The 144,179-nt window shown below is 38.1% G+C and overlaps 1 protein-coding gene and 1 long non-coding RNA gene across 3 annotated transcripts; one reads left to right on the top strand and one right to left on the bottom strand.

The window, feature by feature from the left end:
• Nucleotides 1-45,269: 45,269 nt before the first annotated feature.
• On the bottom strand, nucleotides 45,270-120,271 carry LOC110476021 (uncharacterized). Of its 2 annotated transcripts, none has more exons than XR_013339718.1 (3): nucleotides 120,236-120,271; nucleotides 55,554-55,644; nucleotides 45,270-45,355 (listed from the first exon to the last, which is right to left on the bottom strand). It is a non-coding gene; the product is annotated as an uncharacterized LOC110476021 (long non-coding RNA). The 2 variants fall into 2 exon arrangements; XR_002466354.3 differs by lacking the exon at nucleotides 120,236-120,271 and adding an exon at nucleotides 119,581-119,603.
• OPRM1 (opioid receptor mu 1) lies at nucleotides 119,566-142,721 on the top strand. Its single transcript, XM_021540568.3, has 4 exons — nucleotides 119,566-119,885; nucleotides 133,476-133,828; nucleotides 134,783-135,303; nucleotides 140,328-142,721. The coding sequence occupies exons 1-4, from the start codon at nucleotides 119,566-119,568 to the stop codon at nucleotides 140,364-140,366; spliced, it is 1,233 nt and encodes a 410-aa protein (XP_021396243.1). The 3' UTR covers nucleotides 140,367-142,721.
• Nucleotides 142,722-144,179: the final 1,458 nt, after the last annotated feature.

Raw genomic sequence — 144,179 nt, 5'->3', positions numbered from 1 at the left:
TTGACGGTAACTGCATTTTGATGGTGGTGGGGTCTAAACTAAAATTCCAGGGTGAGAAGAAAAATCTGTCACACCACATTGATCGGTAAGCACCCATGGAGCAGAGCAAACAACATATTAGCAACCATCATTTGCCTCCCTGTACAAAATAGCAATGTCTAAATCGCAGGCAGCTATAAAGGTAGAGTGCTGTTGCCATTCAAATCAAGTTCAGTTATCTGTCCCAATCACTGAGCAACTCTTTATTGGTCTGTTTTCCCATGTTTTCATCTCACAGGAATCATAGAATGGCTTGGGTTGGAAGGGACCTTATGGATCATCTAGTTTCAGCCCCCACTGCATTGGGCAGAAACAGCTTTCACTAAACCAGGTGTCTCAAAGCCCCATCGAGCCGGGCCAGGGACACTTCAAGGTATGGGGCATCTCCTGCTTCTCCAGAAATCCTGCTTACCTCCCTCACAGTAAAGAGTTTCCTCCTGGTCCCTTATCTAAACCTACCCTCTTTTGGTTTAAAACCATCTCCCCTTGCCCTGTCACTATGTGCTTTGTAAAAAGTACCTCTCTGCATTTCTTGTACCTAGTAGGTACCGACAGGTGCATGCTGACTGCACCACAAAGTTTGGTGTTGTCAGCAAACTTGCTGAGGGAGCACTGCCATATCACCAACAAAGGTGTTGAAAAGTGGCTGTCCAAGGAACACCACTCTTCACTGGCCTTCATTGGACATCAAGCCGTTGACTGCAACTCTTTGAGTGTGACCATCCAGTCAATTCCTTATCCACTGAGAGGCCCATTCTTCAAATCCATGTCTCCCTACAGAGAAGGATGACATGTAGGACAGTGCCACTGCAAGTTGCCTTTTTACTATGAGAGTCAAGTGGAGTTAAATAAAGAGTGATTTTGGGAAATTTTGAATTTGATGATGAAATATAAATAAGTAAAAAAGCTAACTTTTTGTTTGGTATAAAGTCACAGTATGTTTAACAAATTCCAGCTGAAGGTTCAGCCAATTAACATTGCAGTTCATTAAAAAGATTGATTATTTTTAGAGTGGGAGAAGACTGCTAAGTACCGGTTCCAAGCTACCTTTAATAGCCTCATATCTGTAACAGATGCTGGTTGTCAATTTTCCCGGGAAATGCACAAAAAATATTCAGCACAACAAATGGCCCTTTACAAAGTGTACTCTCCATCTTCTGGAAATCAATACTCTGGAAAGTTTTAAATTGAGATTTTTCATTTGTTTTGTCAATTAGAGCTGATGCCTGTGCCTCACTTAAAAAAAAAAAAAAGTGCTTGCATGTAAGATTTAGATATGGCAAAAAAAAAATTCTTTTTTTTGGTTGCTATAACATTCAGCTATAAAACCTGAAAAATACAGAGAAGGGCAGAGCAGAGAAGATATTATTTAGAAGAAAGCACTTTACAGTGGAAAATTATAGTTTATGTTATTATTCTACAACATATCCCAGAAGACCCAATAGTGAATCAATAGGTGTGGAGTGATACAAGGCATTTACAAGGTATTCTTCTCACATGTGGTATTTATAAAGTATACTAGCAGTCTTAGAAATTAAATAATGATCTGCTCAAGTTGCATAGGAAAAACAAATGAAGGTATAAAAGAAAAGCATCAATTTGGAGATCTCTGAAGAACACATTTTGCTTGCTATTATGAGTATAATTATTATTATTTCTTGTAATTTTCACAGAAGACCAAATGTACAAAAGGGAGGAGGATTAAAAGCAGAGTCCTTAAACACTAGCTATTAGTCAAAACATCCTGAATAAATGAAAGCAGGGGGATGTGGGGATGACTGTCAAAGGAGCAAGGTGCAACACTAAAGAGGAAGAAACAATGGAAGGATGAAGATTTAAAGCAGCAGTGAGAGGCACCAGTATCCAAGAGGAGCAGCTCCCCAGGCTGGTGAGGCAGCCCCCAGTAGGAACTGCAGAGCTGGTGAACAACTCCTGCCAGTGCAGTGATCAACAGACCTGATGGAGAGCCTGAAAAGTCATTAATTTCAGATCACATCATATGCCTGATTTTAAAGTATTAATACTGATTTTCACTTCTATGGTTGAATGATTGTCCTCTGCATTAGCAAGTCCCTGGATTTCTGTTGCTATTGGACATGAAATGAGTACACAGAAGCTTGGTAAGTTCTAAAGAGAAAAAGACTTTGTTTTATTCAAACATCTCGTATTTATAGAATTCCAAAGGTGACCATGGATTGGAGGATGGAATTACCACCTCTTCAACCATACTGGTCTAAAGATCAATTAATAATTTTTCTTCATCCACAGAGAAATATGTAAACTATTCTATTTATATATTAAATTGTGTAAGAACTCTGACTCTCAAATATGTAAACATTATCAGAAAGCTGAAGAAGTTTTATGAGAACTTTAAAACTTTCAAAAAAACGATAAAAGAAAACATTTGAAAGAATCAAAACAACAGATATCCAGGCTCTCTGGGGCTTTTGTGACTTGGATTAAAACATACCCATCAAGGCCCTGGCTTGCAGCTGCTGTATTGGTCCCTGCAAGGCTCTCCTGGGAATCTGGGGCTAATACTACTCTTCCTAAAGCTGTCTGAAGGCAGGCAGGCTGCATCCTTTGGAAAGGATTATGCAGCCCCCAGCACCCACTGCCCTTGTTGGCTCTGTAAAGGACCCTTTCAGTGTTACCCATCAAATCAATTCAAATACAAACACAAATGAGAACTTAAGTTTTGCCACTTTTATTTCTTTTCAGTTTTATTTGACTGAAACTATTTTTTTTTTAAGTATGAGAACATTTACACTTTTAGAAGTGTTTAATGTCCACGAGTTGTTTTTTCTTTCTCCAATGCTACCACAATTTCCATGCAGTTGAGAACCCCCAAAGTTTTGGCTCAAAAAATCAGAATTATTTTTAGGTCTCTGAAAGCCACCAAAGCATGAAACCTGTGGCTCAGCTTTCTTAATTGTTACACTATGCACTTTGACATTTTAAAATATTTTATTTGTATTTACAAGTTTGTTTATTTATAATATTTTCAAAGTTATTTTGCTTACATTGGCTCTTACATTATACAGTCTTTAACTTAATATTCAGTTTATTGTTTTAGAGAGAAAAAATATTTTTACATTTATAAATGCTTATAGATAATAATTTATACATTAATGAAAATGTATTTTTGGTATTACTTCATTATATTATTTGTCTCTTTTTCCTTGCTTTCTATTATTCCCCTCTTCTCTCTTTATAGTGTAATTTCTTACCCCTGTTTCACCTCCTTTCTTCTTCCCTGCCTTATTTATTTCTAGTTCTTCATCTTTTTTTTTTTTTTTGCTGAACAGCACAGAACTCCAACTATTTCTTTAATGAAGAAAATGGTTGGACTGTTGTGGAGTTCATTATGGGCAAGTAGATTTTAAAATACTTCATACTCTTATGAAGTTTAGATTTAATACAGTTATAGATCAGATATCTGTTCCAACATTTCTGGAGACACAGACTGGGAGACATCCTGTTCTCTGAACAAGATTGTGTCATTTTCCAGAGCACATTCACATGTAAACAATGGGCTGCTTGCACAGCAAGATAAATGATGCTTCTGCACACCAGAGCCATAAGCTCTCACCCCTGAAGATGAAATACAGTGAAATCATCCACTCAGCCAAAACCTTTGCTGGGACAGAGGAAAGCTTCATCCAGATTCTATACTTTTACATTTGTCTGCTTACCTTCCAGCATGTTCCTGCTCAAAAAGAGATTATGATGAGTTCAGGATGAACTGTAGTGCATGCAGCAGACACTAAGACCAGTTGACTGCAAGAAGTCATTTCAGCAGGCTGTATATCATTTGTGAAATGCATTAGTCCTGATCACCACCCTTCATCATTTCTTCAGCTCTTTATCTGGAAAGAGAATGGTGAAGTGACTCATTTTAAAACAATTAGCTTATAAGTGTTTTGGGGTAATTAATTGTGAAAAATAGTCCTTGCAAACAAAGCTAATGATTCAGTCTGGTATTTTTTGAGCAACCAATACAGTGGAATAAGAGGCAAGGCTTGTAGTCCTGTTTACAGTTTTTGGCTATTCTCTCCCCTTTTTGGCCTTTTGCCTAAAAAGCTAAATGAAAAAAAAACAGCCAAATTATAAATATTTGAGAGGGAAAATCCTTTTACTAGTGAGTCAGTGAAGGGACAGTAAGCTTGGACAAAGACTTTGTATTAAACAAGAAGGATTTCCTTCCAGCCTCCAGCTCTCCATCATTCTACCTGAGGTTGTGCAATGTGACCACACAAATGTAAGGGTGCATAAAATAATGATTAGCTTGACTATACTCTTTACCTTTCAGTGATAAACAGTAATAAAGCACTATATTCTCAAATTCTATCTATGGGTAGAAAAGTACGAAGTGCAACATCTTTTTTATTTTTTTCCCCTTTTGCTTTGTTTCCTAGACGACTGAGAAATACACAATCAGAGATTCTTTTATAGGGTGGTGACTACTTCAGAAGGCTGGAGAAAATTACTTTTTCAGTCCTTTACAAACCACTTCTGTGGACCTGACATCTCAAAATTATTTGTTCAATAAAACCACAAAACCAATGCTTGTAGGAGACTTCAAGAGACTCCATTCTTTAGCTGATAAATAAGATCAACTTATAATATCTCCTGTATAACTTATATGGCTATAAACTCCATAAAAACACAATATGTACCTCACTCTTCTTTACTAGTGAAAAATACAGACACAACTCGAAACAAATTACTTATATTACTAAACAGGCTATTTATGGAAATATCTGAACTGCAGTTGACCAGGGATTGTTTTCTAAATTCAAACAAATTTTTAAAAAACTAACCTATAACTTCAGTTATACTAAAAAAAATACATAAATTGTGTCAACAAGCTTTCATTGTGATAAACTTATGCTTACAGAGAACTTAGATGTCTGGAGGTATACAGAAATTTAAATTTAAAAGGTAACAGGAATGTTGACCAAATATTTTAGTGAAGGATTTGATTCAAGTGAATATTAAACAAAACTCAATATTTGACCTGTGAAGTTCAGAAAATTTGGAGTTTGGGGAATCAATATTGATATGTTTGAACATTTTAAACCATAAGAATCTGTATAAAGGTGAAAATGATGAGTTTCTAATAAAACGGAATTACCTCATCTATGAAAGGATGGGTTTTGCTCTTTGGACCTTTCAAGACAATCACTGAAAGCCTGTTGATTTCATAATTCCAGGGAAGATAGGCAAACCCTCATAAAATTATATAGAATACTATAAATTATATGGATTATTACATTTCCTATCAGTTCAACAACAGCAGTACTGATTTAAGAATCCAATTATTTACTTTGAGTTATAAAAATAAGTCAATTACATGGGCAACCTTGGTTAGAAAGATAAGATAAGGAAGCGACTGCCTAAGGCAGTAGGCTGGGAACAAGGACCTGCACACCAGCCTTGAAGACTGGCTCTTCCAGACTGAACTATCACAGTCAGTTTCTACCACCATTACTGTGGTTGTTGCAGCTGTGGGAAGGATTGATCTGTGCAAGACCTACCCTACAGAGGAGAAAGAAGTGACTTCTCTCTGCAGAAGTCAATGGATCCACTTGCATTATTATTTTTTTGGTAAATCACTTCATGAAGTGAGTCTTAGAGTGCATGAACTTAATTTCTTTTGTGTGAGACTAAATGGTAAACTTTGTTCCAAGAGCACAACTAATGCTCTCCAACTGCTAATGCAGTTAGTCCATGATATATGACTAGAGTTAAAATAGGGGACGTAAGCCCAAATACAGAAGTAAAAAAAAGAATACAACATAAAATCAGAGTTCTGTCTCAGTCCTCACCACTGCTCGCTGCACACTCTCCCTTACTTGCCAATACAGACATAGCCATAGATCAAAAAATGTTGGACTTGAAGTTGACTCAGATCTCTGAAGTTGCTCCTTGGTTTCTCCATTCAGAAAGCCATTCTTTCACATTATTTTAGGTGATTAATAATGAGCTTCCTCCTCACAGTCATTACGTTCTGCTAAAGGAAATTGGGATGCCATTGTTTATTTAATTTGATTCATATACCAAAGATGTCTATTTTGTAAGCTGAAAGAAACAGCTTTCTGCACATTTCTGAAAATAGAACACATTTCTGCACATTTCTGCAAATAGAAAGCTCTAGCCTGGGAGAAAGCCAGAAGGAGCTGTAACTTGCTTTTGATCCTTCCTTAGATATGACAAATGTGTAATCTCTTAACAATGACACTTCCTCTTGTTCTGATGTGTCAATGAAAAAATAAGCTTCAGATGATGAAAGGATTGGTTTCCAGGGGTATTTTTATCATCCATGAAGTACATCTTTAAAAGTGAGGAATGGATGATTCCTCTTACTGAGGATCCAAAGAATAACTTTAGTATTTTATTTTACCTCCACAAACAGTCGGCTCTTGTTGGCTCTTTTTAATGTTGATGTTCTGCACATCTCCAGGCCTCCTGTACTACAAGAAAGTGCTTGTTTAAAGCATAGTACCTGCAGAAGCCTGAAAAATTAATGTTACAATTATCTCTTTTGAGGCACCTTCTTGTGGAAGTTTTGATTTGATTGAACAACTTTGCAAACCATCATCTTTATGGCTTTACAAATAAAACTCTTTCATGATCTCCAGCTTTCTGAAGGAGATCTGGTCCCTGAGTTAAAAAAAACAGGGCAAATAATCAATCATACTTGGAGTGAATGCTCAGTTTTCTAAACTGAAGTCAAATGAATAACTCTTGCACCACTTCTTGATGTCTTGATGCTCTTTCCTTTGCTGTCTTAAGGCCCAATGATATAACACCATCCACCTGCCAGCAAAGACACTGTCAAAAGATGGGCAGGGCCATTCAGTCAAGGTATCTGTTTATGTGCATAATGAAGCAAAATGGTACCTCTGCTGAAGCTCTCAGAACTAAGGCATCCACTTGATCGAACTTAGTCACCAGCATCCTCTCATATATTTCCTCTTTAGAGGCTAGCTGTCTGGATGCTGCAAAACAGATTAATTACTGCAGTCAAGACAACATCTTGACAGTTGAGCCCCTTGCAGCCCTTAAAAATCAAGACAGGAGAGGCAGGAAAACAATACCAAAGCACAATAGTGTAATTATGGCCTTCAATATTTCAGCAACCAGTTGTTTTGCTGAGTCTCAGACAACAGAAAAAAGCAAAGACTAAGCCAAACACAGATATTTACACCATTATCTCCTGCACAAGATAGTAATTTTTTGAAGCAAGTTGCAGTCTCAAAACTGACAAGTAGTCCACAAATCTACAAGCTGACCTGAAGTAAACTCTCAACTCTTCATAGTGACTTTTATTTGCAAACCACCATACCATTTCCTGCTCAATACACAGCAGCTCTACTATTTAGAGTTTTTACTTTTTATCTGTTTTCATCACTTCTGCAATCACCTTCATAGCAAATAAAATCTTGTGCTTTCACCTTGTTTAGCACAGCTTGAGCCCTTCCATTACTGTAGCAACTGGCCTGTTCCCTTAGCCTCTGAAAGGTCTCTATTTTAAACCAACATTTCACAGTTCAGGTTTTACAGCATAGACTCAATGGTGGCAAAAAATCCAACTGTGACAATTGAAATTCTCATTCGCCTCACTTTTGGTGTCTCTAGCTTGGCTTAGCACAAGCTTTCCTTGCTTTGTCCTGTGTTCAGAATAGAGATGTTTTAAAAAAGTTATCTTAACCGATTGCCCAGGGTTCTTTCCACTGCCTGCTTAGATCTCTTTGTTTGTTACTCTTCCCAGCTTTTAAGAAAAATCTTAAAAAAGCCAAAATTAAGTTACCTAAACTGATTTCCATTAGAAGCCTCTGACTTTATGCTGGAGAGATTTTCTCAGTGCAACAAAGAACTAACATGTCTACTGCAATTAGTAGTGACTACCTAATACATCTTGACTGAGGGTGCTTTTTCATTCTTTCATGAATATTTCATATGGGAAGTACAAAACATCTGGGAAAGTTTACCTCAGAAATACTTTATTACCAGGCTTCAAAATGACTGAGAATCTCTAATGATTCACAGCAACCAAGATTTTTTTTTTCATATTGATAACTTTTGTTTCTTTATGTTTTTTATGAAATTGCTCAACAGCAGGCTAAGACTTCATATATTTGGTATATCAAAATAACATTTTAATTTACAACAGCTAAAATTAAACTACCTGTCACTGTTTGAAAAATAAAAGTGTTTAAGATAGCCTGCAATTAGTACAACTTTCCATATTATGTCAACCTAATACTGAAATCAAGTACATTTTAGAGCACTTGATATTTTACTTTTCTAACTATTTCTTTTGAAAGTTTTACATTTTTAAAACTCAATTAAAAATATTGAATGTAAATCTAAGTTCATAAACATGTTTTATTAGAAAAGAATAGCTAATCTTTTTAAAGAAAAAAAGGAGTAGCTGGGGAAATTTGTATACGATACAACGCAGCACAGCAAAACTCATTCAGCAAAATGAAACAGGCATTGCCTGAGTAGAATCAATATAATAAGTCTCTTAAATTATTTTTGCATAAATTATGATGAATGTTTAAAAGATAGTACTGTGATGATCCCAAGTGGGACACTATCATACATGGAAGAGTTAATGATCAGCAAAGTTTATCTGAGTACATCCAGTCCTCGCCCTGCTGTGCTGCACATCCAGAGTGGCCTTCAAGCCTGTGCTGGGCTGCACAAAGCACTTAGCTGAAGGATCACATCAGCTGCCTTATTGCCACAGGCTGCTCCTGCTTGGCACCTGCAATTGCAACACCTTCCTGTTCCTGACTTTATCCAGAAGTGCAGCAAAACATTACATGAGCATCCTTTCTGTTTGACAGCAGAAATCATGAACGCAGTTATTCAATAAATTCCTATAGTAAAGGGAGTCACTCTTCCCATGGTCAGGGTTTGGACAGTGTGTACACAGCAGAAGAGGTCTACTAAAAGCTGCACAACTAAGGATTTTTAGCATTTAAATGGATGTAAGATTATTTGTATTCTTTCCTTCTTTATTTTAAAGGATACTAATATTTTAAAGGATACTTTATAGCACTTAAGTTAATTTTTTACTGGGATCGTAGCAGGACCTATATGTCCTTGTAGAAAACAACTACTTAAAATTACTATTTGAAAACAGCAGGATTATGTAGACTGTAAATGGAAATCTTAGTTTCTCATAACAGCTTTATTTCTCTTTTCTGTATTCATTTGAAAGTACAAGTACAACTACTTGAGTAAAGGGTTGATGCCCAGCATGTGTACAGCTACTGCTGGACTTCTGATTGGCTCTGAAATGTAATTTCCCTGCTCTCTCCCCAAGAGCACTTTCAAGAGGCATTGAGAAAATTATCTTAGACAACCTGCTCATTCCAGTTTTAAGAACCATTTTTGATGCAGTCAAATACATGCAAATGACATACAAAAATATCCTTTGTGAATCTTAAGCATTCTGGACATTTAGTCCAAAATGCCTCCATAGCAATTACATATAGCCATTACGGGACATAATACTGTCCTTAGGGCCCCTCAGTGTTTGCCCCAAAGCTCAAACTGACAATACCAATAGTAAAATTCTTCAAGTACTTGGTTAAGTGACCGTAAGATGAGAGTTAGAACTTGTTCTGATCTTTTTATTCCTTTGGCTGTTGCCTATATGCCTGCCTATTATGAGAACTGTTCAAATAATCATCTTTGCTACAGAGTAAATATATCCTGCCTGTTACTGCATCTGTAATATGCTCCAAATTAATACACAAACTTACAGCCCTCCAATGCTGTATCACTTGCAAATTTGCTGTGAATACTCTGTCCCCTCACCAGGACATTAACAAAGATGCTAACCAGTATTGGTTCCAGAGTCAAGCCTTGCAGCACACCAATAGCTCCTTGTCTCCAGCGGGACTTTGCATCACTTATCACAACTATCTGAGTGCAGCTGCACAGTTTTGTCCTCCTCATTCTCCGTTTAGTCAATGTTTTGTTAGTTTGTCTATGAGGATGTTATGGGAGACAAAAAGCCTTGCTAAAGTCAATATAAGGAGTATCCCCTGTTCTCCTCACATCCATCAAGACAGTCATCTTATCATAGAAAGTTTTCAGATTGGTTATGTTGCTTTCCTATTCATCAATCTATGCTGACTATGCCCATATACTTTCCTAATTTTCATGTATTTGCAAGTGTTTTCCAGGCTTACTTGCTTTATACCTTCCTGAGGGTCAAGGTGAAACTGACTGCCTTGTAACTTCCCAGATCCCCTGTCATGTCCTTTGGGAAGACAAAAATGATGTTTGCTTTTTTCCAGTCCTCAGGTGTCTCCCCTGGTCACCATGATCTTTTAAACATAAGAACAGATAAACAAAGACTCATGAACTTTCAGCCTCTTGTTACAATAAAGCATTGGAAGTCCCATTGGCTGAGAGTGCACATCTTGAGCAATTGAAGAAGTTCTTTAAGCATCAGTAAAGAATAATGATGTAATATGGTCAAATATCAGCAGAACACATTTTATCAGCAAACCTGGAAAACTGAATGAAAGCAACTGAATATGAGAAAATGGTTGTGAGAATTATAGCTTTCAAATATGTAATTTCAGTGGTTTTTATGAAGAAAATCTCTGCAATGACAGCCCAAATATAAATGGATACAGGAGCACCGAAGAGCATCACTGGGTATCACTGATGCAACAACAAGGTCAAAAACAGTTGTAAGGGTCAAGTCTGAGTTTGCTTCAGAAAAATTTGTACAATAACTGCCTCTTCAATGATGCACTCAGGGTAGGCCTGTGTCCCTCAACAGCTGCATTTGGTTTACTTGGCAAGGTGTTTGTACTGGGGACTGGGGAGGTATAGAGCTGGCTTCTCTGAGAAGCTGATAGAAGCTTCCCCTAAGTCTGATGGAGCCAATGTCAGATGGCTCCAGCACAGATAACCACTAAGAACTGAGTGTGTCAAGCTAAAGCACTTAGCTGAGAGAGCAAGTAGAAGTGCTGGGTTCCAGGCCTTTTACAAATTTTATGGATTACAAGTTTTACCCAGAGCATATCTATGGCAATGATCACAGAGATGACCCTCTTAACCTGGAAAGTCACAATCATTTTGTTATTGTTCCTTTTTCTCTTCCTTTGTGATTTCAGAAATCTTCTTTCCCGCAGGAGAACCATTTCAACAAGAAGGACAGCTTTCTTTATTGCATTATTTTGTTTGAGTTTCTTTTGCTTCTGAAAAAGATGCCTCCATTTTTATCTGAATGCCCACAATTTTCAATTTTTTTTTTTTCTTTTAGGTGAAATTTAAATAGAGAGAGTTAGCAAAGTGACTCTCCACACACCTCATCCTTGGAGTGCTCCAAAGAAAGTTCTTAGCCTAAGAAAAGACATTAATTATGTCAATGGTGGTGTGATTTACAAACCTGAGGGAAAAGTGGAGGATGACAACTTGATTAATGTCCCTTCACTCCAGTCATGTTGCTTGAAACCTGAAGAGATAATAAATAAGGAACTATCCTATATGGATGACACTATTTACTTTCAGCCTAAGGGAGAGGATTTGCAAATTTTCCTGTACTAAAGTCCTCTAAATTTTGGAGGAAAGCCTTGATGGAAAGGGAAGAAATTAAGAACTGCACAAGAGGACAGAAAATTGCTATTAACAGGATCAGCAATTTATGCTGCCTGGGTATAAAATCCATAAATCCTTGTTTCCAGAAGTCTCAAATGCAATGTCCCTGTTGGGATGATGCAGGAAAAAGTTATTTATGTTGACTACTACTGCTGTCATTTCCATAACAGTCACAGTTAGAGAGGTACCATTATGTCTATGAAGATATTCAATCCTGAAGAACCAGAATTCTAAGGGAGTGATTCAATTGCCCAAACATAGGCATTTAATTTTATTTCAGATAACCTGGCTATCAAAGACAGCCATGCAGCAGTTGTAAACAGATGCTACATAAGACACTTAGGGAAAGGCTGCTGGAGGATATGCTGCTCAAGGATATGCTTGAGTTTCTAAAATAATATCTGATTCTTATGTTTAGGTAGATGATCAACCCTTTTTCATTTTTCACCATGTTTTCTAAAGCTGATACCTGTGGAAAATGTAGTCCCTATATTGACTTAGATTGCATTTTTTGTCCAGCTGTCAAAAGTTACAAGATTCAAGAAATAGTACTTTTCATGTGCTTTTATATGCAAACATAATTCTCTGTTTATCCACATTTTCCATTTAACACCTTTTGGACAATTCCAGCTGATTTGACAAATAAACAGTAGCTTCAAAGGCATAATAAACAACCTACAAATGTCATGAAAATAGGCTGGATGAATGACCCTATTAGTGCCCTGGAAAGAAAAAGAGCACGGTATGAATTTTATTATAGACATTGAAGAGCCATATAAGAGAGAGCTAGTATGAGCACTCCAGCAGCATGAAAACTTCATGTGGCATTAGCAGCTCCATAAACAGCAATAATTCCAACCATAGGAAGCCAGGCTTCATCGGTTCTACTGCTCACAGAATAATCATTATCACAATTCCACAACCATCTACATTAGCATGTAACAGCCAAGAAGTTAAACGTTGTATAACGAGCAATAAATACAATTTAAAAAGAAGTAAGAGGGAGAGCTAAACCAAATGCAAAAACAAAGGTTTGTAGGGGCAGAGAAAGACTAAAGGTTTTATTCTTATACATTCAAGGCAGAAATCTGAAATAACAATAAAGAAAAATGATGTGAGAAATGTATAGCAACACATTTGTATCTGAAATAAAAGAAACTTTCACGAGTACTCATAAATATCTGATGAATACACTATTAAGCATGTTGGCACTTCCAAATCTTGTGGAAACAATTTGGCCATGTCTAACTGGTTGGCCCACACTTGTTTTTGTGGCTATTGCAAATCTCTTCAGTGCTGAACAAGTAAGCACTTGGCACTTTAACTTATTTTTACAAGTAAATTTCATGCAAATGAAAATTAGTTGATCCTTTAGTATTTCTGCTGGGTTTTTAAAATTTTTGTTTGTTTGCTTGTGTTATACCAATATAAGCTATCCATGTTTTTGTATATTTTAGGAAGTACTTGCATATTGTCTTTGATCTGCACAGGAAACAGATGGCTGCTTGCAGGTCTAGGGAGTAAACAGCCAAACATTTGTTAAGAGATTAATTGCTAACAGAATAACAGAAGTGAGGAGATGGAAAAATTAGACTGTGAAATTTTCTTTTTCTCTTTTTTTAACAGAAGGTTTTAGCTTTTCATTTTATTCCGGTGGAAATCATCTTGTCTTCTAACTAGCATTGACTTTGTTTCAGATATCTCTGTGACTGTAGCTTCTTTTGCATCAGCACAGGGATTTTATCACAACTACTTAGACTGTCTGATTAGCAATTTAATGGGATTTAGTTGACCCTAAATGAAAGGACAGACAGCTCTAATGCCTAGAAGGATGTCAGATTTATGTAAGCCTTCTTACTAAATGTGTTGCCTGAAGTATCACAGCAACCATTTCCTGAATTTTGAGCTAAAATGGATATACACTTTTGCTTATGCTGGAATTTAAGGAGGTGACAGACAGAAGGCTTTAATTGGATTATTTTACCAGTAAGGTGTAAAGTTTGTATAGTATTAAGTTATAGTATCCAATATAAAGATTTCCATAGGCTTGAAGACTTAGAACTGTCCTACATGTAACAGCTCCTCTTTAGCTGCAGTGATATAGGATCAGATATAATTAAGGGAACACACTGACTTAGTATGGATAAAGGACTAATATAGCAATGTACATCCTAATTGAGAACAAGCTTTTGCAAAGTGCAGCAAAAGGATGATGCATAGAGGGAAAGGAATGCAATGAGCAGAAGTAATGATATGATCATTATATTTGATCTTTACCCCATTTTGCCACTCTATTTGAGGCACAGAGGAGAAGACATGCTGAAAAACTCCTTTCTGATGTATTGTCTGATTAGTCATCCATGTATTAGTCTTACTAATAGAAACTTCTCAAAATAATTCAAAAGAAATTTTGAATGGTTCAAAAGCTATAGGGTACCCAAAGGTATCCCACATGGATTTATGCCTTTTTTGAATGAATGGGGCAATGAAATTAAGTCTCCTGATGCCCAGAAAAGTACCATAAAAATATAATTCCACTTATAATAATTTATTATTTCAAGCTGATAGAAATTTAATCTGAATTCTTACTCATGTATAAACAAATGGAAAATGTAGTAAAAATTACCTACATACCATTAAATTATCTGTACATTAGAACTGAAGGACATCATTCTTTATCATCCTACTGTCCATACAGAGCATAGTACATGTAGAAATAGAGAACAAAATACTGATATCTTGGAGAGTTCTCATCAAAGCTTTCAGACAGATGTGAATTATTTTAAAGAGTGCTAGGCAGTAAAAAATGAAGCCTGATTCCTCCTAACCTTTAGCAACATGACATAAGAGCCCATTGAATTCTCATTTAACTGGCCAGGAGTTGAAAGTAACCTGGACAAAAAGTATCATTGGGTGATCTGGTGAAAATGTCAGCTAAAGACTTGGAAGTAAACAGTCATGCTGAGTTTTCTTCAGGAAGGGTTAAGCCCTCCTGACATTTCATTTTCAGAGTCTTTGCATATCACTGCTGATCAGGTAGAACAAAGAAATTTTTTTTACTCAACTGAGAAATTATCTGAATTATCTGGAGTATCAGGAATTATCTGAATTATCTGTTTCTGAAAGCATGAGCAGAGGCTTAATTGTTCTACCCTGTCATGATAAACCCAGCAGCAAGTCCTTTTAATTAGTCTGACTGACACGTAGGCATAGCTTGCCTACTCTTTTAGTCATCTCTTGAAAATAAATGGTTGTATCACTTGTGATTACCTTGACAATCCACAATTTAATATTTTTTAATGCAAGTTTAACTCAAAGGTGCATGCTGTACATTGCAGCCCAATGGCTCACATAGTCTGGTTGCATAAACTGTCAGGTAGAGAAGGCAATACATAGGCAAAACACTATAGAAATGCTCTTACCATTCAGCAAAATCATATGTAGAAGTTATATTAATATGCACACATTTCTCCCATAGTTTTAGATTCCTGCTGTCCCTGTGTTCTCATTTGCAACAACCAGTCTCATCAAATCTGGCATAATTAAACTGAACAGAATGGCAAGGGTAATTGTTTATATGTCGCCCCTGTGTAATGAGTCACCACAAACTAAAGGATGTGTTAATAATTTTGCACAGCTGGCATTCTGGGTTGGATTCTGTCTAAATAAAGACAGCTTAGCAAAACATTCCAAGCATTATGATGTTTCAAGCCACAAAATATCCTCAATTAGAAAGAAGAATATTCCACTGCAAAGTTTTATCTTCCCTTGAAGAGCAGCTGAGAATTTAAATACTCAGAAGTCTAAACTACTGCTGGAATGTGAAACAGGCTTTTCCTCACAAACTTTTAATAATAACATATCTTTGCCTAGTATTTCTCATGAGGAAACTGAATATTCCCCCAGTACTGGCTGGGCTCTTCTGAAACCTAACACACTTCATGCACATACCTATTAGTAGATGCATTTTGGTCAGGTTTATTGACCTGAGAGAAAACTTAATCACTGCTTTGCTCTAGCTGCTGCAGTTACTTAAACAATATTTTAATTTTATATAGTAAATTAACAAAAACATAGCAGGAATGATAAAAAATAAAGCATTTTTTAGTATTGAGATCTTAAATTTATTGTGAAAATCATAATTTCAAACACCTTGTGTATTGAAAAAATGCTATTTGGTGGAGAGAGAGAAATAAACACAGTAAAAAATAGAATATTTGGCAGGATATTTTCCGAAGTTTAGACTAAATACACTGATAACCTTAATTTCCTATTTGAAAAAATACATCTTGAATGGTAACATGGGCATCAGAGGGCACAAAGCTACAGATAGGGCTGAAGAAATGGTACTTTTCAGGAAGACATATTCTCCTTATTAAGTGACATGAAGCACTTTCCCAGATGAGAGTCACAGTTGACAGAATTCAGCTGGAAGTGTATTGTTGGGATTTAATAGATGGTAATTTTTGGCAATTCAGGATATCTACTGCCTTCTAGAAAAAGCCCATCTGATTAAGGGTGATTTTACAGAATGATTTTAGAAAATGTTTCAGTCATGACCTGTTTGACATTAATGAAATAACTCATCAAGCACCCATAATGTGCAAGTCAGCAACTGAAATGTCATTCAACAAAAAGCTGAGCCAGTAACTTGTGAGCCTGCAGTCACTAAGTAAAGTTTTGTGGCAGCATGTATAAGTGCAAATGCTGTGGAAAAAATATTCAGAAAAAGTATGACATAAGGCAAATCTTTTGCCATTATAGTGTTCAGGTGAAGAATGGGAAATGATGGATATAAAAGGCAGCTAGCTGTCTCCAGTGGCACTGCTGCTCAGCTGGGAGGTTGTTACTGTAAAAGGCTTAATCCAGTAGGAAGAATGAGGCTAAGTTTCAACTTAACTCAGAAAAGGAGCAGAATTCAAAAGGAAATGGATAGTGAATACCCAGTTTCTGAAATGGAAGACACTGCATGTAATAAATGGCTCACATATAGCTGCAGGATGAGCCAAGCATCACAGAGAACTGTGAAGAAAGAACAACTAGACTGATGGGGAATGGGATGTTTCCATATTTTGAGTCCTAGTGATCAGTCATGTGCTGAAGAAAAATATATCCAGCCATGTAATGCTGCAAGCAAACTTTTTGAACTGTCCTTGGGGGAATATTTTAGGCAGCTAATCATATTTGTAATTAGAATCACAGGCTTTTTCCTCTAATGTCTGTTGGTTTACCACATCCTTATGAAATACCAGCTTGTGCTAAGTTTTCTGGAATACACATCTCTTGTGAACATGAAGATTCCATACAGGAAAGAGGTTAATTGCCAGGGATGGTAAGCAGCAAGCAGGGATGCCTTGATGTGGAAGCAGCATAACGCAGCCAGCTGCCACCAGGTGTGTTGCCTACTTCTGCACTGACCACACCCCCCTGACATTTCCCTGCCAAAGGCATACATCCTCCTAGTGACCATGAACCCATAGCTAACCCACACTGAAGTAAAGCTGAAAACAGAGGTCAGCCAAAACCAAGGCAGGAAAGATTCTGAAAACATGCTCTTCATGGGGACATAGATAAGACATCTAACTCATACTTTGCTTACCATGTGACCATAGTGCAACTTATAAGGGACTCTTGATTCACATTAACTCTACAATTATGTATTCTAAGAGATAAAATCTGATATTTTTACTCCTTCTGCCTATATTGACAGGTATCTTCAATATAGTTTTATACAATGGATATAATTTGAAGCAGGATAATCAGGATATTTCTGTATCAGCTGATCTGAGAAAAGATGTCATAATTATCTAGAGTGTTGCTATTTTAAACCATAGTGCTCATGGCCACCTGTCTAGACATACAAGCCTCTCTGAGCGACAACATTCCAATGGCTTCAGAAGGTGTGGGATCTGCCTTCTGACTCCATGAACACATATTGTTACGTAAACTAGAGAAGTTACATGTTTTAACATTTAAGAGCTAACACAGTTCGCTGTCCTCTCTCCGCATAACCTTAGGATGTGCCATGAGGCCTGTGAGTTAGAGATTTTTGTCAGGGATCATGAGGGAATCAAGAGTATCAGTACATATCAGCGCTTGCTGTATCTTCCATCATCCTAAATCCAGCAAATGCTGCATAGCTGACTCAGTCAGACCTCATATCTTGGCTCTTGAAATCATAATGCTGGTATCTCCCCAGCTGTCTCAATACCCTGTGTGCATTGAGGCCCTCTGTGGTCTCTAAAGTCCATATAAAACCCAGCAGAGCATAAACTTATGCATGTGTTGGAGTTTGAAATGTACTCTACCTGCCAAACTGCATTACAGGAAATGAAGCCAAGTTGATAGCACTCAATGCTAAAACAGCCCTAGGGAACTCCTCGACACTATTTACTGATATATCATTATTTTTCTTCTCTGTCTCCACTATATCTGCTTGTTAAGGCATGATCCTACACTCAGATTTTAGGAAATGTGGAAACATTTACCTTTTCTTGGTACGTTTTCACCACATTTTCTCCCTCTTTGTATTTCAGGAAGCATGTTTGCCTGCCTGTTCCCCAAAAGAATCCATAGGATTGTGCTTTGGATATATTTCTCCTCCTTCCTGATGTTCTCTGTCATTGAGGTGTGATCCTTTCCCTACAGCAGAGCCAATTTCCTGCTTGTCTGCAATGTGTAGAAAAAGGAAGGAGGACAAAATGAAAATATCCCTCATGGAAGGGACCAGAGGCTTTTTGCACCATTCAGCAAATCTTTTATGACCTGATATTAAGGAGACACAAGCAAGTGGTCTGAGCAATCACATGACATCATTTATAGAGTGTCATAAAGAATGTCCTAAATCTTATTTAATTTCTTTTTTCTTTTCAGAATACATTTTTGAAGAAAAACCTTGTAACTGGGGCACTGTGTCATACTGTAAGAACAGGCCTTATGGATTTCCACACACTTTGACAGCTCTGAGTCCCTTTCTGTTGAGTCTCTCTTGTTTATAAGCTACATCAACTGTTCACTTGAAGAGGAACATATGCCCATATTTTCAACACTTGATGCAAATACAAGACACAAAGAACCAGATGGACTGGACATATTATATGTTATATTTGTTATATTTGTGTGTGTTTGTATTTATTCTATGTGTTTATGTTGTTATTTGTGAATATAACACCATTATACACATTATACAGATAAATATACTTCATACGCCTATTTTTTCTCATCATCTTTTAGAGAATGTAATTTTTAGTTTATGGTGTACAAGAAAGACATGCCCACACATATTTGTGGACAACATCATGGTTTTGCAGCACATTGAAGTAAATAATTCTTTTTATATCTTCCAGTCTACACAGAATAGACAGAACAATCTCCTAATGCAAATACTGAAATGTAGAAGATGTGAGTTTATACAACACGCATAGAACTGGTAAGTGATCAAACTGCATACAGGGAGCTCAGCTCATCAAACTATTCTTCCTTCTCCAGCAAGCTCATAGTTTTTTCTGTCTTTGAAGTTTGAATTCTGCCTTGTTTAGCTGTGTGGTGCCTCTGGTCAAACCCAAAGAATTACTACATTTCATCATCAAACTTAAATTATATCTTTTAGACCTCCTTCTCAGCTCACTTTGTGTAGATCTTTGATTAATGCCATAGAAATGCCTGCTGGCTGTGGGTTCTGGTAACAGAACAGCATACTTGCATTCATCCAACACCTTTAGGACATTAAAAATATCTGAAAATTCGTTTGCACAGCCGGTCTTATACATTGCTCACTATGAATATCACCAGCATCCTTCATTCTTTATCTTAGAAGTTATGCTGCAGCTTCTAGGGCCAGAGTAATCATAGTATCCTGACTAGCAAGATTATAAACTCATATTGTGCATTTTTTTGTGTGTTTCTTTAATTATAACATCATCTGCATTTCCTCTGGGCCGAACATCTCCTTATGAAGATTATTTTCTCATGTGAATTCAGCAGGGACACAATGACCACTTATTTTTTCTGCCATTACAGCAACCTTTTTTTTTTTTTTACTTTCTGATTTCTGGTTTTCTGCATTCTCCATTTCATACACATGGCCCAGTTCTTCTACATACTTCTATCCCTTCAGATGGTTAGAATTCAGGTTTGGAAAGTAGTGCACTTAAATGTCAATGAAATCCATTATCGTTTCAGACTATGTAGTTTGTCAAATAAAAAATCAGTGGTCAAGATGTTCTCTCTTTCTTTAAAAACTCTGTCCCATCTGAAATGGGATACTTTTTTTTCAGCTGGATACTTTATTTAGATTTACTTCAGTATTTCTCCTGAAAGAACCAGGCACTCACTTGAGATAGCTGGAAGCATTCCAGGAGAATGGAATTAATCACCATGATTTGAGCCAAAAAGGCACTGATACACTAAAATGACTCTTATCTTTTGACATAAAATGTCACCTCTTAAGTTGTACATTAATCATTGCATTCAAGATTATCAGAGGTATTTCTGGCCATGGTCTAACACTGATTCACCACAGAGATTTTCAGTGAGATTTTTTGCTTCCTGGCACCTAATTGGATAGAAAACATTCATTTGAGAATCTGCATCTGCAATAATCTTAAATTAAAATTCCATTCAGTCCTGTATTTGATTTTTTTTTAAATATTAGTAATTTTCTGAGCTACTGGGATTGAATGAAAATGAGCTTACTGTTTTCCACTCCCTCTGACAAGGCAGCACATTTTCCACAGACTGATAATAACAGTGGTGCTCTGGCTTACCCAGTTCATTTTCCAATGCCTATTTCCTACCTTCTAAGAGGTGCTTCATCAGTAAGTATTATGGACAGACACTAGTAAAAAGTCTCACAAGAGATTATTTTCATTCTTGCAGACAAAATACTTTTATGAATTAAGAAAAGATTTTGAAAAGCTGCTATCTACTTATCCTTCTCCCCATATCTCTATAACTTTTTTGTCTTTTCCTCTCATGATTCCTCTTTGAGTGTTACTCAAGTTTTAAAGGAACAGCACAACACAGTACACAATACATTTAGATTAAAGAATAAGCTTCCCATAAGATGAAGAAAGTGCAACAGACTGAGAACAAATGGGAGACTAAGATCCTAAATTTTGGAAGAATATTAGGAAAAAATGGTACTGGTGAATACAAATTATTGAAGTGATATAAATGATATTATAAAAATCTTCTTGCTTTATTAGACAATTAGACAGAAAATGAGATGGTATTCTTTACTGACAGACAGGAGGATTAATCAGCAAAATACAATTTAATGACATCCAATATCAAATTGTCAAGTTCCAGTTTATCACACTCTGCAGACCCTGTCTTAGGTGCACTGACAGAAACAGGACAGATTTCATCCTAAATAAAAATCACTCAAATACATTTGCTCATCAGCAGAGTAAACTTCATACTGCAGTGTAAAACAAAGGCAGGAAGAAACTGTACGTCAAGAGCAGCAGGGACATATTCCACTGGGAATTATGTCAGAGCTGCATCACCAGGCTCCTGATACTCAGTTTTCCATCTGTCACCTCTAGACATTGTGGAGAGCAAATAGCAGTTGTGTGGCTGCAACAGCCAGATCCTGTTCAACCACTTAAATTACTTTAAAAACATATTATGGCACTATTCCTTATATAATACAGACATTATTTACTTTAAGAAGCATATTCCTTGGGAGAGTGTGATCAAAGTAGATAGCAGAACTGTAGGCAATCAGTTGAAACTGAACTTGAGTTCTAGTTTATTCAGGTTCTGTTAAATGCAAACAACTTATTTTCAGTTGGCCTGACTTGAGACAGTATCCAAACTTAGGGACTTTAGTAGCTTTGCCTTCAAGAGAATGTGGCAGAAAGGAGAAAACTACACGATCTTTGTTGCCTTTCATCTAAATAAAATATTTCCATTGGTTCAAATAGCATAGAGCAAGAAAAGAAATGTAACATTCAGAGTCCTGAAAGTTTACAGAAAGAATTACTATAAAGAGATTTACACCATTATGTCAGTACTGGTTAGCAGTAAATTAGATAGCATCAGTTTTACTCTGTCTGTAAAGCAAAGAAAAACAAGTACAGCCCTTTTTGTCAAAATTTGATATTTTTCCTATAGAACAGAATACTGATCACAAAATCTGTGAAACTGGGATGCTTTGGATGCAATGTGTGTGTATATTCATAGACAGATAGATAAGCTACCAGAGGATGTGTTCCATCATCTCTGCATTTTTTCATCATTGCACTTCACCTGCTATTTTATCAGACAGTGATTTAAGAAACTTATGCCTCGCTTCATTACCTGCCTCCAATGGACTATCTGAAAAAACAGCGTATTACCTACAAATGGGATCATGACACCCTTCTTTTGCTTTTCAATACAACCTGAAAATATATTTATAAATAGATTTAATCTTGATTTTAGGGGCTACAGCTGGTAACCTCCTACCACTGTGAAAACTGTCTTTAACAAAGAGGATAGAAAATATTCTGATGTTCACTCCAATTTGTACCTTACTTCCAAGTGCTATAAAGACATTTTGTACAATCATAAATGAACCAGGATGTGTCATGAGCATGAGCACACACACAAAGGGGGCCTTCACTAAGTGAAGGTGCCCCCTGAGGGCCCCTTTTTCCATCCTTGTGTTGGCTTAGATGGTGCAAAGGATGTGCAACACAACGACAGTAGGGTTCACTGCTATTTCAGGTACATGACCTATGAAAGTTTCCACAACTGTAACAACAAAATCTGCCAGCAAAAGAGGTTACAGACAAACGTGGTAGCACCCTTCATCCTGCACTTTTAATACATTTTGAAAAGATAGGAAAAGTTATTAACACGAGAGAGGAAAGTAAAGACATTTAATAATATATGTGCAGAGACTGCAAGGGAAAAGTGTTAGTGGAGGGAGCCGAGTGCTGTCAAACTGATTGATGGAAAATAGATGACTTCATAGAGATGTTGAACTTTATCTTGACACACACTTGACCCCAGAGGCATTTAAATAAAACCTTTGTTAAGCCTAGATGAGATTTTATCCTTGCAGGCAAACAAGTCAAATGCTTCAATACAGTAGTAAAACAACTAATGATGGACTATTGTCACATGCTTCACTGCATTTTATTGACCTGTCCAACATGACACTTGCCCCAACTATGTAGTAATATACGTGTCAGTGTGGCTAATCTGAAGAAAGGTAGGACAGCTGAATTCAAAATAAATATTTATAACATTTAAATTTATAATATTTAGCACATTGGGTGATGAAGAAAAACAACCATCCTTTTCCACAACAGCATGTGAAAGGTTAAGCAAATGTTGTCTCTGAAGCTTTTTCACACTCTTAAAAAGATAGATCTGGATCTGATTCATACCAGTGCAGAAGTTTTGCCTGATTTTAAAAAATCAAATTATTTTAAAATTCAACTGAGAAAATATCATAACACATTTCCAAAACAAATGTAGCTTGTTCCTCTGCTAGCTGAAAACATACATGGACTCCAGAGAAGCCTTCCCATAGTAAACTTTGCTATTCTTTAATTGCATCACTATTTAGAGCAGAAACTTCCTTCTCTCTTCCTCTTCTTTACTTATAGGACTGAAGAGCAGCTATTAAAAGGACAATGATTAACCCCCATGTTTGAAGAATAAAGTAAAGTCTAAAGTAAACCTTTCAAAAATAACTTTTTCTTTCATAGCTGTCATTTTCCATTCCTTCCTTTTGCTACCTATTCTCAAGTCTGTCAAAACAGGAGACATGTCCTGATGTACATATACAAATGTCCTAAACTGAGTGACCTTTATGCACAGGATGATCAATGTGCCTTCAGTGCATGCATCTTCTCTAACAAAGGCATATATACTGAATTAAAAAGCTTCATTAGCTCTATGCAAAGCTGTCAAAAAGAAGGGATTCATAAGATCCTGTGAATGAAGTTATCTTCTTTCTGTCCATGTACAGAATGCAATTCACTGCCCCCTTCATATCCGTCCTCCCTCCAAAGAAAGATTTTTTTAGAACAGACCCTAATCTTCTCCCTGAGCAACAGTTCTTTCTGATTAACCATGACACTCTTAAAAAAGAGCATTTAGACACTGCAATTCCATCTCCACATCTTTATTTATTGCCTTTGTCTTCTTTTTTAAATTAGATATATTTTCTTCCAGTCAGAAAGTAGTTTTTATTACCAACACATCTCTTATAAATAGAAAACTTGCTATATGTAGAAATGGCTTAATCACGAAAGGTCTCTTGATATATAGAAAAATAGCATTCTTTTAATTCCTGTCTCACTTACTTGCAAATAAAATTAGTATACATTGCCTCTTGAAACATTTTATTTACGTGAACATGCACAGCTTAAATAACTAAAAATTTAACATATTTTTAATATATTTTTTCTGTCTTTACTCATTACTTTTTGTGTTACAGTTGGCACAGATTCTCCTGAACCAACATGAGCTTTATCTGACAGCCACTTATCAAGCACTGGCACTGTTATTTTACCCAGGAGACTCTGGCACAGTAGCAGATAGAGTTTGGATGATTAGTCAGTGTCGTAAAGATGAGAGTAAAATTAAGAAACAATAGCTGCAACATTAACATTGTTGGGCTTAGAGAGGAAGAAAAAAACTATTACTGAAGCTCCTGGGAACAAATTACATTGTTCTTAATCAAACTGGAAGTTATAAAACTAATTAGTTTTGATTCACAATGAGCAAAAGTTTTTTTCTGTTCAAGGACTTTTTAAAGAGGCTTCTTCTTTGTGCACTTACCAGGAAATAAATCCTGACCTTTGTTTTACTTAAAATTTCTAAGACATTAAGAAAACATGTGCTTGTTATCCTGCCCATTTACTTATTGACATTTCAGGCTGGTTCTATATTTAAATGGCTAAAATTCAAGCCTGAGCCACAAGACGACAATCAACTAAATTAGGAGAGTTCACTCTGAGTCAAGTTCACTTTCAGACAAGTGTATTGCATAAAGTTATGCAATTAATTTCATACCAGAGTATCACAGAGATTTCATTATATTGACCAGGCTAATAAGCCTAAATTCTGTACCAGCATGCTGCATTTCACAGAGATACTATGATCATGTTGAGACAGCACAGATTATAAAAAGTAGAGGAAAGTTCTTGGATTAATTGTAAAAGTATCAAGGCAGAATAAAATGGATAATGTGTCAAACTGCTAAAGATCTTACACATGTGTAGACATATAAAAATAAATAAAAGGTGAATGAGAGGGAAAGACTAGAAAAGATCAGATTCTGAATATTTTATCTGATTGGCATAGCAGCAGCTTCGTGAGGTTATTCACACAGTGTAACACAAAAGGTCATCTAATCTCCACAGGAGATGGAGGTCAATAAGGGAGGAAATACATGACATGAAAAGGTCTCCACTCAATTACAAAGTGTAAGAATTGTAGGACTATTGAAATGCATGAGAAAGGCATAAGTTTTGCCACAACTACAAGGTTATATGAATTTGAGGATTTTATTAATAACCTGAAGGATCCTCCTACAAAGAGGACATACCTTAGAGAAAGAACATTTGGTTGTACTTGTAGCGATCCTCTTCCATGATTTCAAACTCAAGGAAGAGTACAAAAAGTGGAAAGTAGAGTAGATTACATAAAACTTACAGATAAATACTGTGTGCATACAGAGACAAATCAAAAAGGGCAGGGGACAAACTGATGCACATCTCACAGGTGGCATTTAAGATATCAAGAGATAGTTATACATACCAAAGAAAAGGTTACCTAACACAGAGGAAAATCTATAAGAATGTGTCATGGAAACAGAATCTTTAAAATAAACTTTAGACAGATCCTTAAAGAGAATTTTTGGCTTAAGGTAAATAAGCATAGGTAGGAGATTTCAGATGGAAGTGAAATGTTTCAGGTTTGCTAGGCACAATATCAGGAAAATTAAAGAAGTGAACAAATCTCAGAGCCGTTCAAAGTTACCATCAGCATAATGTAAGAAAGGTGAGGTAACAGCAGGTAACAATGGGGACTTTGCAAAAAAAAAAAAACAAAAAAAAAAAAACGACAGGTGATAAGAACTATATATCAGTCAATTGACTTAAATTCAGAGAAAGATACATGCAAATAATGGACGAGAATGACTGTCACTAACCAAAATAAAACTGAAGGACTAAAAATCAAGAGAGATGCCAAAAAGAAATTGCTTCAGATAAACCTGATGATTTTTTTGTCAACAGAAAAACTGCTTTTGTGGAAGAAGTAGAAAGAATGTAGTATATTTTGCCCTTCATACCTTTGGCCCAATCCTTATTATTCCAGTATCAACCTAAGATAATATGCACTAGATTCTATAACTACAGGTTTCATAGTTATGTTGAAAAGGGATCATGTATAATTCTTTAGCAAAATTGAAGTATAGACAGTACCTGTTTGTACAGGTGTTCTATTCAATCCAGAATCTGCAACATTTTCATTAACATCCTAAATAATAAATATTACAGTTACTGATTTAGTATGGGACATAATTTTTGAAAACATGAGAGGTATATTAGAGAGTAATTTGCTCTTAAGAAAGTGAAAAAGTAACCTAAATACTATGCTATTTGCTAGGTACAAGTAAAGTATCTTTGCAAGTACAGTCAGCAACACAAATAAAAGCAAAGTAAATAATGAAGCAAACATTGCAAAGGCAAAGGCTCTTGGTAATTTCAGACCACAAGTTAAACACATCAATAATGACCTAGCAAGAAAGATAAATATCGTTTCAGAGTGCCAAGAAATGTAATTTACAATTTCATGAAGCAATACCCTTTCACTTGGTTTAATATTGGTTAGATCTCAGCTTGAGAACCATGTTCTGCATTTTAAAAGCATTCACCACTTGGAGAGTGCATAGAAGAGAGCAACAAGAAAGATCTGGAGCTTCTAAACATGACCTAGGGACAATGACTGAAGCAAGGAGCAGGTAAATCTAAGCCAGAGAAGGAGACTCCTTCAGTGAACACAAAATGCTAGTAAAGACAAATATCTGCTACAAACACGAAGAACACAGGTTTTCACTGTGCTGGGTGAATGCAGCCTGAGGTAGCAAAGAAGAACACAAGAGAAACCTTTCTAATTGTGCCAGTGATTGAATATATGTGAGTAAAGAAGCAATGGGTCATGTGGAGTAATAAGCACTGCAAATCTTTAAAAGCAGGTTAGGCAAACAACTACTAGAGACAAAAAGTCATGTTAATGCCTTGCAACAAGAGAAAAATAGTCGCAAATCCTAAGTTCCTTTTCTATCAAATGGTCTATGATACCATGAATATATACAATGCAGAAAACTTACAGAGGAAAATGAACTCTCTCATATTGGTTTGAATGATATATTAGCCATTTCACACACATGAGATAACTTTTGCTTGCCATTTGTAATTTCTGTTGACCTATTAAATTCATCAAAAAGCTGTGAGTTTACAAATAAAAGCATGGGCTAATATTTTTTCTTTTGGTTATCAAGTGGAACATAAATACATGTTTAAGACTGAGAAAACATCATAGGTTTTAAGCTATGTTAACCTCCAAGACAAAAGAAGTTTCATGCTTTTTGTTTCAATATATTATAGATATAGCAGTATATTTCTTTCTGTGCTCACCCAAACATGTAAGATTCAAGCCATTTTTCATCAACTGAAGCAAACTGTGACAGAGTATGCGGCAGTGACATAATTCAGCAAAAACAAACTTTACTGTGATTAAGTGGAACATTCTGATACCTGAGCTAAATTACTGATGAAAAATGGACTTGTAGCATCCAGTGTATCACAAGATGCTAAAAGGATCTTAGAGGACTGAGTGGAAGTTTTATTCAGATTGTAAAAGCAATGCTAAGTCTAGTTTGTACAGACATAAATATCTAACTCATTTTCTGAGCTCCTAGAGTCACAAGTCAAGGTTTTATGCCATTTTACATGTACTAAGAAGGAAAGATAGGTTTTGTAATTTTTGACTACTCTATGAGGGGGAACAATAGCTTGCTGAAAATAATGCAAATATTTGCAAACACTCTAGGAGTTTAAAGCATAACCAAGTTTGCCATTCTTTAATTCCCAATTTGTAAGCTCTTCTGAACACTGGAAATCCTTATTTACAAAAGTACATAAAGGCATACAACCTAAAATTTGCTGCTTGTGATGCTACTGCTGAAAATATGGACTTCCATTGGATCCTAAGAAAAGGATAGGTATAAAAACCTATCCAGGTAGCCAGGTATAAAAACCTGGCTTCTAAGAAAAATGTATTCTGCAAACCAATAGGAAGTGTTTGGATGCCATTCCTGTTAGCCTGAACAGCAATTGCACATATGACACACAGGGTAGAGAAAAGACTTAACACCACCAGTACTTTTGTTCAGCACACACAGTACCAATTTATCATACACTTGTCATTACCTCTATTGATGTTGGAAGTTCTATTAAAAATAAAGGCAAAGCATTGTGTATTCAGCAATTTGATGTGATACATTAAATAGTGACCCAGACTTTCTCAGGGATCTGACATGAATGGAGTTAATGATCCTTGTGAGTACCTTCCAATTCAGCATATTTTGTGATATTCAGTTACCTGGGATATTCTGTGAAAGTTGCTCTAGTGAAATTAATAATCTGAGACCACACCTTAATTTCTCAGCCATCATTTTCCAAGCATGATGAAATTAGGATCAGTTAAACTGCTAAATTGATATATAGATGAAGAAGCTGACTTTTATTAAAACATTCAATGTTATTTCAAGGATTTAATTCAACCTAGAAAATATGCTCTTTGAGTTTCTTCAGCATTTCAAATGCAATAAAATTCAGCGAATGAGTTTAACCATTGTGTACAGAAAGAGAGCATTCTTTGATGTGTTTTCTAATACAAACCAGCTCTTTGTTTCCTCCCATCATTTCCTCCCATCACTTTGGGCAGTAGTGCTGAAGAAGCCATCCAGTCTTGGATGAGCATCAAGTCCTTTTCAAACCTCCAGCCTCCTCCTGTTCACATTGACCAAATAACATGTAATTGAGGACAAAGTGAGGAAGAATATATACCAAAATGCATTTGCAATGCAGTTTCAGCTATCTGTGGCTATCTGAAAGAATTGCATTGAGAATTCTTAATAAAAATCATTTAAACCATGGACAGATAGTGCATATTTCATTTTTCACAAAAAGAAAACTTACACATGCTTGGATACCACTGAATTTAAATTTTCTATTGTGTACTACAGTATCAGTCTCTCAAGAGCAAAATTAAAAACAAAGAAACAAAACATCAAAAACATCCCCATGTGTTGGGGATCATTTTCATTGGTTTTTTTACTCACAGTGAAAGAGTACTGAATACCTAACTGCGACTTAAACTGTACAATAAACAACCTGGCTGAAGCTTTGTGGCTTTTTACATAAACAAGAATTCATTCCATTGCAACATCTTTTCCTTACATTTGACTTAATAAATAAGATTTCAAAACTGTTATTTTGAAAAAAAAAGGGTTTTTTTTATGTAATTGCCATCCCATGTAGATAAAAGTTTACAAAATCACATAACTATGTTAATCTCCAGCTCTGGTTAAAATTCTTAATGGATTCAATGAATCTGGAGGTTATATAAAAATGTCTCTTAAACCACATTGCCTACATGTTGCCATGGCAATTAATTTCTATTGGAGAGTAACTTTGGAACAAGCACACTTTTGGTTTTGTTGTTTTCAAGTAGATAAATATTTTTAGTGGTTTAGTCACAGTCTAAACAGGTCAGTTTCAATTATCTGTACACCAAGGAATAAAAGCCATAGAAATATATCCCTCAATATTTTAAGGTACATATGCACTTGATTAGCTGGTAGTTTATGGACATGGTATATGGGTATGATTACAGGAAGCAGTAAGCAGAGAGAGGGACCAGTATGGGAGAGAGTAAATGCTATTGAGTCAAGCACTGCCATGCTTCACAAGAGTGTCCTGTATATCACAAGCTTCTGGTCACTGTAGGTGAGGATGCTATGGCCTGGCAAGGACATCAGAAATCTTGTGCAGCTTTGGCAAAAACAGGTCACTGTGTGCAGGCTGTGAAAGAGGCTGTTTTCCTCACAGAAAGAGTCAACAGAGACATTTTGAAAAATGAAATTAATAATTTAAACCAGAGAAGCTTCTGAATAGCACATGAGTGAAACAAGGTTGCAAACCCTCTTTATTTGGTCAGATGTCTCTGATTAGTTCTAAGCACATGCTCAACTCCTACTGAAGTATACAGGACAGGAACACAAGCCAAAGTACATTACTCAAGAGGAATTGAGTGGTGAACTGAAGCAGAACAAATACCTTGAGTATAGGAGGCACTTACAGAAGAGAGATGGGACATCTGTGTGCAGCTCACTGATAACCAGAAGTTCTTTAATTATATCTAGTGAAAGGCATGGAGAAACCCCCAAGATTCTTGATTCCAGCAGATCACCATATTACCTCAAGTGCCCTCATCACACTGGGCTACCTTTCCAAGACAACAAAGAGAAGCCAATCTGTTGAAATCTCTCTACAGAAAAAGCTTATCAGCAACAGCAAGTCCTGAATACAACAGGAGCAGCATTGCCTCCCCTTATGGAGATACACAGCCTGCAATGCTGCAATTCCCCCATGCTATGTATGATTGTATCTTATATAATAATGGCATCTGGTGGATTGGATTGGGGCAATATGTCACTCAAGAGTACTAATTTACTTGCCAAACATCTTAGATGTTTGTGTAGTGTTGCAAGGAGTATGGGGAATAAACAAGCAGAGGAAAATTCTTATTTAACTGGTATAACAGATGATGGCATATGTAGTTGTTTTTGGAATAATAATAGATGTCCAAGAAGAGCTGCCTAGGGAATGAATGAGAGACCCAGGATTCTCTCACATATTAAGGGTGCAAACACTTTATATGAAGGATGAAAGCTAAGAGTTAAACAGTTTACATGATGAAAAATGGAGAAAAAACATTATACAGAATATACAGAACAGTTTCCCAAAAGCATCATTTGAAGGGATTTTTCTTTTGGTTGGTTGGGGCTTTTTTCCATGAATACCTTGAGGAATCATCTAAAGCACAGGACTGGGCATTAAAACATTTTTAGAAAGGCAAATGACACACAAAAATGTCTGCCAAATTTTTGAGATGCACTCAAAACACTTTGATAGAAAAATGTAGAAAGCAGCTACAAGGTCTGTTCTGGTGGCTTTGAGTCTTACCAGCAGAGAAAACAATCAGGGCAGAATGCAGCAGTTCACAGTAAGGGTGACTGTGAACTGAAAAAGTGCCTGGTTAAGAAAAAGGATATAAAGAGCACAAAACATACCCCATTTTTTAAAAAGTGAATTCAGATTTTTTTTGTGTAGGATCTCATGGGAGAAGCCCTAGAGAAGTCTTGGAAGAAAAAACCTTAGAGAAGAGGTGACATTTCCTCAAGGAAACAAATGACACAGCAGGTACAAGCAGGAAAAAAGCAGGTCCCAGTGCAGAAAAAAAGCATGGAGACTGGCTGAATTGTGACTTTAGCTACAGAAAGGGAATGCTATAAAAGTGGAAACTGGGTAGATTATGAGACTTATACAAAAAAGTAGATTTTATAGACAGTAGCTCAAAAACACTAAAATATTATCTGAAAGAAAAAATAAAGAATATGGGAAGTAGAATATGTTAAGATGCAAAAAGAAGTTAATAATTTAGGGATATAAGTACAGTAGGGATGAAGAACTAACTACAGATGATAGTGGACCAAAGTGTTATGGACATTTTTCCATTTTCTTTAATTTACAATTCAGTGGAGCAGTACAGTTCAGTATCAGTATTAAAGGCACAAAGTCTCATAGGAGAATTCTGAAAGAGCATGTCAGGGCAAATTTGAAATAAAAAATATATTTTAATAAATTCTTCAGTCTTGATTAGCTTCTTTCTAAGTAGCTTAAAATTATTAAAATTACTCTAAGGGCCATTTCACATGTGTGAATTCATAAAGAAAATAGAGTTACCAGAGGAGAGAAAGGGTTAGGATGGTATCTGTATTTTAAATGAAGAAAAATGAGTGTATGGAAGAAAACAATGACAATTAGTATGGATCTCCGAAAAACATTTTCTTCAAAATAATTTGCTTCTATCAGGGAGTAGCATGACTTGTGATGAAAGAAACTGTAACTGTCACACAACTTTTAATGCAGTGGGAGATGACATTTTCACAAGCAATTTAGTGAAATACAATATAGATGAATGGTGAGTGACCAAGCAGATGAATAATTGTACCAAAACAAATATTAATCGATGACTCTCTTTGAAGCAGAATGATGATGAATGGGGTTCTGCAGAGTCCATTCTGGATACAATTTTGTTCAGTACTTTCATTTAAATTAAGCGATCAGAATAGGACACACACACACATAAATATGCATCTATAAATATGCATACATATATATATAACATTTTTAGATTGCATGGAGCTGAAGAGTACAATAAGCTTCCTGGGAAAGGTAATTAAAATTTGAATAGGAAAAAAATATATGGAATTTTTTTTTCTATTCAGTAGGCAGCAGTAGAAAGTTGTGGTAGAAGATTTTATTTACAAATTGAGCAGGAAAAATAAACTATGAAAATACAGGATGGGTTAATGGATGGTGTGTAGCAAAACCTTAAAAAAAATCTGACAATTGAGGTGAATTGTAAACTGTGCAGAGTGAAAAATGCCATTGAGAAAAAGGTAAAGCTCGTTTGAGGAAGATATGCTGAAACAAGACATATTAAATAATTCTCCCAGAGCACTTAGAACTCTCACCTGTAATCCTGCAGCTGTGTTACTGGATTCTTCAGGAAAATACAGCAGAACCATTATAGTGAGGAGAAAAGTAGTGATAACATGGATACACATGAAGAGTGTTTGGATCAATGTAGGTAATTTAGCCTAAAGAAGAAAAGTTTAGGGGGATAATACGGCACAGTACTGATACTGATTTTTGAAGCATCAGAAGAGATCATGTGAATGGCCCTGAAGGCTCCATTACTGTATGCCTCTAAGACTAGATTAGAGATGTTCCTGATTACTCATTCTTGATTAGCTATCTCTGGCTCCAATTTAAAGTTATTTGAAAAGGTGCTGCCCAGCAGCAGCACTTTTCAACTCAGTTGTTGTAGGAAATGGCAGAGTTCAAATCTTGGAGAAAACAATTGTTATATTTAGAGAATCACAGATGCGTACACAACTCCACCAAATGGTGCAATAAATGTCCTCATGGATTGTCCAGACATCCTTTTTAACAGATCTGTCCTTCTGATATCCTCTCAGTGATCCAGCAGTTCCTGGGATACACATGTTCAAAGCAGCTACACCGTGATTATCTCACCAAGGAGTTCCTAATACCTTTCACATGTCTCCCATACTCACTGGCAGCCTAACTGCTTGGACCATGTCAAACAAACCTCAGTTAATTTCCCTGTCTTTTTTTTTTATAGTGTCCTTTGACACTTTTTTATATCCCATATTATCCTTTGATTCCTTTACCTTCTCCACTTCTTTCATCTACTCCTTTTCCACTTAGTATATGTGAAAGAAAAAAGCTATTTCAGTCTCATGCCCTCATTTTTAACATTTCCCATGATTCTTACAACACCCAGATGCTGAGTGAATGACCAGTGACAATCAAATAGATACAGCTAGAAACTGACATTTACCTTTTTTCTGCACCTCATGCTACTGGTTCACAGGTGGCTGAAGAAAGCATGAGTTTTGATGAAGTTACATACCACTAGATAGCACATACAGATTTAAGTCAACTCATCTTAAAAATCTGGTATAGGATAATATCTATGCAGATATTATATAGATATTTTAGATATTAATTATTATATAGCTATTTCATCTATTTTTACATACATAAAAATAACACAAGCAACAAAAACTTTGTAACAGCACCTCAGTTTCTATTCTATCATTTTTTAAATTAAGTATTTGATATTCATTTTGAAAGAACTCCACTTTCCAAAATCCATATTTTAGTTCCATGAACTACGACACATTCCAAATTTCAGTCTTTCCTCTCTGGAAATCTCTCTAAACTAAATTTAATCAGCTCTCCTGAGCCAAATATCTCCTTTACACATGCAGCTTTGCATTTCTTGGAGAGAGGAAAAGCATCACCCTAGACATTGCTTCAACCCATGCACTGCTCTGAAACCTAACATGAAACATTCATGTGCTTTGGGACGTAGCTACAAGCCGGGCTCCCTCTGGTTTACAAGTCAGACTTGTAACTTAAACTCTGGTTTATAAGAGAGAAGCTCTGCTGACTCCCCATGCTACATGAGTTCAAGAACAACCACCATAATATAGAATGAACAGCTTTTTGTTATTGCAAATATTCTGAAAATCAGGGCTTGGTATTGGTATAAAATCTAGCCAAAAATGAATGATCTGGGACTAATTATGAGTAATCAAAGTAAAAATTCCCAAGTGGGGATGCATGAAAATTGCACCTACAGGCAAGTCATTGCCATTTTAAGAGAACTTCTAAATTTACTGTGAATTTCCTACACCATGGCATTTTTCCCTTTGGAAATGGGAGAAGTCCTAAGAGCCTAAACTGTGGAATTTTCAGTAGAGTCTTCCTTCCTACTGTAGGAAAAATTTGTAACATTAAGAAATAGTTGCCTTTCTGTGCACTTAGCTCTTCCTTTTGCATCCTGCACTACTCTTTTATATCAGGCACAGGACTGGCCCCAGTGGGGCCAGCTGGTCTATCAAACCCCCTTTCTTTCTTTTAGTCCATGAAATCCTCTATCAAGAACCAAATTTCATAGATTCTGAAATTAAAAGTGGAGTTGAAAAGACTGGAACACTGTGTGCCACAAAGTGTGCAGGGAAGCCTGCCCATGCACAGTACAGGGTGACTCAGAAGCATTCCTAACTAACCATAGTGAATCCTGAGCAGGAAATCACTGCTGTCATCATCTTGGAAGGGGACCCAAGGAATGCTTAAAAACAGTTTTATTAATGGGATATTCCTTTCCATGGAGAATATAATTTCATTTTCAGGAATTTCTGCAGTCACTGTGCATATCTCACCTTGCCCATTTTCTGTATGCTGTTTTTAAAGGGTAGGAGATGACCTGAGACACAAAAAGTGTGTGATTGCTAAGAACAGAAGCAGTGATACAGTTGAGGAAAGGGCCTGGAGTGGACATCTTCCATTTTCAACAATGCAGTCATATATGAAATACAAGAAAAAAACACTAAAGAAAAGAGGAAATGAAAGGTAGGAGAGAGAGAGAGAAGGACAGTGTAAGAAGATTGAGTTAGCACATGATGCTGCTAGCTGCTGTGCTAACTTTGGTCATTCTAGCCCTTTCACATCTGCATTTTGTAGTACAGGTGTTAATGTAGTATTGATTTATTTCAGAAGAGTTGTCACCCTAATTCCCTGCTGGTTGCCTCCTTACAAATGTCACAGAACTGAAGTAGGGCACAGTCACAGAATCAAAAAGAAAGATTGTGCTTACATTCAGAAATTACACTACTGATTAATTTCTAAAGATATTCAAGGATGTTTAAAACACAGGGTTTGATCTAGAGTCTCTGACAAAAATCTGACAAACCATATATCCAAAGATATATTTTGCTCTTGTGGTTTATGAGTTTTTCGAGGGGCAGACTCACAAGGACATCAGTCATGAGTGTTCATAAAAATAACAAGCCCAAGGGGCTCCATATGAAAGAGCCAGTAACAGATTATTACAGAAATATACTACTTAAATTATAGTTATCTTTCCTCCACGCAGCAGTAACAAGCAGACAGGGAACATTTCAGCAAATTAACCAAATGGTGGTTATTGTCCCTGAGCCAATAGTGGGGATATGTCTCACTAACCCTTAGTCAATCCTTACTTCATAGTCAGTGGCTTTTCACTTGGGTGCGCCTTCATTTGCTTTTGGTAAGAAGTATAATAAAAACGATGAGTGTCATTTGACAATGACAGCCAAGTCAAACCTGGCTGCTGAAAAGATCTTTTGAAAGCACCGTGCTGGACCTCCATGAGCATCACATTTTATGGGGACAGGTCAGTCATTCTCTAACATTCTCAATGACAGGGACTCTTCCTCATCACTGCATCTGATGATCAAAATTACTAATGCAAGAATGTGATTATCAGAAAAAAAGCAATCAATGCTAGATCATGTGGGGAGAAATTCACTGAATACTTTTGACAAAAACAGGAGGCTGAGTCATCCCAGAACTGTTTGTAAGCTCCTTGTCTATATTTATTCCATCTTTAAGTCTTTGATTTTTTTTTTCCTATATTATATATGCGGGCACTGCTAAGTATCAACATAGTAAATTTTACTTTTCTTTCAGCTGTGGCTGAAATTTTCATGCTTAGAATAAAGTAATCAATGACCTTTTCTAACATTCCCTGAATCACTATTATAATACTGGGAAATACCCATTTCCTAGATCATTGTTTTCACATAAAAGTGCTCTCTGTTTGAAAGGTCATGCTTTCTAAATAATATATACATAAAAATGAATCAATCTTCTCTCTGTGAATGTAAACTGTTATAAACTTTAAGGCAATGCAATAACCTTCTGCCTTGATTTTCATTTAGCTCAGTCAGTGTTAAAATGTTGGCCATTACTGCCGGTAAAACCATCTGTAGATCAGCATGATGCAGTTTCTTGAAAAGGCAGTGATCTAGCCTGTGAAATCATTTGCTGCTCCAAGTCTCATTTTAACATCTATGTCTTCATCTGAGCATCAGCAGTTTGCTCTTAAACATTATTTCTGTCCCTGCAGAAAGCTGGAAATCTCTCCAAGAAACAAGTTAGTAAAAAATGGACTATGAGTCTCCTATTAGTCAGGGTTATTGCCTCTAACTGATTGCCTAGCACCTTCAATGTGGTATGACAACTTTTTTTCTCCCAGGAGAATGAATCTCAAGCCTTTATGTAGGGCAGCTGACAACAGCCTTTTAATGTCTACACAGATACTTTAATACAGATGGCAGCATTAATGAAATTGATGAGTCTTATTCATACTACACTTTACATAATCAAATCAAATCTCTACTGACTTCCAAAAGTGAGTGAACAAATAATATTGTTGTGTTTATCAAATCCACCATTTTTCTGATACTTCTAAGAAGCTTCTCTACATTTTAAAACTCTTATTTTATGGATTTTCTATAAATCTTGAGGAAGAAGTGTGAGGATTCATCTGAGACAGAGCTGCCATCATAGTTATCCTCAAAAATAAGCTTTTCTGATTGAAGAGTTATTTCAGGTTACAGAGTTTGAAGTGCATTTTTAGAAAATAGAAAGAAAGGGAAGGTAATTAAAACAACAGTATATTTAAAGTATTAAATGAATTGGCAAAGATCAAACCAATTTTTGTACAGAAGAAATACAAGCTCATTAGGAGCAGAAAGATGAGCTGTAGACGAAGTACAAGCACAAGAGAAGATTGTGTACAGAAAATGTGTAAGAAAAAATTATTGCTCATTTTACAAATGTTTATATTATATCATTACCTAAAATTTGCCCTCTACAACATTTTGTTTTCTCTTTTGTAAATGCCACAGTTGGGAAAGAGATAAAAAAGTTTACTTGCAATATGCCAGGGAATTTCACAGACATTCTCATAGCAACAGCACGTAAAATGCATTCCTTAATAGATCACCTTAATTGAAAACCTTTGCAGTTACTCTCATTCATCTGATTTTCATCCAGGCAAATAACTAAAGTTGTCATTATCCCTTGGAGGTGTAAGAATGCAGAATATTAATACTAGGTTTGGAGAGCACTGCATTCATGTCTTGCCCAAATTCTTTTTGCTGGAAAACATTCCCTTTGCCAGCTTTTAGCACACTGAACAGAAATTTTCATATATTATCTCTCATATTCTTGATTCAATAGCCACAAATTAATATTAAATTTCAAATCCCTCTAATACATTAATGGGTTTCAGAGTTTCTAAGTGTTGATATCAACACAGCATGATTAGGACTCAATTAAATGTATTTTCAAATATCACAGTCATTTTAACTATAAACTCTTGGGCTTGGTTTGGTTTCTTTTGTTTGCTTGTTTTTATTTCTGTAAGAAATACACATCCTAAAAAGGCAAGTGATTGATCATTATTAATTTCTGATGCTCAAAAATCTATACAAGATAAAACAGAAGTTGCAGGGTTAATTTCACTATTTTACTTTACATATCAAGAATAATCAAAGCCAAAAGGCATTTTTTAGCTTAAGGAGAACTGTAATTCCCTGAGAAAAAAGTAATTTCACCTTGTCACAGATTTTTTAATTTTCTTGTTCTAAAGGTCTTTGTTTCAATGTTTTTCTTCCTCAGAGTGTACTGGCAGTTCCCCTAGGTAGCTACTCCCACTGGCTTTTATTAAACTTGCACACTATTATTTTCTTTTATTTGATTTGGTATGGATTTTTCCTTTCTTGTATTTATCATGTGTTTCTCATGAAGGCCTCATACTGTGAAGCCCAGAACCAGACACAGCATGCCAGGTGTGGCCTCACCAATGCCAGCTAGAGGAGATGTGTCACCTCACTCACCCTTAGGCATCTCTCCTAAGGCAGCCCAGGACACCACTGGCCTTCTCTGCCAGGTGGGCCCATTGCTGATGTTTCAATGCAGCATCCACCAGCACTCCCAGGCTCTTTTCTGAAGGGACCCTCAACTGGATGTGCCATTGCAACACTTGCAGAAGCCCATAGGATGTTGCTTCCTCCAGGGATTAATAAGAATATTCTTATTATCAGAATAAGAAGTAAGCCACAGTGACAATATAACTCCCCACACTACTTAACTTCAGTGCTGACCAAGTCCTGCCATCCCAGAATATAACCAGGAAAGGAAGGACCACTCTCAAACTGGGAAGGAACAGAAAATAATGAGTGTCATCTGCAGGCTGACAGAAATGTAGGAAACTGATGTGGGCTGCCACTGCTGTGGACATAACACCATTTGATTTTGTGAAAAAGTGAAAGGATTTTGTCCCAGACTAAACAGTAAAGAACAGGATTCCTGGCTATTTGCACAAGCTATTGAAACGCCAGGTGTTATATATGCCAACATTGTTTTTCACAAACATCTAAATATTCATGAACCAAAACAGGTCCCCTCTAGCATACGGGTAAGCTGATGGGCACATTAGGCATACTTCTGATTTTGTAGTCATTAAAACATTGTCATGCCTAGAAATCTGGCAGGCTGTATTTTGGATTTTTTTTTTTTTAATCAACACATTGAAAATATCATAAAAACAAATTTTTTCCTTCCTAAAATTGTGACTGACTGTGGTCAGCAAATAAATCCTGCAGATGCTGCAGATTAAAGTCTGTTATTTCTAGGATTGATGATTTCAACTATTTATTTTGGGGTTTCATTGATTGCACCATTCAAACACCACAGTCTAGGACAGATGCTACAAGTCGGATCACACGCAGAATTTTGAGGAATGTGAAAAAATAACCCTGTATATTTAATTCACCATCAATTTTCTCAGTGCTATAAAATGATTGCTTCCTGTTTGAAGGATCCTAAGAAGCAGTAAGTTGTACCATTGAGTAGCCAGTAAGAACTGAGGTTCTTAGCAGCCAGCCAAGGAAATTTCAGGAAACTTCAGGATTTAATCTTGCTTATTATCTGTGTGTTCATAAATGTTAGTAGGAGTGGGAACAAAGAAAGTATTTATTAACAGTAGCCACTGCCCTAAACTGCATCCAATAAATTGAGCTGTGTCTCTTCTGCATCACTGTGATGAAAACCCTTTATACTCTGTAGTGTTTGGGCCACTGACATGGGGCAAGACTAAAGATCTAGAAATCTTCTCTTTTAGCAAGACTCAAGAGACACAGAGGTTTGGTGAAGCACCTTTGACTTTTTGTCCCATGCAGACACTCCTAAGTAACACAAAAAAGGTCTAAGTTTATATAAACTTTCCCTTTGCACAGAGAGATAGAGGAAGATATTAAGCTTTTGCTAAAAAGTTGTTTATAAAAAACTAGCTCCAAGCTGTTTTTGGTTTTGCTCCATAAATCTTTTCCCATAATTCACCTCTACAACTTTTTCTCTCCTAATGATGAACACAAATTCAGTGAAAGTGACCTTAAATTCTGGCAAGAAGAAAGAAGAGTTCTGAAGATTTACTGTGAGGGAAAGAGGAGTAGGGATAAAACACAGAGAATATGTCTAAAGACTTAATTGCTTTACTTTTATTATTAAAATTCCTGCCACAAGATGTCTCTGAGCTAAAACTCTGTCTTGGTCCTGGCTTACATTAAGTTCCTGTCTACAATATTATTGCAGCCCTAATGGCAACATCATCTGCCTTCTGTGGCACACAGAGCAACTGGCCTGTGAGGCTCCAGAGGAAACCATGAACTTTCCTACCTTTTCTCCAGCCACAGAAAACATGAGACCAGCCCATGTTTTGCATTTTTACAGATGTATTGCCCATTTTAAGATAGTCACTTGGTTTTGTTTTACATTTTCTAAAAGCACAGACAAAGCTAGAATATCACTATGGAAAAATAGCATATCACTACTATATACTGTAATTGTTCTTTTGATCTACAAAATATTCAGAAGGATTGTGGAGAAACTGAGCTAGCAAACTTCAAACATACCATATTACATTCTCTTCATTTTCACTTAATTTTCCTCCCCTGTTCTCAAGAAGAAATTATAATTTAAAACCTCACATGTTTGCAAGAGACCATATGCATAGCATGTGGACCTGCAACATTGTTTCAAAAATGGAGGCATTATTATGTAGAAAATTCAAAACTGCAAGTGTAATATAAATAGAATTATGTAAAAATAAATAGCTTAGCTTCTTCCAGCTGGTGCAGGACCACAAGGAAAACTTCTGGATGATTAATACTCAATACTTATTTGAAATAAACTGCAGATGGTTTCAGCTAGTTCTTGGCTAGCATAACAGAACTATTTCTAAATAAAGATAAGAGCTATATAAAGGCACTAAAAATTGAAATTAAAAAATGTTTGTTTGGTTTTCTGATATTCACTTTGCATGAACATTTACAGTCTCCATTTATCAAAAACTGTAGAAGACTGGGACTGTCAATGAGAAAGATAAAAAGTGAAGTTATCCTGACATGTTTGTGTTCAACAAAGAAAAAATCCTCTTGCATGATACAAGAAAAACAGTAGAGAGGCAGGACAGAACTGACTATAGGTGGGAGTCCATACTTTGATATACTACCTGTGAATGCTTTTTTTTAAATCAGGAGATTAATATTGTAATTTTTTTATTCCCTGTTGTCTTTAATTTCAGCAATGAATTATTGTATTGCCTCATGGAGGATGTTAGCACACAGTTAACCCCCTACCCTGAGGGCATGCACTTTGACAGGGAATGTACCACGGTGCCAGTGAAGGTGAGCTCTCGCCAAAAAATGCCATTTGCAGGGCCGTGGGAAAGGCAAAGCAAGGGTCATCCAGCCCATGGGTCACCTGCACCAGAATGCTGGGGACAGCATTCTTTCAAGCAAGAAATGCTACCCAATGCTACCACTCCTTATGTCTGCCCATTCTACAAAGGAGGGAGTTATGGGAAATAGAGACAACCTTTCCCTTGCCTCAGCCACTTGGTTAGCATTTCTACTGCCTCAGAAACACAGAAAAATGGGGCATTTTTTATCTCATAGAAAAGTAATGTTATGAATGCAGGACTGCCACCCAGAGATGCCAATAATAATTAATCATCTGGAAATGCACTTGAGTGACTGTATTTACATGCTGATGCCTTTCAATATCAAAAATATCTATTATGTGTTACAATTATGTATTTAATCTTGGAATATAAAAAATCTCTTCCTGGGTCTTGTTCAGCTTCCAAGTAAGGAGAGACCATTAAAAGAAAGCATTAGGCAATGTTTCATTTACTTGAAAGCAGGAGATTGAATTTCTATTAATCAGCAGTAGAAAATATTCAGTAAACTTCACACAGTGATATCCAGGTGGCACCATATCTACAGAAATTACCTCCATTATGGAAAAAACAGACTGAAAAGTGTGATGAACGTGCAGAAAGATGTTAGCAATTATGATAAACTGTTCTGCTAGGATCTTTGGAAGCTACCTCATGAGAAACTGATGGCTGGCCCTTTGGGCAGGTTGGTTACTGTACTGACTTGGTAGGGTTGTCCTGAACCTGTCACCCCACCTGTCACTCTGCCTTGTCTGCAGGGAACTCAGGCTGGCACATCAGCTCAGGTAATCTCAGCACCCATAATGCAGGTTACTGTGGAGACAGCTGGCTGGACAAATGAAAAAGAAAACCTGATAGAAAAGGGATACCATTACTTATGGTTTCTGAAAATATTGCATTACATATTAGACAGAAGTGTCATTAAAATACAAGTTCTTACAGTATGTATATGTGTAAGATATGCCTCCATATTAAAATCTCTAGAGATGTTAATCTTTACAAGTGACACAGGGAAAGGCATGTTGCTTTCTAGATATTAAAAACCTGTAGATAACAGCCTGAGAGGGCAGAATGACCAGGCATCCTGAGTAAAATTAATCCCTTTTAAAGAATAGTAGACATCATTATGATCAAGTTTTCTACATGCCTGTGCCTTTAAAGTTCCAGAAAAATCCACAGATTTCCACTGCTAAAATGACCAATTGCAAAGTTATGCTAGATCAAACTGGGGGGGAAACAAAAAGAAAAAAAACAACAACAACAACAAAAAACCCACCACCACCACCAACAAAAACAAACAAACAAAAAAAAAATTAAAAAAAAGACACAAACACACAGACAAAAGTCACAGTGCTGTGCAGGAGGAAGCTGCAAATATTTGGAGGAGTGAGACATGTTAGGGAGCTCACCCAGTAAAGCTTCAGAAGACCTATTTAAAATACATATGCTAGTTTATTAGAAGAAAACCAGAAATGTTCAGGCAGCACTAAGGTAGTAGTACCATTGCAGCCTTTCAGGATTCAGAAGACACACTCAATAGTTTATGAAGACTACTAGCCTTGACACAGATATGCAAGGAAAATTATTCAAATTAGTAAATTCCTACTGCAAGAGCAACCAGTGTTTGAAGCAGTTATGCAAGACAATTCAAATTTTCAATTCAATGGAAAAAATTAAAAATAATAAAATCAAAACACTCTAGATTTTATGCAAATCAAAGACTTGTGTTTGTTCTTAGTAACAAGTCTATCATTCCTATCTTTCATTAAAAATCCCTGCTTCAAAAAGAGACTATTCTTAGATTTAAAATCACTCTACAGTTTTATCCAGAAAAGGCTAGTAAAACATTATCTGCTAATATGAAGCCCATAACTGCTGATATAGCCCTGAGATCAAATAGTTTGCCGAGCATATATAATATATTCATCTCTAAACAATAACAACAATAAAAACAACAACAACAAAAACAACAACAACAAAATTGAAGAGCAGAAAAAATGTTAGTTTCAGCAGGGAGAATGAAAAACATCCTGGAGATGAAACTGTAGTATCCTCTGGGGTGCAGAACAAAGAGTTGATTTTATTGGGAAAACAATTACAGAAGTCAGATATCTTTAACTTTCAGAGATAAAAGGCTTCAAGGGGAAGAGGCTCTAATGGCATACACTGAATAGATGCCAGGGATGGCATTCTGGTGCCTACAGGGACATGCCTACATCTCAGTCACCCAGCCTAGGCTCTGTTTAAAGACACAGGGAAGCAGCCAGTCTCAGAAGGGATTCCCTCTGATTTCACCAGTGAAAAAATGAAGCATGGACTGATGGCTCATGTACCATCTGTACACTTGTCTGTGTGTACATGTAACCTCTTCGCTACCTTGGAAATCAATATCATAAAAGTACTAGAACTGCTGTACTGTTGTTTTTCTTTATGAAAATAAACAGCATATGCATGAACATCTGTTAATGTATATAATTCTGAACTATATTGTTAATTATAGCTTCAATAATTGCTTCACTGTGACATTTGCTGCAATAAATATGAAATATCTTGAATCTATTTTCAAACAGCTCTGCAGTAAGCCAAGAACAGTTTACAATTTAACTTTACTACCTCAGTAGTAAAGTTAAATTAAAACAGGCTGAATTGGTTTTTTTGACAGGAATTGAACAAATGCTTAGCTGGTAACTAAATCTGTCCCATTTCCTTCCCAGTGTAGAATTTTATAGACTGTCTATGATTTATTTTTTTTTTAGTAAAACCAAATTATTAGCTCGTAGAAAGTTATATATTAATTTAACAGCACTTCTCATCTGTTCTTAGGCACTACTTGTGTATACAACATTTTTGTCTGGGTTATTTTTATTTCTTGTAGTGTTGCAGGACTCTTCTGTGAATTTAATACCTGGCTGAAAAGCTGAATCCAGGATGTCTGCAGTCAACAGCATTTCATAAATGGCTTTCCCCTTCTGCAGCAAGGTATTTCATAAATATTTTAGGACAGATAGTCATAATTTGACATTCAAGCTGTGATAGTTAAATAGGATTGATTACATAATTTGCAGAATGCCAAAAGACTGAAAAATACTCTGCACAAAAAAAAAAAAAAAAAAAAAAAAAAAACAGAACAAAAAGCTGCAAGGCTTTAAATCTTTGACGGAAAGTTAACAGAAACATGGTGACACTGCAGAAACTTGCCAGCACTTTCTTCTCTGGGTAAAAATATACCTTGTCTGTTGGAAGATTGAGGCTATAAAGGCTATTTTTTACCTTGGTGTGCCACTAAATTGTCATTGTTTTACTCAGCCAGGAGACTGATGTATGAATCTAGGAATAAATCAGCATGTTTCCATTCAGTTTTTCATCAGGAGGTGGTGTAACCACAGTTTACCTGTAGTGTATTGATCTGGATGGATGCAAGTCAGCTGGGTTTTGTGTTATCCTAACATTGGTGAGGTTATCACAAGCAAAACTGGTATCAAAATTGCTACAATAACAAAAAAAAAAAAAGCTTTTTTTTTTCCTAATAAAAGCAGTGAATTAAGCCCATTTTAAATAAATTCTTATCACTTCTCATCAGGTTGATTTTAGGCCAAATCAAATAAACTCAGAGTTCAAAAATGCATTTTCTGGTGCATGTCCCTGTACCACTGAAGCACACATTCATTCGATTTTCAAAAGTGCATACACACAGTCAAATTTCTATTTAAGTGCTTTTTTTCTATCTAAACGCAATCCCACAGATAAGTCTTGTGCACACATTCACTGTATTTAAGAATTTCAGCAAAGTCTTCAAAAGAAGATATCTCAGAAATTGCTAACAACTGTTGATCAGAATTATCTAATGACATGATGAACCTGATAAATGAAACAGCATTCATTGACAGAGAGAATACAAAAGTGATGTCCACTGTGCTATTTCTCACAGCCCACCACAGATCCAGAGGTCAGAAAAACCTCCGGATAGATAAGAGAATAAATATATAACAGAAAACAACAGAGTGTAGCTCATTGTTTGAACTTATTTGAATTTTATGACATTGTACAGTACATACTCCATCCGAGTCTGTTGCTCCTCTGCATCCTTCCAGTGTAAATTATTAGGGGTTTCTTCCATTAAAGAGCATGAAGTCACAGAAGTCTTGAGTTCCTGAAAACAGAAGGGAAAGAAATATATGACAAGAGCTCTTGAAATCACAGCTTGGAGAGAGTATAAAATGACTGTTGACCATCAAAAGATAAATTAGGGGCCATTTCAATGATAGGAAACAGCTGAATAAAATCAAAAGAGACTTTTTCACACTATGGGACAGTCAATCATGTAACACATTGTCAAAAACTGCACAGATGTCAAAATTCCATTTTAAAAGTTTAAAAGTTACAAGGGTATCACAGAAAAATGTAGAGACAAATAGCTAAGAAATACCAAAACAAAGCAAAACAATGTTATAGAATAGTTTGGATGAGAAGGTCTCTTAAAGATCATCAATTTCCAATTCCCCTGGCATAAGCAGCAATGCTGCCTAGTAGATCAAGTTGCCCAGGGCCCCAAAACCAAACCTTTAAACTGCAGATGTCTTTAAACTGGAGTTTACGTCTGGGAAACTTCGAGAGATGTTTGTCCTGCTCTTTTACTCCTCCCTGAGAATGTGCTGTGGGCCACTAAGATGGCATATGAAGGTAGGAAAGCACTGATCTGGACAAGTTTGACTATTCCAATGCTCCCATAAGCCTCAGGTCAAAGTACACAGTGACCAGGATAAAACAATAATATTAATAAAGAAAAAAAAAATCCATGTGATTTTCCATAAATTTTATAATCCCTGGTTCCTTGAAATTTATATTAATGGCCCATATATGTTAATGTATCCAAATTGGAAATAATAACCCCTTTCAGAAGCAAATCTTTCTTACTGCTCTTTAGAAGCAATGATTACACCACACGTTACCAATTTAATGGAAAGAGTACATTTGGCAGAAACATATTTAGGAGAAAAATGTGAGCAAAATTAAAGTACAGGTATTAAGCAGATTTGACAGTAGGGTACGAAAGCAGCATGAAATTAAATTATGCTAAGAGGCAATGTTTAAAATGACTGATCTCCACCAGAGTGCTACTGCATTCATGTCAAATATTCTGTGCCCTCAAATGCATAACAAAGAGCATACCAGGTTCCAGAGGCAGCAGAAAAGATTAATAAAGTGGAAATGCTGAACATGGGGAGCTGAATACTATTTTGATTAAAAGACCAGCCAGTTTGATACGGTCAGATCGCGTAACACTTTAACACATCAAGTATCCCTTAATACGAAGGGCAACATTAAAAACTGGTCTTTGACTTGAGAAGCAGGAAGAGACCTTGCAACAACATCGCAACATGATGGCATTTAAAATTTTTTAGCCAAGTTAAAGGTGATCTCCAGGATTTTAATTCTGAACATACTGTCTTGCACTTTATACCATAGGGTTTTCTGCTAGAGCCAACACTGAGTCATGTCAGTGTCTCACAGGAGGAAGAATAATTTTAATTAAGTGACAAAGCTGGACAATAGAGATTAGGGTTAGGGTTAAGTTTAGGGTTCTGAATGCTACACAGAACCCACCTTATCTCTAATTCCTACTTTTCTAGGAAGTATTTAATATGTAGGTTTTACATGGACTAAAACTATGCAACATTTTTGCTGTTTCCCTCTTCCTTTTACTGCTGCTTGAAGATGGAAGGAAAATAAAAGAATTTTACATAGTATGTCACAAAAATAGGCACCAATGTACAACACAGAAGAGGAAACAGACTGAGCTAGTAGACCCACTACAGCACAATGCAGTGTCATGAAGCAATGCTGGCATCCATCTGGAAGCAGCATCATTATGTTCATGTAGAGTCTCACCCAGAGATGCTTCTGCCTGTCTTGGTGGAAAGAACCAGAGAAACCAGTAACAGCCTTTTGATTTCCCTGCAGAGAATAGTCATGCCTGTGAATTAAGCTCTCTGAAGTGGTAGGGGTGAATTGAGATATTCTCATTTAGTTTAGATGCTGTGAATTTTCTCTGGGTTCCAGTGAAGCCTCTCAGCTCAAACATGGGTAGTCCTTGATGATCTTTCAGACTGTTGTAGGAAAGGAACAGCTTTGACTACAAAATGCTGTTGAGCAGCAGCTGCTGAACCTCCACACACAGAAAATTTGTGGTCCTAGTGGAAGTAAATTAAATTTTTTCTGCTTTCACATCAATTCTCCTATTATGGCCTCTTTCAGGTTTTGATGAAGTTTGTTGGTATAAAGATTGTAAATTTCCATTGGTAGCAACACCTCAATGAGATTCGTCTTTATGGTAATAGTTTATAATTTTTATTGCTTTTAAATAACATCTAGACAATTAAGTGTTATAACCAGTGACAAACAGCAATCAAGGTTTCTCATCTTCCCATACTATTATCTCATTGTCATTTAATTAACCTCTCCTTCACTGTAACACCTTTTGGAGGCTCATAAATTTGCACTTAGACTCAAAGCAGTCATCAGATGAATTCTGCACTGAACTGCAATGATGTAACTATGTTTTGCCATACAAATGCATAAAGCCTGTAACTCTAATAATAGACCCTTCCCTTTTCCTGCACTCTAGTATGTGTTTTCCACATAAGCCTTTTAGTCCTAATATAATTTCTATCCACAAGACTGAAATTGACAGAAGAAAGAGAAACTTCGGAAGTTCTAGAATAAACTGCTTTATGATGTAACTGATATTTGTTTAACCATGGAGTTACAAGTGCTCCATGGTACAGGAGCAGCAGAATTGTAGAAGACTGCCTTAGTGCACTCCATGATAGAAATTGGTCTGGTTTTTCTAAATAGGTACAAATTTTCTAAACATGTTCAAATTTCATCATAAGCAAGGCCTAGAACACCAAGAAAAAAAATGACAGCAAGTATATGAATTAAGTCTGTCACAAAACAAATTTTTGCCATAATTATCCCACAGAAATAACTCTTGGTAATTTTGTATAGTCCTTTGCATTTGAAATTTTTCAGCCAATTCTTAGATAGTCATTAGTCTCACAACTCCCCGTTTCCCAAACATCATTATCACGAGTTTAGAGAGAGAATTTTCTCACTGAACAGAGCAATTTGTGCAGAGACATACAATTAAATAATAAAATTCAAAAGCTAAACTCCTTGCCTCTCTTCAAATTAATTTATAATTTTCCACTTTCAGTCTGTAAACAGGGCTACAGACTGAACTAAACAGATTGTCCCCTGAGGGAATATTCTGGGAAATAAGAGAGTAACACTACTCTTTCAAAATAATAAATGCTGTTCTTTGCCAATTATGCCATATAGATGAGAAGTGCAAAAGCAGTAAGAGGAAAGAAAAAAAGTAACATGAAAAGGTTCTTCAAATGCTAACACACAGACAATAGGAAACATGTTAAAGCAGCCTTCACCAAAGATGGGCTAAATAACCTAGTGCAGGCCCCACAAGAAGGTGATTTCCAAACAGGAATTCATGCATTTTGATGATATTTGTCTGATACAATGACAAAATTGCATGACCAACTCCACAAATCGAATTCACAAGGCATCAATAAATGCTTAAACTCTCTGCTCATTGAAAGATAAGGGAGCTGGATGTGATTCTGAATTCCAGCTAGCTAAGCAGTGGAAGGTTTGTATTGATCATCACAAAATGATGAATGGAGGAATGAATGTGCCTGCAATCCACCCCTGTGATTCCTTGTCCATTTTGCTGTCTATACCCTAACATCTAGGTGAAATCAGTATTCAAAACCATTATTTTGTACACTGATTTTTTTATTATTATTTAAAAAACTGCTCCTTTTCTCTCTTTAGAAAAGCAGTGACCAATTCCCTTCTTCCCATGAGAGCCCAACAGTTAGGCAGCACCACAGCTATCGAGACAGCTTGGGTCCTATACCCTCTACATTCCTATGTACTTAAAATCATAGCTTATGCATCCCAAGAATAGGCATATAATCAATCAATAAGCCTAGAATTAAGCTATAGAATTATTGGAGAAGAATCTTGCTCAGTCTCATAAAACAGAATCAATTACTCTGTAAACATGTCCAGGTACAAACCAGCCAGGAATAAAAATTGTTTAAAATATCAATCAATACCACTGCAAATGTGTATTTGCAGTACTGGCAGCTGAACAACTGACCATAAATAATTTCCAACTGGCAATTAAAAAGGATAACTTTTCAAACACAACATTTTATAACAGCTTCCTAACAGAATGAATAAGAACAAGAAAATCTATCCAGGCTTTAAGGTAGAGCCTGAAAATTTTTTAGGGGGATTTCAGGAGGTGCTGGCAGGTGTGACTTGAGCTACTGACCCAGAGTTCCTTCCCCTCTATTTCTATGCTCCTGCATAGCAGGATCTCAAGTGATGTGGCCCCTGGCTATTTAAATGACTAGAAGAGCCATTAAGAATGTACATATTAAAGCTGGGATAGAAGATACTGACTAATTGACATTAAAGCATTTAAGTAGACACTGAAAAAGCATGCTATCATCTCAAGCTGTTTGACAGAATCTGCTGAGTACAAACAGATTCACAACTATCCCTGTGAATCTGAGAGGGTATCTAGGGGAAGAACCTACTAGCCCTACAGGTCTATGCTTTCAAGCTAAAAGGAAAAGTAATCTCATCCAAGGCTAAAAGGAGTGAAGGCAGATGTTTAAAAGACAGGGAGTTAATTTAAACTCCTGAAGTTCTATTTAGGCACCATATGGTTGTATTTTCAAAAACACATGGATGATTTAGGAGCAAAAGCCCTTCTCAAAGACACTGGGGCATGGACACCTTAGAAACTGCTACCCAGCTGAGGGTGCATCTCTCTGAGAATTAGGGTTTGTGTCATTTCATACAATCATAGTTCTGCAAAATGACAAATAACCTCTAAGCAGCTGTTGACATTCTCAAAAGCTGTATTTTAACTCCTGGCACCACATGGCAAAAGTGCCTCGTTGCTTTTTCTGTATGCCTGAACGGTGGCGCTTAGCTTGTTAAAAATGTACCCTGCTGGGCTGAACATAAAACCTGTTAAAGTACAATTGACCTGCAGGGAAGGCATAACCAACCTCAGCTCAGCATCACCTACTAGCATGTAGAAAAGACAGCCCTTCACTGGCTAGAAAAAGTCTGCAAAAGCACATATTGAGATACTTTAAAAAATGACAGTCCTGAGGTTTGGATTAGAAATTTACATTCATTTCCATAAGAATTCAGCCCACCCACAACTCAGGCAACTGAGGATCTCTAAGGCAAATTGTCTTCCATTGTAATTTTCCATTCAGGGATTATAACCTTCAGCCTCACTGCGCGTGGATCTGATGATTTCACTTGCTTCCTGGTTTCAAAATAAACAGTACAACTAAAAACCCCGAGCAAACATGGGAGTTTCATGCCTGTTTTGTTTTTCTGAGAACTATTCCCTTCACATTGGGTTTATGATAAGAACTTTGGGAAAAAAAGGTCATGAATCTATTTGTCTTTGGAAGTGAATAGGTCTGCAAACTCACTCTGAAAATTTGAATTTTGCTTCTTGTCCCCTTTCATAACCTCTCTAGTTCTGTTTTAGGATTGAGATTCTAGTCTTTTCCACCATGTTTCACACAAGTAGTTTTCATTTGAAGAAATGTTATGATTCTTTAGATCTAAAAACTGGGTCTATAATGATTCAAAAACTACTTCAAAATGTGATTAGGTCATGCCAACAGATTGTCTCAGCAAGGCAGTTGGCTAGAAAAACATCAAATACTAATATAAATAATATATATCTTGTTATATGACGGCTTACCTTTGCATGATGAATTACCTTTCTAGTAAAGGTTTTCCTTTTTATACTGGCTGGACACATGTACAACTAGCTTGTCTCATGGGCACCTAAAACAAATTACTTAAACACTTCAGGAAAGTGAATTGTGCATGACCCCATGTTTAACAGCTGTTAGAGGATTTGGACAATTCTAGTTTACCATCAGTTTTCTGCTAACACACTGTAAATTTCCGGAATGATATTTTTTCCAGTGTCTTAATTTTACTTGCTGTAAGAGCTTGTTTGTCTTTCATTAGCAATGCTTCATTTCTTTTTTGTCCAGGAACAAAAATATGTAAACATGCCCTTGTTGATGGTGAGTAACCTTTCTTTCCATTTTTCTTTCAGCTCTTGCTGACTTCCAAAAAAAAAAAAGCTAAATAAAATATAACACCTGAAAGTATAACACTCAGACAAGTTGTGCAATATGAGCAACTTTGCAAAGCTCAAGCCAGACCATTGCAACTCCAAACTTTCTTCAGCTGTAACCTCCACATGAAGAATTAATGGAGTGCAGGCACGCCGCAGGCAGCACAGCCAAGGTAGCTCTGGAAGCAGCAGCAGAGCTGGTGCATCCCCTGAGCCAGCTCATCCTGCCAGGAGGAGCACACTCCTGGCTCACCTGCTGCACACCACTGTGGGTTTGGGATGCACAGCAGCTTCCACACAGCATGGCAGAGCTGGGCAGAGCTCCCCTGCACTCCAAGGTCTCTGCAAAGAGCAGCTCTGAAGACACGGGGACAGTGAACTTCTTCAGCCTGGCCCAAAGCAAAGCAAGCCCCCAGCACAGCTGAACGTGAGACCATCTCCTTCTCTCCCCCTGCAGCTCTGATACGGTGACCAGATGGTGCTTCTGACAGTGAGAAATATTGTGCTGGCTTTAAAATAGAGTTAGCAGTATTTCTCCTGGGTGCATCTCCCAGAGAAGATAAAATGCAAAATGGCAAAGATGTGATTACATCCAGGAGTGGAGGCAATGATGAAGTCTTACTGAGAGCTTTAACAAGTGAACTAACCAGCAGTCACTAAACTTTTATTTGCAAAATCTCTTTCTTTTAGCTGGATTTTCTGGATGATAGAGAATTCCACCTTGTAACCCAGGCCTGCTTTATGCCACATTCATTCAGTAAGGGTGAAAACAGTCCATATAACCAACTGTTAATGAGATATTCTCAGATTTAAAACTGTTGACAATCTAAGAAAGATGTCTGAATAAAACCCCAGTGGAGAAATCTTATTACATTGATTCATCTAGCCCCAGGCCAGGCTGCAGTTGTAATTAACTTACACAGTAAATTCTGCAAGAAAACATGTAATTATTTGCTCTAATACATGGTAAAATAATGACCATAGAAGCACCTGGTACAGTTCTACTAGGACAGACTGAAGATAAGGATGAAGTAAGGAAGCAGTAAAGAGATAATATATGACACACTGCTACCTGGGATGGCTTTCAGGAAGGATCAATCCATGCTGATATCATAAGAAGAAAATTTTGGGGGTTTTTTGCCTTTTTTGTTTGTTTGTTTTTGTCCCTGGAAACTTCTTCACAAAGAAGAAAAGGAAAAATGTAACACCAAAAAAAACTCCCCCCAAAAAACCCAAACCAACCAAAATCAAACCAACCAACCAAAAACCAAAAAAAAAAAAAAAAAAAAAAAAAAGCCACCAAAAAACACCAAAAATTATGGATATTATAGAGAACCTGTAACTTTTCTAATATCACCTGAGAAGGATAAGAAGCCTTTCTATACAGAATAGTAATTGTGATTTTAGTGCAAATCAGATAACTCTGTGTATGAGCAGCCAAAACCATTTTTGTATTCTTTTACAGAATTTGTGAACCTAGGTACAATATCTGTACACATAGAGTAATATGGACAGATGCAATTCTGTATGTAAGACTGAGTACATAGCTCTAAAGACTCAGTTTTTAAAAATTTGATCGAACTACCCAGATAGATATGAAAGCAAAGCCCTTCCTACTGTTAAACCAAAGCCAAAAGTGGGATCATTTAACTGAATGTCAGCTATTTCACATTTCTGTTTATCTTTATTAGAATAGACTTCCCAACCACTTCAGCACTGACCACAAGCTAAAGCACATCACAAAGGACATTGCACAAACAAACATCTCTTAAACACTGACAGGATTGGGGCATCATCTCTAGGAAGCCTGTTCCAGCACTTGGCCATCCTCTTGGTAAAGAAATACTTCCTAATGTCCACTTTAAACCTCACCTGGATTTGTGTTGAACCATTCCCACTCATCCTGTCACTGGATCCTAGGGAGAAGAGATCAGCATCTCCCTCTTCACGTCTTCTTCAGTCCATGATCAATATTTTTGCAATGAATAAAAGGAGTCTCAAATAGCCAAGCTGTAGAAGAGTGCTTCCAGGTATTTTCTAATCAGTGGCCAACATAATTCCACTATAAATTGTTTAGTCAATAAATTCAGCTATGTTTTAAAATTCAACTTGCCAAATTATTAAACATATGAACATACAATCAAGAAAATAAATCATTTCTTAAAACCATAATTATTCTGACCTTAAGTATTCCTATCGTAATTTCTCATGAATAATGGAAATGAGAGAAAATTATATACTAACCCTAATACATGGTTTTAATCAAAGAAAAAAAATTATAGGCCAATTAAAATTCACAGAATTTCACAGTGGAAGAAAATAGGAACTAAAAATAAACTATTCTATTTAATTCAATCACCAGTTAACTTGATTCCTTATATAATCTTATAAAATCTTAAAAACAAGATTATATGGATTTAGAGAGCTTTCCTTCATATTTCTTTCACTCTTGTAATCAGGTGGGTAAATAAGAATAATAAGTTGCTAACATTAAATTTGTGCAAAGTCTTCTTAAGACAGTACCATGACTGTGCCTTCCATGCATTTTTCAATACACATGAAAATCAAGGATTATCCAGCATTTGCTGATACACCTTGTACATTACTGACTTATACAAAGAAAAGCTTACAATTTGGGCTCAACAAATTTTCTGTATCTCATTTGTAGACAACAAAGAAGCACTTTTTGGGTTCTGCATGTTTCAGTGAAAATCTCAGTCTTTGTGGCAGAATTCACACTATTTGCACAGCTACTTAATTCACTAATATCTGCCAAATTGTGTTTTCCTAAAGGGTAATTCAAGTTTCTCTTTAAAATCTGCCTGGTTGTCTCCATTTCCTTCAAGGACAAGTTGTATTTAATTGGAGGATCCTCCCTCTGTCCATTCTCTGGGCATCCTTTGCGGCAGGCACTTTTTGTTTCAGAGCTGAATTTGTGAAAACATGTAAACAACCAATATTACCAACCAATAACATTGACATAGTTCACTGTGCCCATTATCACAGACCTTAACCAGTGCTCACCAAGCTTGTCCAGTCTCCCAGCTCCACAGCAGAGAGCCTTTTCAGCTTACCTGTTGATCAAAAGTTTTGGTAGCAAGAACTATATTATGTATAAAAGCAGCAAAGCTCTTTCATCATCTCTGGGACTTAAATCCCAGCTCAAAAGTCAGTGGAGCAATGCCCTTATTTTCCCTTTGGGCCCATCAGACAGTGTGCATTTTCAGATGTACAGACAATGTAGAGCACTAAAACATCTGAATGTACATAAAAATGATTTAAGCAAGCTGGAGTGCTGATATATAAAGCACAACAGTGGAAAACAGAAACCATAATCACTCTTTTCACCTGCCATACACTTCTCCAGGGATATTTATTCTCACAAGTTTTCATTTCTTATGGCTATAGAAGATGGATATTCCCTCCTGTTTAAAAGTAAGAGGAAACTTAATTTCTGAAAATATTGGAAGAACCTGCAAAGCAATTCCATACAAGCAAAATTATATTAATTTTCTTAAACTAATGGTAAGCAGCAGATAAGCAACAGGAAAACATCAATATATAAAAGTCAATATAAAAGTTTCTTTCCTGCTTCTTGTTGAGAGGGATAAAATATTTTGAACTGGAAAGTTCAAAATATTTTCTAGATTTATTTCCAAGACAAAATAAGTAAATTATGATCTCTAAATTAATTAATAGTATTCATTTAACAGACTGAAATAGGTACAGGACAATTTCTGAAATACTAGTTAGTCTGTTATGTTAAGAAGTCAAACTGATTGTCATTATGCTGAGAACCAGACAGAAACAACAATGAGAAATATCAAGTTCAGCAGGCAAATGGGAGTTTTGTTTAATGTTTGGACAGTGATTACTCAAACTTTAAAGAAAAAAGTAAAAATTCAACAGACAAAGCCAACTGCTGGCTGGCCACTGGGGTGGCCCCAGAGTGTGCAGCAGGTTGGCATGGCTCATGGGACCAGCAGCCAAAGCTGTACTCCCTGGCAAGAGAAAGCCTTGCCCAGCTGCAGCTTGGACTGAATATTTTCATCTAAAATAATGTTGTTTTTCCTTTTTATTCCAAATAAAAAGCCTTTTTGCCCCTCTCACTACTTTACTTGTCATGTTCACTCACCAGCTTGAGCATGCATGTATCCTACCAGCAGACTCCAATATTCATCAGCTATTTGCTTCATGATTCAGGTGTGAATGGGTAATAATTTCTCCTGAGAAAACAGAAAAGACACACAGTAGATTCACGCAATTAAAGATTTTCAGTAAATCATTAAAATAAGTACTGCATTTGTTTTGCAGGAAAGTATTCATTACCTACACTACACTCATTAATAATGTGAGGAATGCATCTTCCTTATGCCCTGGTATGTTATTGATAGTTTGATAAATACAAAAATTCATATTCAAGGAAGAACAGTGCCTATTGCACTATGGCATCTTTTTTCTTTTGTTTACAAGAATCCAATTTTCAGTAGATTGAGGTATTCTTTCTCATATTTTTTTATGGTTTGTTCATTAAGTGAGAAGAGCTGAGGCCTAATAACTTGAACCATTTGTCTTTGACTTCAACAACATACCTCTGCAAAACATAATTTCCCCTTATTCTTCAAAAATATGTCTATCTTCTTCCTGAAGACAAACTATGATATTACAGTAAATTACAGTCAGTGGCTAATGAGGAAATTAGTACTCTGGTCACAGCTACACTGTGAAGGCCTTCACTTCAGCAGGACTATTAACCAAAGTATTTATCAATAAGATCCAAGTTTTATGTTTCCAAGAAATGTTTGAACTTATATGCAGGTTGAAGTTTATACTAAATTAAAAAAAATTATACTGCATTACCTACAGAGGGTGGAAGAGAACAAGTTATTAGATTTCTGTCCTATGCTTATGTCCTATGTTATAGGAATTAGTCAAGCAGTCTACAAGACAATATTCTGGTATTCACTTAAGACACACATGCAAATTTAGAAAAATCTGCTGTTCATACTTTCAAGAAAAAAAATTGTGAAACTCAGTTTACCCTCTTCTCTTTGCTCTTTTCACTGTTTTTTTTTTCCAGCAGTGTGATTCTTACTGTTTTACAAAATTATGTAAGTCATTCCAGATTAGAAGTGACAGGTGAATATCTGATATTTTAGCACATTCAACATCTTTATATAAAGCTTAGCCCACTGGTTTGGACCAGACCATGTTTGAGACTGAGCAGTGCTGTAGCAGGACACTGGCTAACACACCTTTAACAGCTTTTGTCCTGAAATAAACACCAAGACCTTGAATAATGCCACAAGGTCTTCACTCAGACTAGGGCATCACCCTCCTTTCTCCTTTCATTTGTACGAAGTTGATCAGACAGCCTGGCAGTACCACTAAAGTGCATCTCATTTCTGCTAATGAAGGAACTTGTGGGGTATTGCAAATTGCTCCATATGCTGTACTGCAGTAGCACTGAAAAACTCTGTCAGACCTCAGTCATCTAGAATTGGCCATCACTTTCTTAAAAGTTCAGCTATGCTATCTTGGGGAACATAAACCTTATGGCACAAACCTATGTGCCCAGTGATGGTCCCCATCACAGGCAGTTCCCCTTGCATCTGTGACCCTAATCCACACAGGGCTACTCTTTGGAGTTTTGGAAGCTCCCACACATTTATCAAACTATAAACAGTTTTTTAAATGCAGAGCTTTCTGATTTATTACAGTCTTCTTTAATAATAAAGATTTCTGTTGTGTCTGTACTAAGTAAAGTAATTTTGAGCTTTTCTGGTCTTGAAGAAATTAAAGTAAAATGGAGACCAAAAGTTCTTTTTCTCAGTGCATGCACAAAACCACCTTTAATAGCCCTTTAGCCCTGTAACCCCTCCACCAAAAACATTTAATTCATCCTAGATTCCCTCTGAGAAATCATTTGCAATTCAATACTACACATTGCCTGTGAATTGAGGAATGAGCACAAAGCTAGAGTTTGCTTGCATAGCCTGCCCTGTGAAAGGACAAACACTTGGTAAATTACATGCAAACCTAATAAAATCATCATGGTTGGGCTGCTCTAAAAGACATCAGTGAGGTAAAAGATGTTACTTCTGGATCTTTAGATATACTATAGAGGAGACCAGCACCATTTTGTCCACTACCAGAGCTGAAAATTTCTAAACTGATAATCTCCTGTGATTTTTTTTTAAATTTTGGTACATGGAAAAAACTCCATCACATAGATGTGAGCAAATTGCAACAACTCTGGAAAGTAAACAGCAATTCAACAAATCTAAATTGTACCTGAATAAGATCTTAATGAAAATGTTCTTCCATATCAGATCAGCAGAACATTATGTATTAATCATCTGTTATAGATATTCTCTTAACTCTCTTGTAATCTAATCCACCTAAGGCAGAGTAAATAGGATGTGGCTGGATAAAGGCGCAGAGTGCTGCCAGAGTTGGAGGACAACGTTAGAACAAAATCTTCTCTCTCCTTAGTCACAAGAATTCCATGGAAGTAGCAAGGGCGATTATTAAAGCTTTTAAAAGTGCTGAGTGTGAAAAATGTAGCAAGACATCTATGCCTGAAAGAGCTCACAATTGAAACAGCCAGCAAAAATAGGCAGTTATCAGATGATGGCTAGAGGATGTGATATGTCAAGGACTAGTGTGTGATCCAAGAAGATCAGCAGGCACCATATTAGTTCTACCATTTTGTATTCATCCATCATTTGAGACCTTTGGTTTCGGAGAGGTTAGAGTTTCATACAGGCAGCTTTAGAAACAGAGGTTGTTGGGAGAACAGCCGGCCAGAAACTTTCCAGTGAAGTGAAACTTCATTCCAAATGCAGCCAACCTGGTAACCCTTTGATGAGTGCAAATAGAGTTTCAAGGAAACCCTGCCCAGAGAAGGAACACTCGGGTACCTTGAAGTCTTGAAAACACTTTGGAAAGAAGACTGAGGAAAGCTAGGCTTTGTGATATGAAAACAGGGACAGAGCTTTGTGCCAGGGTGTTGTGTCTCTAGAGGGTTCACATGGATGGTCCAGGCAGCACCAACAGAGAATACACTTGCAGCTGCTAAGGATCTTATCTATCCACTTTCCAAAAAAAACCCCCGCACATTAAATGATGTCTCAGCCTGTAGTTAGGAGCTGTTTACCCAAGCAATTTAAAAAATCTCCATCTGTGCAGGGATGTTAGGACCTGGCTGCAGGCTCAGTCTTGCAGATAGCATTTGCTGAGACTTGCTTCTGTGATAAAATATTGGCATTCATTCAATTGCAGAAAACTTACACCAGAAGTTGCTTTTATTTTTGCAATGTGTGCAATTCCAGCTTCAAAAATTAATGAAGATAAAGAAATTACAGTGCAGTAGAGGCAATGCCAAGACATTTCATGTTTAACTAAACAGCTACCAATTTGCATGAAATTTCAGGTGGTATTGACTTGGATCAGACTCAATTAAGTGACCTAGAAATAAACACCTATATCTCCTTACTACTCCCCTCATCCATCTTGTCCTGTGGCATTCCCTTGTTGAAATTGAGCCAACAAAAGAAAGTATATTTCCTCTTCTCTTAAAGACTATTACAGTTCTTTTTCTCAATTATATATATATAAAAAAAAACCAACCACAAACCAAGCCCCCCTCCCCCTGCGGAAAAAAAAAAAAAAAAAAAAGCCACAAAACAAGAAAACTAGTCCATATTTCATCATTATCTACCAAAGGACATACTTTTTAATTATGTGTCCAATCCTGAAAAATAAAAATAATGATCTAAGAAAATCACTGTCCTGGTTTAGGGACACACACAATTATGACAGGCACATAACTGCTATGTGTTATACTCTCACAGAGTTATTTTATTTTTCTTCAAGAAAAAAACCTTTCAGAAACCTGTTTATTTCACGAGTCATAGTGCTTCACATTTCAGCTTACTGCAGTATAAGCAGTATTGCTCATCAAAAGCTGTAATGGATCACAGGTTTGGCATGCCTTTTGCCCACAACACTCATTAGTATGTTTTAGCTGCTTGCATCCATCACACAGGGATAGAAAGAGAAAAATCTAAACTGAAGTCCCAATCCCTAAGAAGGGCTGCTGCAAAAGAACCATGTATAGAAAAACTGTCTGATTCCTTAATTCATTATAAACAAGCATTTATTTAGTTTACAGGTAAGCCAGTTTGGTGCTGTAGAGCAAAGACCACCACTGTGAAACCAGCACATGAATTTATTTAACGATTCCTCAGAGATGGTAGATTGCACTAACACAGAGGAACTCTCACAGTGCAATAAGATTAGGAGGCTCATGGGCTGGAGAATACCTCCTAGCAGTCTTCAAAAATAAATACAAATCTATTGGCAGTTACTGACTTCTGGGAATTCAGCCTACTCAAATCAGTCTTTTGTTGTTGAGTAGACATCAATAGCAGCCCACAGCTGTGGTCACAATTTTTCCCATCTTTCACTATCACACACTCAAATATGGACATTTATATAAAGAATAGCCTAGAACAACTTAGCTGGGAACAAAGATGGCTGATAAGCTAGATAAAAGAGAGATTTGTAAAACCACATGTTATGTGAAAGGGAAATAGCCACCCAAAGGAAAATAGCACCAAAATCAGATGCCATTTAGTGAAGCTTCAGATACTGTGCCCAAAACATCCAGAGAGGTAATTCTCTGTGCAATAAGCTGTAAATTCTCACTCCAGGAAACTGTAAATGCTAGAGATTTACATGAGTTCAGAAACTGACTGGACTAACAAGAAAAAAAAACTTTTAAGGTAACACTTCTGCATTAAGCAATGATACCTTTCCAGTGTCCTGCAGGCACTTCTCCTCATATTGTTATTTACCACTTTCAGTGCAGCAGTACAGGGCTAGACAGCAGTCACTTGTTAGTCATTACAGTGACTTTCAGATTCTTTAACCAGAAAAACAAATGTTTTAATTACTTTTCCCTGTTCCAGGGAACTGTCACTCACTCTTTTGTTATAATAGAAAGTTGCACTATAATAAAATTAATTACTTGCTATTTACAAAGGAAAGCTTTAGTACAATAATAAACAGGACAATTTTCAGATGCTAGAGAATGTTTTAAAAAAAGAGTTCCATCACTTTATTCAGGTAAATTATTGTAACTTTCTCATAGTTAACTCTTTATTGACAGTTACAGAACTGTGCAGTTTGTAAATGAGCTGCCATTACTTATCCAATCTTCTGCTCATATTGGGTACAGTAAAAGCACATGGTCTGATAAAAGCAGGTTGCAAAAGATAGTCTACAGTTGCATGTTGAAAAGACCTGAAGATGGAACATCCTGTTCTTGGGCAAAGGGGAGATAAAAAATCCTATATCCAAGGTTGTATCCACCGCCTCTTGTTCTTCAAATACTAACCTCCAAGAGTCTGGCTTTGTTTTCATTGCTGGCTACCCAGAAGTTAGGAGATGGTGGCACATATAGGCCCTGTGTATGCTGCCAACTTGAAAAGCAGGTTAAGCTGACCAGTTAATACAGGAGAAAAGCAGTTCTATTTTGATTGCAGCTATGATAAAAAATGTAATCTGTTTTTCAATTTCCTTTTTTTTTTAGATTTAGACCTCTTAACTGAAATCTCTTTGGAGGAGGACAGATAGTACCTGGTGCCTATGGTCTTTATATAAAATCTGATTAATTAACAACCCAGATGAAGTAGCTATGAAAAGTATTTATAGGAAATGAATCCCATTACATTGTTCATCAGATAGGAACCTCATACCCTTTACAACTGCATGCGTGTCCTACTTCATCATTTCATTTAAAGACAACACACCAAATATAAATATGTATGTGTGCCAGTCCTCACACCTGCCAATTTGTCTTATTTACAGCAATCAATTTCATGCACTTATTTTTTTCCTCCATTAGAAATAGTTAAGAGGCACCAGAAATTAATTGTCCTAATGCTATTTATTAATAAATACTACTTATTAAGAGGAGGAAACTTTACAGGGATGGATGTATTTCTCAGTGAATCAAATTACATACCTCAAAACACCACCTTTCTTTCTCTCTAAAAAGAGCTGTGATCTTTAAGATACCCTCCGAAGCTGTCCCTTCAGTATTGTCACGTACCATTACCAGGAGCTCTTTTCTGACTTGACTCAGCAGCCAAATTCTAAACACCCTTAATCTCTTCCCTTTAGTACTGCAGAACACTTGCTTGCTTTATGCTCCTTGATATTTTAATTGTTCTTAGTGTAGAATCACATATAACAAGCATCCATCTCCTTCAGAAACCTGGAAATCTTTGTTAGAATGCTCTTAAGTCAATTTCCTTCTGTTTGTTAAGACTGGTATGGGTTTTTTTGGCTCTGTTTCTTCAGAATTTCTGCCTTACGTCATTTGTTTCACCTTCTTGAGCTGATGATTTCTGTGACCAGTCCTGGAATCAAACGGTCAAAAACTATTTTGCTCTCTACCTAGAAATTTATTTGATTAAATGACAGAATAATGTGGTCATTCAGGATAAGACAGAAGGAGTTTTGCAGAGAGAAAATAAAGTTATTTCTGGATAATGTCTTTGTTGAGCAAAGATAAGTACCTGCTAACACCAATTAGTCAGGAAAGATTGAAAAAGTTAAGTCAAAATAAAGCAAGTATTTAATAAATAAAGATATCAGGTCTTCTGATTGCACAGGAAGTTTTTCTGTCATTTAATCAAATTGCCTCTTTCTTTATGGCTGTCCTCTGTTGTGATACATACATGCCTCACTCTTCAAAATCATTTACTAGAAAACAGGCTTTCAGGTTAAAAGCTAAGAAAGCCCAGAAACTATTATGAACAGATTCTTTATGTCTATAACTTACCTGCTTACTTACAGCAAAGTGGGAAATTTCTCTTATAATGCTGCATATATTTTTATTTCACACATTATTGAAGTGCATAAATTGCACCAATATTGAATATAAATTGTAGCCTAAAGGCTTAAGACACTAGGACAGCCCTACTGAGTAAACACTCTGACCTTACTGTACTCTGAATCCATCAATTATCCTATTTTAGCCAAAGTTTTTTTATTTCTTAAGACATTTGGAGGCTGTTTTTTATCTTCCAGGCAAGCAGATTATTTTGGACTTGACAGAATAAAGACATTTTCTTCACTGTCACAGTCTTTGAAGAAGCTGATCATAACCCTTGAAGCTATCTATCTTTCAGATGCTTGAGGGTTCTAAAAGGAGCAGCTTAAAGGTTTTGATTTAGTTGAGCTGGGAGCAGACTTAATCTTTTGAAACAAAAAAGATTAAGTAAAGCCTGAGGAGTGCTTGGATATAATACTGGGGTGTTTATAGTCATTTGTTCATAGAAACTGAGATGCTGAATACCTCAGCCCTGCTGACTTCAATGAGATCTCCCCCTCATTTTTACTAACCAGTTGTGGGTTCTGTTGGCAGAGACAGATTTACAGACTCATGCAAAAACATTTTAGGTTAAGGGACAGTTGTCTGAAGAAAAAAAAAAAAAAAAGCAGCAGATTTGTCTTTTGTGCTTTTATCAGAGATTTTAAAAAAGAAGAAATTTGGAGAAGTGCACAAACCTGAGCCCACAGGCAGTACTAAGAGGAGATGGGCTGTTCTTTTAGCACCAGTGGCAAAACACTTTTCTGATCATTTATCAGAGGCCACTGAACACATGTTCATATCTTCAGCATCACACAGCCTGTACTTTCCTTGTAACAACTGATATTTATAGGGCCCACGGAAAAGCTTAACAGGAAATTCTAACCAAATAAATGAAAGAGAAAATACTGTAGTTGACCATCCTGCCCTCCCCTTTCAAGCACAAGGTGCTTCTTCAAGAGAAATAAAGGCAGAGCAGAAACAATGGACAAAGTAACAAATGCTACAGACTAATAGCTAAGAAGAGAGTTACTTTGGACAGATAATAGATTAAACAGATGTTCAAAATATATGTTCAAAAAGACATTATATGCAAAAATCAGTTGTGATCAGTAAGGATAAGGAATAAAATGCCCAGTGGCTGACAAAAATCCCTGTGCAAAGAAAAGCAAAGGAAAATTAATGCAAAGTGTATTGCTAATACCAGGACTATATTTAAATCCTGAGATCCCACAAATTTTTCTCTAAGCCTCTGCTCAAAAATGTAACTTATTTTTCCGTGTGTGTCAGTCAGGAAGGTAATTGCATAATAAGGTTAGAAAAGATGCTGATTCCAGAACACATAGCATGATCTGAATTCAAAACAGTGACTGCTTAAGCAAATGGCACAAACATGGAAGTAACTCAGGATGTATAATGGTTGGCTCCTGCAAACTCATCGTATTTTCAAGATGTGGAACTTAATCTTCAATTAATTACTTATCAGGAACGCTGCACTTTGGGGACAAGGGAGCCCATTTTTAAGCACACATTTCAAAGTTTACCCAACTCCCTCATGTAATTCTGAATGAATTGGGAAATGGTTGTTTCTATACAAAATATCTGATCTGCACAGTTTTGAATAAGTACATGCTGATCAATGGGACAGCTGCTGTCATATTTTTGGCTTTGCTCATCCAAACCTGCTATGTTTTTTACAGACTGTTTTATTCAGAGATAGTCACAAGGGCTATTCTCATAGTAACATAAACTTAACTTGAATATTGCTCTCAGTGATGTTAATTGGAAGTCAAATCTGAGCTAAAACAATTCAGTTTCTACAAATAAATTTAAACTATTTCAACCATCATCATTTCAGAGAAACACATCCTGGTTTCCAGCTGAAAGAGGCCTTATATTTATAGCCAGCTGACTGAGAAAGGGAACCAAAACCAAGCAGTCTTTTCAATTAAGAAGTAAATGCATTTTCACAATGAAGTCAAATAAGTCTAAATTTCAATGATCCTTTTTGGATCTCCTTAGCTAATGAGACAGAAGACAGTGGTGGGAGTTAGACCATAGGCAAGGAGCAGCTGAAATTGTTATATTTTTTATTTATAGGAGTCAGACCTTATAATCACGTGGAAGTGTCTGAACTTGCACAGGTGGGGTGCTCTTCCTGCCTGACCTCCAATGGTCCAGGGGTCAAAAGAGTCCAGCCCTGATACTTGGGAATCCATAGCTTGAATCTCAAGGAGTGTAAGTTCATAGGTTATCTCCTAAGATACAGGAGATAAAGCACATCACACAATTATGTTTTGCATAATATTTATGAAAAGCTATTATTTCTTTAAGAGAGGCAGTAAAAACTAAATAGTGAAACAGAAGATAAACACACCTCTGACTGTTCAGCCATTCTGAAGATACTTCACCAAGTAAAAGCTAATTGCAGTCTCTGCACAAGGTCTGCTACTTTCCTCCTGCTGTTCCAGATGATAAGTTTACTAAAGGAGGGGGCTCTTTTATAACCTTGTCAATGATTGCCTAATCAGCTTCATCTGGTGACCAAGGCCTTCTCATCAAGTGATAGATTGCTGAACTTCTGGCAGTCAGGCCTCAACTGACTACCTTGGCCTGGCCAACAGCTATCATCATTTAAGGGTGTTCTGCTTATTTATCAAAGCTGGAGGACATACAGTGTCATCCCAGCTTTTCTGTCAGCATTTTAATGTCCATGAGTCCTTGGAGTGCTGTACACTTATAAGTTATTTGCTGCATGTCTATCCAAGGATGAAACTTGCTTACTGTATTCTATTGATCTCACTTCTTAGACAAACCTGCCAAGAAAATATAGTTAACACCAGTGCTGTTTCTGGGAGACCTGAGACCCCAACTTGTGTAAATGAAAATTGCTGCACAGACATGGAGGCCTGGTCAGTCCGTCTCAGTCTGCCACTGAGAAGTTGTTCTGGAATTTGAGGGAGGAGATGAAGCCTATCTCATGTTTCCTGCAGAGTGGACGTTCAACTGTGCCTACTATTACATTCTGTAATTGCCTGTGAGATTCACTAGTGGGAATATTACTCTGTAGATAAGAAATATCAAGTAGCAGGAACCTTACATTTATAATCTATCTCTTCATTTGTGGGTTGATCTTGTGGGATTTTTTTTGGTCAAAACCACAAATAAAATAAATAGAAAACTAATAGAAGCCCCAATAAGTTTTCTCTTTAAACAATAGACAAAGACATTAGCAGACTCTGATGCCGATGTTGGAAAGTGAAGAAAACCTCAAAGTTCCTCATGCATTTCATTCTGTGTATCTCACAGCAGAAGTGAAGAATTGCCTCGGGTTTGCCTTGCTCATGCCAGTAAGAACATACCCCTATCCTGCTGAGTGCAAATGAGCACTTTGTGCTCCAAGTGACTTGCCTTCAATCCTCCTTGTAGCCAAAAGCAACACACAACTTTTCCCTCCTGCAGATGAGGAGCAAACAGGCAGTAATGAGCAGAGCGCAGCTTGCCCCCTGTGCCCCTACCCTGCCCATGCTAGCTTCAAAACACACATTTCTGGCACCACAGTGTTCTTAGGGTGGGCAGACAAGAATAACTCCTGTATTCACCCAGACACAAGACACACCTAAGCCCATTGTCATGCGAGCCCAAGAACCTTTGTTCATCTCCCAGGACATGTTTGTACACTTCCATTAGCAAGGTTTCTATGCAAGGTTTCCTTCTTCTTATTCTGTCCTGAAATTAACTCCATGATTTCATTGTGTAAAAGGATGCTAGGTCCATAGGTTTTTTTCATGGGTATTGGGGGTTTAGCTGTTTAGCTCACAAACCTGAGCAATTTTCCATCCTTAATTTTCTATTAAATGCAGCTGAAACATCAGCTCTTGATACTCTACAAAGGGAATGCATGACAAGGGAGATATAAAACTAATCTTGCTACCAAATACAATACACATCTTTGCAGAAAAATCGTATTTAAGTGAAGGATTTATTTTGGCATGAAGAAAGAAGACAGTGGTGGCTAACAGGACATGAAAGTGTGCATAATTTAAAAGGTAACAGTTTGCTTAATCTACTTAACTGGGAATTAAAATTAGAACTATTGAAGTCTTGCAGCTGTAGTGAACTCATACATGCAAAAGAAAAAACAAATCTGAAAGACAAAATCTCAGGCAAATGAAGCTAAGGAAAACAAAAGACATTTGTATTTGAGTAAATGATATTCAATTTATGTTAATGGCTACATAAATAGAAATCATTAAACTGGCATTCAAATGAAAGGCAGAAATATTTGACACAAATACTAGAAGACAAAGACAGTAATTTAATAATAACAACTCAGTAGGATATAAAAGCAATGATGATTAAGACATGAAACACCATACAAGGAGCTTTGAAGTGGTGGTCAGTGAGATTTCTGAGCCAGGAAAAGGAACCTTCTGTAGGTTTCCATGCCTTCTGGAGAATCCCGAGCAATGGAGTATGTGACAATTGTGGTATCCATTTTAGAACCTAGCTAGGCTAAGGTGGCTCAATTTTATGTCTTTCAGATTAATATCAGACAATTCTGACAAAAATAAATGGAATGGCTGAAACCAGACCAGCTAAATACATCAAAGGAAAGTTAAAGATTTGCAACAGCTTATGAGGGACAAAATGAAAGTTATGGTCAAACTAATTTGACTAATCAATTATGAAGTCCAAAGTTTGTTACAAAGAGAATAGTGACAATGCCATACTTTGCTGTTAATTACTCATCAGCCTGACACCAACAAAAAGGAACACTCAAGTGAAAAGGCATCTAATTCAGGGATAAAGTCCTGATGCCATGCTCCTAGGACAAGCATTGCCACTTCAAAATTATTACCTAGATAAAGGATGGGGAAGGCAATATTATATACAGGTGCACATGAAAATGAACATGAACTGCCTCCCTGTTTAGTCAATAGCCACTTGCCTCAAGCTTGTAACCCAAATCCTAGAGACCCAGTGACTGTCTTTAGCAGCATTTGGTCTGCACCTAAATCCTTTCCCAAAAGCTTAATGCTGTCTTTAGGTGTGTAAGCTGGGAGATGCTCAGCAAAAACCCGAAGAGATTATCATCTCTGCCTGCTACTAGCCTACTGTGTCCATTTGAAGAAGGGTATTAAAAAACAGGCAGGATAAAAGTGGAAACAAGAAGGGAGCTATGACATAGATCCTAAAACGTGCCTTATAACATTATATTATGGTAGAAATTACTTCATCTATGCTTAAGTACCTCATAAGGACAAAAAATTGACAGAGGGCTCTTTATTCTGCTTGATAGGTCTTTGAGATGAAGTTGAAGTTAGATTACTGGAGTCTGAAAGACATGTAAAAATAAGTGTAATAAGCCTCATAAAATTATTAAACCAGGAACCCCTTCAGGAAAAGCTTCAATTTATATTAAGGGATTATCAAGGTTATCAGACCAGACCTTTTGGTTTTAGAAGTATTTCAGATGAATTTATGCAAAACCTTATATTTACAGCATTCACACGAAAATTGTTTTAAATGTGTTTTTTTATATCTTTGCATATCTTTTCAGACTTTTCTCAAGGGGTTTTCCTGGACTCTCTGATGCTATTTCATTGGCTCTGCTTGGACCACTTCATTATTTTTCTCTTACTAAGGAATCTGATATTGACTTTCTTCATCTCTTTCGTTTCTCCAGTCTTAGTTTTCCCTCTCCACTTCTTATTTTGTGCTTCTTTGAGTCCCTCTTTTGTCTACCTTTCTCATTTTCCACCTTTCTCTTCCATCTCTTTTTTGTTCTATTTTTCCAATTAAATTATTTAATGTGATTGCATATGGAATAAATCTTTGAGGAAACATAAATACAAGTTAATAACCACCCTGAAATAAATGTATCCATCAGTCTAAACAGAAGAGATAAAAAAGTGTAGACCACAGTATCAACATCAAAGCACGCTGAGTTGATTTATGAACATGCTGAATGGGAGCCTTTTAGCTAATTGCTTTTGATTTTGACTTTGACAGCTTCACTCATGTTGAATTTTATAAAATAGAAAGGCAGAAAAGTTGAAACCACTTTAAAGAGTCAACAGAATTTCTACATATACCTTTATTCATAAAGAGCAAATCACAGCCAGGGGCAATCTTACTGTTCAAGAAATTCTGACAGGTGTATCTGAAAGGCATTATCTTCTTAAGGACTCTCATCATCCTTTCTGAGATAAGTTGATGCATTCAATTACATTCCTGTCGTGCAGCCCCAGAAGTCTTGCAATTATTTATTCTCCCATAGATCCAGTAGGGTTTCAAGGCCTTCTGTTCATTCCCTTCAGGATGTTACAATCTAAATTGGTGGAACTACTTTTCTCTAGTCACTGGAACTATTAACTGGACCAAAATGCTGCAATTTAGCTTCCAGGCAGATTTTTTTATTATTATTTTTGATATCTGACTGACATTTTTTCAGAGAAGCCTGACATGCTTTACTTCATTCAACTGACCCCCACACCTTTCAGTGTATTCACTGAATAATCTCACACTTCCCTGTGAATATATGGCATCTGGGTTAAATGGTCAAGCATGAAAGAAGTTTTTATCACAGGTAAGTATTCTGAACACATCCAAAACACCTTTTTTCACATAGTCACAGCTCACATATTTTTCGTTTTTATGCCATGCTACTTCTGTGAAAAAATCTATTCATGAAGGCTGATGTGTATGCAGGGGTCAGCTTTTATTAAAGAAAACAGATATTTTGTTAGATGTTAACTTTACCTTTCAGATATTGTTGTTCTATCAAAGGCAATCTATTACATTTATTTGTGATGATATGTGCACGTTACTGCTCATGGGGAGCCAGAATTTGGCTTTGAGTAGCTGGGCAGGAGCCACCTGTTCAAAAAGTTAAGTAATAGTCTTCAAGACTTAAGGAATTCTCTCTTTACATTGTAGTATTCAGTTCAAAAGTACAACCGTATCTCCAGTATACTGTATGAGAATTTGTATGAGAATTTGACACAAAATTTAAAAAAAATAATAATACACAAATAAAAATATAATAACTATACTGTTCCAGGAAGATGTAGACCCAGAATTTATCCCAGGTGCCTCAGCAGGTGCTTCTTTCTTTTTCTTAATAAATGTATTAATTTACTTGTATGCTTAGCAATAGCAGTTTTCTTAAAAGGAAAAAAAAAGATAAGCAGTAAGACAAAACAAGCAGAAGATTAAGTCAACAACTATTTGAAAGGCATGATTAGACACCTCAGCAGGGCAGTAAGAAAGTCACAGATCACTGAGTCCCCTGCACAGAGGGTGGCAGGTAAAACGGGGTTAGGAGTGATGAGTGACAGAAGTTAACTTACTAATGTGGCAAGGAATCTGCAAAAGTTAATGGTGCTCATGGATTTGGCAAGAGGAAAAATTCATCTGTGTTAGAGGTAGCTGAACCTGATGGGCAGTGGGAGCCAGGGGCTGTCCTCCTGTCCCAGCCCCATGGATGTGGGGCTGTTGCTGTTCCCTCTCCCTGACCGCAGGCAGAAGAGAGGCTGAGCACCCACTCCTGGCACATGTGCACTCACACTGCCCACCCATCCTGCCACGCAGGTAGGCACAAAGAGAAAGCACAACCTCAGACGAACAAGAAGAGCACAGGTGGCCCAGTCCTGCTCCTCTCTCCTGCTCATCAGCAGTGGAACCTATCTGCTAGTGCCATGTGGCACACACAGTATATGGCCACTGCTGCTTTTAGCCTCCTCAGTCGCTCCAGGAGCAGCCCCCAGTGCTCCTGACATGCTCCAGTTCTTGGCACCCACACCCACAAGGCCCTGAGGTTCAAGGCTCATTCCTGCTGCTGGGCACAGACCCCTCACGTTCACTAGCTTGTGTGGGCTAAGGTTTGCCAGCATTAGCACACACATATTTGGAGCAGAGAACACAGCCACAAAGGCTGTCAGAAATCAGATTTAAGTAAAAAAAGAACAGGCTGCACCCATCAAGTTCAGGGCTCTGTCTGACAATCTGCCTGACCTTTACTCAGTTAACAACTTCTTACCCTTTTCCTTCTTTTTTTTTCCACTTTCGTTTCTCCTCAGCCCACCTCTCTTTCCCCAGTTTTGTCCTTTCCCATCAAATGATCTCAGTGTGTTTCACTCCAGAGCCAATGTTTCTCCTACCACTTGGATGGTCTTAGTGAGCAGCTGAGTTTTCCATTTCTACTGGGTGGTTTAATAAGGTTCTTTTGCCCATCATTGTTCCTCCAATCTTCCCTGGGTCTTTGAGTTCCACACGATTTGTCTGTGATTGCTTAAATGAGCAACCTTCAGCAAAAATAACCATGCCATAAACATCAGAATGTCAGAAACAGTAAATGCCAGCCAAGTTATTTATCTGGGGCCAATGAAAGGCTCATAAAAGAAAAATTATCAATCTTAAACAAAATAAGGTATCATGAGACAATTGCCAAAAAATGTCAGGTAAGGTAGTAAACGAAGACATGGAAAAGAGATGTAAAAAAAGAAAAAAGTGGACAGCCTAAACTAGAGGCAGCAAGAAGCAGCTTAACAACTCCAGCTAGTTCATGAACAAGGCATGACATACACACTCCCAGGTCAGACTGCATCCAGAAGGCCCCTGGCTGCATACTCATCAAAGGACGCCCTAACCACCTCTCCCCTCTCTCCACAGTTAATCACCACTCTGTATGAAAGTCTCAAATGGATCTGTGCAGAAACTTGTATCCTATCACACAGGGGCCAGGGTCCAGTGTAGTTGTTTGAGACTGGAAGTAAGAGCAGGTCAATGTGGTATTCATCACGTGCTGACCAGGTGGGCTGTATTTAGGATGAAGATTTAACCACACGTAGCCTTGAGCCACTACTTCATTCTCAGTTGTGCAGAATGGGACACACACTTTTAGTGCAAATGAAATAAAACAACATCATCTCTGCTAGCCCTGTCATCTGCAGTCATGCAAGTGCTATTCACAAGAAAATTTGAAAAGCACTTGTGTGAGTTTCCACCCAAAGGCAAAGGTACTACCGTCTATCATATGCTTTAGGGCACATCCCCATGCCCCACACCAAAACCAGCACCTGAGTTCATGCCAGAGAATATTCGAGGGCAATGGAACTCCACTATCCCTGATGTAAAATTGCTAGACCCTTATCTGCTTTTAGCTATAGCTGAATTTCAGCTTTAGCTAATTAATACTCACCCACAGGGCTCTGACACCTGTTTGGGTATGAACATTGGCTGAGGCAAACTTCCCAAAGGACATTTTGATGTGATCAACCAGTTTGGGAGATAACAGTTTAGAGGACATGGACACGAAGCATTCTACACCACTTACCTTCACACTGGGAACAGTTATTCAATGTACTGCTTTAAATTAACAGAGGGCTACTGTGGATGGCCAAAAATCCAGTGTGGGGTACAGGAGTTATGCCAAACTCTTATTCTTTAGAATCCAACCGAGTAACCAGAAATTTCACTGTTTCTGCAGGATTCTGATGGAGTTACCCTGCATAAAGAAATGGGACTAAAGTAGACATTTCATGGAAAGGATGAAAAAATACCACTGGTTTTTGTTATGTTCTTTTCTGAGCATAGAGAGGTCAGCAAAAACTGAGATCAAGAGTATTCTTCACTAAAGAAGAAAACTTGTGATTTATTTCATCTTTCAGCACCTTTTCAAGGGATGTGTAGGCTAAAATAAAAGATGTTTAGAGAAGGATTTCCACAAAACTGCATTAGAAACATCTCCATTATCTTTTTAAACTCATGAACACATTCACTAAACTTCAGAAAATACTATATACAGTAAAATGTTTCATCTTTCCCCATAATTTAATTTTTTGGCATTTTAAAATCAAACTACAGTGGTATTTATGATTATCTCTCAAAATAAATTGGATTTTCACAACACAAAATGCCACAAAAAATAGATGCAGAAATCATTCTATTTCCAGTACAGAGATTAAAGATACAATTGAAGAACAAAATGTCTAGTTTTAATCAAAGACCAGAAAGAACAAAACAGATCCTTTCTTTCATTTATTTTTTTAAATTTCAATTTTTTACTTTAAGCATGAACCTTTTTAACTTAAAAATAAATTATTTCAGAGATAGAGATTCTGATTTTATTACCATGTCAGAAGAAATATTTCCATCCTTTCAAAAGCTTTCCATGCATTGTTAAATGACAAATGCACTGAAACAATTTCTGGTATCAAAAGGCTAAAATGTCAACTATTCTGTGTCTTCCTAGCGGGGGAAATACAGAGGGAAAAACAATATCAATATATTTTCAATCATATCAATCTTTGCGAAGATGTACTTGCGAAGTCCACCAGATTCAGGCACAAAGGCAGACTCGGAGAGTTTGGAGCTCCCCTCCCTGCATGAGAGTCTACTGGCCAGAGGCATGAAGAGAGCTTGCAGAGTATTCCCTGGCCAAGTGATTTCAAGTCACTGTGTTTTCAAAATTTTCAAACATTTATTTAGAAAAGAGGAGCATAAAAACAGAAGGATAAAAAACATTTCTACAGGAGATAGAAATATGCAGGTTTTATTTTTCCGCCTTTTTTTTTTTTTTTTTTCTTTCCTTGAGGACAATTAAATGAGTTCGAAAATGCTTTCTCAACAGTCAATCACATCTCCCAAATTTTGAAACTTGAAAAACTGAAATTCCATCTTCCTAAAGTCTCTTGTAATAGGCATGGCTTTATGCCATAATTAGCTAATGAGAAAGAAAGCATAATGGATATAAAGATGAATATTTCCATTTGCAGTCATGCTGCAGATGCTATAGTCAAGAAATTGCTTCTGTTGCACTCATTTTTTTTGGCAAAAATGCCAACAAAAAAGGACATATGAGTTGCAGTGAAGCCTGTGGAATTTCTGCTCTGGCAGCAGTTATGAATCTAACTTTGTTTTCAGATATTGCTGTGCCTTTGATTGCTCATATCAAATCTGCACAGAAGACAGAAATTGTCGCTGGCAGAACTGCTGCTAAAATAAATTTGGAAGTGCTTTAAGTTAGTGTGTAAAGTTGTACCCAGAATCTGGTCCAAGAGGCAGAAAAGTGAAAAAATTCTTTCTCAAGATGGCCTTTTTTATGTGGTCAGGACTCCTCCAATAATGCTTCAGCAGTTGAGAGACCCATCTAAAATTCTCGGGTTTTTTGGTCAAGGTGAGAAGGTGGAGGAGGGTGTTTTGTTATGTTACTTTGGACACAGCCTGCCTGAAGTGTTGCAGACCTCTTTGTCGCCTTTCAAAAATGAATCCATGCCCCAGGTAATTCCTAAGTTGAAAGATGGACAGAAAATACAAAGCAATGTTACATGGCTCTACCAGGTCAGAGCAGTGGAGTGATGCACTAAGACAGCTCGATCACAGGGCAGCTACTTCTTGTACCCTATTGCTGCTGCCAGTACATCCCTAAATGTCCTAAAGAAAAAACCAAGAAAGACTGCTTTCTAGCAATTTTTTTTTTTTTTTTGCTTCTTCAAAAAGGCAAGAAAAAGACTGCTCAATATTTAAAATCTGAAGCTTATATTCTCAGTTCAAACTCCTATAAAGAGCCTATTTTGAGATGTCTCTGGTGCTAATCACTGGAAATAACCAATTGCCTGATTCTTGGAGTTCTACCATCATACTGCATACAATGGTACATTGAGTGCCTGCCCCACTCAAACTATTTCTGGCTGCGGTACACAGCAGGATGAGGTGCCCTGGGAAGTGCTGGGAATCAGGAAGAGGTGTTCTGTGACCACTTGTGACTAGTAAAGTCTTCTGGGTGTCTACAGGGTAGCCTGCTGAGCTCATGGGGTACTTGTGTCAGGGCAGCAGAGTGTGGCACAGGCAGTGTGCCCCACCTCACAGGATCACCACAGAGTTGGCCCCTGCAAGCATTCTCCAAGAGCCCCAAGAAAACTGAAATGAGGACAAAACACAGATGGTATGATTTAAAGCAGTATCACCTAACTCAACAGCAAGATCAGAGTGCCACCAGCACTCCTGGGGGGAAATTTTCCTAGAACTTGTCCTTTACTCTGTCCTGCTTTCAGGAAAGAGGGAATTGAGGCTGGATGTCGCTAGTGTCAGCAGGAGTGAAGGCACTTGTGAAGAAAGGTACAGTCTAGAGGAAGTATGTGGTCATTGCAGGGCCTCCTTTCTTCTCTCAATTCTTGTGTTATTTAGTGCTTTGCTAAAGTGGGAAATCACCAAGAGCAAGAAGGAAGAACATGAGAAAATACCATTTGCAAGTCCTTTTAATAGACTGGCTACTCTGCTCAGACAGTGGCCACAGATTGGAGGGTTGCCACGTGGACACAATTTCCAGATCAGACAGTGATGCCACTTGTCCACATAACTTTTGTAAACAGACCATTTTGAGCAAAATGAAAATATTAAGATGTTCCAGCCTTCCCTCAGAAGAAAACTACACAGGTATGCATCCATTATACTTGGGATGAATTCAAATGTTTTTCACTGCCTTGTCCCAAAATTAGAGTGATATTTAAACACCATTCAAGAGCTTCCTTGGCTATTTTAATGCCACATTTATATATTGAAGAGCTCTTGCTGACTCCTGTCAGCCCTTTTAATTTGCACTGAAGCTGACAGCAAAACCTCAAAGAAGGGTATCATAGATTTAGACCCTAAATTCAGCTCTCCTCCACACTGGGTTTTGCTGTCTGAAAGGTAAACTATGAACTGTTGGGGAATTGTGTTAGGATGCAACAGTTCTCATGATAAATGAGCAGCTCAGAGACTTCACAGTTTTCATGACTATCATGATTCTTCAATTGTATTATTATACTTTGCACCATAATCCAGCAGGAAGACTTATAGTGGAAATGGGGATTCCATTGAAAGGTGGAAGCAAAACCAGAAGATATTTGTTGAATTTGCTTTTAACTGGAAGAAAAAAAATAATAGCATCTAGACTTGTTAATTTTTCACAAATATTGTCAACCTCCTGTCCTTCAAAGGCAATGCAAAAAAACTTTATATTTAAAAAAAGTTTCTATTTGTAAATAAGCACTGAAAATACAGGACTTGTAGATTAGTTAAATTAGGGGAAATTATTAGATAGCATTAATAAAAATTCTCCTTCTTTCCCAAAAACCCATTTGCTGAAGCAAAAGCCAAGTCTTTTTTAAATAAAACTTCAGATATTAACCAACAAGCATACAGACTTATCACAATGAGAAAACTTCAGCACTAAAATACCACTTCTAAGTTCAAGATAAATGACACAGTAAAAAGAATTTCACTAAGGTTTTAATGTTAATATAAGGCATTTTTATTAGTGACAGAATATGGATGGATTATACTTAAAGATGAATATTAGAAAAGTAATTCTTCCGAGTCTTAAGCATAATTCCATTAGCTGCTGTTTCGTAGAGTGTCAGCACAACTTTTGCATGCCTATATTTCGGTGTTGTGTTTTTCAGAACACTAGCCTAAGAACCAGAAAACACTACAAAAATAAAAATCTATAAAATATTTCATATGCTAATATTTAGAGCTTAAAATCTCAGGACAGAGGGAAGGAGGCTGATTATAGAAAACATTTGTCATTCCAAGAGTTTCCTGCCTCTTGCTATAATTAACATTCAACCTTTTTTCAAAATGTTTGCAATTACAATGACAAAAGTATAATTTTATAAAACAGTAATAAATGTAATTGCCCATATTATTAGTATTGACTGACACCCAGCACAAGAAAATCATGAACCTGTTTGAGCAGGTCGGGACAAGTGCCACAAAAATTATCAGGGGGCTGAAATACCTCCCCTAATAAAGAAAAGATGAGAGAGTTTTGGTTGTTCAGCCTGGAGAAGAGAAGGCTCTGCAGGCACCTTATTGTAACTCACTCATAAAAGGAGCTTAGAAGAAAGATGGAGAGGGCCCCCTTTTTACGAGGGCATGTGCTGACAAGACAAGGAGTAGTGATTTTACACTAAAAGAGGATAGATTTGAATTAGATCCAAGGAAGGAATTCTTCGATAATGAGGGTGGTGAGGCACTGGAACAGGTTGCCCAGAGAAGTTGTGGATTCTTCATCCCTGGAAATGTTTCAGGCCAGGTTGGATGGGGCTTTGAGTAACCTGGCCTAGTGAAAGGTGTCCTTATCCATGGACAGGGGAGCTGGAACTAGATGATGTTTAAGGTACATTCCAAACCATTCTATGATTCCCCAACAGGTGGCTGCTGAGGCATGGGTTATCTACCACCTTATTGAAAACCAGTAAACTACATATACAATTCTGTTCTCTTGGAAATGGTTTCTTGGAATTTATAACTACATAACCACACGCTGCAGTTCACCTTGACCCTTCTCAGCTTTAGAGTTTCAACATTTTCCTGTCAAACCCTGCAAAATGTCAAAAGCATACAGCTAGCACAAGATTAGTTCAGCTCTCAGATGCTGACTAAAGGAAGTAGCTGGATAAGAGTGGTTTTGTGTTTACTAAAATATAATTGGTTTTTCACTTCAGCTCTTCAGTGGGTCTGGGTAAAAATAATTGCTGAATATTCAAACACATGTTGTCAAAACACTAACTTCAGTTAATTAGATTCTTCTGGATATAGTTTAAAATATGACACTATGTTCAGCTAACTTTCACTTGGGGGCAAAATGCCCTACAAAATCATGCTTAGAGGCATTCTGTCCCTTGCAGTTTGCACAGAATTACTTTGTGGAGATCTTTCACAGTGAAATTCTTCAATAAGTTTTTCTGAACATACTCTTAGAGAGTAATCTCCTCAAAATAATCACACTTACTTGAGATACAGCACTCTTACCTCCTTGCTATTTTTCTCTAGAAGATCACCTAGACAACCTGACAGTGCCTTTGCGAGACACTGACATACATGCATGTTGAGAGCACCACATTTCAAATGCCTGCCTCATATTCCCCTACTTTCTTCTCAAGTCTATCAGCTTTTCCTCCAACTTCTTTTGAAGGGCGTTTGAAAGGCACTATACAGTACTTATTTACATAATAATACCATATAATGGTACTTGCACTGTACTACATTTGGTGTCTACTACTGCCATGACCCATGTACCTTCATTAAGGTGAAGTAGTGGCAGTCATTAGACATTAAATAGAAGAGTCTTGAAAGTATCATGACAAGACACAGTTGATAAATGCTAATTGATCTTCTAATAAAGAAATTGTGTGAGATATGAGAAAACCTTCTGGAAGACTGAAGACTCTTAAGATATATTTTCCAGGAATAACGAGTTATTGAGCACTTTATCTCCTTAAGAATTAATTGCGCAGCTTATTCTATAACAGGTAGTTTCAAAGGCAATTATGAGAAAATTCATAGATGCTTTCTACATGCTGCATAATAAATAGACACATTGGCAGTGATTAAGTGGCTTCCTTCCATTCCATAAATTGTTGACATTACAGACCCAAGTTCTTTGCTGCAAATTAAGAAAAGTTTTATTCCTTGACATCTTGCTGAAAGAAGACCAGTTGCTAATCTACTGTGTAAAATTTGCAAGACACTTAATCACTGACTAATCTGTATGGCAATCTGTACTTCTAGGTTGCTCTGGGGGTGGTTTTTCCCCTTTTAAATTGAAAAAAAAAAAAATCAACCAACCAATCAAAACAAAAACAACAAAGCAACAACAAAAACACCATAACCAGTTATCTTGTTTGGAATCTAGTAAGTGCAGGAAACTCTGTAGAATACTCTTATCAAAACAGCTTGGTGCAACATGTTACATCCTTCCTGTCAGACAGTTAATCACACTTAGAAAATGAAGCCCATGGTGATTCACACTTGGTCTTCAGCACTAAGATATCAGAGAATGCTTGGAATAAAACCTGCTGTCAGTGAAGTCATTGGCAATGGAGAGGATGGTCAGTAGTGTGGGGAGATGATCTGTCCTACCTATATTCATGGGAGCATGGAAGCATTTTCCCTGTGCAGCTACCTGAGCCCAAGGAACTTCAGGGTTGTTACTTCACTTCATGCAGTCCTTACTGGAAACACCTGAGGTGTCTACAGGGCAAAAATGATGAATGACAGTGGCTGCATCTTTTCTACTCATGGATACCTGAATGACTTTTAATTTGGTCCAAGTTATTGCTTTGTGTAAAACTACCAGAGGGGAAAGTAATAACTGATTTATTGTTAACTGCCATACGGCTCTAGCTAAAACTCTGACCTGCAGCAGTTTTTCAGATACTTAATGTTCTTTCATCATTGTTAGATGAGATTCTGTTTTCAACAAACTGACTTCCCTATGAAGGAAACAGAAAAATCTACATTCTTTACTGATAACATTTTTTTCTCTTGAGCTTTGTCAAGTTTAGATTGATGCCTCACACTGCAAAAAGACTTTATGGGATCTGTATTGCTCATAATAATATTTATGTTGATAAAGAAACAAGACAAGGCAAATTATAAGAAATATAATTAATCAGTTTGTAGCAAAGGACAATATTTCTGTAAACAACTTTGGTTTTGAGAAGCTATATTTCAAAGTAAGTATGATCTAAGAAGCATACATCCTAAATTTCTTTACAGTCATTTTCCTTTTACTTACAAAAAAATTTATTGTATACCAACATGCCTTTGGTGCTCCCCTTGCTCATTTGCTTTACCAGCTGAACATTGTCAGAGTCAAAAATGGATTTCTCATTCTGCTCAAGTTCTGTTCTGAGTTTTTCAAGTTGCACACTCCAGCCACAAGTTCCCACAGTGTGCCTTTGTAGGCCATAGTAAGTATCCTTTTCAATTCTCATATCTTCTTTAGGGAAAATATTTACACACCCCAAAGAAGGAATCACAGGTCACTGCCTTTATCAGCAAAAGACTCCACTGTCAGAGGCATTTCCCCTGGATCCCAGAAATACATGGCTTTTTGTTTTTCCTGCCTTCCCTGTGGATTTTTGTAGTCTTTTTATAATGATGATAGAAGATTTATACCAAGTATTCCAGTCTCAGCATAAAAATCACCTCACTGCTTGTCTATTTAGACACTCAAGGATCATATTAACATCTTTAGTACAAGCTGCACTGACCATTTATAAAAAGTTGTTAGTATTTCCAACATCTAAGTAATTTTCAGAGGCAGGATGTTCTATGTCCAATTGTCCAAGTCATTAAAATCAGATTATGTCCTGTTTGGTTTAATTTTTTGTTTTGTTTTGTTTTTGGTTTTTTTTTTAAGGGATTCCTCTAGAGGAAGGTGAGGTACTAAAATGGAAATTCTGAGGTGTTAAAGAGGGCCTTGAATTAAGATTACACTGGGATGCAACATTGTATCTCTGATAACATAACATAATATAGCAAGTTTATAACAACAGTTTTTCTCAGTTCCTCTTAACTTTCTATGTATCCCTTTTGTCCCTACATACATAATATATATCATTTGACAGTCAGCATGTCCATTTACAATTGACAAAGTACCTGTTCTGTACTGCTTTTTAATAAAGGGCCATTTCAATCCTTCTGATTAGTCACATCTTTTTCATTCCTTTCTTGTTTACTCTGAAAGGCCTTTTATCTGATTCCATGTTCAAGAATTTCTGAAAGGAAATTTGTAAAAGTGATTTCAGTATGCTACACTGCACAGTGATATTGCAGCCAAAGACATAATTAACGGTGGAGTAGGGGAGGCTAATGTTTGCCTATGTCTGTAAACTGGATAAACGAATTGCTGAGTTTGCCTATGCCTGTTGTTTAGTTTACCTGGCTTAAGTTGATTTTTGGGTAACTTTACAGATAAACATTTGTTAGCAAAATCAGTGATTTCCCAATTAATGACTATGAAGGAAAGCTTACAGCATACTAAAGGAAAACAAGCTGTAAGATGTCTACATGTTAGGTTTGTCTTTTAACAAGCCAAGTAATGAAAATAAACTTTATGACTCTAATAATAACAAGTAGCACAGCTTACATGATGAATATCAAGGATCAAAATAGGTTATTTGGGAATTATCTGCTAAGAAAATTTTTTTTTTTTTTAAAGTAATCTTCAGAGAATGTACTTGATTTGGGAAATAATTCACCTGACAAAATTTCTGAAACTGTTTTGGCCATTCAGATCCATCAGTGTTAATTGAATTAAGCAGCCCAGCTTGGGAGGCATGCTTTTAGTTCTGTGGTTCTATATTTTATGTACATTAGTGGTTTACTCAAGTTTTACGTACAGAGAATAGGTGCAATGGTCCAACATTTACAGACTACCTCGTGGCCCAACAAATCCATAAATGATTTACATCCAAAGTTCTACACCTGTCCTGCGAGCACAGCTTCCAGTGAAGTCCATAAACAAAGTAGCCAATGAATCAGACTCCAAGCAGTTCCAAGCTCTCTTGATCAACCAGAGAAAGACGAGAAGCATAACTTGTATACCCATACAGCTTACTGATATTATTCAATGGATAAACCATGCAAGTGAGAGCACAAAACTTCAGCCAGACAGCCAAGAACTCTTCACTTTGAAATTTGGTCTTTCTGGAGAAAAATACTAGTGCTTCTGTAAGTGCAAGTGGCTATGGCCTTCCTTTTAATAGCCATAGTGAGAGCACAAATATCCTCTGTAACAAGAATATCTACTTGGCATGAATAGAGATATGCAGCACTATTGTCTACTTTTGTACAGCCTTGCTGTTCTAGCCCAATAACAGGGAAGCAGGGATGAAAGCTTACCACTCCCTTCTGCTGAGCAGTTTATGCTGGAGTGCTTAATGGTATTCGCAGAAAGCTTTCATCAACAGATGTGCAATGTATGCTTATCATATTCTGCAAATTTCATTTTATAATCTGCATCAAGGTGTCTAACTCAGACTCATGTAAGCCCAAAGAAGAAAACTTTGAAATCATAAAAATTGAAAGCTTAATAGAACCAGGATTGCCACACTTTGGAAAGACTTTTTTACTCATCTAATAGGCTGTCTAGGGAGAGACTTACTTTTTGAGACTTATTTTCTTTAAATAAAATTATTGATTTGCTGAGAGACATTTGAGGGACAGAACTGCAGAAAATCTCAAAGAAAACATTGGTCTGAGTCCTAATGTGTTCTTCTGGAATAAGATAGTTTATCACCACTAGGAATTTTTGCTGAATTTTACTATTACACTCATATAATGTTAATTTTTAAGACAAGACAACTTAAAATTCCAGAAACTGTGTGCTTGTAGAAAGTTCATACCAAAGCAGATAGAGCAATTATTGCCACTTGAAATTCAGAGCCCCTCTTCTCCTCCTTTTGGGGCACTCATGCATAAGTGATGATGTAGAGTTGTTCCTAATAATTATTTCCTAACCCAAGTGATACATATTTCGATTTCCATGTTAATTAAATTCCTATAACAAGCCTTACTTATCCAAGTTAAGCTGAAGACTTGAAGAAAAAACATTTCATGAATTTTCAGAGTTCATTTGTCTTCCTAGTAATGTAAACTGTGATTAACTCACATGTGCAATTTCCTTCTGCCCACAGCGATCCCTGTGCCATGTGCTGCATAAACACTCCTGGAAATTAGGCTTATACATGCAAACTGCATCAGGATGCTCTTTATATCTGATGCCTAATAATTCCATTTCTCCTCCACCAGATTTAAGCACTAACTTACTGTAGGACAGGTAACTCAATGAAATCATTAGAATTTCTCCTTTCATTGTGCCAAAGAAATCCATGCCAAGCACATGGACAAGCCAAAAGTCTAGCAAAAACTCCACGGTGGTTTAAGAACCTCACTTCTTCCCCACTTTCAGGACAAAAGAGATTTTGTAACATTTATCCAAGAGCTTTAAAAGAGCCCTAAGTTCTCCCCTTTGCTGTCTTTCACCTCAAATTACCTGGTACAGATGAGAGAAATACCTTTGTTCTCAGAGGTGTTTGGCATGCTGCTACTTCCTCTCCTACCACATAAAAACAATCCCTTCTGTCCAAACTTTTAACAACATTTATTCCCTTAAACTGTAACTAGCTGTATTTTTGAAAATGGTAATGAAAGTTAGACAGGGAAGAAAAGGACAGGTGTATGTTCTCCCAAAGAAAGTTCAGCTAGATATCCTGCATCTTCCCCAGCTGCACCTTAACCCAGAGGGACAGGAACCATGCAGATTGAGTCACACAGGTGAGTGTCATGTGTGAATAAGCTCCAAGCAATGGGGTCCATGTCATGTACTTGTGCATGAAAATTCAGGTGCACTTGCTGGCAGGACAGTAAGGGAACTACTTTCCTGCACGGAGATTTTATATGAGATATTGCTCATATGTCAGACATCACAACCTCCAGGGCTGGCACCACAACTTGCTTGGGGTGCCAGTGGTGTCAAGCTCAGGTGAAGCTATAAGGGCCCCAAACAGCTTAAAAATAAATAAATAAATAAATAAATAAATAAATAAATAAATAAAAACCAGAAACAACAACAACAACAAATATAACCGAGATAAGAAATGGCTTTGGAGAAATGAAAGTCAACTGGGTCTAATTGCTCTGCCAACATATGAGCCTTAAAGTTTACCACAGAACATAGACATTGTGTATCCTTGCTTATCTTGCCCTCTTTATTCTAAAAATCATATTGGGTCCATCACAAATCCAATCTTTCTTTCTCAAGATTCCAGCCTCAGTAAGTTGGGTATGCCAATAAACAAACATATTCCTCCAACACAGAAAAGGAAAGGGTTCAGATTCGTTTTGGATATTCAACCAGGAAAGTGTTAGATCTATTATACAGAGCACCAAAGAAAGATAAAACTAATTTCCAAAACATTTTAAATATTAGAAGTGTGACAAATTCTGTGAAAAGCAATAACATCTGTTTTTATACCAGCTGTTACTGCTGAAAAAGAAATAAGTTGTTGAAGGCAGAGGCTCTATTTCAGAAATGAATGAGAACAAACCAGAAATCTTTAAATATAAATAACAATGTTCTTGTATTTAACATGATCATTTTAAATTATCACAATTTTGCACAAAATATGGCTTATATTTTAAGGGTAGAAGAGGGTGCTGAGAAAGGAGAGGTGATAAAGCCATCCTCTCTAGTGGAAAATAGAGGAACAGACATTTATCTAGTTCATCTGTAATGACAGCCTTTCCTTGTATTTCTTGTTTTAATCTCTTTGCTTCATAATATAAGAGAGAGTTCAGTGAGTTTTCTGGGAACTAACCAGTGGGCAAAAATATAATAGCATTTCTTTTCTGGTTTATTTTTTATTTTGCATATAATTGGATTTTAATTCCACTCAAAAATTATTTTTTAAAAAATATATAAATGCAGAACATGTTTTTCCTTGCTATTGTGTGGCTAATACAGTTTTTAAAGCATCATACTGCTTTGCACAACATATTATTATTTCTCCTCCAGATTGAAACACTGTCTTTCAAACAATTTTGTTCAAAAGGTCTGCTTATGCAAAAGCTGTTAAAACAAATCTTACTGATACAAATACTCTTCAAGCCACATGAGGAATTATTACTGCTTTGTTTTGAAAGCAGAATATCTATCCACAGCTGTGGAAGCCAATATTGCTTTGACTTCAGGTTCTAACATGGCATAATAAAGGAGTTTAATAATAGTTATATTACATATGGCTACCTAAATAGCTTTAACCAAACAAAATTTAAAACAGAAGCAACAATTTAAATGGAATGTAAATTTAAATTTGATGCCATTGTCTAAACCAGCTTCCATTAAAAAATAAGAACTTCACTAATTTCTGTGCGTATGACACTGAATGATTCTGCTTTCTCTGGAAGTGATGAAATTCAGATGTCTTAGAGGTGCTCTTAGGCAAACAAGGGTGGTAAACAAGGGTGTGAAATGGCAGCACAGCTGCTAAAGCTTATGCTTTTGTGCTCTGCCAAGGCATAGCTGAGTGCTGCTTCTGCCCTTGGCCACAGCGGGCCAGCAAAGCTGCGAGCACGGACAGGGGCAGTAACTCATCACAGCCGAGAGTGCCGGGCACAGCAGCCTGAGCTGCTGCTCCAAACACCTTCCCATACACTTGCTGTTCCTTAATGGAATGTGGGCCTTAACCACCCCCTGAACTGTACTGGCTTTCACTAGCAAATAATGGAAAAGCCACACAACTCCCCCGAAACCATTTGTTCTACACACCTGAGTCCTGATCACTTTTCCCAGTAATACAAAACTGTGTAGCCTTGTGCACCTGTATTTCATCTGTAGTCAGCATGACAATATCATTTTATCCTACCACACGCCTTTCACAGCCCTTTGGAAAAATCTGTGTTAACAAGACGATTCCTGCAGCTATGCAATGGGCTCTTACAAGTAAGGGCATGTCAGGGTTCTGTCAGCTCTCCTCAGACCACATGGAGAAAAAGAGACATTGGTCAACCAAGAGGCCTTGCTGATGTCTTCCAAACAATTTACCCTGCACTGAAATGGCCCAGAGGTGGGTGTGTAAGAAAATGCACAGCCAAAACACACCTTGGGCATTAAGGAGGGCAGCGGTGCCAGCGGAGCTCAAGATTCTATCTAGGACTCTAATCCATGTGTTTTCCTACACAAATTTAGTCAAAGAAAAAGGATATATTTTCAGATTTAAAAAAGCAGGCAAGTTAGTAAGGCTGATGACAGCTACACAGGAAAGAGTCCCAAATGTCAGAGATTATATTCTGCACTGACAAAAGGTCAGAGACACAATCAACAGGATAAGCAGTGGAGAAAAAATTCAGGGAAGATTTGACAAGTGACATAGCTGTCAACAAATAACTTGAAGGTTTGCCTGCCAGCTCAGTACAACATTTCCGTAAAGTAATGAAATTTTTAAAAAACAGAGAGACAGGTGACACAGTTCACTACTACTTTGTCTGTGGTATATTCGAATTTCTCTTGGACATCGAAAACAGTGAATTTATGGAGGTCACCTACTCCAGAAGTTCTCAGAGTAGGCTTTTAATTCATACTCTAAGACAGCTGGAAGGTCTTTCTAACTATTACTTGGATTCAATGGATCACCAAATATACTAATTCATAGAAATTTTCCCTCCATATCCTAATCTGTCTCACACGTGTCAAAATAACGTGAATGATTCATGCACTATTTATCTGTTGCCAAGTACTATGCCTGTCAAGAAATGCAAACTTGGATTTAAAAGGTGTCTAAATTTATCTAGCAAAGTAGGAAATAATTTGGATTACTCATTAGCATCAAAGAGCTTTCCACACTGTGCCCACAAAACATGACCCTCTAGGCCACAATTACCCCCTCCTAACCTGTTATTTGTGTGTACATGGTGTGCAGGACAAAATACACAACAGAAAGAGTGTGATCAAATCAGGCACTTCATTATCATGTTTTCCACTCATCTGTCCAATTATGATTCATTTTACTAGGTGAAGTAAATGGTTCAGCACTGACATGCATACTGATCTCTGCTCTTCTAGACACTGTGAGTAGATCCAATATTTAAGGTCCCCTGATGCAGATCTTCGAGTTAGAATATGGCTTATTCAGTTTCTGTATTTTTAACAAGTAATGTGCATGGGCAAGGGATTGGCGGAAGAAGATTTTAAGGCTCTGCAAAGATTTCTAATCCTTTTTAATGCTCCATAGAGCTTTAAAATTGTCATTTTCTCAAAAGCAACATGAATGTGGAATGTGCTTTCCCTCAGTCAAAATAGTCACAGGTAGGAAGTGTAGGAAGCAGTTTCATTTTCATTATATGAACCCTGCCTTATTAATTAGGAAAATGATTCTCAAAGATTTTCAGTGACAAAGCCCACTTTAAGTAAAACACCACTCTTTATTAACTAAAAGGTTAAAAACTATTCTCTGCTTTTGAGTTGCTAATTTTTACTAACCTTTATTCATTTTATGAATATTGGTCAGTTCTTCACCAGATACATTAAGAATGGATACATAATCTGGAGGGGAAGGTTTTCTCAGTTTCTGTCTTTTCTTTTTGCTTGCCTCTTCACTAGGCTCAAGATCATGTACTAATGACAGCACCATCTGCTAACTGAGTTCATAAAGAGTATGTTGTATAAAGAGTATACTCCTGAACCAATGCTTCTGTTTTCTATTCCCAATAACATGTACAAACATCAGTTTTGGAATATCCCCAGCACCAAATCAAAGAGCGAACAGTAGGAACAATCCACAAAAATCTTTGTTAGAATGGGAGAGAAGCCCCTGTTTGTTGCTGTATCAGCTGTTAACAGCTGAGGTCAATACAGTTTGTGATGATAGGTCCACTACTTCCACAGCTTAAGAAATTCTACTCCCACATACCCATTCTATTGTTTAATGGTTTCCATAAATAGCAGGAAAATGTCCACATTTTTCAAATGAAATATCCTGGAGGTCAGAGTGAGGAAACATTTCCTTTATTTCTGACTGCAGCAATACCCAACTTTTCCTGACAGTCCTGTTTGACTCTATGACTCCATAGCAGTCCGGATCCTTTGGTTAGGGAAAACTGCCCTCACAGTCCAAGAGTCAAAGTACCTGAGCACCTGATGTAGGATCATGCTTCCACAAGACCAGCATCCCAAGCCACAGGATGGCAGGATATGGGAAAGGATAAAATTTGATGCTGTACTGGAGAAAAGAAAAAAAAACCACAAACCTGGAAAACTCTGCCCATAGGGAGATCCATCTCTCCACAGGAAAAGGAAGGTAAACTGAAGAAGAAATCATGACTCTAAAATTTAAATCTAATAAATCTTTTTAATTAAAAAAAAGTATTACTCCTGTAGTCTGGTAAAAAAGGTCAAAATTAATTGATGCTTTAGTAAGGGCAGGACAGCCATGAAAAAACATGTGAATTTGTGGAAAGAAATTGGGATGTACCAGCCTTGTAAGTTGTGCTTAGGTAATATCTATGCCAGGGACTGAGCAGCAAGCCAAAGACTTTGTCAGGACAGCATTCTCCCTGTGCTTTCCATGGCAAGTTGGCTGTCACACAGGCCAAGGCATCCTGGCCCACTCAGGACAATCCCTTGTCTGTACAGACGGGGCACCAGGATATAACATTACTTCAAGATTTTATGCCTGTCCCTGCAGGATGGACATCCTGGAGCCAATCAGAGCCAATAATGAAGAGCTCAGTGGGAACAAGAACTTTCTGATCTGTTGGAACACCCTCCAGCTGCACCCAGCATGGCCATGTTACTGGTTAATGAGATTAACATCCTACGTCCATCACCAGAAGGGCTTGACTCAGCTGCTAGCAGCAGCAAACACAGAATAAAAACTGAAAAAAGCAGAGTGTGAACAGGATTTTTCAACTGGTTTTGTTTGTTCTTTGTATTGACATGGTGGTTATACTTCAGTAAATCAGAAAAGGTATTATTAGAGAAAAAACATCATGGAAGAGCTGGAAAAGACCATGACATGGAAGGCTAATTCTCCAGGCTCATCATAGAAACTCTTAGAGATCCTTACCCCAGTGAACCCTGGCACTGACTACAGTAGGGCTGGTTTGGGATAAGAACCCATCACAAAGGACAGGGTTCCAGTGTTTGACTTTCACTTACAGTGCAGCTCTTCATGTCATGTAAGTGCTTCACTATTGCACAGACTTTCATACTGAAATAAAGGACAGAGATTAAATAAGAGAGCAATTATGAAAAGACAGCCAGAAATTAGCTGCAATTTACAGGGGCTACTAGTAAATTGAGCTTATTTCTATTTCTACCACCTATCTCATAAAGCTAGGTAAATTCACTTACAGAAGATTACCTTTATTTAATTGAAAAATAAAATATCAGCAAATATAGGTAAATCAGATTAAAAAACAGAAAATCTTCTTCCCTGTGTTACAGCTTCCCAACCATTTTATCATTTTCTAAAATAATAGCCACTGTTTTGCTAGCTATTAAAAGCGGGGTGCTTTTTTCTAATTTTAAATTCACTCAAAGTAATAACTCATGGCAGCTGGGTATGGCTATGATTAATGTCCCAAATCACTTCTGTTCAAGTTGCCACTGCATTTCACTCTGCAATATCCGAGCACTCAGCACCATCTCTGGCCAACTGTGTTAAGTACAAGCTAAAATTCAAATAAACAGAAATCCCCAGTAACAAATTCACAGGACTCAGGACAGATAAGGCTGACATGAAGATTTTGTAGACAAAAAGATCTTTGCTCATCTGGAACATAAGATGCCCCCAGAAGTGAAAAACATGAAATTTGATTCACATCTTTCTATATATAGGAACTCTATAACATTTCTATAAATTTCTGTATTATGCTTTACAATTTGTGGTTTTGTTTCTCCTTTATCTAAGAAGCATTAAACCTTTGTGTTTCCTCTTAGAGGATGGCAGTGCTTTCTGCCTTGAGTTAATCTCACTATTTCATAGTGAATGCAGAATGATGGACTAGATATGGAGAAGCTGTGAGGATAAAATTCTTGTGAGGATTGGAATCCATATTTCACACTTTGGGCCCTTACAGAAATGAACCAAACCTAAACCACAAATCAAAAGACTCATTTTTACTACAGAGGAAAATACTGAATTTGAGCTTACATATCTGAACTAAGAAAAATGCTCTCCCCAACTTTTATACTGTACATTGAAGACTGTATTTTCCCTTCATATTTTAAAGTGTACATATACTTAAAGGATAAAGATAATATGTGAAATCTAATTTGCACATCACTTTTTCTTTCAGACTGTGGGAAGAATCAGCTTCAACTTATTTGGCTGCATTAACCCATTTGCAGGTTGAACAATATATAGAAAATATGAAATTACTGTAGTTGAGAAATTATTCCCTCAAGCTGTAACAGGAATACACTCTCCCTTCCCCAAACATTCATAAACACATGTATGGAAAAACTACAGTTTTGAGGCTGTGTGGGTTAGATCAAGGCTTAGTCTCTGCAAGTGGTTTCATTAACATCTCTTTTTCTTCCCCTGGCCTCACGAGAATACTTAGCAATGTCCAAAAGGAAAACAAGACCTTAAACTATATTTGCATTGTACATAGAACAAGGACAATGATCTCTTACTTTATAAGTCTGTGTAAAGTGCAAGAGTATATTTCAGTTACACATTAAATTCTGATCCCTGACCCAAAATAACTCAGAAATTCTCAATGAAGTAAACATAACATAAGTCTCCTTTTCTATTTTCATTCTGTGGCTTCATATTCTACAATACTTGAATGTTCTTCTTCACACTAAAAACTGATAATCACCTCATTTATTTAAATGATTTATCAGAATGAGGGTTGACTCATAGGAGAAATCTCAAACTTCAATTCTACAAAAGCCGAAATGACAACTTAGAATAAAAGTATTACAGTAACCTATCATAGAAAAGGTTGCATCTATTTCTCATCTACTTAAGTTTAAACATATATCATTGGTATTCTAAGTAGCCAGGCAAGAAATACCAATGACTCATCCCATTGCACTTTCTCAGATATCCCAATGACATTAAAAAATAAATCTAAGTTTTCTTCCCATTTTTTTCACTGGCCATGATAAGTATGAAAAAGCTTTACTCAAGAACCATAAGCAGAATTTCTGCTCACCAGGCATAAAAATGTCTATTCACTGAGCATTTGCTCAGACTTTTATGCCGATTGACTTCCTGTGTTTTCTCATTCCTTGCATGTTCTCTTCCTGTTAAGGTGAAAAGCAACTGACTTTCAGCATCATAATGTGGTTGTGGAAAAGACATTTAGGTACACATCTTTGAATACTTCAGTGGATTTAAAACACAGTGTTCAAAAGAACTACTTGGAAATTTGATTATAATCAGTTGTGCCATCTGGAACCTCAGCAGCCAGATGTCATTTGTATCCCAGTCCTAGGAGATCACACTCATTGAATCTTCTGGAAGTTGTGCAATGTTGAATAAGCAGGGCTCACTGCTTTCCTTCATCTTATTCCTTCAGCCCCCTGTGTGACATCTGACCCCTGTCCTCTGCTTCTGTCTCATCCAAGGGCTTCCCCTCCTCACCCTCCTCCAAAACAGCTCATCTTCTGTTGTCCCACATTTCCATTTGCCACATTGCCATGCAAAAGGTCTCTCCTACCCTCTCTAATCCTGTCCTCTTTTCTGATGCCAGAATTTCTGTGTAACCAGTCCTTCACATGCCACACTCTTTTTGATATCTTCTTGCTAGGTATAAGGTTTCTCCATGTATTGCACCTTCCTATTGCCTCTTCCTCTTACAACTCTTCTGAAGTTGCTCACAGACCTAATGCACCTCCCCTGAAAGAAAGTAGGGAACAGTGAGAATGGTGAAAACAACTTTTGGGCAACACTGATCCTTGCTTGGCTAAGGTAATAATACCAGGGGAAAGAGGGAAAGCAGGAAAAACAAAGCTTAAGAAACCCTGTAATGGGTCATTAAATGTTAGTTAGGTTTCTTCTATAAAACAGTAAGGAAAAAAATTAGCAGGAGAGAAAACCATCTTCAGTTTCTTTCCATACCCTGTTTTAATAATGCTTTCCTCTCAGTTCAGTAAGGTTCTCTCTGCCAGTGCCAAGAATCTTGCCTGGAATTTTCATTCATGAGATGCAATTTTCAAAAGTACATGTTGCAGAAAATTGGTCCAATGCACCATGAAGTAAATATGCAATCTTGACTGGGCCAAATGAACTTGGTAGAGCTGATTTCAGTGGTGGCCCCTAGATTAAAACTAAATATTCAGCAGTCAGCATAGTAAGCAAATGGACATTTTTGAAGGCATATTGCAAAGAGAAAAAGAACCTTTTTAATATAGCCAGTCATTACAGCTATTTTTGCAGCTCAAGGAGAAAGAGCCTAAGAAAATGTGAAAGAATTCAATCTGAGAGAGTGAAGAAACTGCTAATAGAGTGTATGGCATGTTTTCATTCAGTTGGGATTCTGCAAAATTTTTTATTTATTGCAGATATCATGGTCTTAAGCCCTGTAGGACTGGGGATTGTAGGCTAGCTACAATACCTTTCTGAAGCGTTGTTCCAAATTGTATAGAAATTTGCTAGAAAGAAAAGAAGTTAGAAAAGAAGAACTAGCAGCAATTCAGTGGTCAGCCTGAACTGCAAGCCTATACTAGGGGGAAAAGGCATGGTTATGCATGCAGAAATTTCAGAAGAATGTCTGCTTCCTTCTAAAAGGGACAGCAGCACCTCTAAGAACAGCAAACAAGCTGGATCCTGAAGTTTGTGCCTTGTATGACGATTATTCAAAGCAATACATTATTCAAAGCAATACACTCTCTTAAAATCCCAACAGGGCTGTGGTTCAGTTATAACTTTATGGGAAATGTGACATCCAAAGCATCAGCATCACTTAGGGATGGTATGTCATTCCCTCAGAGTATCCTTAATTACAAGCAATGTAACACCTCAAGGAAATGGCATGGTACATGGAGTTCTTCTCATCAGCCTCTCAGAACAGCTTAGATGAAACGGTGCCACACATGACTTAATCCTTACAATTGGGATTCACTGACAGCTACTTAGATGTTGTTTACTGTCATAAGTCCAGTGACAGTTTGTCCTATATCCCCTTACAACTGGGTTCTTTTAATGAGTTTGGGATGTTTTGTAACAGGAAGCTTTTCTAAGCTTTCCGCTTAGAAACACATCTTTGAATATGAAAATGATTGCTGATGATGGGACAAACTCTTCCTTAATTAAAAAACTGGTACAAGTTCAGACTAAAGTTTGCTTTTTATCTCAGCCGTTTGAAAATGCTTGCAGATGAGATTTGTCCTCGGCTGTTGCACAAAAATGTAAGACAAATAAACAGAAATATTGCCTCTTATATTGCAAAAATTTAGAATTACTTTTTGGCATTCCCAGTTTTTTATCTTCTCTTCCCAGTTGTTTGATACATATCAGAGTAAACACCAGAAAAACAGACTTAAAATACTCACACTAATCCTGAAGTCATGTGTAGCATTTACTAATGCCTTTTACTTCTGTAACACAGGATAGAGACTCCACTGGTGTCTGACTAAAAAAATGCATGCCAGGGGTGAAATCTTAGAGAGAGTGACCAGCTTTGCAGTTGATATAAATCATTAAAGCTCCAGTGGGTTTCATGCCGTGCAACTGAACAAAGATGGTTTACAGCTTCAGAGAAGACAATCTGCAGCTGTTCTTCGTAACACCTTCATTTAAAACTTTGACATTAATTCATAAAACAGTGGAAAGACACTAACTACAAGGCAAAAAAAGGAAGATTTGAAAGGATAGTGTGACAAAGAGGAGACAAACATGTACAACAGATGTAAATGCCTCAGAGCTAAAAAGCAAGTGCTACTCCCTTGACATTTCTTTTCTGTCAAAATATAATGAAAGAATAGCAAAAAACAGTCTCAGTAATGCACATAATTATGACTCTAGCTGTAGACATATTTGCTTGAAGTTATAATAATAAAGGCATTCCCAGGTGCTAATGGTGACTAATCAATCTTCTCTTAACAGGTAACACCTTTAATTGAAAGAAAGGAAGAGCACGTTTTCCCAATTCAGTCCTAAGAAGTCAATCAAGAGAGCAGAAGCATTAGTTGTGTACCACAGAACCTGAATTAATGTGAATTATTAAAATTGAAAAATTACTTCTATCTAAAAATTAATATTCCCCCAGCCCCTGCAAGAAAGTTAATACTGTTGATCACATTTCTTGAAAATTGAATTTCAATTCCAATTACTTGAATTGAACTTCTTCATCTTATTCTTCAGTAAAGATGGATAAATCATTAACCTTGATATGCAGAACTCTTTCCTCATTCTTCTCTGGAGAGAGGGACAAGCAAAATTTGCAGCTATTTCCTGCCTGCCTGCTTCTTTCCAAAACTCATATCTTTTCAAATCTGTAAAGGGTTCAGTGGAGGAAAACCATGTTTTCATCTAAGCTACCTGATGATGTGCTGCTACACAGATTCACACAAACATATGCACACCTGGCCTTAACCTTGAAAGGTCTTTAGCATGGCCTCTTTTGCCTCTAACCCTAAGAAGAATTTATCAAAGAACAGGGAATAGAAAAAAGAATTTCAAATACAAGAATGAGTAAGTAAAAATCATGGCAAAGCCTAGTCCACCATTCACAGTGGTAACTTGCTTAGATGTTGCTTAGTTCTTGCTTTGCAAGAAATGAGGAAATGCAGAAGGCTCCACTATAATTCTTTAGGGCGATCCCACTCCTATGTCTTCCACCTTTCTCAAACCTGGAGCTGAAATAATATCAAGGGGCCCCAGAGTGACCACGCAAAATCCAGTGCCAATTGAGAAGAGCCTGGCAAGTCTACTTTCTGCTCTCAGGATTACTTCTCATTTATGGCTTACTATTGGGAAACAAGTAAGGAGCTGATCAGAGTCCTCCACCTTGTAATTCATGTCAGTCCTGCTCTGGAAATGCTGCAACACAGTCAGCACTGAAGGAACTCCAGGTCAGAACAGGAGTTAGCCCAAGTTAGCTCAAGTGCTGTTTGCATTAGAGTGAAAACTATGACCTCAGTATAAGGTCTGTCTATGCCCTGCTTTAATTATCATCATTCTTTTCTAGATGCTGCTTCTCTCTCTGTCATTAAAAATTCTGCACCTAAGCAGCAGGCATGAAAATCCTAGTTATATTGCTGACATTATTGCATTCTTCCTCTCCTTCACACGTTTCTGACTGCTCCCACAATGACTCCTCAGCACTACATTTCTCATTTACTGTAAATCTAATGCAATGGTAGTATCAAAACATCAGCCTGGCTTGTCGATCACCCAAGCAGGCCTTGACGATTTTCCAGGGAGAAAATACTGCTGAAGGAACAAAAAGTGCACAAACCCCCATTTTTTAAAAAAATAAGTTAAGTAGGTAAATAAGCAGGATTTATAAACTCAGGGTTTGTAAATATCACTAATTTCTCTTGAGATTTATTTTCTCTATTTCATTAGCTCCATTTTAATTCATGTACAGGTAAAAGGTCACATTTGTGAAACATGGTTTTTATTAGCTGTGCAAATATTATGATTCCCTGTTATTATCAAAATAAAGCAATTTTCAGGGAGTCCTTTATATAGATCCAATTCAGCAAAGCTCTTAAACAAATGTTTACACTTCAGTAATGCTATGTACAAAACAACATAATACATTTCTTGATTTTCCAAAATGGCTATTGGAATGCCTATTTTGACAGAAACATTTATTACAAACATACACCCACCACACACACACACACATACACAATTAATAAAGGAATTGTTGGGTTTTCTTCTTAACAATGAATAACTTAGCAATGAACAATCACATTGGCAAACAAACTAATCATTAAGTTCCTAAGTAAAAACACCTCCCATGTCTGTGTGGAACAAGTCACATTTAAATCCTGTTTTACAGCTGGGACTCCACGATGTTATTATACTTAACAGCAATAATAATAATAGTGTTAACAGCAGGTCCTTGCTGTCAAAGATATCTCCTTCCACACACAGTGACTGCTGTGCTACTCTTTCGTCACTGGGGTGAAGCCTCTTGTACCACGGTGTCTCAGGAAAGTAAAGGAAATGCACTTCCTCAGCAAATGCACATGAGTCCTGCTCTGCCCACCCAAACCCAAAGGCACATAAAGACTTCCAGTGCCTCCCAGCACATGCATTCCCTGGGCTTCAAAAGGAATGCAGACTGTACCACGGATGATTCCAGCCTGCATCCTACAAATGACATCTTAATAATTTTGGCCATAGCAAATGTTCTGGGAAATGCAGAGATGGACAGAAAGCACTGAACTGACCTTCTACATGTTTTCAGTTAATCGAAAAACATCTTGCTACATTTCTAAAGGGAAAAAGTAATGAAATGCTTTTGTGCTTCTTTGCTGCATTTTAATTTTTTTTCAGATAGCCAGCTAAAATACTTCAACTGTATGAACTTTTCTTAGCAAGTAATGTTTCAACACAAGAACAAACAATTATGAAAAGAAATGTCCATTAGGGATTTTCACATTGAACCACAAAGAAGGTAGAGAAGTAGAAATGCAGTATATCTTGTTCTCCCGTGAGTCAAAGGCATCAGCTCTTGTCTTTCCATGTCATTTTGCTATCAATAAACTGTTGCTAGGAGGTGAATGTTTCCATGGCAATGCATGAACTCTTAGTTTCACTAACAGCACTATTCTCCACACACTCTTTCATTTTCTGACATTATTTATTTTTTCATATCTCAGGAACAAATATGGAAATGAAAACAGAAGAAGACGGGCAAATCCCACATCAGACTATAACCTAGAGAAGCCTGAGGACCCCAGGTAAATGTCTCTGTGACAGCATCATGGTTTTTGCCATAGTTTACGGCCACTTACTTCTACTTCAGATTTCTGGCATGGAGCAGAGAACGCTATCAGGTTCAGGAAATTTTCTGTAACCTGAAAGGCGGCAGCTTGTGCAGAGGAAGCTGCATTTTCAGCGCCGGCTCCGCTGGACGCGGAGCCTGCTCGGGGAAGGCGGCGCAGCGGAGCCGGGCGGCGATTGCCACCTGTTGGGTCTGGAATGGCAAGTGCAGGGCTGGAATGGTACCTGGGGGCCGGAATGGCACCTGGGGGCTGGGGGGCCCGGGGCCAGGCTGCCGGAGCGCCCGGGCGGGCCGGCTCTGCCCGCGTCCTGCCGCCCTCCCTGGGGAGGCACCGCGGCTCCTCCGCGCCGCAGCGCTCGGAGCCGCTGGCGCTCCAGCCTGCCTGTCAGGCGCCGGCTTTTTCTCCACAAACTGCTCAAGTAAGCAAACATGAAACCGGTATTTACAAGTCAGGTGAGAAAATCAAGCGGTGCAGCTACTTTTCCTCTCCTCCTCTCTGATTTTTACAGGAGGAAAACCACCTTGGAATTAATTTTGTTGTCTGCATCTGTTGTCCCCCTCCTTAGGCAGAGCAGACAACAGGGATAAGGCCATAGCTATCCTCTCTGTCGCTCCTTTTGTGATTTCTTTGACAATCAAAACAAAGGAGATACGGAGTTAAATGGCAAAGGGGGAAACAGAAGCGTCCCTTCTCACATTGCTCCTCCACGTCCAAAAGAAGCTGGGAGCTGCTGGCAGCGCCTTGAGATGGCTCTAAACACTGACAGTAAGAAACTCTTGACTGGCTCACCCAACTTCTTTCAGGAGACTTGCAGCTCATCCTACTGCACAGCGTTATCATGAGCCTGACTAGACACCTCGGGCTCAACTCAGATATTTCTGAAGATAGAGGGCAAAGCCCGAAGGAAGAAGAAGATAGTATGTTACAGAAAAATCATACACAAACAGGGAGGAATCTTGGGAGAGATTCTGGTTCAGCACATAGAAAGTTGTAGATAAGGCAATAAAAGAAATCCTGATCTGTAGTTTCTTCTTTGCCTCCATTCATTAGATGGCTTTCTAGAAAAACATGTGTGTAAATCCCAAGTACAGTCCTTGAAGAGGTGAGGATTGAGGGCAATGGAGATCATTGGCCACACTAGAAATAAGACCCAGAAACTCATAAAATTCTTTAAAATATCTTTGTTTAAGAGTGGACCTCATCAACCAAAAAATGAGAGGCACATATATTCTGTTCTTAATTACAGGAAAATACTACTTCAGAGCCCAGTTTATGAGCTCTTTACATTCCACCCCTTCTGCCTCACAAAACTTGTGTGGCAATTTGTGCTAGACTCTCAAATATACACAGCATGACTTTTCTCCTTACCAGTAACATATAAATATCTCTGGCATTAATTACTTTGTGTTGTTTTTTGCCAAGTGGTTTTGACAGCTCTTCTTGATCATGGGACAACAATTTTCTTTGAAATACTCAATTTTCTAGACAGTCACCTTAAGCAGACGGTTTTCTACAGCCAAAATGAAGAATATTTATGGAACTCCATTGTTAACTATTGATCTGTTACTGCTCTTCATCACTTGGCTATTCACCTGCTTTTCACTGTCTAAAACCCCACGCAGTTAGAATCTCACTAGAGTCATGTATTCAGAGAGGTAGTCAGGATCTTCAGAAACAATGAATTTATCTCTTAGCAGCCATTGCCTTCACTTATTTTGATATATCTGCCCTTTCACTGAGTGAATTTTCCAGTGACACACTGAAAGTTTAAGTGTTTTTCAATGCTTCCTTCTGAGAGACCAGTGAATCAAAAGTAGATCAGCCTCTGACCCACATACCTGTTTGAAGTATTTTTAACCCTAATAGTGTTGTTCCTCACATTCCAAAATTAGTGTAGGGTGTGTGACCTGTAACTAGCAATAGTGATCTTACTGGTCCACTTGAAAACAACATTAATTAATAAGTTGTCATAAGGCTGTCCTTTTAACCAACATTACCTGAAAATGCTGAGCTGTGTCAGCTGGGGATCCAACACTACAAAATTTGTGGCTCACAATGAACCAATTATTGTTAAGTAATAAGATGCACATTTGGCTTAATCATGTTGCTCAAAAGCTGGAATGGGGGACTGTCACCAGCTCAAACAACTCATGAAGGTACAAGATAAAAAGCACAACACTATCACAATTGCCATTGACTGTGCCAAATTCATTGAGAATGTCAAATGCACCCAGTTACTTTTTTTTAAAATGTTGTCATTTATCCATTTTCAAAACAATTTTTTTAAATGAAAAGTGGCTCAGATTGAGATATGGCATAACTTATGCTCATCTTTGACCATTTCTAGTGCAGCTGAATATGCTGGAATATGGTCCCAACCCATACAGGCCAGTGAAATCCTGCAGTGGAATTCAGTGGGCTTTGGGATAACAAAATGAGATGCCCTGAAGGCAAGAAGCATTGACAGAAGATAACACTTTGAAAGGCCTACATTAAGTTCCTAAGCACCATCTGCATGGGAAACTCAAAGGAAAAACACCAGCATGTCTCTCAGCATTCCTTTCTGCCATGTAAATTATTTTCAAGGGATACCAGCTATCTTCCCACTGCAAGACAATAATGTGAAAGCCCTTCTGGATTCTCAGCCAACTTCAGATGCTGCTGTGGGAATGCTGCAGGGAATATCACAGGCAGCACCCAAGGCTGTCCTCCCAGGCCAGAGGGAAGAAGGAAATAGCACAATAATTGTCCTGTACTGCTCCCATGGCTGCAGTGCTCTCCCACCCAAGCAGGCTTGTTTAAAGCAAACATGATGGAGCCCTTTCCTCTGGCACCCCACAGGGCATAAACACACTTCTTTTTTCTATCATAACCAACAGTTCTCATCCTTCCTGCTTTGAATACAGAACTAAAATCCTTTGCAAACTGGGAGAATGAGCTTACAAAAATAAGTTAGGGCTACAAACGCCATACTTTCCCATCATCTTTGCCAGATCCCTACCAACATTTCTTGCCTTCTCTTACAGCAAGACCATCGAGGAGTGGGAGATAAAGCAGTATGATATTTAAAAATTAGTATAGTGTAAATTAATTCAGATCAACGAACATTAATGTTACCCAAATGCAGTCTTGTAGGTTTTGTACAATGTCACTATGAGGAAAGTGAAGGTTTCTTCCAAAGAAGGCAATTTCATCAGTGATGAATGAAGAAAAATTGAAGGCAACCTCTGAAGTACTTAGTGAACAGGACTGCAGCCTTTAAACCAGGTACAGGTTCTAAGAGAGAATATTACAATTCCTAGCTCACCCAAATATAATTTTTTTATACCTTATAATTTCTAGATTCACTTATCTAATAATACATTCTCTCAATTTTTCATTTCTGGTTTCAGATGAGTTAATTACAATAGCCTGTAAATATATTTAAATATATTACAACTAAAATTGTTCAGCTATGTTTCCAACCTGAGCTCCACTTAAATTAAGTTTTTGCCTGTGTATGAATTAAAAGAATGTGAACCTGTTCCAAGTACTCTTATTTGGTGATAGAATTTGATGCAAACTGAGGTACGACTTTCTAAAGAGAAATTGAATACTATAAAGTAAATCTATAAAAAATACATTATATTACATGATTTTCAGCATTTACCAGTCTTTAATATTTTACTTTCTTCAGTTCTTTCTTGTTTATGCGAGATAAAATTAATGTTTTCTTAATACCAAGGAACCTAATGTTTTCTGTATGTTTATCATTTTTCTGTTTCAGTTTCTTGATCTAGGGCTGTCATTGCATAAAAACTGTCCTTTCATCTGCACTCACTAAGTTTTACATCTTGCATACACTCAAAACAGCTTGCTTTTCATTTTTGCTACTGCTAATAAAACTAACATTCTTTGACAGTTTTATTCTGAAAACATCTTTATTTCACCCCTGAGATATGTAAGACAGTATCTAATTTGGTGATGTGACATATCAGGAAATCTGGATTGCAGTTTAAGTGGAACAAGAACTGGCATCTAGAATGATTAGACATCTGCTAAAAAGCCCCAGATTTCAGCCCTAACAGAGCCACGCAGGTTTACCTCACATTTTGAAGGTCATGCTTCCAGAGATGAAGGGGAGAAAAGTGGAGGTATAATTACCAGAAGAATCAATCCAACATTATTTTGGCAGCACTTGAGAGGCAGTCATATGGACCAGGACTTGGTATGGCCCATGGAGAAAAGAAAAAGTTGTGGGGGGCTTTCTGGTGGCACAAAGCCATCAGGACAGCTGGGTCAGCTGGCTGGGGACACTTCCAATTCTGATGGTGATTGCTTACAAGCAGGAAGCAATGGCTCAGCAGAGGTGATGTGAGGACTTCCCAAAAGAAACAGGGCAGCAACTAATTGTCATAAGCTGGATGCCTCCTTTGCCCATGCCAGGCTCCTGGAAGGTCAGACTGGCTGCTGGTGAGGGAGTGGGACAGTTTTTGGGGATTGAAGAAGCTGGATTCACACTCATGCTTTTGTTCAACCCCCCACACAAGAAGCTTGTCTGCCCTAGACAATGGCTCCATCCCCTCCCTGTCTCTTTTCTAGTCTGTGTTTCTCTGTTTTCCTCCCTGTATTCCTGTCAAAGGGCAGGAGCAGCTAAGACTGAGCACAGGTGTTCCCTGCTGATTTGCACTCCAATATCTTGCTGCAAACAAATTTATAGTTAGCTAGAGTTTTGACCTGCATGAACCACAATAAAATGAAATATTCCTGGCAGAATACCTATCTCCTTCTAAGAATATAGAGCAGATACAGACTTTCTTCCAGAGATCAGTTCCAGTCTCCTCCTAGTACCAGCTGCTACACCTTTCATAGATCTGGTCAAATTTCATCAGGTTCCAATCCTTACACTATTGAGCATTTAAATCTCTTTACTCCTCTCAGAAAATGTTTCCAGAACCCCATTGTTTGGAGCAGAAGCCTCCTCCCAGTATTGAGAGAACATACAAACATTTGCTAGAAGTGTACTTTGCATATTTAGTTCTATCTTAGGACTAGGGAAAAACTGTTCCCAAGGCTCTTTCCAGCCTTAAAATTCTGTGATGTAAATTTATTTCCCATCTCTCACTCTTCTTTTTTTTTCTTGTTTTGGTTTTTTTAATTAACCTTTCGCTCTTTATAAATCCTAATCAGTCAATTTACCTTTGGCTTTCAATGGCCAGAAACTATTGCTAGCTTTGTCTTGGCACAGTGTTATAAATATAGACCTTTGTGAGGTGTTTAGAACAAAGGTTAAGAAAAAGCACTTCATCATCCCAACAGTATTAACATATTTTTTACAGTTAACATATAGTTAAGCTAAAATAAGGTTATCAAATATTTTTTCCATAGACTACAGTACAATGCTGTATGTAATAATACATCATTTCAGCGAGGCTGAGGTTTTGATTCCCTTTGATGTATCACAGGTATCAGCTTGCCTACAGTTACTTGGGCAGTAATTACGTTCCTCTCAGAACACCTCAATAAAAGAACTCATTGTATGCTGGAAATTCTCACTTTGAAAGTGATCTTATCTAGATTGTATTGGCAAGTCTGGGTCTTTTTTATTGTTTGCTGTTATTACTCTGGAAGGCAGCTTTTGCCTTTTTATCTGATTTGCTGTTGTTTACAAATTGCTTAGTGAGTGTAACCTCTGGGAAAATAATATTAACAATGAATTGGCAGCCAAGATAGAATATTAGCAAGCGTGGCTTCACAGTTTAGTAGTTTGAACATTCAGATTAAAGTGAGGAGACTCAGGTTGCCACCCTGGTTTACAGACCATTTGTGTGCTCTTGACATAAGTGATTATTTAAACAGGAGTCCCATGCTACTTATCTCCCAGGTGAATAGCCAAAACATGTAGCTAAAGACCAGACTTTTTTTTTTTACACCTTTTTTCACAGCTCTCTGAACTCAGATGAGCAATGCAACAACTGTAACAATAACAACAACAAAGGTACAATCTTTGGAAAAGGAAAATACTGATCCTTTTTTCAGAAGGAAATGGAAAGTGGTGTCAGGAATCAGAATTTTACATACGTGTTGTAAAACCAGGGAGCTCTTGCTTAGCAAGGGGGGACCTACTTGGAAAAAAAAGCAATAGTCCCTGCAGTGTCACCTGCAACCTGGGCAGCATGCTCTGAAATTGCTCACAAGATCAAGCTCCTCAATCTAGACAGGTGGAGGGGCACCTTCAGTGAGATCTCATAGCGATTCCTTTATTTTACGTGAAATGGGAATGCCACACGGTCAGAGAGAGTGCCTCAAATGAGAGGAAAGCTGCAGGCAGCTCACAGATGGCAATTGGATACAAATTATTTGATTTAATAGTCTCAGGCAGATGTCAGTGGAGATAGCTGAAATGAACTTATAGTTAGTAACCAAGTCCAATATTGTCTTAAATCAGATGACCACATTTCTTTCTCAGACCTTGCCATAACCTAGTGTTTCTGTAACACATACCTCCATTCTGTATTATCTCTCAGTCACACACAACAGCTAGCTATAGTGGAGTGCAAGTCTCCTTTTCCCATTTTCATTATTTCACAGCCATCAAAAAAACTGTGCAGATGTTCTACAGAAATCAAGCATGAGAAGAACTTCTTTTGCTCTTCAATTTATGGTATATTAAACAAACTTTAAGTGTTGAATTTACAACATTCTGCTTGTCACAAACTTCAGGTTTCTTTGCACCTTCCTAGGATTTAGCACTTCATTCTCCTTTTAGAACTATTTTGCCAAAACATGGCAAAAATTATATCCACAGGAAGCCTAACTAGCCCTCAAATAATCTATTAGTGGTTAATACCCACATACAGTTAGTCTGCAGAGCTTTTTGATCACCAAGGGAATTACTTGCACATAAGAAAAACATTGATTCATTTCTTATGTGTTTAAACACTGTCAGACATATGACATATATTGTTAGCTCATTATTTAAAATTTCATAAGGGATGGGTGCATGCTATGAGCACTTTTCTGTCATGTACCAGTGGGGAGATTGCAGGTGTCACCATGTTCAGTTTAATTAAAATTCAGATTTTGTCCCATGTGGCAATTCCTCCCCCAGGTATCAGAACCAGGTCCATTCTGTTCTCAAAAACCTTGGCCTGAAATCAGGAAGGACTGAACTGTGAGATGCAAAAGTCTGCCTATTGAGTCTTCTTTTTCTTTTTCCTTCTCACGGTGTGACTCTTGGGGTAGTCCTGTGCAAGGCCAAAAGTTGGACTTTGGTGATCCTTGTGGGTCCCCTTCCACCTTCAGATATTCTATCACTCTGTAAAAAATTTTAGATCATAAAAAAGTTTGAAAATTTTTGGGAAACTCAGCATGTATATGAATTCAGGGCGAAAGGAGCACTACCTGCACAAAGGGCTATTCATTTATTATCTTCTTCACTAATATAAAATAATCTCAATGTACAACAGGCAATTAGATACAATTTTAGCAATATAAGATAAAATATAAATAGACTGCAACCTTTGCAGTCAAGCCAATTCCACTATCTTTCTTTTCAGAGGACACCCTAGCTCACCTCATTTTCTCATGTCAGTTTTCCAGTCATCTGATTTTCAACTTAACTGGAGCTATGCTGACACAAACCACTTGAAACAGTTACTCATAAATGCTGCAGTGCTACTTACATCTTATTCTGTCCCCAGTGGTTATCATGTATTATTTCCTACATTATCTGACAGTAACTGCCACAGGCTTGCTAGAAGAGTTGGTTTAAATGCATAAAGAATAAAGCTACATAAAGAACTGCGTATCTTGGGTGTTTATAGATCTAGTCTTGATTTAATTAACCTAAAGCATGTAATTTAAATGGGAGGTGAATGCATGAATACTTCTGTGTCTGAATTGCAAATCAGGAATTCATAAACTAAGGTCACAGCTTGCTTAACATTCACAAAACATGCCCACAGATTTGATTTTTTTTCCTCCAATCCAGGGAGCAATTCAAATAACACTAAAAATTAATCCATCACTGGGTTTGCACTCATGCAGTAAACAGCACTCTCTTCCTGAGGAGAATCCAAACTAGGTAAGACCAGCAGTTTGAACAGTTTTCCTTAACCTGTGGGATAGAGAAAAGGGGAAAAATAAAAGGAGAAAAAAAAAAAAAAAAAAAAAAAAAAAAAGAGAAAAAATAAGAAGAGAAAAAAAAGAGAGGGGAAAAAAGTGGAAAAAAAAACCCAAAAAGATAAAAAGAAAAAGAAAAAAATAAAAATTAGGAAAAGGAAAGGGAAAAGGAAAAGGAAAAGGAAAAGGGAAAGGAAAAGGAAAAGGAAAAGGAAAAGGAAAAGGAAAAGGAAAAGGAAAAGGAAGCGTAAAATCTTCTTAAAAAAAAAAAAAAAAAAAACAACAGAAAAGGAGAGCTTGCTTTTCTGCTTTTGCACACTGTTTTCTTTGACAAAAATATTTTTACAATCCCAAGTCTCTCCGGCTTTTCATGCCTTTTCCCAGGAGTTCTAATGCAACAGCAGATGAGGACATGCTGAGCTTTGACATGGTAAAAGACAATGTTGAGCAAAGTGTAGGTGCATCTTTAGCAAACCAACATAACTACTTCCCTTACTGCAGAAATTATGAATAGGAAAAATGTATTTCCTTTGAAGAAACTATTCACACAGACAGTTCTGGATGCATGCATAGTGTATGCTGAGGGAAACTAGATAATTGGGGGTGCTTGTTTTCATGCTAGCAGTCAGGAAACTCAGATTAATCAGAAAACAAATTCAAGATAAGCAAGTCACGCTTAAGAGTGCATATGCAGTGGATGGCAAACAGTGGCCAAAAAGAGCAGACAATCATACAAGAAGGAATATGAATTGTTGTAAAAAATATTTGCATACCTTATATTATAGTGCCATATCTTTGGAAATAATTGTACTCTATCCTTAACTGCATTGCCTAGTGGTAGTCATGATGCATGGGTAGAGGAAGAGACACTGACATTTGAAAATACTACATTAAGTACAGATGGGTGTTAATGTCTTTCAGACGAGACAGGGCTAAATGCAAAATGCCTTCAATTCAATTTTGTTCTTATTTACAGATGACAGTGGATTTCTGATGAATGTGTAAGGATAAAGATAGGTGTAGGTGGTTCTCAGACAGTAGAAAATAGCATTAACATACCACACTTGTCTATGAAAAAAGCCAAGGTTACAAAGAGATGCCAAGGAAGGTTCACTGACAGTTCCTTACACATTATTATAGCTCCTGATTATGGTATTCATAACAAAAACTCTTCCATATAGTGGAAGGGAAGGGAAGGGAAGGGAAGGGAAGGGAAGGGAAGGGAAGGGAAGGGAAGGGAAGGGAAGGGAAGGGAAGGGAAGGGAAGGGAAGGGAAGGGAAGGGAAGGGAAGGGAAGGGAAGGGAAGGGAAGGGAAGGGAAGGGAAGGGAAGGGAAGGGAAGGGAAGGGAAGGGAAGGGAAGGGAAGGGAAGGGAAGGGAAGGGAAGGGAAGGGAAGGGAAGGGAAGGGAAGGGAAGGGAAGGGAAGGGAAGGCCCTGCAGTGGTCTGAATTCTGCAGAAACATGTCACTAGATGGAATCTTAACTTCAGCATCTGCTTAACATTGAGTTCAGTGAAACTGCTGCTGTGATCCACTTTAAAGGACAGGATTCTTGTACTAAGGACACCACGTGCCAGCAATGACACAAGACTCTGAAGACTCAACAGGTGACCAGGCAATGGATGTCCATGTTCAAGGAACTGAACTCCACCCTGTCTGAATTGGCCACTTAGAAAGCCCATGTCAAGATGTTAATTCAAATTCAGTGGCCCACATTTTTCAAAGCTTTTTCTTTTTTTTTTTTTTTTTCTTGTTCGTTTTTTTTTTTTCTTTTATCTTTTTTTTTTTTTTTTTAGCCATTAATGCACAATTAAATATTCTGTTGCTTTGGGACACAGGGAAGGTACTAATGTCTAAAAGCCAGAGAATAAGTTATGCCCTGGGACCTGCACTGGAGAAGGTCAGAACTTGAATATTCTATTTCATTTTGTTGATTAATGTAATTCCAATCCTTTGAATATAATGGGAGAAACAACAGCAAGTCCCAATACAATGGTGCTGAGGTAGAAGATCATTCCATGCGGAGAAGAGCACAGAGAATGTCATGGTAGGGAAGGATAGAAAGAGATAAAAGGTCCTGATATCTGAACTGGAGATTCTGGGATTACTAAAACATTTCACAGAGCACCATGACTGCTGAAAACTAATTTTGATTCAACTTTTCATTTTAAAATTTGCATTAGAGCAGGTAAGTAATAAAAATAAATCATAGATGATAAAAAATAGCATTTTGAAAGCAGAACTTTGCTCCACATGAAATTGTTTTTTATGGATATTCGTTCTTGGCAAATTTTAAAATGTCAGGTTATGTATATAGCTGAAATTAAAGTAATCTTTTAAAACTGTAAGCTTCTCTGAAAGAATTAATTTCTACTCTGTGTGTCTCAAACAGAGATTCTGTATGGGCTTGAGAAATTTAGGCTGGAACAAGGAACTGTTGAAGGAGATAGGAAAAGATACATGTAAAAGTAAATTATTGAAGTTTTCACTATTAAACAATTTTAAAGTGAATTGCTCCCTAGCTGCTCAACTTCTAAACTACAGCCAAACCTTGCTTCAACAAAAGGACAAGGTATTCAAAATTAAAGTAGTGTTATGGCCAGACTGAGAAGGCAGAGAATGCAGCCTGTACTCTCCATTTGTGGAGTTGTTTGAGACATAAATTAGTTATATCAGGTTGGGTCAATTATTTTTTGGTGCTCCTGAAGTTTCAATCTGGAATATAGACTTCTGACTGCATTTACAGTGTCCTTCTAGAGAGACATTTCTGAGGAAGGGAAGGGAAGGGAGTTGGTCTTTTCTTCTATCTGGAGGACAAAGGAAGATACATGCTGTATACATGATATGTCTCTCCACAGGTAGGCTGTTTTCTCTTTTCCCCTCCTTTCTTTCCCCTTTCTTCTACTCTTAATGCTAGAAATAGGTCTCAAAGTTTGTGGTCTTTGTAGGAGGTGGGAGTTAAGGCTGAGATAGAAATATAGATCCATCTTTTTATTAAAGATCACATAAAGAGAACATTGATAATACCCCTACCTGTATATCCTTAAATACCATTATGGGATTACAAATTAGCCTCTTTTGAAAAAAGGGGAAAGGCTTCCAGCCTTCTGGGCACAAATCTGTTTCCCAAGATAGCTGGAAACATCTGGTAATCATCTCTCATCACCTCTGACATGCAAATATCTATTAGATGGAAAGAGCAAACACTTTAAATAGAAGATATTGGGTATTTTTTTAAAAGCACATTGGGACAAGATTAGCCCTTCACTCTTTTAAAAATTAAAGTCTCTGCTGTTGAACTCCATGATCTACTCCACTAATATTTTTCTGTACTACCAAAGACAAGTCCAAATCAATAGTTACAAATAGAAATATATCTATTGTGAGAAGACACTAATACCTGACAACAGATTGATACACCTTGGTTTATTTGCTAGTGTTGCTTAAAGAACACCACAAAAAAGTAGTGAGGAAAATTTACAAATAACATTTGTAACAAGTGAGGAGTCAGCCTTGGCACCTCTGAAGTGCCCCTGCCAGAACAGGCACAGTGCTCTTGTGGACACTCAGTGCAGTGAGGGCAGGGTTGTGCTGACAGATCCACGAGCAAGGAGCTGTCTGACAAGGCAGGGAATGTGCCCTGCCCCAGTTCAGGATTCCTTACCTTTGTGCATACACAGTAGTCTGGAAGAAACCTACCTCAGTTTACATCCAATAGAGAAAAAATATATTCCTTATTGTTACAATGCCATAAAAGGAAACAAATAGATACAGATAAACTGATGGATAAACTCCATGGCTTTAGTCAACAAAAATTTCTACTTATTCCAGAGTATAGGACATTACATGTTTTCATGGGCAAGTTATTCCCTGGAAATTTATGAAATTGAAGACTAGATTCATTTTACTTGGACACTTAATAGAGGCACCTGTGTTAGGGATTTTTGAGGTCCAGCATGGACACAGGAAACTGAAAAATAGAGGCTTCTTCAAGAGAGAGAAATTCCTCTTGCACATGATTCAATGCACTTACCACTCTGCCCCTACTTCTCTGTTCTCTATCCCTCCTGTACATCCTACAGAACTGGACCTCCTTCTTCTGTTCCTGGCAGAAAGGAGTTTCAATATGGATGGGCTGGAATAACAGCAGGTGCCATAAGAAAAGTGATACTGGAAGTTGCTGCACTCTTATGATACTCATGAACAAAGGAAAGTTTTCCTACAAGAACCTGTAAGGGAAGAAATAAACCCACCGGCTCGCTGAGTTATTTATGAGACAGATTCTCATCTGCAATTGCATCTTCTGTATTACAGCTAAAGGACCCTATGCATTTTCCTACATTTTATTTTGTGCTTGTGCCCTAACCCCATTCCGCATTTGATGGTCCAATGCCCTGCTGGGCACTTGCATTTAGGGAGCCTCATCCAAAGGGCTTCCTGACTGACCAAGTGTGCTAATGGAAAGCATGAATCATGGGGTGCTTTGAAACCAGTTTCACAATACCTGAATATGAAAAAACTATATTCATTCAAAGAGGGCAGTCTGACTTCAGCCTTTCTCCTGCACAAATGATTTGTTCCAGGACTAATGAAATGTCAAGGTTTTGGCAACCCATACTCCCACAGTCTGCCATATCCAGGCACAAACTTACAAGCACAATCTGAACTCTGAATTCATGTTCTAATTACTCTGCTTATTCGATACTCGACCTTAGAAGTTGTGAGAGGACTGCAAAGGTAATTATTGTCTGGCAGGTGAAACACAATAGCATTGTGGATAGTGGTTCCTGCCTCCTAGACTTCCTTTCCTTTGTGCTCATTTTCACAATGACTTCATAGGTCCTTACAAGATGTGGGACTGAGAATTGCTAAGATTTTTATATAAATGAAGCCTTGAACAATGATTTGTCACTCTCCCTTCAATTGTAAGCGATTTCAGTGAGCTGCAAAATCTCACACCCCCTAATGCTATATTTGGCCAGTACTGCTGCACAAGTTCAAGTGGTCTTCTAACCAAGAAGAGAACACTTCCACCCAGGAGTAACTTGATGAAAGATAGATACACTGCAAAACCCATGCATTTAATGGATAATAACCATTTTGTATGCTTCCACTGTACATGTCATCTGAGGATTGCAGAACACTTCTCAAATGTTAATTGAACTTTGTAATACCCTTCTGAGACACATAAAAGATGTAATGAAGGCTTCAGCTCCTCAGTAAACTGTACTAGCTTCCAAGAGAGAATCAAGAAATTATCTGACAGTATACAAACACTTCAGCAGGAAGTGAAAAATGTCAGCATATTGCTTTGAAATAAAGCAAAGGGAATTTAATAGCAGTTTATTCCAGAAGGCTAAAACTTCCTTTTGCTTCAGATTCACTGAAACATTAAAGAAAATATAAATCAGGAATTTACTATTCTCTCCGATTAGCAGAGCTCACTATTTAGTAATACTAGTGCCCCAAACTCTTTTTGAAGTACTGCTGCAGTAAATTTTGCCAAAAAGCGACATTCATTGCTTCTCTTCTCCACTTCCTGCATCATTTGCTATCTCTGTATGGCAGCTATACCATCAACTATGGCTATTGTACAGTCTCCCACAATGGGTCATGATATGGATGCAGCATGAAGTGGTGTGGCCCCAGGCAGGCCAACTCTGTGACACCAAGGCTCTGGAGACATAAAATCATAGAATCACAAATGGTTAGGATTGGAAGGCACCTTAAAGATCATCTAGTTCCAACCCCTTCACCATGGGCAGGGATGCCTTTCACTAGGCCAGTTTATTCAAAGTTGCCTCCAGCCTGGCCTTAAACACTTGCAGGAATGAGGCATTCACAACTTCTCTGGACAACCTGTCCCAGTGGCTTTACCTTATGGTAAAGAATTTCTTCCTACTATCTAGCCTAAACCAACTCTCCTTCAGCTAAAGGCCATTGCCCCTTGTCCTATCACAACATGCTCTTGAGCAAAGTCCCTTTCCACCTCTCTTATAGGTCCCCTTTAGGTACTGGAAGGTTGTTATGAGGTCTCATCAGAGCCTTTTTTTCTCTAGGTTGAACAACCTCAATTCTCTCAATCTTTCTTAATAGGAGAGATACACCAGCCCTCTGATCATCTTCATGGGTCTCCTCCGAACTCATTCCAACAGGTCAAGGTCTTTCTTGTGCTGGGTGCCCCAGAGCTGGATGTAGCACTCCAGGTGGGCACTGTCTCACAAGAGCAGAGTAGAGGAGGAGAACCACCCCCCTCTCCCTGCTGTCCAAGCTGCTTTAGAAGCAGTGCAGGATGTGGTTGGCTTTCTGGGCTGCAAATGCATGTTGAGTTTTTTGTTCACAAACCTCCCCAAGTCCTTGTGCTAGTCTGGATCCTTTCTACACCCAGTCTGTGTTTTGCTTAGGATTGCCCCAACCCAGGTGCAAGACTTTACACTTCACCTTGTTGAACTTCACAAAGATTGCACAGACCCACCTCTCAAACCTGTCAAGGTCCCTGCAGATGCCATCCCTCGCCTTCAGCATGATGACCATATCATGTAACTCCATGTCATTGGCAAACTTGCCATGAGTGCATTCCACCCCACTGTCCATGTTATTGACAAAAATGTTAAAAAGTGCTGGTTCCAATACCAGATCCTGAGGAATGCCACGGGTCACTGCTTTCCACTTGGACATTGAGACGTAAACTGCAACTCGCTGGCTGTGACCATCCAGCCAATTTCTTACCCACCAAATAGTTGATCTATCAAATCCATTTCTCTTCAGTTTAGAGACAAAGATGTCATGGGACAGCATCAAATGCTTTGCACAAGTCCAGCTAGATGATGTCAGTTAGGCCTTTCTCATCTACCACTGCTGTAACTCCACTGTAGAAGGCCACCGAATTTGTCAGGCATGATTTGCCTTTAGAGAAGCCATGTTGGCTGTAACAATTTACCTGCTTATATTTCATGTGACCTCCTTTGCCATGACCCTTTTCCCTGGCCGTCTATCACTCTACACATTTACTTACAGCAAAAGGAAGATCTTTCCCACCTCCTAGAACTTGCATTCTAAGTAAATCAAGAGAGCAGACAGAATCTGTTCCCCTGGGTTACTGTTATAACTAAGTCTTTCTTCAAGTTCCTGTTGCCCTGTGAAGCTCCACTGATTTAATCAGAATTATACCTTACTTACTCCAGTAAGTAATAATATCAAAGACAAATTAGTCCCATCATTTTCTTTATAGTTAAATGATTTATGGTATTAAAAAAAAAGTTCTGGCATCCAGAAAGGAGAAGTTTTGAATGTGATGCTAAGGGTGGCATATCCAAACCTGAAAAGAATAAGGCTACCATGGGTACCACTGCTCTATCAATTCAAGCACTTCAAACACATAAAACATTAAAAGATAATCATGCAACTACAATATCCATGTTTACAGTCATCCATCACACAACTTTCCACTGCATGCCCCATATGTGTTCCTATTTACCTCAGGTAAAAAAATGCACATGCTTCTTCACCTGTTTATTCTTGCAGGCAAAGACAACAAAGTCACACATCAGAGATTACAAGAGATCTTAACCTAATAGACTACAGATTTTTCAAAGGGAAAAATCAAAGAGAGAAAAGATAGTCTAACCTAGTTTGAAATCATAGAAATTTCAATAAACAAAAAGTTCCACAATCTAATGGGGTGGGGGTGCAAGGACTATTTTTTCCCATCCCTTCAAATGTCATTGTACCCCAACAGAACACCTTTCTATTACCAGTGGCTGTTAGCATTCAGAATCTTAGTGACAATCTAAAAGGTCATTTTCCTATATGTCATATCCTACTGCAAACTAGTTTTTGCAATCACTAATTGATGAGAAACTGGAAGTGCTTATTATACAGATAAGTGTGAAATCTTCAAGTTGATTTCTTTCTCCTATTGTGGTTATTTGGAAATGAATCATCTCCTATGCTCTCTTTTTAGTAACTGCAGACTACTTGCAACTAAAAAGAAAATAGAAAAGGAAGAAAGAGAAAACATACATGAATCAGAAATAAAAGTGTATTTCAAATTGTAGATTTTATGTTACTTAAAAATACATAAATAAATACAGGACATACTTGTGACCTTTCATCTTGTCATAAGTAGTACTATTATCCCTCCTATGCAAATGTGAAAACTATGACTCAGACATCTAATTTGTGTAGCTTGCTGATTCTGTTATGCATTTGATAAAGAGGCTTAATAACTCACTGAGCAGAGTCTCTGCATGCTTGCACATATTCACAATACAAATACTGAACTCAGAACACAATAACACATCACCATGTTCCAGTGAAATCCTATGTCATGTGACACCAAGATTATTACCTGTTGTCTCTTCTACTTGCTGCAAAGAAATAAGATGGGCAGATATACTTCTCCAAGAAAAATTAACCAGGAAAACTCTTTGCCCTCCCTCAGTGTTTCCCCTCCCCAGGTTGCTTGTTCAAAATAGATTAGTGTGTGAAAAAAGCATTATACCAAGAGAGTTCTGCTTTCTGAGTATCATGGTTAACCCCAGCTGGCAACTAAATACCACAGAGCCATTCACTCACTCCCTACCCCTGCTGGAATGGAGAGATAACTGGAAAAAAGTATAAGTTTTTGGGTCAAGATAAGAACAGTTTATTAATTGAAACAAACTGAAAACTAGCAATAATAATAATAATAATAATAATAATAATAATAATAATAATAGTAAAGGAGAAAGAGAGAAAGAAACACAACACAGGAAAGTGAAGTGATGAACAATACAAGTGCTCATCATTCACTCATGAATGCTCAGCCCATCTCCAAGCAGTAATTATCCCCTCCCAACCAACTCCTCCCAGTTCATATACAGGAAATTATGTTCTATTGTATGGAATGTCCATTTAGACCATTTGGACTGTGCTCCCTCCCTGCTTCTTGCACACCCACTCACTGTCAGAGCATGAGACACTGGGAAGTGTCTGATTTAGGGTAAGCACTACTTAGCAACAAAGAAACAAAATGTCAATGTATTATCAAAGTATCCTTGTACTAAATCCAAAACACAAGACTGCACCAGCTACTAAGAAGAAAATTAATTCTATCCCAGCTAAAACCAGGACACTTAGGAAAAAAATAAGTGAAGAAGTATAAGTGTCTTTCTTTTGTGTTTTATATAGGTGGAATACTTTTAAGATGAAAACTCAAACATTTGTCAAATGTATGACAAGGACAAATGCAAGTAAACAACCTGAGAAAGAGTAGTGCTATGCTTTCTGTCATAAATCTAAACTGAGATCTTAAGCACTCTGCTTAAGATACTCTATTTAGACAATGTCATTATCTTGCAACAGTCAGCTATAGACCATTGTGTGGGTTGAGTTCAAACCCCAAGGTTTCTTTAAAGCAGGCATTTGCAAATGTTAAAGTGAATTTGAGCAAGAAAATCAGAATTTATCCTTTGGACAAAGAAGTTCCCTTGCCCAGTACCTGAAGAAGATGTCTCCCTCAATTTGAAATCACAGACACAACTCCTTCTACTGCTAGGTGTCCATGTCACTTCATTAATTACTGCTGCTGCTGCTCCTATGCCTTCTCTCTCATATATCCTAATATGCACCCCAAGAAAAAGACACCCTGCAAAGAAGGTAGAATGCCTGAGCTCTCATCTCTCATAAGATCAGAAGGACCTAAGAACAATTTTTAGCAGAGTGCTTAAACAGCAGATGATAGTTCATGGGAGGCTGGGAGAAAAAAGGACATGAAAGACTTCTCTTTTATTTTGGAAGCTGCTCCATTTAATTGTGGATAATTAACCATTTACTTAGCCAGAGTAAAGGTACAACAGTAATTCCCAGTTCAGCTATTAAGAAGTTTTCCTTCGTGAGGTTAATTTTAACACCAATGCCTATTCCAGTGATCACTGCAAATACAAAATATTTAGCATCTAGTGACACATGGCAGCCAAATAAAAGTATGGAGCTTTACATTTTGGAAAGAAGTGATTCTGTGACCAAATATCTAAACCTTTTGGTCAAACTGGCCTTTTGTGGCTATTCTGATGACTTGAACTTGAAGAACTCATGTTACATCTCAAGGTGATTGTTCCTACTATTCAATAACAAAATCAGGTTCAGCCTCCATCTCTATTTGCAGGGATTTTTCTAGGACTGCACCTGGTGCTATGAGAAGCCAGATTGACATCAGACTCTCTGTGGTATTCAAGTTTTCCAGTGTGCCTTTTCCTTTTCTTTTGTTTGTCTTTGCTTAGCCTCTAGCCCTACTTATGTCTTACATCAGTTATGTGCAAGGTTTAAAGTGTAGTGCTGTCTTACAAAAACAGACAGCCTTCCATTCTGAAAGAAGCAAAGCAAGAATGCTTCAAGAGCATTTTGAGTATCAATTGTCAGAGCAGGCAAATCAAGCAAGAAACAACAATTATGAGCTGGAAGACAGAGGACCTTATTTTACACTAATTGATACTTGCTGGGAAGACAAAAGAGAGATTAATTCACTTTGCAGTATCACTTACTGTGGAAAGGTTTGAAAAAACAAAGCCCATGGCACGCCTGTAGGTAATTGCTCTCAGTTGGGTGTGTTCCCAGTGCCTTTGCAAGCACTGTTTGTGAGGACACTGCCTTCATGATTTATATGAGCCTCTAAAATTATCTCCCTACAAATTACTGCAGATATGGTGGTAAAGTGAGCTTCTTCTGCATGTGGAAGAACAGAGAGATAAAGGCTGGGAGGAGATGTGCTAAATTTTTATTTTGACTCATTTCAGAGTGCCTCAGCTCTGGCTTATGCTTTCATGAGGGGGAAAACTGGATATTTGAAGAGCACATCATTTTTAGCATTTGTATGCAAGAATAATTAGAAGTAAAACTATCCATTTGTTCAAAACTCCCCATTATTTCACATTAAGAGTAGTCATATGGGAACATGAATGATGGCAGTTATATCAGCAGGGTTACACTGGACAGATTTCCCTATGATAGATCAAATGTATGTTTTATCACTTCTTGTTAAGGCTGCAAAGGAAATAATAAACAAGGAAATATATAAAAGGGAACAGGACATGAGTTTGAAGGACAGAAAAAATAACGCAGTTCTAAAAACAGATCCATATAGGATGCCTACAAAAAAGTTTTGGAAATGTAAGCAGGTAGAAACAATGAAATGTTAAATTCCATAAACATGTCAGGAAACAAAATCCCACAGTTGGGTTTATGGAAAGAATCATAAGCTCACACTTCACACAGGAGGAAATTGAGACTATTTCCTCATTTGAAAAGAAGTAGCGCTTGTCAGATTTTAAATTCTGTAACTTTTCATCATTTCTAAAATTAACCAAAACACACATTGGAAAATTCTCAAAATAATCCCTCATTTTCCCTCTTCTTTTGGTATTGAAAATAATTTATTTGTCAAAACAATTGACAAATAAATCAAAATGGATAAATCAAAAAGCCAGATATCACACTGCCGATTCTGTAGAGATTTTGCTAGTGTCCTCCCCTTCCAAGAATCAAAGTCAGCTCTTTATTCTGCCACACTGTATTATTTAATTTCATTAATCACATAATGGGTGGCAATTACTTAGTGTCACATAATGCTTTACTTTTAGTGCTACCAAAGTGGCATTACACTGTAGTTTAGAAGTTATATTTGTCACAGGGCAATTTATGATGGCTCAGAGTTTTCCATTTATTTCTGAATGCCTTGTGGAACCTGTGAGGCCCATAACAAATATTTTATTAGTGCATTCTGAGGATTTCCTAGAAGTATATAACTGTATTTAAATTATCTATTTGAATCTCCTTCCATCAGCAAAAGCTGTTTTATGGCCACATAAATATTTTTCCCTACATTACCATCTGTGATTGGGCAGAGTAGTCAGTCTCTGTGGACAGTATTTCTCCAACAGGAGCATCCTTTGTGTATGCCTAACGCTGCCTTTCTGGCATATTAGAGAAATCAGTATTTAGAGTGAGATTGACAGAGATTACTCTTAAATTATGTGATCTGTATCTGCACACGTGCAGGGAGAGACAGAGACAGCACTAGGTGGGGGAACCTAAATAATTCTCTGCCATGGCTACTCCAGAAGCCACCAGAGGAACCACCATCCCAAAAAAAGACCCATCTCCTCACACAGGAAGGAGCCCCAGGACACAAGGGCGGGTAGGAGAACACCAATAATGTCATCAGAGAAATGAGATCTCTCCCTAGACTGTCCCCAGGCTGTCACAGGGGAGCTTCAGCCCCATGGGCCAAGCACTATAACCAACACCACAGGGGAGTAGTTTCCTGGAGCACTTCCCAGACTGTGGGGTGTCACTGCTAGGGATATGGGACACAATATGGGATTCAGGAGAAGAGTATCTTCGGATTGCACAAAAACGTGTCACAAGATGCTTAAGGGAGGAAGAGATACAGGCAGGAAAAGGGAGGGATACAGGCCAGCCACTGGGTACACTAAGGCTGCAGCCTCAGGGCCCCTGTGTCCATGTGCAAACAGCTGGGATGCAGGGAGCAGCTACTGGGCAAACTGTCTGATCCAGATCCTCACTGGGAGAGCCTTATGGTGTACATGTACACACATATATTCCCACTAGGAGATTTTCACCCTGAACAGCCGGAGAGGGAGCAGGGTGAAGCTGTTGGTGCAATTTGTGTTTCTCTTAGTGCTATTTGTGTCTGTGCTGGTCTGTGGGGCCAGATGTGTGTATATGTTTATGTGTGGGTTCTATAGACCTGACTATTGGGAATACAAACCCAGTCTAGCTATTAGCTGGACCTAAGGGCACAGAGCTGCAGCAATCTCTCCTCTGTTGACCTACTGGATTTGGAAAGCCTAACCAATGACCAGGAATTGAACTTGCCAAATACCTAAGAGCTAGAAAATTGTAAGATTGTATGAACTGAACTGTTCCACTTACTATTGTATTAAATTACATCACACATTAACTTCCTCTAAACCCTTATGTCATTAACTACAGTGGTCATTTTTTGGAACATCTTACACTCTTCTCATTCAATATGTAGCTCCAACTCAGCAAAAGTAAAATTATTAGTTTGTCAAGGATAGTTAAGAATATAGCTAACTATCAAGGACAGCTAATAACTACAGTCCTTAACAAAATGTCATGAATCTGCTTTGTAGCCTTGCCAGATAAGGAAATTGAAGACTATCGTCCAGGTTGGAAGAGACCTTAAAGATCATCTAGTCCAACCATCAATGTGGTCCAACTGACACCCTTCAGACTTGTTATGCAAACACAAAAACTATCACTTATAGCTACATTTATTAAATTTAGAAGTGACATTTTATTTTCTACAATGGCAGAAGAACTCAGAGATTATGAAATTTAAAGTACTTATTTTCAACTAATGGATATAGTATTTGCCACTCTGCAGATTGCCCTTATCTGCAGAGTCACTGTCACAATCTAGAAAGGCAACACGGGTGATCTGTGAATAAAGAAATAATGCAAATGACTAAGACTGCTTCATTTCTATGAAGAAGGAAAAAGCTGAACTACTACCAACAAGAAGTAATTACTGGTCTTCAATTTCACAAACACCCTTTCACCAGAATCTTGGCTACACAGTACTATACTATCTGAAATTATTTGAAGAAAGGGTCTCGCACATTATTACAGCCAAAATGACCTTTACCATCTGAAAGCATTATTCTAAGCACTTATTTCACATTGCCTATGTCCTTTGAAATAAGACTTGTAATAACTTTCCAAAGAGGTGCATTCAACTATCACTCCCCTACCTTGAAAGTTTGTTTAATGAGGCCTGTCATAAACAGGCTCAACTCCCAGGGCTTTTTGCCAGCCCTCTCCTCATCCTAAGTTTTCATCTGCACCTGCCAAAAGTTTGATTTATTTAAGCATAATACTTTTTTTTGTGCAATCACTTTTCTGTGAGCAGTCATAAAGATGTGTATTATAGCTCAATTTACCTCAGCATCTGTTTTTAAGGGTTTTTTAAATGACATTTTAATGTAATTTTTAAGTCATTTTTAATGCACAAAAGGGCCTTCTGATAGTGAGGATGATACAAACCTGGCTATGACACAAGATACAGAATGGATCTCCTGGCAGCCTTGATTTTTGCTCCCCAACTTCCCCATCCCTTCCACAGCCAGACACAGTTGTATTCAAAGGGCTAAATACTAATTGTGTACTTGTGGCTTACCTTAAACTCTTCTGATGGCTTTGGTGCAACAAAGGGCAAGCACAGAGAGAGGCTCCCACACTCTGTGCACATACCCAGAGATTAAAGTCTCTGAGAAAAGCCCAGTTTTAAAGCCTTGTTCCTCCTGCTCTGTGTATGACTATACATGCAGGGGATAAAGAAGCAGTGTCTTTGACCACGTAAAATCTCTGAGTTCTTGCTTTCATTTGTCCATAGCTATTTCCAGAGACAAAAATATCTCCTATTCTAAAGCTCCTCCTAAATGCAATGCTAAATGGGCTCTCTCCTACTCAATGAACGATGATGAAAATACTCTCTCTGGCCATGAAGCAATACATGCTATCTACTGAAAGTGCCCATTAATAGCTTACTTGTCCTTCTCCTTCCATTTTCACTTTAGAATGAAAAAAGGAATACAAATTCTCCAGATCTATATCCCTCTCGAAGTCCAGTGATGCCCCTTTCCCATTCCCTCTTCTTCCTCCCCACAAATTATCAGATAGACATCGAAAGAGTGTGTGGTCAATTCCGCTACTGTTACCTGCCCTGAGCAGCACTGGTTCCCCCTGCTTGTGGCACAAGCACATACTTATACTAAAATGTCCAGGATCTTTCTCTTAGGCTGCAACTTGTTTCTTCTCTACTTTTGTCATTATCACTCTTGAAATAGCGGGAGGTGCTCCGCGCAGGGTGAGCAGAATAAGTGCGCATCCACAATGAGGCAGTGGGAGCAATCACTGCTACTCTGTCACCTTCCTGTTCACCAGGAGATATTTTTTCTGCCTTGCCAGGGAGCTCTTCTGATTTCATTAGTGAGACAGTAAATGAGCTAAGTCCTAATAATCAGCCATCAGGCAGTCCCGCGCCTCTGCACGCATTTGAAACAACTGAACACGAAAAGGTACCGGTGAAAACAAGCGGTGTGCGAACTAAGCACCCAGTAACATTGAGTGCACAGCTTAAGAACGGTTTTGATGTCGTTCTTATTTGTGATATCACATCCGATAACAATCACACCAACCAGGGGAGAACATCCTTGGAGCTCTGAACAGAAGGTCCTCTGAAAATCCTGAGGATCCATGAGATCCGAGTCATTTCTAAAGGACAATTCTGTTCACAACCACCCCTCCGAAAGTGTTGCCCTAAAGTTCGTCACATTTTATTACAAGGTTCTGTTATCTCTATAATCACTGAGGACATCGTTTTGCCAAGATCCCTGTCTTACTACGATAATCTCTCGCGCATCGATCTCCTCTCTGCACCGGCCTTTATCTCGCCAAGTCAGTCTCCGCCGGTTTTGTCTTTCCGGCGCTTGCCACCGATGCCCGCGGCTCTGGGGAACGAACATGTTAAGCGCCTTGCCTTCAAGTGCCACCTGCAGGGGAGGCGCACACCGCCGGCGCTGCCCCCCGCAGGTGCGCCCCGCTCGCCGCTGGGGGCGGCCGCCACCGCGTCCCGCCGGCCTGGGAGGAGCGGCGGCGGGCAGCGGGCGCGGAGGCGGCTCCCGCCGCTCCTGCGGACACGGCCCCTCCTCCCGGCCCGCCCCGCCCGCCTCACACATGTGCCCGCACCCAGCGGCGGGGCGCACCGTCGGGGCGGGCGGGTGCTGTCGCCTCGCCGACACCGCGGCAGCAGCGCGGCGCGCCGGGCGTCCCTCGGGCGTGGGGAGCGGGCGGCCGCGCTGACAGCGCTGCGCCATGGCTGTCGCCTACCTGCTGGGCAACGGGTCCGCGCCGCTCCTGGCCGGCGCCCTGGAGGTCCCGTTCGCCGCCAACGCCTCCGCCTGCCGCCCGCCCGGGCCGCCCTGCCCGGCCTGGGGCAACGCCTCGGCGGCGCTGGGCTGGAACCGCTCCGAGCCCTGCGGCGGCGGCAATGGCAGCGCCGGCGGCGGCGGGCCCTGCGCGCCCACGGGCGGCGGCCCCTCCGTGGTTACCGCCATCGCCATCATGGCCCTCTACTCCGTGGTCTGCGTCGTGGGGCTCTTCGGCAACTTCTTGGTCATGTATGTCATCGTCAGGTGAGTGCCTGCCTGCCCCGCCCCGCTGCCCACGGCCGCTGCCGTCGGGGCGGAACCCCGCCGCCCGGAGCCGGGATGCGGGACGGTGTCCCGGCGGGGATGCTGCGGTCCCCCTCCGCCGGGCAGCGCGCTGAGGGGTGCGGACGGGCGCCGGTCCCCGCGGGAAGGGGAAGGAGGCTTTTGATAAAGAGCCGGAGCGGGTGACGAGGGAAGAGAAACTTGAGGTGGAGCAGTGAGGGCCGGCCGGTCCGTCAGAAGCCGCTGCGCGTCCGAGAATGTTCTAAAGACCCTCCGACCCCAGCTGCCCACCTCTGCGAGTGGCTCTGGCCAACGGGGCCTAAATCCCGTACCTGTGCCCTAAGGAGCGAGGATTTAAAGAGACTGTGGCCACTGCCTGTGAGCGTGTACGGGTACGGGGTGGTACACGGATAGCCGGCACGCATCCACCTGTCTTTCCACCCACCTCTCCCAAATGCACGAACAAAATGTAAATGGCACTGTGGTTAAACGCTTCCTGTGGCCGTGTTTGGAGATCCTCTGCCTCATATCTAGATCTATATGTGTATATTGAAATACATTTATATATGTGTATAGACATACATGCGTATACACGTGTATAAATACGCATGCAGTGATGCGACCGCTTTCTGTAATCCCGGCGTTCCGGCTGTGCTGCGGCACTTCGCAACTTTCTCGCCCGCAAGAGAAAAAGCCCCAGTGGGGCTCTTACAAATCAGATCACGCGCGATAAATCCATTGCCCGTAAATGAGCGGAAAACGAGTGAGAGAGATGAACAGAGGCTCCCTTGCCGGCCTGGCCGCGGAGCCGGCAGGTGGCATCCGTGGGGGAACACTGCCACCTCCCGGGAGCGACGGGCCGGGGGCGCGACAGGACGGGCCCGACTGAGCTCCTCTCCCTTCGCGGCTGCTCGTCGTTTCCAAACCAAGCATCCCTTGAGCCCTGGAGAGCTCAGCGGGCGCTTTTAAGGGAGGAGATAGGGGTAGCCCAGGGGCGCTCTCCGTTCCTATGGAGGCAGCCCCAGCACTTCCATTTCTCCTCCTCGTCCGGAGCGTCCGTTCTGCCTTTAAGCTCTGCGTTCCCCGAGAAGTCGGGCCCGCAGGAACCGGGGCTGTCTCTTGGCATCCCTGGTGCACCAGCGGCAGCGGGCGGCTTTGTGGCGTGTGTGTGCAGCGCAAGCTGTGCCAGCTGTAGAAAGCTGGGGCTGAGGGTCGCGGTCACGGTGGGGTATTGCAGCAGCATGGAGGATGCGGCACGTGTTAGGGATGTCACTGCACAGCCTGTGCATCTGGTAGACCCAGTGGGAACACAAGTGATATCCATCAGTGGTTCAGTCTAGAGCAGTTCAGAAGCCTTGTAGGTTTAACTATGCTTTAAAGGCTACATACACAGAGCTGGGGAGATTCTCTTCTGTCTTGTGGTTTTGGTCAGTCTGAAACTCAAGCTGTCTGTGTGAGGATACATCTGCAGAAAGGCTTCTGAGTGGGGGCATGACTGCAATCACTGTAGCAGTGTTGAATGCATTCCTCTGGGAGGAAAAGCAGATGCACAGTGTAACAGAGACAGGATAGCTGTCAGCAGAGAAATATGCTCCACCTTGCCCCTGGAATTATGTATTTATTATCCTGGGCATAACCCTTACTAGGTTCATATTTCTTACAGTAATTAATTGAATTACACTTGCACCACAAAGCCAAATCTAATGAGGTACTTGTATTTAGATTCCTATCTAAAGAAAGCCTTTTTCTCTGAGATGACAGCTTACAAACAAAAGCCAGAAGCAATAGCAGAAAGCAAAAATATATTTTCATTTTACAGAGGAAAACAAAAATTAAGTGGCTTGTCCAAACCATCAGGATTGTTATGGCAAACCCCACATCTCCTTTGCAAGAACAGCTTTTGGTGTGACAGAATTTGTTCCCAATTAACACCACACAGCTGTTTAGCAGTTAGGATGACAAGGAATTTACATGCTAATGGCTGAATAGGATCTGTGGCTCAAGCAACATAAAAATACATTCTCTTTCTGTGTTTCTCTGCACCTGTCGTGTATCTGGTCAGCAATACAGGACTTAGTGATTGCATTTCCTGCTGCAAGCTATACTAGCTTGAAAGTGTTTCAAATTAGAATATGAGCCTATGAAATGGTGACCCTATATGTCCACATTCGTGCCTCCTTTCATCCAACTACATGTAAGAGGCCAAAGTTTCACTGGATTGAATTTGTCACCATATAGAACTCCCCTTCATTTGCCTTTCCCATGCCTGCTCAGGAAGGACAAAACATTGATCTTCAAATTAATTGCGAGGGAAATTGAGGCTACTAAAAATTAACATTTTTGAATAATATTGGTATCTAGTTTGTCTTGAAAATACTAGGAGTTGGGAGGTAGGTGCTTAGATGTTTGAAACTGTCCTACTCACCTTTCACCCCAGTGAAAGCAACAGTGACTTCAGATCAAGTGTGCTGCATGCTAACATCTCATGCTTGGTTTCTTTGGAAATAGTTTTAAAATAATTATATCATTCTTATAAATATTATTACTCTTAAAAATTTTCCACATGAGGCAAATCCAGGGGTTTGGAGCCAGAGCTGTGCAAGTGCTGGCCTGAAATGGAACTATCATTATCACTCGACAATGTCACCCTGCTATCTCTGCTGGGGCAAACAGAGGTCAGAAAGCAGATATGTCCAAGGAGGAGCTGGAAATGTATTGTGATTATCAATGTGAAAAGAAGGCTTTTTGTGCAAAGCAGACTGACCAAATGCATTCCAAGATTTTTATACACATTAAATTATAATTAATGTATTCTCATCCATCTTCCTCATTCTTCCAGATGGTTCCTGTTCAGCTGAATGTTTTCATCCTTGAATTAATATTTACATGTTTTGTATGTAGTGTGTGAGGCTTAACCTCATGTTACTAACACTGAAGTGTTTCCTTTCTCAAGTACCAAAAAATGCCTTCAGGTGACAGCAGTAGTAGTTTAATAGCCTTTACTGCTAGCCATGAATTTTCTGGTAATCTGAAAAAAATCTATAGAGAATTTTTATTATCTGTTTTCCTCATGTGCTTTGTGTAAGTGTAAATTTCTAATATGAATACAGTGTTGTTATGGCTATATCAACAGCAAATGCTACTTCTACCTGCTGTGGAGTACAAGAAGACAGTGTACAATTAGTGCCATGTGGCATTGAATTAATTTACACAGTAATCCAAAGTCCTTTGCAGTTTTCTTATCGAGTCGGTGGGATATTATTCTCACAATTAGAGTAGAAATAAGAATATGTCTTATATGTGATTATGTGTTTGAGGTAATACTCTAGAAAGCTGCAATAAATCCTAGATGAAACTCTTAAGCATCACAGATCTGGAAGAGAGAGATAGCTCACAGAGTTCCCAATCCTCCACAATCCAAATGCTCTGAGAGAACTGTAATTCCACCAACAGCCGCTGAAGTCACTCAAGTTCAGAGTGATTCCTCATTTGTTTTGCTAGAAATGTTTCACATACCATAAACAAAGGGGTCTCAGGTTCTCTTCAGTCTTCTGTAGAGGTAGGAAATGTTTCATTGAGTAAATTATCACACTGTTTTAAAATTTAAAAAAAAAAAAAAAAGCAAACAGGGAAAGAAGTAGAAGAAATCCTCTCTCTGAAATTAAGAGAAATCTTTCTATGTGTCTCAAAACAGCCTCTTAATAGTGTTTTGGAAAAAAAGAGCTGTGGCTGAAGTGTCATCTAATCTGGAAAGACTGTGCAGCACTGAAAACTCTGGTTCAGCTGAGTTTACTCACAATTCAGAAAAACTGTTTTATTAAGTAAACAGTCTTAGAGTTGAAATTTCAGATGTAGAAATAATTGATATCAGCAGAGGAATAAATATTCTCACACATGTGCATAAAAGTGTAGAGTATTTTTAGAGAAAAAAAAATCTGTACATTATCTCAAGCTTGAAAGTGGGTGAAGCAAAACAAGTATTTTTAAAAAATAGGTTCTTTGCAAGGTGACATGGTGTTATGGATGCTGTATGTGAGGTGACCTTCAGCATCTTTTGTAGAGATCAGGGGGCTTGGAAACAAAGAAGTGCATAAAATTCCTGCTTTTCTTTCCTGTCCACAGCCTCATGAACCTCTCTGCATTTGCACAGCATTGCTTGTGTGAGTGTGTGTCCTGCCTGTTCCACTGACTGCAAAGGTTCCACGTCTGTGCTAAGAGCTGAAAGCCTCAGCAGCCTTATCCAGCCATGTCAATTATGAATTAATACAGCTCACAGCACCAGCCAGAGAAGACCTGGGGACAGAACTGAGGGAGCAGCAGAGGAGCTGAATTAAATCAGCAGCATAGCAAGGGGGTGACCCTCAGCATCCTGCCTTACAAAAAGGCAGGTGTCCCTGTTTGCATACTGTTTGTGACAGTTTACCAACCTTTGCTAGTGGGTAAATGTTTAACTAGCAAGCAGCTTCCCTCTCTCCCCCAAGATGAAGGAAAGCAGACAGATAAAATTGAATGTATACCTTTGTATTATTTTTTTTTTAATTGTGTTTTTAGAGACATGATGAAAATTTGACCAAAAATACATGAGGTTACAACCTGGTGGTAACACCCATCTCACTGAGGAAGCAGAGACACCTGAGGGATGAGTGAGAGCTCTGCAGCCCCAGACTCATGTCCAGACCTTGTGCCTGGCCCCGGTCCCAGTGAACTCCTGCACAGGACAGCGTGCCAGGCCCAGGTGCACAGACCCTCTGGCCCTGCTAGTGCCTACGCCAGGCAGTTCTGGGCAGGAAACAACCCTTCTCACTCAATTTGCCTATAAAAAGCTGTTTGATCCCACTGTATTTTTCCTGGAGTGACATTATAGTAATGGCTCTCGTGAAAAAATAGTGTTAAACACGTCCTCTTTTTTTAAAAAATTTCTTTATAAAAATAATCAAAAGTAACCAACCTTTCAAGGCTTCAGTAAGGGTAGAAAGTACTGTATGCACATATTGCTTACATTACATAATTACTAGCAAGCTAATGAGCTATTTAGCTAACATAATCCTGAAGTACTGCTTTATTTCATTTTAATTCACAGTGTTTTCCCAAACCATTGAGCATAACTTTCGCTGAACACTGGATGGTGCAAGTCCAAATGTCACAGAATTGTAATTTAGCTTACTAGCCTCTTTTTTAGCCATAGCCAGCAGCTGGTGTTTAGTCACAGAGTGGAAAAAATAGGGGCAAAACTTTGTGAGCATCCTTCTAATAGACTTTTAGACTGCAGAGCTGAAGTTTGCATCAGCATTTATTCAGTAGCTTTTTGTGGACATTTCTAACATGCAGTACTTCCCCAAAAAAATGAGGATCAAAAATAAGATTGGAAGAAGGTCACAAAGATTGCCACTACTAAACAAAGCTGCTTCCAAACAAACATGTGAAGCATTTTTACAGATTCTAACTTGGTTATTTTTAAGCTTATGTGTTCTCAGATGGTTGTTGTAGAGATCTTCATTAACAGATATTTTCAAAAAATTATTTCTTTTCATTATGATTCCAAGTAAAAAGTTTTCAATGTTTGATAAATCTCTTCACAATACAAATCCACTCTTGTAACAAAGTTTTTTTAAAAATCCAAAAGCAACTGTTTTCTGAATTGTTGTGCTTAAGCTGATCTCAAAGAAAGCTCTTTTTATAACCATCTGGGTCTTCTTTGGTTTATATCATGAAGTTTAGGATTGTGGTATTGAAAGTGGGAATATTATAATTATCTTTCAAAGACCTCTAGTCCTTTTTGGAAGTGGGCTTTTAATGATGTTCACTATCAAGGAGTTCCACAGCTTAGTCTAGCTGTGATAAGCATTCTCATTTATCCATTTAATGTTAAACACTTCTAAATTTTATTTATATTTCCCTTTGAATTTACATGATGAAAAAAAGGTAGGGATGATGCACCATAGCTAATCAAATAACTGTGAAGGACATGAAATAGATTTTTTCCACCTTCTTGCTGAGAAGTGTTCAATTATCAGCTATAAAATCTTGTATCTAAGATCAGGAGTAAAACTTCAGAGCAAAAACGTTTGTGTAAAGTGGAACATCTCCTCCTTGTTGTGTTGTGTGGAGCAGTTCCAGCTGAGTGAAGTCTTTTTTAAGGGGGAGCAGGGAGCAGCAGTTGTCACAGTGCTAATCTTCAGCCTGGGATGTGCTGCCCCTATAGAAAAATCATCTAAGGAGCCAATTACCCAAATCTCTCTCATAAGATTGTGGTCTTAGGAACTCCCTCAGAGCCACAGTTTCAGACACGATCTCATCCTTGTCATGTAGAGGCTGAATTCATGATTTCCAGTACTTTTAATTCAGTATTCTCACATAACACATAGCTATGCTCCTTCTTCCTCTCATGCCAGCTTCCACCATTGCTTTCTTGCTTTCTTTCCCCTTCTCCCCACATCACAGGCAAGCCTTCCTCCTCGTTTATTCTCTCTCTAGTTCCTTTGTCTCATCTTTGCGGCTCCTTTCCAGATCCCACTCAACAGCTTCACCAGAAGATCCCAGTCTCCTGCATGCCAGAGCCACACCTGGTATAGCCGGTGGTACTTGGGTCTGTACAGTCTGTGTATGGCTGGCCTCCAGCCCCATGCCACCTCCCTGCTACCCTCTGCCCAGGGGGATTGATCACCTGCTGTTCCCTACCACACCTCTGGGGAATCTCACATCTACTTGCATTAAAACTGTCTGCAGAGGCTTCCCTGCCAGCTTCCCTGCTGACCAGGGATATTTCGGATATTTTGTGTGCAGTCCTTATCTCAGGTGATCAGTATACAGATCAGAAGGGGGTACCGGTGCCTGGAAACCAGACAAAGTAGCTGATAACTTGTCCCCTCTAGGAAAGTGTCACCACATTATCTGTTACCAGAGGTATAGTCAGCAGTTTTACTTTCAATCACACTTCCCTGAAGTCAGAGGGGAAAAAGTCAAATTTAATATACTGACAGTTTTCCTTTATATGTCTTCCTAGCAAAGCAAAGCCCTTAACAATAAGCACCTGCTGCTGGATAATGGAAATGTATTGTAGTTAGCCTTTTTAGCACCATTGATTTATTTCAGAGAGATATGTTACACAATAACCATGAAAGCAATGACCTTTATTGAAGACCCATATATGCCTCAGTCCCAGGCAAACAGAGAGTCAAATAAAAGTGGTTTGACAAACAGGCCAGATTAAGTTCTGAAATAATTGGCAGGTAATTTTCCCCCTGTTCAACTAGGTTGGAAGGGAAGGAATTGTACCAGCAAATGACTGTTTGGGCACTAAAGTATACTTATTACTGTCATTAGTTTTTTATCATTAAGTAGCTTTTTATGATGTCTGGGAAAGCTTGTTTTATTTTCACTGTGCAGGGACTAAACTCACTGGCTTAAACTAAGTAGCAGAAAGAAAACTTCTGTATTATGCCTTTCAGTAGCCAAAAAAAAAAATAAAATCAGGAAGAGCCAGAAAGACAACAGCAAGTCATTTTTCATCCAAAGTCCAACACAGGAAAACAGGATGAGTCAGATGCCCTCACAGCTCCACATCATTTCCCAAAAGACTGGCACTGAAAACTGAAGGTGACTGCCTGAAAGAGCACCTTTTTGTTTAGCTCACCCTCTCCTAAAGCTGAGGTATGAGATAAATTCCTGATGGGTTCTGAGTACAAGCAAAATGGCCCTGAGCTGGTGTTATTTCCCAGGTGCTTTGCTTGCTTCTCCTGCATCCTGTAAGCAAATACTGCTGGATCTGCACATGCCTTGGCACTGTCCTGATGAGAAGAAGGGATAAGCTGGGAAATCAAAGATGCTAACAAGGTAACCCGAGGGAAGTAAACTTTGGTGACATTCTAGCCAAATCTCATTTGTACTATGGAGGAGAATAAAGTGACAAAAAAGTGGGAAAACAAATTGTTAAGGAGAAAAAAGGTAGCAACTGAAGCAACTACAGTCCAGCAGTGCCCTGCCCTGTGCTCAGGCCCACACTGACCACATATATGCTCAGATTCCTTCAGAAAATGGACAGCCCCTTGCCAGTGAGTGAAGAAAGGAGAGAAAGCTGCTCCAAAACAATGTATGTGAAGTATGATCAAGTATGTAAAATAACTAAACTCTTTCATCTTAGATCTACTGTACTCCCTCAGTATGTCACGCCTTGACACCTCAGTGATGCCTGATATTTTTCGTCTCTGATTAAACCACATGACAAGTCACAGCAGTGAATGGGTAGTGCTGTGCTGGGAGTCAGGATGCAGGACTTTAACAGGAGGGAACAGCAACAGCTTCTGTCTTTCTTAAAGGCAGTAAAAGCTTCCTCCCCCCATTTCAGCTTTTACCCCCAAACTCGGGATGGGTGCAGGAAGTAAGTGAATGTGATGCAAATTGCACTATTTCATTGTAACCAAGTGTGACTGTATTCAGCTCTATTAGAACTGCTTAAGGTTTTCTTTAGTTTTTCAATTTGCTGTTGGTTTGGTGCACTCAGGGCATACTATGTTAAATTACAGTCTTGTATAAGATCTCTTTAGTAGAATATGCATCAAAAGGATGCAGAGGTTGTTAACCACAAGATGGCACCTCCAATCAGAGTGGCCTTACTGCCTAATAACCTGTCAGGGTTGTGCACAGATTCATGGTGCTTATAGCCAGAGATGAAATTAAATGGCTTAAGGAATAAGGATTCAGAAGTACCCATTAATAGAAAAATCAAAGACTTAAATTTTCAAGCTGATTAAATCATGTGCTCACAGACAGGAAGGTTAGACCTTTCCAGAATATATATGACTTAAAAACTTTTAATAGGTTATGGCCTGCCACAGCACATGTCACAGCTGTGGCTGAAATACAGTATGGGTCTTTCACTCTATGGAGGCCCATTGCCATGGGAAGAAAAGGATAATCAAATAGATGGATGTCAGTAAAGTCCGTCATTTGAGACCCTTTAGCTCAAAGGTACTTTCCAGAATGTGGCTTGAGAGACTTTATTTCAGTGTTAAATATTAAAACTGAATTGGCAGACAGAAAAAGTTTTCAGGGTTTTACAGATTACCTTGAGTATATCATGACTTTGTTCAAAGATTTAAAGGCTCAAGAAAAATTGAAATTACCTGATATCTCAAGAAAACATGCCAAAAAATCCCTTTTTCCTACTGTTTTTGAGTTGCATATACAAGGTGCACCAGAACAGTCATGGGGAAAAAATATAATTTAAATTGATTCAACTAGGCATGCTTAACATGTTTTTAATCTTCCCACCCAAGATAACTTCAACTAATCTAATGTATGCACATATTGATTCTTCATTTGTTTAACAAGTCATTTATGCAAGAAGACCATGAATTTGACATGCTAACCTAGTCTCCAGCATCAAGAAGAGTTTTCTGTAAGGTTGTCTGTATGCAAGACCTAACTGTTGGCTGTTGTTTCTTTCAGCAGCCAAACCATTTTTGAGGGTGACTGTTTTCTGCAGTGAATCTCCAGTGATTTTGTCCAGTTTTTTGTGTATTTTGCACTGAACTTAAACAGTTCTTGAAGTAGTCATTGTCTCCAAATTAGCATTCTGTGGGCAAAACCTTGCATGCTTTTGTGTTGCTGAAAGTAGTTATTACCAGTCTGTCATCGACCAGCCCATTTCCTAAGTGCAAAAGACTTTCTTCTTTTCTCCTCATTGATGTTATTCAGAGGAAATAGTTTTAATTAATTTGTAATGTTATGTATTATTCTGAGCTGCATCATTATCATTAATTATAATAATGATAATAATATAAGAATATAAAAATAATTTATATGTATTATTATTATTATTATTATTATTATTATTATTATTATTATACTCTGTATAACACTGAGCTAAATGTGGATCTCTCTATGTTCTTTGCACCAGCCTGCTGGTCCAAAGATGCTATAAAGCTGATCTGGTCCAGGAGGGCAGAAGGCTTTGGAGGAGGGGATATCTCAACAATCCACATGGATGTAAACCTCTTGACCAGGGAGCAGTAGGGACATGAGTACATTGGTCGTATAGACTACAATAGCAGTATAAAAAGTCTGTGAGGCCTAAATAAGATATGATGCAAATTAAAGATTTAATTAAATTTTAAGAAGCTTAAAAGAAGAGACTCTTTAAAAATATTTGGATATGGTAATTAAACTATTGGAGGGGACAGGCCAGAAACAGGGCTGTGGCAGGTGTCTTTGCAGAGAGTCACAAACATGCTCACATCCCTCCTGTTGCATGAGAAGTGGAAGGGAAGGGGCTCCTGGCTCCTGTCCATGGTGCTGTTACACCTGGGAGCTGGAGTCTCTCTGAGGTTAATCTGGTGAAAGTTTTATTTGGTTTACAAACTACAAGTGGCCCATGGGCAGATAGATGGGGGGGTCCATTTCATGACTTTCTATTAATCCTTAAATGCTAGGAACATGGTGACAATCTGAGCTGAATCCTTGCTCTTTTCTCCATTGATTTTTCTTATTCCAAGCAAATCTCAGTTGAGTGGACCTGTACAGCTCAGGTCTTCAAACTTGAACTCTGCTTTAAAGCTTTGTAGGATTGAAGATAAAGACAAGGCTGAGCTTTCCCTAAAAAATTAGGCATAAAGTGTATTCTTGCTGTTGTAAACCTGATTTATCATCTACTATTATCAGCAAAACAACAGTTCATTAACAGATATTTTATTATACAAAACCTGCACTGAGGAATTAGGAGGGGTATACTAATAGGTGCCAGTATTATAATGAGCATAATCGATTTGGATATATACCAAGAGCAGTATTGCACTAAATATTCACAAAAAGCCCCTGATTCATCACATTCTATTGGTCTTTTCATTGCAGAGTTGTAAAATAAAACTAAGGCCACCCAAAGCAGACTTCTGTCTTCATTTGCAACCTTGCTCTTTGTTGTGCAGAATTTAATGCACCTGATGTTTTAAAAACTTAAATTTCAATGTAATCTAAATACCAGTAAGTTTGAATGAAAGTGTGGAAGCGGTATTTTAAAAGATTGCATTTATAAATGTTGGTATTGCACTATAAATTTTGGTGTTACTAAGTCCCTCTCAACTGTAGAAATAGAATCACATACAGATCTGTGTCTCGATAATGGAAATGTTTGTTCTGCTTGTTCAAATAAGTAGACTGATACCTTAGCAAAAAGTATAATAACAGCTAAGATCAAGACTTTGAAAAGCTTCATTTTGATTGACTGTTACTTTTCATGCTGTTAAAATTATGTTTAATCAATTGCTTTGGTATTTATTTGTTCATGCTAAAAATAATCCTGGGGACACTGATAATCTACTTATTTGGAAAAATACATGTTTTATAAAATGTACCTTGCAGAAATAAGCCCCTTCTAAAAAGTTTAAGTAGTCTGTACAGAGAAACACCCAAATCTCATAGAATTCACTGAAGAGAATATTGTGAATTTCAATAGGCTTTTGTTGATTAGGCAGCAGGTGGAGGTAAATATTTTCTATCACCATAAGAGTTCTGCTTCTATTCATTGTAATAACAGCATGATTAGAAGTACAAAGATTACAGAGTACATCAAGCAAAATCCTTCACTAATGGTCTATAGAGGCCATTAAACAAATCAAGTCCAAGAACTTTTAAAATTAAACTGACAATGAAAATTAGATTAAAAAACTGAAAAATATGCAGCATTTAAGTGGGATAAGGCCCATGCCCAGTGAAGAAACTTAATTCTATTTATTCAGAGTGTTTTTCTGTCCATCCTCTCTCATGCTAACCTGAATGTCATTTACATATTGGTTGATGGTTGGACTTTTTTGCTGTGTCAAGCATTCCTTTTAAATCATAATGGCTTTAATTACTGATAACAAAGCATTGTCATCAGTATCTGAGGATGCTCTCCAGACAGACCTGCCCCGGAATCACGTGTGAGGGCAGCAGCACTGAGCAGCATTCCCAAGTGTGCTCTCTTGTCCAGCTGTGAAGAAGGCAGGCAACCATCTAAGGTCTGAGCAGGGATCAGCAGCCTGGGTGAGCACACAGATGCCTCGTCATCTTTGCCTGTTTGTGCAGAGCTGAGAGCCACTGCCCCTCTGGGGCAGATCAGGTGGGAGCAAGCTGGATATGTCTGCTCACAACACAATCAAACCTTCAGGTTAGCTCTGGACACACCTTCAGCTACTCCTGGATATCTCAGACCTTTGGAGAGATATTCATAACAAAATATAAATCTTGCTGCTTTCATTCTTATCTGGAAGATTCTTCTGCAAATTGCCTGAGAAATATTTTCTTCTCCCTCCGTTTTTAGAGCTGTAGCTTTTATTGTGTACCTCTCCCACACTGCAATCCTGTATATTTTTTCCAGTGTCCAGAAGAGAGAATTGTAGATTCTTGCAGCATCTACCTCCCCCTGTGTTAGTTACAAACTTGTTATATAAATGAAGTAAGAAAAGTTTTTACAGGACTTTCAGAATATGGAATTTATTTACAACTTGAAAGTATCATATTCAGATCATACTTTCTCAAGGCAGAAGTCAAGATAGCATTTGTATCTACTTGAAAATCTGTTTTTAAAAAACACCCTAAATTGAAATTAGGATTGTTACTGCCTTCTCATGCACAGTGCTAAAAATGAGAGAACAGATCCAGTACCAATGACTTCAAATGTTCATCATTAAAGCTTTCTAGGTCCATTCAGCATGAAGTCTGCATTTCTGCACAACCTACCAAAGAAAAGTTGCAAATGCACATTTCCTACACAATCCTTTCATTGGGATTTTTTGCAACTGACTCATGTTCTGAAGAGATCTCATTCAGAGAGATAAAACCCACAAAACTGTGTATTTTACATTTTGCTTTCCCTAGCAGGTTCCTTGACAGGTCTTTTGAAATTAGCTGTTCCTCTTGAAAAGTGCTCTATAAATTTTAAAATGTTTGATCAAACACTCTGCTTATTAGTTTTGCAGAAATGGAAGGAAGTTTCATCAAAAGAGCAAGCCATTTGACCCCCCAAAATCCAAGCAGCCACAGGGCCCATCAACCTCAGCAGCAATCAGGGCAGCATGGCCAGGAACATTACTTAAATTGAAACTTTTTTTGTACCACTGCAAAAGTACAGCATCCACATAAAAAATGGGTCTCAAGTGCTGCTCATTTGGAATATCATCATTACTACTTCACAACCTAGAAATTCATTTTCTATTTCTACAGACCATAGTTATATTTGGCATGATATCAGCAGGTACAGAAAATCTATCCATATAGTACAGTATTTGATCTGTAAGCATACAATTTTTTCATCTTCTCAATTATTTAGCATCTATAATATTGTTTCTTCTATGTGTATCTTTTTCTTTTGCATGAGTTAATTTTTTTTTCTTATACCCTTTAGCTGATGTCTCACTGAACTGCCAACATGTAGGTGAATCATAGCATGGTCATTTGGATGAAAGCAGAAAATGTGATCTTTGACAGTATCTCGCATATTATTTTACAGAATCTTCTTTTAGATGATGCACTGAATTCTCTTTTATTTAATAATGTCAGTTGTGGTCATTTACATGCTCTGCCATTTTTTTTTCCTAGGTACACAAAAATGAAGACTGCCACCAACATCTATATTTTCAATCTTGCATTGGCAGATGCCCTAGCAACAAGTACTCTGCCATTCCAGAGTGTGAATTACCTGATGGGAACCTGGCCATTTGGTACCATCCTTTGTAAGATTGTTATATCCATAGACTACTACAATATGTTCACCAGTATCTTCACACTCTGCACCATGAGTGTGGATCGCTATGTGGCTGTTTGCCACCCCGTTAAGGCCCTTGATTTCCGTACCCCCCGAAATGCCAAAATTGTCAATGTCTGCAACTGGATTCTTTCCTCTGCCATTGGCCTGCCAGTTATGTTCATGGCAACTACTAAATACAGGCATGGTAAGTCTGGCTTTCATTCCTAAATTGAGTACTCAGCATTTCAACTCCTTTCTGCATTGTTTCACTGTAGTGTAGAGGCATCAAATTAACGACTGACCTCTAACCTGTGTTAAGCAAGTATCAGTGCAAATGAGCCCCTTCTGCAATTTTGCACCTGGCTGTAGTTGCCTGGACAAGCAGTGCATGTGATCTGTGTTTTTACAACAAGCAGCTCCAGCTCCTTCAGTGGGTCCATGCAAGTCTTGCTGTCCCACTTGGTTATTGTAGTGTTTGGAAAATCATCTGTGCCTACCTGCCTTCTGCTGTGGGGCAGTTGTGCATTATCTTTCAGCACAGGAGTATCCTGTGCTTTACCCAGGATACTCCCACTGGAAAGCTGGCAGTCATAGCTATGCTACACCCTGTCTGACAGGACATGATACAGAGCAGAAAGCATTCTCTGGACCACTGGTGCTCCAAGACCTCCCATAAAGGGGCAGTGACACCATGTCAACATAAATCCAGACCCTCCACTGTGCAAAGTTACCAAAGCGTCATGTCGTTCTCTTCTCTGTTGCCCTGAAATGCCCAAACTCTCAGCATATATGGTGGCTTAAAAATCTTTCTTTTCACCATGTTTTATAGTGGAAGTGAAAATCAGTCAAAGTTTAAGTATATATGACAGTTCAGCTCTTTTCCTTGTTTAGTATACATTAAGTTCCAAGTCATAATATGCAAAAGAGAGCATATTAATTTGGTTTTGTTTTCCTAACTCACGCCTCATGCATGTTTTGCAGCACTCTATCCTGCCAATGTTTGTGCAAATGACAGGTCACAGATTGCTTCATTTTACATGTTTACTTAGGTGTAAAGTCTTCATATATTTGCCTGTGATATTAATTAAAGAAAAGTTTAAAGAAAAGCAAAATAAAAACTGAGCTGAATGTTCTTCTCTGTTGTTTTCCTTTTCCTCAGGCTCAATTGACTGCACACTTACATTCTCCCACCCTGCTTGGTACTGGGAGAACCTCCTGAAAATCTGTGTATTTATCTTTGCCTTCATCATGCCGGTCCTGATCATTACGGTGTGTTACGGGCTGATGATTTTACGCCTGAAGAGCGTCCGCATGTTATCTGGCTCCAAAGAGAAGGACAGGAACCTGCGGAGGATCACAAGGATGGTTCTTGTAGTGGTGGCAGTGTTTATTGTCTGCTGGACTCCCATCCACATTTATGTTATCATTAAAGCCCTGGTCAACATCCCAGAAACTACTTTCCAGACTGTCTCCTGGCACTTCTGTATTGCTCTAGGGTATACAAATAGCTGCCTTAATCCAGTCCTTTATGCATTTCTAGATGAGAATTTCAAAAGGTGTTTCAGAGAGTTCTGCATCCCCACTTCCTCAACCATTGAGCAGCAAAACTCCACCCGAGTCCGACAAAACACTCGTGACCATGCTTCCACTGCCAACACTGTGGATAGGACTAACCACCAGGTATGACTAGCAGTGGAGATGTCATCTCTGGATCCAGGCCACCCGCTTGGAGATGACATGTGTTCTGAAGTTACCACTTACACTGATTTGTAGCTTTTGGAAGGTCTGAACTCTTTCAAGGTTATATTTGAAACTGGTGTATGCATACACAGAGACCCCAGTCCTGCATGGTGCTAAGTTGTTCTCTGCCCTGCCTGATGCTCAGAAGCCAAGGGTTCTGAAGGGTACCTTGAGTGACTGGGTCCAGCATGCATGCATGTACAAAACACATAGAACAGTGTTTCACTTGCAGGATGTTTGCAACATGTTGAAAAACACAGATTTACCTGTTCATGCTCCTTGTCTGCTGATGGAGACAGGAGTGGGACAAAATACAGATCTCTCATCTTCTCCCATTGCAACAGGGAATAAAAAGGAAGGAAAAAAAAAAAAAAAAAAACAACTGTGCTTGTTCATTTTGATTGATGTACAAAGGCCTACATGGCTTTGTTTGTCCTGAAAGTCATGCAAGAGATAGACCAAGGCTTGTCTACATGCAGTTCTTGTGTCAAATAATTATGTGGTGAATAAGGTGGAGTTAGATATATGTATATATATATATAGATATGAAGATATATACCCACATGTTAAATACTAATGTGCCATTTTGCCATTTCAGGTATACCAAGAAAATACCTTTTCCATGTAGAAAAAATCTTTAAGTAGGGATTTTATGGCACATCAGATAACAAGAGTTGTTTGTGGTTTTTTTATTCAGCCTATTTTTGCATTGTTTTTGCAAAGAAGCTGTTTTGTACATGTTCAATATCCATGGTCCTGTGACTATGGTCTTGAGATTTTCCAAGCTTCATCTCTCAGCAAAACAGGAAAGCAAATCTTAGCATTCATTAAAGTAATTCAAGCACATGGCAAGCACTAGAAAAAGTTTGAGTTGTCTGTGTAATTCCTTAAAAATAAGAACAAAAGGCATAAGCTTGGTTCATTCCTTGCCGTATTACCTTTCAGCAATATACTTTGGTTGCTCATGCAACAGTTTCTCACTGCTGCCACTTCAGCCACAAGTTGGCTGCCTCCTCAAGGTGCAGAACTCAGTGGGTTCTTGTGAAAGCAGCTACCTGCCTGACACTCAGCTGCTTCCAGATAGCCCAAATAAGAGTATTCCCATCTCCAAGGAGACTAAACAGTAATTGCACCACAAAAGAGGAGGGAAGTCTAAAGGGAGAAGGGCTAAAGCGAGAAGCTTTATTAAACATCAAAAATTGGTGTTGTTCACCTGTGTCTGACTCACACAGCCAAACTGTAGCCTGTGAAATTGGCACCTGCTCAGTCTGGTGGTGAAGCAGAACTGCCAAACTTGGCATAGGTGCAAATATATATGTATGTGATATGTGTTGTAGTATTTACTAGGTGTAGCAAAGTACTACATTCATCTGTTAATAATGCATTTGTAATCCTCAATGGAGTCAATTTTGTGCATGTGTCTGACAGCAAGATTGTATTTCTGTCTAGTACAATTCCAGCTTTCTAGATTGCAGTATGTATGCACCCATTTTCTACATTTAGTTGTATATCTTTATATTACCTCTCGGAGAGCTGTAGCCTTCTAAACTTCTACCCATTGAAAAGATTAATGTGGTACTGCCTAGAGGCTGAGTGAAATAAAATCTGTTTCCCTGAGCACTGAGCAAGCACAGAATAGAAGATGATGTTTCCCAGGGAGATGTTTCAGCCTACACCACCAAGAGAGACAGCCTGCTGGGGCAGGGATGGAGCAAGCAAGTGAAGTGATCTTGAGAGTGGCAATAAGAAGGAAGCTACTCCTGTAGTTGTGTTCTTTGCTGGTTAGGGTTTGTTTTTTGGTTTTTTTTTCCTTCAGGGAATAGTGGTGAAATAAATTTGTTATGAAGAAATCAAGCATATATAAAGAGAAGGGAAGGGAAGGAATCTGAAGGGAAGTGGAGGTGCGAGGAAGAATGCTGAGGAGAAGGGGAAACATAAGGAATGAGGTCTGAGTGAGGCAGTAAAGATGGAAACTGCATGATGAAAAAGCAAAGAGCAAGTCTGCAGGGAACAAAAAAGGTGCATGCAGAGCTAGAAGAAATTGTTTGACTGCTTTGGTAGCTCTTCCTAGCAATTAACTATCAGTTTTCCCTGAAACCAGGGAGAAGAAGCCAGCACTTGGTAGCTCAGGTCCTCATTAGTGGGTGGACAGGACTTTGCATGTTCAGGTGTTTGAAAGACTTTGGAGTGGCCAGCTCCACTTCCCTCACCACCATTCCTGCAGTCCTTATTTTGGCAGCTGCTGGTGCTGCCATAGGTTTATTTCTGCCAGGTGTGCTCCCTGAATGCTGACCTGGGCCTTTTCCCTGGAGTTCAGCTCAGCAGCTATTTGGTACAGTCTTTCTCACTCTCCACAATATCTATAGAATACATTCACAACAAGCTGTGTTTAAAACTTAGTATTAATTTAGCTTTTTTCTCCTGCAAATATTTATGTAAGAGACATTTTTTTATGTCTGCTTTTATCAGAACAAGAGACAAGATCATTGAACTAACGTACACTAAAAAGGTTCTCTGGAATAGTAACTAAAAATGTAATACCTAATATTTTTATACTATTATTTTAAACACAAAAGGCCCTAGAGTGAATGTAGCTTTAGCTGTCAGAAAAGAAAAAAGAAAATAAACCCCAAGACAGACCAATATTTGCTCAGACAGTGAGATTCTGTAAATTCTATAGACAGGGTATTCTTTTTACAGGTAAGTGCTTTCTGTAAAAGAAAGTCTAGCTTGTGTATCTATTGATTGAGATATACTGACAAGGTCTTTTTTGTATAGACAAGGCCTTGGAGAGCAATTAGTATGAATTCTAATTGCAAGGCTGTGTAGTACTTGGCACATTTCATTTTTTTTGCCAAATCAGAATTCTTTTCTCCTGCTAAATGAGAACTACAAGGCTTAATCATAAGGCCTAACACTCTGAAAGCATTTAAAAGCATTTAGAATAGACATTCTTAAGTCTTTAATTTGTTGGGAGGAATTCTACCAGTTCAAAAGCACCAACAGGAAACATCATAAATATTCATATTATTCTGAGTTAATATAGTGGCCTTGGACCTACTCTGTGGCTCCTTGGCATTACCAAAAAGGCCTACATTAAGTGTTTATAGTTTTCAGGAGTTTTTATGCAATCTTATAAGTGCATTTGCATGGAAAAGGAGTGATGTAATCCTGGGGGAAAAAAAGTATTTCAAAGTATTGTCAGGGGAGGGGAATGAAGGACCAAATAGTAGCTTTTGAAAATGGCTGAGGGTTTTTGATGTTGTTGACATTAACTGATTTGTATGAAAATCTTGGCAAGTACATTGAAATGGCTTTTACTTCAGATGCTCAGAGACTCTGCATCAATTTATCTCTGAGATTAGAAGAAGGTTTAATATTTTGAATTTAAAATCAATCGTTATCATTATTTTCCCTGAAAACTGAGTTTTTGCTAGTATCTATGTGTTAATAACTAAAAATTCTAAACAATTAGGGAACTGGATTATTAATAATCACAGAAATCTGGGAAATTTAATTTATTTCAGTGGATTAGTTTCTTTGTGATCCATTTTAATAGCTGCTTTTATAGTAGCTTCACCTGAATGTATCCAAGCAACTGAGGAAATTATGTATAGGCACATCTTTGGGACTATTTAGTGTGTAACTCTTCTTTTCAATTTTAGCTTCTGATGCTTTTTTGTCAACTACTGAAATGTCTAAATGCACTAATGGAAACTGTAAATCCTCCCCATATGCTGAACATGAGGCCTCAGCTATGTCCAATAACAAAAGGCTCAGCCCTGAAAGCTTTTGCCTTTACTGCCTGGATTGGCAGCCACACGTAGAAGAGGATATTGGATTCAAGAAAAGGTTTTAAATTTAAAACAAGGAAAGAATTGAAAGCTAGTTTTACTTTGATTAAATGAATTTTCTTACTTCTTAATTTTCCTTGTGCTATATGACCCACGGTGAACAAATATGGGGAATGCTGGTGATTCCTGTTGCAGAAACATGAGAAAAAATGGGCAGCTTCTTGGCACAGTCACATCTACCTGTATGAACAGAGAATGGCCTTCCTGTATATTTTTAGAAAATTATTATATCTCCTTTGTGATTTATACTGTATTTTAATAATAATTTTAAAGTACTGGTTTCTTGAAAAGCCCATTTCTGGAGAGATATTGACATATATGAAATATTTGTCTAAGTTCAATAGATCTTAAAACTGGGCTTTCTTAGCTGATATGCGTTGACATGGATTCTCTGTTAGTCTCCAGGCTCCATCTGTGTCTTCCTACTTTCTGTTCCATAAACCCTTGATTTGCAGCATTTGATTTCCCACACAGTGTCTCAATAGGTTCTGGTACAAAATTTTCTGAGCAAAAAGGGGTTGCAGCCTTTCAGGACATGCCATGCAGCAAGCAGGTTTTCTTGATGGAAACATCTATAGTGCTACTGTGCCTGCATGCAAGTAGGACTCAGCATGGAGACTATGGACACACAGGGCTGAGAGATTGTTGGGTTTGTTTGCTGATGTAAGTTCACCTCACACAGAATTTAAACTAGACTGTCAGTGAAAATCCAAAAGTTAGATGCTGTTCTGATATGAGCACAGAATGTATTCAACTAAAGCACTAATTCCCCTGTAACTGCTACAGAAAGAATACAGGAAGGGAGTGAAATTTTTCCATGCTCATTAAATTCATAGAGAGTTCCACCGTAGAAAGAGAACAGCTGGCTTGATATGAAGTATATTCTAATTCAAATTTCAGACCTACTAATGTTTCTTTGTGATCATTTCCTCTGTTGCTTCAGACAAAAGCATAGTCTTGCCTTACTCGGGGCTGTGTGCTCAGCTTTATACATCAGAACAGTAGCTGCAAATGAGAAACAAATTTCTCCTAAAAAAACACACGCAGAGTCTTGTTGGTGGGAGGATATCAAGCAATTGTTCATTGTATTTGCAATCTCTTTCCTTTCAGTTGGAACTTCAAGAAGCTGAAACTACTCCACTGCCGTGACAGGGTCTCCTGCTGCATGGCTCTCGGAGCAGTTGCCACTGCCACAGTGTGCTAGTGGGAATATGTAGGATATGCTTTCCCTCAAAAAAATACCACAGAGGAAAGTGCCTGCTTTTCCAGTCTGTCAGAAATTGCTTCTGCAGCACATCTGCATTGCACTTAACAGAAGCATGAAATGTAACAGCGAGCAGAGCCAGGAGACACGGGGGTCTTCCAGGCTCCAATGTTCACAGCAGTCCTGTTTACCAGGAGCAGTACAGTAGTCTAAAGCAAAGCTACTGTGCCTGTAGCAGCTTGACATGCTCTTGGTAAGTTACAGTGGTGTTAAAGGAGGTTGGAAACAAAACTTCAAAGGCTAGACAACTGTAGTTTGAAAAATAAGGTGAGCTTTTGAGGATGGAAAATAATGGGATATGAAGTTGTTATACGTTGGATACACTCTATTTACTCTTAAAGTTTATTTGTAGAGGTGTTTTCTGTGCAGGTTAGTTACGTGCTGAAGTCTCACAAGGTCACATAGAACAACACATTTGTAGTTCAAGAGATCTTCTGCAAGGGTTGCATGTTCTGCAGTTTAAAAAAAAAAAAAAAAAAAAGCCTTCCAAGCTTCATCTTCTGCTTCTATTTCACATAAATTTAAAAAGTACCTTAAAGTCAAAACAATGAGCTATCACTTTTTCTAAGAGATGAGTAAATTAAAGTATTCTACATTGTTATTGATTGTCAAATGATCCCCAAAATAGCATAGATTAACATAAATTTCTTTGTAAATAAGAATGTAGCTATAAGCCTGTCACAGCTTGCGCAGGCTGATGATGTCTTCTCTTTCAAGTAGTTTCTCAAATTTCAGCTGCTCTGTCAGCAGCATTTTGAATTTGTAAGTAAACAACAGCCCCCATGTGAAGTACTTGGAGCAGTTAATGCATTAGACCTTTTTCGAAAAAAAAATTTTAAACAACAATTTGCTAGACATCTACTTTTTCTTAACCAAACCCACAGTATGTTTGCTTTTCTAATTTAACATAATACAGTCTGCATCTGCATTTTGTATTAGCTGCTAAAACACATTAAGATTTCAGGAAGAAACAATGTGCTGCAGCAAATGCCTTCTTAGCTGTTTTCTAGTATGAAGATTAGGAATATCCATGTAGATAATTTGTGGTGCAATGGCATTTTCTAGACATTGTTTGTTACTTGCTCTGTAAATAAATCATCAGTTGTTAACTGGGGGGAAAATGTACTTTAATTAATTTAAGTGTATTCTGAAATACATCTATCTGGAACAGGAGGGTTTTTTTTTGTCTTTTTCTTTCTGCAGCCAAAATGTATTTCTTATTTTCATTATTAAAGTCTGTGTAACAATAAGGTTATAATGTGAAATTGTTTGTTTCTGCCATAGACTGCATAATAAAGATTGAAGACCAAATCCTTGCAAGTTGTAAATTAAAGGATTATTGGAGTTTCATCACGGTGTTGCAGCTAAATATGTAGCTTATATATCAGCAGAATATGAAGCTAGATATAACAGAAGTGCCTTAATTTTTTTATCTTTCTGTTGAAAATTTGACTGTGTGGTCATATGAATTTATGTTTAATTTTGAGTTAGTTTAGCTGTATCACCTCATAGCCATCATTAAATTTAATCCAGAGTCATCACCATTCTAAGAGGTTTTGGATCTAATTTTTAAACAGCATAAGAGGCACTCGGAAGAAGTTGATACCTTGTTTTGCACCTCACAGCAGTATTACTTAAATAACAAAACCAACATAGAATACACTAGATTTAAATGGACTAACATCCTCTGTCATCATTACTACCTGATGGATTCAGAGTAGTCTGACATGCTCACATACAACAATCAAAAAATTTTAAAATATTGAATGAATATTTGGAAAGTCTTAACCAATAGACCAAAAACATGTTTAAGTGAACTTAAGATCTTAGTTTTGCCAGTAGTCAAAAGTCCAGCTTTCACAAAATTTATGTAATTTATTGAAGCCATTATTTTTTCTTTACTTTGCATGAAGCACACAGGCAAAATACTGTGACTTGCCAGCAGACAGCCAAATATTTTTAGGGACATTTTCTGTTTCTGCAATCCAACAATTGAGAAACCTGACTGTAAATAAGTTTAGCAGTAATAATATTGTAGCCTTGATAGCTTAAGGATATGAGTAAGTAAATTTTATTAGCAGAGCACTAGCAAAAAGTAAGAAAAATGTCTTTTTTTGCCATAAGGCTTGAATGTTAATTGGTAGTGCTTTGCAATAAGTAGCATATTATTACACAACTTCTGTTATCTGTATTGTAAACCTTTAATAAAAATATCTGTGTTTCTTGTGGATTTGCACTCAACCCCATTGTCCATGTTTGTGGTGAAAACATTAGATAGCACTGATCCCAAACAGACCCGTGAGAGAGACCATTTGTCCATCTGGACATTGAGCCTTAGCCCACTGCTCTTTGGGTGTGGCTGTCCAAGCAGTTTTTCACCTATTGAACAGTCCATCCATCAAAGCCATATGTGGCCAATTTAGAGAGAAGGACACTGTGGGAAATCATGTCAAAAGTCTTACATGTGTCCAGATAGATGCCACCCAAGGCCCTTCTCTAATCCACACTGATGTAGTCACTCCATCGTAGGAGGCCACAAGGTTGGTCAGGCAAGATTTGCCCTTGTTGATGGCATCCAAGCTGTCCCAAATCACATCCCTGTCCCCTGTGTGCCTTTACATAACTTCTAGGAGTTCCATGATGTTCCCAGACACAGGGATGGGGCTGATATGTTGGTTCTCAGGAACCTGCCTCCTTTCTACTCATTTTGAAGACAGGTGCAATGTTTCCCTTTTTCCAGTCACCTGGGACTATACCTGACTGCCATGACTTTTCAAATACTATGGAGAATGTCTTAGCAATTACATCAACCAATTTCCTGTTTATTTGAAGGAGTCTCTACAGAAGGGAAGAGGAAAATTGAGTTGACATTTTCCACTGCAGAGATAGACTCCATGAACCCAAATCTTTTTGTGTGAGTTTGTCCCTCTTGAAGCTGGAATGTAGCTGACTGTAATTGCAGATGCTCTAGCAGAAGAAATATGCAGCTGAGTTGGCTTTGAGCTGACTTGTGCAGGTTCACTCAGCTAAAAAAGGGAAGGGAGAGCTCAGCAGCTGAACTCCCCATCTTTTGGATTTATTGTTAATAAAGTCAAGGCAACATGAGCAGGATTACCTGTGCTACCGGCATCTGGCTCTCATTTTGAATAATGGGAAGAAACCTTAGAAATCTACATCATGCCCTTCCTTATCTCCAAATTAATAAAAAAATAGGGTGCTTATATTAGATTGTATTGTGGGCAAAACAGTCTCAACTAATCCTTGATAATTAACCATAAGGATTCAGGTAATCGGGAAGAACTGAAAATCAACTATGTGCCAACTGCAGTGGTAAAAAAAAATTACTTTGGTGGCCTCCAGCGAGTCCCTGCCCCTGTGTGGGTTGCCAGCAGACAGTCCTCCAGGGGGCATCCCTGTCCTTGCTACTTGTTTTTCACAGGTTTTGGTATGTTGAGGTCTTTTTGATCAAAGATGTTTTCTATATAAAGGTCAGTGTTTTGCCAAACTTACAAAAAACCAGTTCAGCTCTGATTTTCCAAAGATCACTCAATAATTTTAAGTGACCTACTTCTGTGTTACTTGATTTTCTCAGAACCGTGTTTTTAAGATCGTGTTCTCTTGAAAGCCTTTTTGTACAAACAAACTGAAAGATGTTCTTTCTGTTTTGGTTTGCATCAAACATTTTCTTCAATGTGTAG

Source organism: Lonchura striata, chromosome 3 (genome assembly GCF_046129695.1).
Source record: "Lonchura striata isolate bLonStr1 chromosome 3, bLonStr1.mat, whole genome shotgun sequence".
Taxonomy (NCBI): Eukaryota; Metazoa; Chordata; class Aves; order Passeriformes; family Estrildidae; genus Lonchura; species Lonchura striata.
Note: the sequence above shows the minus strand (reverse complement) of the source record. Positions and strands in the feature narration are given on the sequence as shown.

Coding starts and splice junctions, on each gene's coding strand:
- OPRM1 (XM_021540568.3), top strand. CDS start 119,566: ATGGCTGTCGCCTACCTGCTGGGCAACGGGTCCGCGCCGCTCCTGGCC. Junction 119,886..133,475: donor GTCATGTATGTCATCGTCAG/GTGAGTGCCTGC, acceptor TTTTTTTCCTAG/GTACACAAAAATGAAGACTG. Junction 135,304..140,327: donor TGGATAGGACTAACCACCAG/GTATGACTAGCA, acceptor CTTTCCTTTCAG/TTGGAACTTCAAGAAGCTGA.